We start from the raw sequence: 119,212 nt of genomic DNA on the forward strand, positions 1-119,212 counted from the left end.
GCTGATAACAAACTATCATTACACCTGGGTAAAACAGAGTCCATTCTCTTCGGTTCAAATAACAAACTCAGCAAGACCGACGGCTTCTCAGTTACAGTGGGTGACAATATTATCACAAGGAAAGATGAAATTACATACCTGGGTTCCATCCTAGAGGCAAATCTTTCCTGTGACAAAATGGCATCCAATGTAATAAAAAAAGTCAACCAACGAACTAGATTCTTGTACCGGATCTCCTCTCTGGTAAACAAGAATACCCTGAAGACTCTGGCAGGAGCACTCATTCAAGGGTACTACGACTAGCTTGCACCTCATGGTACCAAAGCACCTCAAAGGCGCTAAAAACAAAATTACAAACATCACAAAACAAACTGGTCAGACTACTGCTTGACCTTACTCCTAGAACCCACCTCACCCTTGCCCACTTTGACAACCTAGGATGGCTTAGAGTAGACGACAGAGTACAGGAACTTGCAACGGGCCTGGTCTACAAGATACACTACACCACTAAGGTACCCATGTGCATGTCAAAATACTTCCCAAAGGTCAGTGAATACCACGGCCACAACACCAGAGGGAGCTCCACAAATCATGTTAAACCCAGATTTGGCTCAAACAAGGGACTAAACACGTTTCGCAATTATGCCACATCAATGTGGAACGCCCTACCCACAGCTGTAAAGGAATGTGAATCACTACCCACTTTCAAAACCACTGTCAAAGAGCACCTACGGGAGAATGCAATTCGAAACTGGCCCCTGTAAATGTCCAAACCCAAGTTCAAGTTCAAGTTCTTTAATAGTTGTCATACAGAAGTACAGAATACTTTCATACAAAATGCTTCTTACTGTTACGCTCCAGAGACTGTGCTAGACAAGATAGTATCAAATAACATAATAACATAATATAGCATGAATTTAGAAGAAGAAAATGAGGTCACAGTGTTCGGTATAGACATATGTACAATGTTCTGAGTTACCATATAATATACAATACACAATACTATGCAGTGTACTAATGTACAGTACTATCTAGTGCAAAGCAGAAATGGGATGAGGTACAATTTTAGGTACAATTTACAGTAAGGTGTACGAGTTGTAGTGCAATCCTTCATCCATAAATATAAAGTGTGGGGAGTGGGTGCTACAGTGTGTTTGTTTAAAGTGGGTGTGTGCTATAAGTGTGTGGAGTGGGTGCTACAGTGTGTTTGTTTAAAGTGAGTGTGTGCGTGTGGATGTGTGTGCTATGTGCGTTTGGTGGTTGTTGTTGTGTAGTGTTCATTCATTGTTCGTTTAGCAGCCTGATGGCCTGGGGATAGAAGCTTCTTCTGAGTCTTTCTGTGCTCGCCTTGAGACTCCTGTATCGCTTGCCTGACCGCAGCAGTTCAAAGAGGCAGTTGTTCGGGTGACTGGAGTCTTTAATGATTCTCTTAGCCTTGCCCTTGCAACGCTTGTAGTAAATGTTCTGGAGGGTGGGGAGCCCCCCTCCAATTGTGCGTTCGGCTGAACGTGTCACTCTTTGTAGTCTGCTTTGGTCTTGTGCAGTGCTATTCCCAAACCAGGAGGTGATGTTGCCGGTCAAGATGCTCTCTATTGTACATGAGTAGAAGTTCTTAAGGATCTTCTGGCTGACTTGGAACTTCCTTAGGCGCCTGAGGAAGTAGAGGCGTTGTCGTGCCTTCTTCACAACACTGTTAATGTGTGTGGTCCATGTCAAGTCCTCGGATATGTAGGCTCCGAGGTACTTAAAGCTGTTGACTCTCTCAACCGGTGCCCCGTCGATGCTGAGGGGGCTGTAGTCCTTGACCCCCGACCTCCTGAAGTCCACAATCATCTCCTTTGTTTTGCTGACGTTCAGGGAGAGGCTGTTTTCCTGGCACCATCCCGCCAACCCCCAATGTACAGTCCCCCCCCCCCCACCCACCTCCAATGCCCCCCCCCCCCCTCCAATGTACAGTTTCTTCCCCCTCAAATGTATATACTCTCTTTTTAGACTATTTTTGTACTCATAAACAGTACTGTATATTTGTAGATCTGGTCATAAATATCTTGATGTAACAGTAGTCTACCTGTATGTCATATGTTATGATGAATTGTAAATGGCGACCCTGATGTAAACAAGACGAAAGTCTTTCTCTGGTCTGCATCCCCTTAACAATTGTGTGTATTGAGCTGTACTGTGTATTGTACCCATTCTGCAATCTGTTAATAACATTTTCAATCAATCAATCAAACACACCCACACAGTGTCGAAACTGTTGTAGAGATGTTCGCGTGCCGACACATCACTAGAGCTAGTGGACGTTCTGCTATCACATATATAAAAACACAGGAGAACTCGAGCCTTTACCCGACGGCAGGCCTGGCTACACCTACAGTTGTATGCGCACCAGGCACCTGTTCCATTTCACTTGACTTAGTTTTACCTATAGAAAAACAAATGCCAATAGTTACCTAACATTGATCATAGCCTGATAGATTACGCCTGACAGCGTTACATACATTACACCGTGTCCTCATATAGCCTACTCTTTCTATTATGTAACAGTTTAAATAAACAAATAAATAAATAAATAAATAAGCTTCACAGTTGATCGATGTATCATAAGTTAACTCCGATAAGCATGGAAGGGGGTGGTTGATTGAATTAAAGGCTTCGATTATTTTTCGTGAAGTAAAAAAAAGTGTAATATTATTTATCAGAAAACGCTTAATTATCGATCCTGAACTATGGGTTATTCGTTAGGTACAAAAAAAAGAAGAAGGAAAAAATCATAATGGCCAATGGATAGTTTCCCAGTCAATCACAATTCTGGTGTTGGATTGGATAAAATCTCTTTTAAAAGCCCCTTTTCTCAACGCCCTCAACAATAGGTTGGATTGTGCCCAATCACACCACTGGCATCAATTTGTTGGTCAATCTGGCCGTCAATCGGGTCCTTCTTGGCTTCCATTGGCTTCTGTGTCGAAAATGGGCGGGGTTATTCCGGAAAACACACTTCCTTGTCCGTATGTCATAATGCGCAGGACTGAACGGTAGGATCGATCGCTCGTTATGAAATCAACTGGACAAACAAATATCCGACGGAGGGATGCTTTATCTATTTGAATACTAAATGACATTGGGGTGTAATATTAGCACCTACTCGTAAATAGAGTTTGAGGATCTAATCATTTTTTATTTATATATTTAACCATCTATTAGCAGCACCCCCTTTCTCCAACATACACACCTTTTGTGGCTATGACTACGGATTTACTATCTGATTTGGATAGTCGTTTCTTCGCCGATAATCTCCTGACAAGCGAAGACTGGGGTGAGTGAACATCATTAATTATAAAACACACGGCGTGCTTATTGAACGTGCATGCCCGGTTCTAATGAAAGCGTGGATACACCGTGATATAGGCAGCGAAGCGTCATCATTCCATTCCAAGCCATGGGCGTTAAAGAAGCATCCCCTACGTCCCACGGGCAAAGAAGGGGGACAGTCTCAGTTCACTTATTCAAACGTTTACAAAACGGTAATGTAAGAAAGAGGAAGTTAAGTGGCGGGCAGAACTCAGAACATGTGTTTGTATCGTGGGGGGATGGAGTTGTGGCTGTTGTTGTGCTGCTGTGTGGGTTCTTGGTAAACCGACCCGGATATGCTGTTTATCTTTCACTGTGAATGAATGAATGAATGAAAACTTTATTTAACAGATTGCAGAATGGGTACAATACAGTACGGCTCAATACATACAATTGTTAAGGGGATGCAGACCTGAGAAAGACGTTTGTCTTGTTTCCATCAGGGTCCCCCATTTTCAATTCATATAGACATATATGACATACATGACATACAGATAGTCAGTACTGCTACATCTTTACATTTATGACATACCAGATTTGCAAATACAGTACTGTTTGTGATACAGAAGGAGTCAAGAAAAGGGAGTATATACATTTGACGTAGAAACTGTACATTGGAGGTTGGGTGGGGGGGGTTGGGTACATTGGGATATTGACAACCATACTGGGTAATTTACATTGGAGGTGGTTGGGGGGGGGGGGGGGGGCGGGGGGCATACTGTATAAACAAGTAACACTGTACATTGAGGGGGGGGGGGAGGAGACACTGTACAAACAAACACAATTGTACATTGAACTATTGACAAAACCATACTAGGTAAATGACTGTACATTGGAGGGGGTTGGAATGATTGGGTTAGGATATTTACAGGGGCCAGTGTTGAATTGCAGTCTCCCGTAGGTGTCCCTTGAGAGAGGTTTTGAAAGTGGGTAGTGATCCACATTCCTTTACAGCTTTGGGTAGGGCGTTCCACATTGATGTGGCATAATTGCGAAACGTGTTTAGTCCCTTATTTGAGCCGAATCTGGGTTTGACATGATTTGTGGAGCTCCCTCTGGTGTTGTGATCGTGGTATTCACTGACCTTTGGGAAGTATTTTGACATGTACATGGGTACCTTGGTCGTGTAGTGTATCTTGTAGACCAGGCCCATTGCAAGTTGTTGTACTCTGTCGTCTACTCTAAGCCATCCTAGGTTGTCGAAGTGGGCAGGGGTGAGGTGGGTTCTAGGAGTAAGGTCAAGCAGTAGTCTGACCAGTTTGTTTTGAGATGTTTGTAATTTTGTTTTTAGCGCCTTTGAGGTGCTTTGGTACCATGAGGTGCAAGCATAGTCGTAGTACCCCTGAATGAGTGCTCCTGCCAGAGTCTTCAGGGTGTTCTTGTTTACCAGAGAGGAGATCCGGTACAAGAATCGAGTTCGTTGGTTGACTTTTTTTATTACATTGGATGCCATTTTGTCACAGGAGAGATTAGCCTCTAGGATGGACCCCAGGTAGGTAATTTCATCTTTCCTTGTGACAATATTGTCACCCACTGTAACTGAGGTGGTGTGTGGGAGCGTCATCTGTGTCTGATTGATTGATTGAAAACTTTATTAACAGATTGCAGAATGGGTACAATACAGTACAGCTCAATACATACAATTGTTAAGGGGATGCAGACCAGAGAAAGACGTTCGACTTGTTTACATCAGGGTCCCCCATGTCAACGATGCATCATTACCCACAGCGTGTCCCTGTTTAGTTATCTGTCCATCTTTCTCACTTCTGATTTAAATTGTCTTCCCTTTTTTTTTTTTTTTTTTTTTTTTTCTTATAAACATACCTTTATTGCTAATGCAATTTCTGAAAATGTCAGAACTCATATATTCTCAAACCACTTGCATTGTCCAGTTGATTGAAACATCTGTTCATGTTTAATCTGAACTACTGACCCCCCCCCATACCCATCTAAACTTATCATTAAACCAACGTTCTCTGTCTCATCATCAGTATAGTAGGTAGACACATTTAATTTCATTTCATTTTCATATGATGAATTGAAAATGGGGGACCCTGATGTAATGTAAACAAGAGTAGAGGAGCCAAAGCTATATATTTAGGTTATTGTATTATATGAATGTTTATATGTTTATTTTTATAACCTTACATTGAAACGGTGCTGAGCAGTACTGAACAGATAGACTAAGGCCCCGTTTAGACGGAAACGCTAGCAGGTGAATCCGCAAAAATATTTTTGCTGATGTGCCTTTCGTTTATACGGAAACAGCGTTTTTACGTGGTGAAACCGCAAAAAAGTGAGACTACCTTCCAGGGTGGAATTCCTAGAAACGCAAAAGCTTTGCGATCTCGTCTAAACTATCAAAACGTATAAATCTGTTAAAACGATGACGAAAGGGTTGTCACGGCTCTGGTCGCGCGTACTGCTTACGTCACAGGTAGCAGGTATGCGCCAGTAGCCGAGACGTAAACAAAGCAAGTATGTCTGACTTATATCAATGGAGATCACCTGAAGGCTACATTGGCAGTACTTTTAACCCTTTCACTGCCACACGACAGAAGGTTAACCCTTACTATCACACAACCGGCTGTCGTGTGGCAGTGAAACGGTTAAATACACAAGAATCTGTCCCGCGGCGTGACTGGACCCTCTGTCTGTGAGTGACTCTGCTTTGGTGCAATCACATTCCCCATCCACAGTCTGCGAATCAGAGGCAGAGTAGGGCGGGTCTTCACAGCACGTCATGTGACATATGCGCCAATCGTGTGACAGCGGGTCTCCGTCGTTACAGCGTCGTCTGCACGGAGAATTCCACTCCAAAACGCTCGTCTAAACGTAAAATTAAAAGTGAAACCGCAAGATGACTTTTGCGGTTTCTGTTCACAAAACGCTCGTCTAAACGGGGCCTAAACAACATAGATTGAAGCCTGCATTTCTAGACCAGGGTGCCTTGCCTACCGGTTTGCTGTGGAAAGAGCCGGCAAGTTGATTTACGGCTTTCCAGTGTGGAGGAATTTTCATATGTCGAGTCGGCTGTGATTTTGGAGACTGGGAAAGTACAGTTTTCTTACCTTGTAGTAGTAACGTGAATATTTAGGAAAATAGCTTTAGGACGACTTCTGTGAGACTCGGATACAGGGGCCGGAATTCCTCACCAAGCCCGAAGAGGAATGGCCTCAGAACCCAGAACACCATGGGGACCTAACCACGGAGGACCCAGAGGTAAAGAACGCCGTGGTCAGCGCTACTGCAGCTGAAGAGCAGTTCGACACAGTTCAGCAGTTCCTGGAATATTACTCCAATTGGAACCGTCTCAAGAAGGCAGTCGTTGGATGCTGAAGCTTAGAAGCACTCTGCTGATGCTGTGTCGCAAGAGGAAGAAGATGAATGCTTCGCTCACAGTCTGAGGTACAGATGGAGATCTTCAAGGCAAGCCTGGAGAAGACCAACCTCACTGTGGAGAATATAAAGGAAGCAGAGCTCGAGATCATTCGTTACAGTCAGCGACATAAATACTCAGAAGAAATCGCCGTGCTTTGGAAAGGTGACTACGTCAAGATGAGCAGTCATATCGCTAAGCTCAAGCCAGTACTGCAAGATGGAATCCTCAGAGTAGGTGGAAGACTTGACAAAAATCGGCGATGCCTGAAGAGGCTAGGGATGTCCCGATCCGATCACGTGATCGGGATCGGCGTCGATCACGTGCTTTTCAGAGGATCGGGGATCGGGAAAAAATAATAATAAAAATCGGCAGTCAAAAAAAGAAATTTTATTTAACAAACATGACCATGTCCACGTCTTAAACTCATACGGAGGCCTTAGTTTTGGTTTTAAATTACACATAATATATCATCATTAATGTATTTATTGTCACACAGAGCAGAATAATTGTCCACAACAAACACATTCCCCTTTAATTTACACCGTTGCAACAAACACATCCCCTTTAATTTAGACCGGCTACACGCTACACATCACAACAACAGTACAACACGTCGCTCCCGAAACACGGTTAATATCCACTGACTTGAGCAGCTAGACTTAATGTCAGAGGTTTGGAACTAAGCATTTTAAAATAGAAAGTCAAGCCAGTGGCAATGTTTGCAAGGAGGACAGGCTGGAGGCGAAGTTTTCAGACTAACTTTTCACCTGGAGGATAACGTGACTGAGGATTATCGTCGGCGTTTCAGACCAGAATGGACCATTACGTAAGTCGAACACTGAATGTATACTAATGTGCAAACATATATTGAAACTTTTAATATTTCTCATATGAAGCAGAAGCACATTTCTCAGGGTGAATGTAATAACAAAAGCCTCCGCGCTCGCGCCCCAGACTATAGGCAACAGATGGGCTTGTCTCGCTCTGCCAGTTTCTGACAAATGCGTCAAAATTGATTACTAATGTGAAAGATCGGATCGGAAACGATCGGATCGATAGATATTTAAAATCACATGATCGGGATCGGATCGGAAGCAAAAAGGCGATCGGGACATCCCTACACCCAGCCATCCTACCTAAGGATCTCCATTTAACGGAGCTTATACTCCGAGACATCCACCAGAATGTGGGTCACAGCGGTCGTAACCACGTATTTTCCAAGCTGCGACTCAAGTTTTGGATCCCTGGAGCTCACGCAGCCATACGAAGAGTCCTCTCCCAACTGTGTAACCTGTCGACGATCACACAGTGCTGCTGGACAACAACAGACCATGGTGGATTTACCCCAGGACAGGGTTCTTCCAGATGACCCCCCTTTCACCAACACTGGGGTAGACTCAGGGTTAGAAAAAAAAAAAAAAAATCCCAGGGCTTTTTTTGCCCCCCTTAATTGATTTTCGGGGGCTTCTTTTGTATTTCGGGGGCACAGAATTTTTATGATAATTAACATAAAGATTATAAAACATTGTCGACACTTTTAGTGCACAGTCAAAATTGTTCAAGTAACAGTTTATTAACAAACTATTTATTACATGCATATTATACTGTGCGTGTGCATACTAAGGGCTAAACATCTGTGCAAATAGCACATACCACCAAAATCACAAATTGGCCCATGCCTACTAGACGCAAAGGATATCGGTTGTCAAGCTGTTTTGTATGTTGTAGTCTTGTCACGATACCAACATTTTGACTTTGATACAGATAGGAAAGGCAATGGAATATATTATTAGATGACAGAACATGGAAAATTCTTTATACAATTATTTAATTCATTATAATTGAAACGCTATTGAATAATAGTTAATTAATAGTTAATACAATTATCTTAAAGCTACAACTGAGCTATAATTTATACGTATAGCTACTGTCCATCAACGTCTTCCTTTTGAATGAAATAGGTTCAGGAGAGAGATGTAGAGAGAGAGAGAGAGAGAGAGAGCGAGACACACACACAGATAGACACAGATATTCTCAGCCCCCCTTTCCTCTGAGCGTTCCCAGTGATGGCTTACTATGTGCGTGTGTGTGTATGTGCAAACGGGAACGGGACACAAATCTGTGCAATAGCACACACCACCAAAGTCACTGGCTGGCCCACAGTGTGCGTGTATGTGCATGTGCTAACTCCGCTAACGATTTCCGCCTCAGTAACATTAGCTGCCTCGCCGGATTCCTCTTTCTCCTCGTCTCTCTTTTGCTCAAAATAAAAATGAATGGGCTTCATGGCTGGCTGAATTTTTTGCGTTGTCTGATTTTGAATGTATAAAATCCTCCGTTCAGACAACGGGACTAACTTCGTTTGAGCGGAGCGCAAGCTAAGAGCTATGAAACAATAGCTCTAAGGTCGAGAACACTCTACGACAGAGGGGAATCCAATGAATTTTCAACCCCCCTGTTCTCACCATGGCGGAGTCTGGGAGCGGATGATCAGGTCGGTCAGGAAGATTCTCAGCACCACCTTAAAGCTCCAGACTCTGGATGAAGAAGGCCTACACACCGTCTTGTGTGAGGCAGAAGCCATCATTAACAGTCAACCGATAACCAAGGCTTCTAGTGATCCGGACGACCTGGAAGCGCTTACCCCCAACCACCTCTTGCTCCTCCAGTCAAAGCCTTCCCTGCCTCCAGGCCTCTTCGTGAAAGAAGAACTCTACTCCCGCAGGAGATGGAAACAAGTCCAGTATATGGCAGACATATTCTGGAAACGATGGACACAGGAATATCTACCTCAGCTCCAAGAGAGACCGAAGTGGACACGTGTGTCACGCAACTTCGCTGAGGGAGACGTCGTCCTGATCCACGACTGCACCCCGCAACTCCTGGGTCTTGGCCAGGGTCATCGAGGCGGTTCCTGACCAGCACAGGCTCGTGTGCCGGGTCTGTGTCAAGACGAAGATGACCATTTTAGATAGACCTATCACTAAGGCATAAAAAAAAATATTGTTTGTTTCCTGTTGGTTGTCAGTTAAGGCCATGCCATGGGGGGTAGGGAATTTATTTTATTTTTTATTTTATTCTTTCCCACGGCGACTATGGATAGGGAATTTCTTTATTTAATTACTCTGCCAGCATGTTTAATATCCATAATACTAAAGGTTTGACTAAGATTTCTATGAAACGTTATTTAAAAAAGAAAAGAAAAAGGTATATATATATTTTTTTTTAATTCTTTTTTAAAAAACTCATAAAATATATTGGGTCGCACGACTCGCACCTAAATCGGCAGGGTCTGCAACCGGAAACAAACCATTATTTTTTTTAGGCCTAAGGTCTGTCTTTTCCAAGAAGCGTCATGAGGCGTTGGTAAAGACCGTCATCCTACAGTGTGCCATGTACTAGTGACCTCTGGCACCAGGTATTGGTTATCCAGCAACAGAGACACTTATCAGTTAAAATAGTGTTTGGTTTATCTCCTTGTTTTTTAGTTGTTACTAGTAATTGTCTCTAGATTAGAAGTACATTTTAGGGGCCGGTGTAGAGGAGCGAAAGCTATATTATTGTATTATATGAATGTTTATATGTTTCTTTTTATAACCTTACATTGAAACGGCATTAGGAATATTGATTGGATTTAGATAGTCATTGAACCGGCTTATTTGTCATAGAACATTCTAGAACATTTGTGATGTCACAGTATGATGTCATAATCAAACATTCTAGAACCTTTGTTGATGATGTCATAACCAAACATTCTAGAACGTTTGTGATGTCACCGTATGATGTCATAACCAAACATTCTAGAACATTTGTGTATCTATATATATTCAACAAATTTTTCTCAGAAGAGCTCATTGTGCATCTTAAAACTGATGAGCAGTACTGAACAGATGGACTAAACAACATAGATTGAACTGCCTGCATTTCTAGACCAGGGTGCCTTGCCTACCGTTTTGCTGTGGAAAGAGCCGGCAAGTTGATTTACGGCTTTCCAGTGGAGGAATTTTCATGTGTCGAGTCGGCGGTGATTTTGGAGACTGGGAAAATACAGTTCAAGTTCAAGTTTCAAGTTTCTTTATTAGTTGTCATACAGAAGTACAGAATACTTTTATACAAAATGCTTCTTTCTGTTTCGCTCCAGAGACTGTGCTAGGCAAAAATAGATAATAAAATAAGTATAGCAAGTATAAAATAGACGTCATGTACTACTACAGTTTTCTTACCTTGTAGTAGTAACGTGAATATTTAGGAAAATAGCTTTAGGACCACTTCTGTAAAGAAAGACTTTGCTGTGGAAGTGAAATAAACCATTGGATATCTTTTGTTTTACACTGGAGCGGCTGTGGACATTATTTTTCTTTATCAACGAACGTACTACTCACGAGTAAGCAACTTTAACCAGTAGAGTGGAACCTCGGCCCTCATACACATCTTTCTGGCTATGACTATGGATTTACCATCTGATTGGGATAGTCGTTTCTTCGCCGATAATCTCCTGACAAGCAAAGATTGGGGTGAGTGAACATTAATAAAACACAGAGTGCTTATTGAACATTCATGTCCGGTTATAATGAAAGCGTGGATACACCGATATAGGCAGCGAAGCGTCATCATTCCATTCCAAGCCATGGGCGTTAAAGCATCCCCTGCGTCCCACGGGAAAAGGGGGGACAGTCTCAGTTCACTTATTCAAACGTTTACAAAACGGTAATGTAAGAAAGAGGAAGTTAAGTGGCGGGCAGAACTCAGAACATGTGTTTGTATCGTGGGGAGGGAGTTGTGGCTGTTGTGCTGCTGTGTGGGTTCTTGGTAAACCGACCCGGATATGCTGTTTATCTTTCACTGTGGTGTGTGGAAGCGTCATCTGTGTCAACGATGCATTACCCACAGCGTGTCCCCGTTTAGTTATCTTTCCATATTTCTCACTTCTGATTTAAATTGTCTTCCTTTTTTTAAACATACCCGTTACAAGGCTAATGCAATTTCTGAAAATGTCACGGATGTAGCCAATGTCAGAACTCATATTCTCAAACCACTTGCATTGTCCAGTTGATTGAAACATCTGTTCATATTTAATCTGAACTACACTGACCCCCCCCCCCCCATACCCATCTAAACTTGTATCATTAAACCAATGTTCTCTGTCTCATCATCAGTATAGTAGATAGACATATTTAATTTCATTTTCATATGATGAATTGAAAATGGGGGACCCTGATGTAATGTAAACAAGACGAAAGTCTTTCTCTGGCCTGCATCTCCTTAACAATTGTGTGTATTGAGCTGTACTGTATTGTACCCATTCTGCAATCTGTTATGTTCAATCAATCAATTCTCCATGTAGGCCTCACCCCTGAGCGGTGGTGTAGTCATGGTAGGATTCATATTAGTAAGATGTAGTCTGATAGCCAGACACCGTCTCCACACTTTGTTTTAGCACTGTGCCCAGTGCAGGAAAGTACCTTGTTGTGATCTCATGCCACCATCTTTAGGCTTTTTCGTTGGTAATTTGACAGATGGGTGTTAGTAAACGCTGCTGATCTTGAGTCGAGAAGACGAGTGTGTAAAACTGAATAAGCCCCAGAATATCCTAAAAAGCTATATAGGCTTTTAGGGTGTAACGATGCGACCTCACAACGATTATTCAGGCAACGATTCAATGCATCATGAAATCTCTTAATTTGACCACGATTCGATACATTTTCGATTAATTTAATTATCAGTTAACTTAATTCCCCAATTTTTTTTGAATACACATGTGGCTGGACTATAGGTAAATAAAAACAATACACACACAAAAAAAACATTACAATTTTTTTTTAATTATTTTCTATTTCGATTAATTTAGATTATAATCGAGCCTAACATTTTCAAATCGATGCAGTTGAATTGTCACATTAGAATCGATGCATTTCGATTAATCGATGCATCGTTACACCCCTATAGGCTATAGATCTGTTCCTCAACAAGGACCAAGATAGAGGTGCACGTGGCTCTCTTGTTCTGTGTCCGTCTCTTACATAGGCTATCCTGAGACTTGTTTGTTTGACTCTGAGTGACTGAATCTAGATTAGATTGAAATGTAGTTGTCATCATATACAGCACAAGTACAGTACAATGAAAATAAGTTTGCCATCCAACCAGAGTGCAAATGTAACAGTAAAGTGCAATAGTAAGTATATACAATGTACAAGTGATTAAACTGGGTATAACATATATAAATGAGTACTACTAAGTGTAGTGCTAATCAGATTATTCCCATTCCTCGCCATCGACGAGTATACTCGTTATTGGCCACCAATCATTGGACGCCAACAACGAGTATACTTGTTATTAGATCGTTATTTCTTTTATTCGCTATTTCCATTCATAATCCATCCAGGAAGGCTGTGTAACCATAGGGCCTAAACAAAATTATGGTTTGGTTCCGGTTGCCGACCGACCCTGCCGATTTAGGTGCGACCCAATTTATTTTATGAGTTTAAAAAAATAAAATAAAAAGAGAAAATATATATATATATATTTTTTTCGAACATGCTGGCAGAGTACATGCATCCATGTTGTTGTGAACATTTTAATTAAATAAAGAAATTCCCTATCTATGTGAATAAATAAAAATCCCTACCTACCCATGGCCTTAACTGACAACCAACAGGAACCAAACAATATTTTCTTTTATGCCTAGGGAATGGGTCTGAGATCGCGAAGGTCCAATGCCGCCGTCTGGTGGTATGTGGCCGATGTTGCACTCCCTTTGAGACTCTGTGTATCTCTCTGTGCGTCGATGAAATTCATCCGGGCGGAGTTTTCGAATTGCCTGGACCGAGGGCTCTACCCGATCGCATTGAATAGTTTTTGGGACATCCGATTCATTATGCTGTGATGGGTTATGTCGTGGCCCAAATGGACATACGATCTAGCAGATGGCAATCAAATAATTGGAATATTCTTTTTGGAATCTCACCGGCCACAGGTAAGAGCAATTTAACGTCAATTTCAGCTTGGTTGTGCATTGTTTTTATAGCCATCGCCCTGATCAGTGTACTAACAAATGCCGTACATAAGCGGCACGGTGGTGTAGTGGTTAACACTGCATGTTCTCCCCCCCCCGATAAGATAAACCCAATGGAAAAACATGCACAACAATTAGGGATGCCCCGATCGATCGGCCACCGATCGTTATCGGCCGATAATCAGTATAAATATGCGATCGGTGATCGGTGATAATGCTTTATTTTCGCCGATCGTCAAAACAGATCTCACTCGCTGAGTTCTGTCTCAGACACCGGGAGCTGCACACAGTGCTGCGCGTCTGCTCCTCCTCCAGCTCCTCCCGCACGCATGTAAACACGGGTCTAGTCTAGTGGGACGGGACCTCCATGAGCTAACGTTAGCTACCGTTACAAAATGACCCAGTCAACTATTCACTTTTAGTTTAATACATGATGAGGCATTGTCTAACTGAACGGTATCTAGCCGGCTAGCTACTGATAGCTAGGGCTGGGCGATATGACGATATTATATAAATATCGGGTACAGTTCATTAACGATACACTTTTTTAACGTATCGTGGATATCGTGATGTTTTGCCCAAGAGGATTGTGTCGCGTCAATCTGGTCCACCCCGTTCAAACTTTTGAACAACGCCGCTCCCACACACACACTACTGCATCAAAGTTAGTTAGTACTTATGATTAACAAAGGCATTCGTTTTGTGGCATCAACATTATATAGTTACACGTTATATAGTCAGCGTATTTACCCAAACATAGCAACGTCCGATGACGACATAGATAGCAAGCGTTACTGTTCATATCTCAGTCCGTGCCGAGTTGTGCGTGCCCATTCTGCGGTCTGTTAATAAAGTTTTCAATCAGACAGATGTATGGAAAGGCTTTTATTATAACATTTGTTGCAGTAAAATCATTATGCCTCGTTGTCATGCTGCGGTGCGCTAGTAATCACTCGTCGGCTGCGGTGAGCTGTTGTTGTTGTCGTTGAGCTGAGCTCTCGTTAAAATCAAGGAGGGCATTCAGGAAGTAAAAAAAGAATAGCGCTGCTTGCCGATTGGTGCTAAGAACAGCAGGGCGGGTACAAGCGAATGATTCAATGAATGAAAACGTTATTAACGATTGCAGAATGGGTACAATACAGTACAGCTCAATACAACAACAGTGGACTGACTGGAGGATGAAGACCAGAAAAAGACTTTCGGCTTTTTTACATAAGGGTCCTCCATTTTCAATTCATCAAAACATTTAGAGACATACAAATATACAGTAGTTTCATAAAAATGCTAAAATCCTATTGATTGATTTAAAACTTTATTAACATATTGCAGAATGGGTACAGTACAGCTCAATACATACAATTGTTAAGGGGATGCAGACCAGCGAAAGACTTTCGTCTTGTTTACATCAGGGTCCCCCATTTTCAATTCATCATATTTCATATCTAAATCATATAATATCTCATTGCTAAATATATGCAATATATAATCTAATAATCCAATAATCTAAATCTAATATATAATATAAAAATGCTAAATGCATGGGTATTTTATTTTGTCTTTAATGTTAGCTTGCAAACTCAAATACTGTCTTGGTAAGCCTCATAATGAATTGTTTGGGGGAAAAAAGAAAAACATTGTGATGCGTATCGTGTATCGCCGAAAGGTCAGAAAATATCGTGATATCATATTTAGGCCATATCGCCCAGCCCTACTGATAGCTCCTGATATCAACAAATGATTGATTGATTGATTGATTGAAAAGTTTATTAACAGATTGCAGAATGGGTACAGTACAGTACATCTCAATACATACAATTGTTAAGGGGATGCAGACCAGAGAAAGACTTTCGTCTTGTTTCCACCAGGGTCCCCCATTTTCAATTCATCATAACATATATGACATACATGACATACAGATAGACAGTACTGCTACATCTATACATTTATGACATATCAGATTTGCAAATACAGTACTGTTTGTGATACAAAAGTGTCCAGAAAAGGAGTGTATATACATTTGGCGTAGAAACTGTACATTGGAGGAGGTTGGTGGGATGGGGTTGGGTGGGTTGGGTGAGGGCTGTACATTGGAGGTGGGGGGGGGGTTGGGTAGGGGACACATACACATTTTACACTGTACATTGGAATGTTGACAAAGCCTTACTTGGTCATTTACTGTACAACTAGGTTAGGACATTTGTAGGGGCCAGTTTCGAATTGCAGTCTCACGTAGGTGTTTTTTGAGAGTGTTTTTGAAGGTGGGTAGTGATTCACATTCCTTTACAGCTTTAGGCAGGGCGTTCCACATTGATGTGGCATAATTGCGAAACGTGTTTAGTCCCTTGTTTGAGCCGAATCTGGGTTTTACATGATTTGTGGAGCTCCCTCTGGTGTTGTGATCGTGGTATTCACTGACCTTTGGGAAGTATTTTGACATGTACATGGGTACCTTGGTCGCGTAGTGTATCTTGTAGACCAGGCCCATTGCAAGTTGCTGTACTCTGTCGTCTACTCTAAGCCATCCTAGGTTGTCAAAGTGGGCAGGGGTGAGGTGGGTTCTAGGAGTCAGGTCAAGTAGTAGTCTGACTAGCTTGTTTTGAGATGTTTGTAATTTGTTTTTTAGTGCCTTTGAGGTGCTTTGGTACCATGAGGTGCAAGCATAGTCGTAGTACCCTTGAATGAGTGCTCCTGCTAGAGTCTTCAGGGTATTCTTGTTTACCAGAGAGGAGATCCGGTACAAGAATCGCGTTCGTTGGTTGACTTTTTTTATTACATTGGATGCCATTTTGTCACAGGAAAGATTAGCCTCTAGGATGGAACCCAGGTAGGTAATTTCATCTTTCCTTGTGACAATATTGTCACCCACTGTAACCGAGAAGCCGTCAGTCTTGCTGAGTTTGTTATTTGAACCGAAGAGAATGGACTCTGTTTTGCCCATGTGTAATGATAGTTTGTTGTCGGCGAGCCATATGCAGATTTTGCCTAGTTCCGAGCTGAGGGCTTTTTCAACCTGTAACTTGTTCTTGTCAGAGACCAGCAGGGCTGAGTCGTCCGCAAACAGGAACAAGTTGCAGTCACAAGCTGACGACATGTCATTTGCATAAATTAGGAATAGTAGCGGTCCTAGTATGCTTCCTTGTGGAACACCACAGCTCACTGTGAGGGGGGGGGATAGGGTACCGTTTACTTCCACCATCTGTTCCCTCCCCTCCAGGTAGGATTGTATCCAGCTCACTGATAAACTATCAAAACCAATTGCTTTTAGCTTGTCAATCAGAATGGTGTGATTGACAGTGTCGAAGGCCTTTTGTAGGTCCAGCATGACCATGCCGCAGTATTTGCCCGCGTCCACCTCTTGTTTGATGTGGTCGTTCAAGTAGAGAAGGCATGTGTCAGTGGAGTGGGATGTTCTGAAGCCAGATTGGAATTCGTAGATTAGATTTTTTTCCGCGAGGTATTTTTCGATCTGTTCGTATACTATTTTTTCTATGACTTTCGAGATGGATGTAAGGATAGAAACAGGGCGGTAGTTACCCGGGTCTAATTTGCTGCCCTTTTTGTGCAGGGGTGTTACTCTCGCAATTTTGAAGTCCTTGGGGACGTGTCCCTGTTTTATGGAGAGGTTTATTATGTGTGTGATGACTGGGGTGATGGCTGCTGCTGAGTCTCTGAGGAATTTGGAGGGGATGTTGTCATGGCCAGTGGCCTTGTTTGGTTGGAGGGCGGTCAGTTTTTTGAGTACCTCATCTGTAGTTACTATTTCCAGTTTGAAGTCGTCTTTGTGGACGCCTAGGTTCATGTAGTATGCTACTATGTGTTCTACCCCATACTGCCCTGAGTGGGAGGGTAGTTTGTTTACCAGTGTTGTGGCTATGTTTGTGAAGAAAGTGTTTAAGTAATTGGCTACATCCAGCTTGTCTGTGATGAGCGTGTTGTCCGTCTTTATGTTTATGTTTGAGAACCTGGTTTTGAGTTTTTTACTGCAGCCTAGTTGATTGTTGAGTAATTTCCAAAGTTCACGTGGTTTATTTTTGTTTTCCTCGGTTTTGTCATTGATGAAATTTTTTTTTGCAGTTTTGATCATGGAGTTTACGTCATTTCTTAGTCTGTTTCTTTCTAGTTTGAGTTCAGTCACGTGGTCTTGGAGTTCACTGCTCGTGCTTTTGGTAAGCTTTGACTGACTTTTACGAAACTCAGAGCATTTTTTGTCTCTGGCTTTCATAGCGGTCAGTATTTCAGTGTGCATCCATGGCTCAGCGCGATTTTTTACCCTGGTGGTTCTTAGGGGGGCCATTTTGTTTAGTATTGATGAAAATTTGGTTTTGAAGCCAAGCCAAGTTTCTTCAACCAGTGTACCATTGAGTTCATCTGACCAGTCCAGACTCTCCAGTTCAAGGTTAAAGGCCTCGCTAGAGTAGGTTTTGAGGTCTCTAGATGTGACTTTTTTGTGACAGCCAGCCTTTAGTTTTAGCTTTTTGCGGGTACAGAATATCATGTAATGATCACTTAACCCGCATGCTATAACCCCTTTACTGGAGATCTTGGACTTGTCAGAGGTCAGTATGAGGTCAATGGTAGTCTGAGTTGATTCACATATCCTTGTGGGTTGGGTGATTAGTTGGCTGAGGCCGTGCAGATCACAAAACCTATTGAAGGATTTGAAGACGGGTGCATTTTTTTGTTGCATATCCGTGTTCCAATCCCCAATAAGAATTTTTTCCGCATCCTCAGCTCCAGCTAAGCACACATCCAGAGTATCATAAAAACCAGTCTGTTCTGGTGGTCTATAGATTGTGCCTATTAGTACTGATTTTGCCCTTTCAAATAAGATTTCAATCCATACAGTTTCAATCTCGTCATGGTTAAGGTCAGTACGGTTGCTGAATTTGGTATCTTTGTGTATATACACACAGACACCACCTCCATACTGGTTCCTATCCCTCCTGATGATTGAATAGTCCTCGATTTCTATCTCTGGATCCTGAACAGATGAGTCAAGTTTTGTTTCTGTGAAACATAATATATTTGCCTTACCGTTTAGAAACAAATGTCTGATTTCAGCCAATTTCGGTTTCAAGCTGTTTATGTTTAAGTGAAATATGTGAAGTCCATTTTTGCTTGTAATAAGTTTGATGTCGTCACAGTTGAGGTAACTCTGTTCCATTGTGTCCTGTCCTGTGGTGGGGGGAGGGGGGGCGTTGTTGCTGTTTGTGCCGTGGGTGGGGAGGGGGGGGAGGGGTGATGCTTTGTCCTTTGCTGGTGTCTGTATTCCTTTGTGTGAAAGCCCGCGATGTGGGGGGGGGGGGGCTGGTTGATTACAGATATGTCTGATTGTACTCCATTGTGCTCCAGCAATAGTCTAGTTATCTAGTACTAGTGTATGATACCTCTGTTAGCTCACGTTAGCTTAGCTCACTGTTCAAAACGAAATGTCCCATTCAACTAAATAGTTCACTGAGGCGTTGTCTTAACGTTATATTTCCGGCTAGCAGTAGCTACAGACAGCTCCTGATATCAATGTCTTATAACACTCATTCGATGCATATTCGAAGCCCGGCTTGCGTCGCAGTCACTAACGGGGATAGCTGAGGGAGTAGGGTATATCTGCAGAGCCTAGGGTAAATCTGCAGAGCCGAATGTGATTTGATCAAAGCAAGAGTATACACACAGACAGTGGAGATAGCGAGCATTTTGACTTGTTGCGTGGTGGCGTTGTCTCGCAGATAATACAACTACAAGTACAAGTCTAATTATATAATATATATATATTTTATAAAAAAAAAAAAAAAAAAACATTATATATTTTTTTTTTTTATTAATCAAAAACGATCGGTATCGGATCGGTATCGGCCGATATGGCTCAAGACGATCGGTGATCGGTATCGGTGGCAAAAAACGTGATCGGGGCATCCATAACAACAATAGATCGCTAACGCTGTGGCGTCCCTGACGAAGATGGACCGGAGCACTTGGATTGGTCCCCTGGCGCGGGCCCGCGGCTCACGTTGACGCCTGTCTGCTCCCGGCTGCCCTTGGGGGGGAAGGACGACGGGATGGGTTAATCCCAGATACGAATCGCATGCATGCATCGCATGCGTGCCGATTGATGACCTCTGAGCAGGTCCTAAATTATTATTATTAACAAATGCCGTTATTAGGGCTGTCTTAAATACTTCGAAGCTTTTGGCACAAGCTTCGAACATTAAAAAAAAATCGAAGTTTAAATTTTTTTTTTTTTTTTTTTTAAACTTTTTTTCAATTTTTTTTTTTACTTCGATTTGTGTGTGTGTGTGTGTGTGTGCGCGCGCGGTGGGGCCGGGGGACAAATACACTGGAGGAAAGTAACCCAGTTCAGCACTGCCCAAATTATATCATCACTATTGCCTGTTTGAAGGATATCATCCTCAAATACATATACACCTACATGCCTTGTAGAATTCCACACATAAGAAAGAAAGATACTGGGATGAATAAACAAAATAGGAAATAAAATTTAGATAAGGTGCTACTGAGATGTTTTGGTGAGTTCTTTGTTTTTTTGTGGAAGTTGCCCTTCTTAAAAATGCATGAACATTCACTGATAATTGGTCTGTAGTGGAGTCTACAAGGTCTACATTGCCGGACCATGTAGAATCCGGACCTTGTAGACTCACATAATTCTGTGCATAGTTTAGTCTACACAGGCCATATTTCAAATAATCAAAATCTTACTTCATTCATCTTAAACATTCTTGATTTGGGGGATTGGTAGTTCCCATGAAATCTGAAGTTGTTCAAACGACAACAGCGATCCACCTTGAATTAAATCACACAGCCGAGTGAAACCTTGTTGGCTCAGTCACGAAAGGGGCTACTTAATTAATTAATCCAACCCACTTTATTTATAAAGCACATTTAAAAACAACAAAGTTTATGAAAGTGCTGTACAAGTCCCACAACATAAGATAAAAAAAATTTTTCTCTTTTTTTTTTTTCTTTTTTTTTTCTCGAAGCTTCGAATTAAAATCGAAACTCGGCCCCGAAGCTTCGATTGCCAAAAAAAGCTTTGAAGGTCAGCCCTAGCCGTTATTGACAATCAATTAATCAGAAACGACCTCCCCCCTTTCATGCATTCATGATGGAACATAATATACCGATCATATGTATTTGAATTTTTTATTGTAGCGTGAAGGGGTGGGAATCGCAAGAGACCTCGCGATACGATACTATCGCGATACTTGAGCCGCTGTCAACATGTTTTATCGAATAAAATAAAGTTCAGTCTGTTCATCTCACTTCAATCATTTTTATTGCATAACATGGTATTTTCTCAAGCAGACAGATGTAAACACTGTAATCTGTGTTGCATGTTCCTGACAAACAACTGTTTGTATTACAGTCATATTCCAACTTAACTGAATACACATGTGTGTGGACTACTGTATTATTACAGGTATTGAAATGAACAATGCAACTTAAAAAAATAAATAGATTTCTTTTATTTTTTATTTTTATGAATAATTAAATATCGATACTTGGCGTCCCTGTATCCATACAGTATCACCACGCAAAGTATCGCGATACTACTATGTATCGATTTTTTCCCCCACCCCTAGTAGCGTGTATAGGGACGAAATGCCAATGGATTAAGTATAATATGCGTCGCGGCCTATTACTAGCCTCCCAGGAATTACCCTAAACCGCTCTAAAACCATACTTATATTCACCACAATATAAAACGGGAATGTGTGGATGGAAAAAATATTCCTTTTTCACATATTGAACGATAGATACTCGATGTCAAATCGGCCATAGTATTGCATCCATAGCTATAATATTTATATAGTTATAGCCCTGCAAACAAGGTGAGCGATTCCCATCGTTTACAGCGGTGGCGGTAGCTACTACAGGATAAGGCTAATCCCTGGCAGTCAATGAGTTAATATGTATAAAGACAGACTCATACTGGTCAGCAGCATAACTAGTAAGAGTAGGTAAGGGATATACATATATAGATATACACAGATATGTAAAATGATTATGTGTAGCCTGCAGGTATAGTACAGACAGATGTGGATATATATTATATATAGGGCTGACCCCTATTAATCTATTAGTCGACTAATTGGTCGAAAGGAGCCGTAGTCGACTGGCCAACCTCTTAGTCGAATATAATTTTTTTTATCATTCTTTCCAAAAGAAAAGAGGCCTAGAAGCGTGGCTAACACTAATGGCACGCATACCAGAGGCTAACTGCCTACGAAAACAGGCACAGAGGCACTGAAAGAGGATTTCACCCATCTAATGAACACACTAGACTAGACAAATATCAAGATGTAGTGGACCAATTGCATGCTTTTGCAGAGGACAAGAAGCCTTCAGTTGACTCCTTCAGACATTAAGCACCCCCACAGCCCAAATGGAATGATAAAAAAAAACGTAAAAAAAAAAGAAAAAAAAAATTACAAATATTATATATATATTTTTTTTAGTCAACCAATAGTCGACTTAACGGCAAATTTTGGCCAATCCTAGTCGACCATCCAAATCCTTAGTCGGGAACAGCCCTAATATATATATATACACGGTATATGCAGCATACAGTTATATGGGTGTATGCACGTATATAAGTAGGTATATAGAAGGATTATATGCAGGTATATTCAGACAGATATGTATTGTGTATATATAGCTGCATAACTAGTAACTAGCCCTGAGTTGAGCAGAGTAGCTCAGCTGAGCTCATATTGTCCTTTTCCAGGCATCCCTTCCCCAGGCATCTAGACCTACATGGACTAGGGATGCACGATATTGATTTTTTGACACTGATATCGATAACTTTATGCTCCTCAAGTCGATAACCGATACCGATAACCGATATTTATTGTATTATAATATTTTTTTTTAAATGTGTATATATATATATATATATATATATATATATATATATATATATATTTTTTTTTAGTATTTATAAGCTCCGACGTCATCGGTACTGCTATCGGTACTCGAGAAATTATGGAGTTTTTTTTTGAGGAATTTAAACGTCGCAAACTAATCTTGTTGGCCGTTTGTCTCTGCCTGCGAGAGGAGCAGGCTGTGCTGTGCTCTCTCCTCTCTTCCCCTCCCACACACACACACACTCACTCACACACACACACACACACGGGTGCTGCAGAGTACAGACAGCTCTGCTCTCATCATGGGCCTGGCGGACAGAACGAAACGTTCAAAAGTCTGGGTCTATTTTACTAAAGTCGATGCTGACAACGCTCGTTGCCACAAGTGCAACAAGACATTTGCCAGTAATGTATAAGCGCTGGTACTTGTCAATGTGGCTGGCGGGGAACTAACGTTAATAGCCTGAGCTCCGAGTAGAGTAATGGCTGACAATCCGGAGGTAAATAAACGAACGAGAGCTTCTGATTGGTGGTAAGAAGAAGAGGTGGGTGCAAGCAGTGGGACGTAATTGGCAGATCGACTGTCTGCCTCCGAATGTAACGTGACTACGTCACAGCCAAGAAAGGGAGCGCTGGATTTGTGAAAAACTCCCTGTTCCTAAACCACACGCTATCAGTTTTACCACAGTACTGGCAAAACGGGAGGAGGCTATAATAAAAACAAGCGGCCTTCATCCAAATCCACCCACACCGGATTTCTTTTAACCAAAAAATGTATTATATTATCGGAGCTATCAATAACGTTATCGGGTTTATCGGGATGACGTCATAATTGCATCCCTAACATGGACTACAACGATGGACCATTAGCCCCAGACATGACCTCGGTTTATCTCATACGTCGTGTAGACAGTACCTGGGAGGGTGTCCTTTCACTCTGATAATGGGCACAACATTTAGGATGGCAGCGGTGACCTAAAGGTTAGAGAAGTGGGGCTTGTAACTGAAAGGTCGCCGGTTCAAAGGGAAAAGTGCCCCAGTGTGAGCAAGGCACTTAACCCCCAACCACTCCAGTGGCCAACAGTGCCAGACTGTGGTTGTACTACTAGGCACTGTGGGAGTGGGAATCGTGGCGTGACTGGCGTCGCTGGAAAGGAGCGTGCTCCGTGTGAGCCTACCCTGGATAAATGAAGGTTAAAAAAAAGTAGCTAGGTATCTTTTCTTGTCTCCTTTCCTCCAGGAAAGTGAGGGTAGTGCACTCCACCCGTAGAAGGAGGCGATGTCTTTCTTTACTGAGACCGCAGGAAAGGCTGAGAGTCACAGAGACAGTTAGTTAGGACAGCCGAAACCCGTCCAATCTTTCGCCGTCGACTAAAGACTCACTTCTTCAACCATTATCTTAAAGGTGACATGCATTATAAATGTCATTTTTCAGTCTCTAGCACTGTATTATAGTAATAGGAGTTAGTATCAATGTGTTTTAGTGTCTAAATACCATATTGGCGGATTGCTCTGATTCAGCTCAGATCATTTCCTGCTCCAGTAAATTAGGCCATCCTGATTTAATAATAATGCAGGACCTGTTCAGAGGTCTTTAATTGGCATGCAATTATCCTCAATGTTTAGCGGTTAGCACACACACACACACACACCGGAACACACACGCATGCATTGTCTTTGTAGGATCGCCAATGCGATTAGTCTCTGCGATTACCCATCCCGTCGTCCTTCCCCCCAAGGGCAGCCGGGAGCAGACAGGCGTCGGCGAGGGCCGCGCCAGGGGACCAATCCAAGTGCTCCTGCCCGTCTTCGTCAAGGACGCCACAGCGGTAGCGATCTGTTGTTGTGCATGTTTTTCCATTGGGTTTATCTTATCAGGGGGGGAAACCCTTGCGAGCACGGGGAGAACATGCAAACTCCACACAGAAAGGCCTGGGAGATACCCCACCTGGGTACCTGGCAACGTGGAAACCTGGTCCCCAAGCGGGAATCGAACCCTGGACCTTCTTGCTGTGAGGCGACAGTGTTAACCACTACACCACCGTGCCGCGTGAAGGCCTGCGTGATGTTACTCAGGCTCTGGGTAGCAGACAGTGATGTGATTGGCTCTGTGGTTGTAGCTAATGCCCGCCCACAATCTACCTAGACTGACTGTACACAGCGAGTGGAAACCACTTCCTCATACTCTGCATGCACTCTGGAGGGAGAGAGAGAGAGAGAGAGAGAGTAAGGTCGCTTTCACACAGGGGCTGTTTGGTCCGGACTATCGGACCAGAATTCGATAGTCCGGTTTTTCGGGTTTGTGTGAATGCGCGTCGAACTCGGTCCGCGGACCAAACACGCAAACTCTGGTCCGCCTGAAAACGTAGGTCTCGGTTCGCTTCATCGGACTAAACGCGGACCAAACGTAGGAAGTCACCTGATAAACCATCTATTATTACCGCGGCGCGCATTCACTGAAAAACAAGCACACTGCATCTATCTATCTATCTATCTATCTATCTATCTATCTATCTATCTCTATCTATCTCTATCTATCTCTATCTATCTCTATCTATCTCTATCTATCTCTATCTATCTCTATCTATCTCTATCTATCTCTATCTATCTATCTATCTCTATATCTATCTATCTATCTATCTCTATATCTATCTCTATCTCTATCTCTATCTCTATCTCTATCTCTATCTCTATCTCTATCTCTATCTCTATCTCTATCTATCTACTGTGCATCTTGGGGTAGAAGGAAGAAAAAAAAGACGGCTGTTATTATTAATATTACCGCGGCGCGTATTCACTGCAAAACAAGCACACTGCATCTATCTATCTATCCATCTACTGTGCATCTTGGGGTAGAAGGGGAAAAAAACACAGCTGTTATTAATATTACCGCGGCGCGCATTCACTGCAAAACAAGCACACTGTGTAAACATGTCTCGTGGACAGACTTGGGGGGCAGAAGAAGACCAAATAAAACAGCTGCTTGTGGCAGGGCTGTACGTTAACTTTTTTTGCACATAGCACTGGTGCTACAGAGGTTGATAGTTTTGTAGCACAGGCCAAAATCTTGTAGCACAAGTATAAAACGTGTTATATTTGTAACAGTCACAAATGTGCCTATTGTATTTGTGTTATTTAGTTGCAGTGCCATGTTTGGCTGTCATTTAGTATATCGCCATGTGTTATTATTACTATGATACTCTCATATGCTATTTTCAATTAATATCATAAACAACATAAGGAATATTAGCATAATTTTGAGTGGACTGAAGGAATGAGTCAGCGTTAATAGTTTTAAATGCAAATAATTTATTGAAACATAGAAGTGGGGTCGGTTGGGACACACACACACACACACAATGGGGGACCCTGATGTAAACAAGACAAACGTCTTTCTCTGGTCTGCATCCCCTTAACAATTGTGTGTATTGAGCCGTACTGTACCCATTCTGCAATCTGTTAAATAAAGTTTTCATTCATTCATTCACACACACTGTTTCAACTCACCACCCCCGCATCATATTGTAGTCTAGTCTGTCTTCAAACTTCCACTCCTCTCGAAACTTGTTTATATTTGAATATCATCATTATCTGTCCATCCTCAGTTTACTATAATATACTCCTGTCCTGAGTCCTGACTAGTGACTTCATCGTCTTTCCAAACGCACGCACGCACACACACACACACACAGGGAAGGGGAGAGAGTGCCCCCCCATTTCCCTTTCCACACTGTGTCTGCTGGCTCTGCGCCTCTGATCAGGATTAGCTTGTTAGCTTGCTAACGTTGTAGTGATTGTAATGGTACATAAACGTTAATTTCGGGCGATGTGCGCATAAAGGAATGGCGACGGTGCAAAGCATGTAGATGCATTTGACCCGTTGCGAGAAAGAAAAAACACCACGGACTTATTTCGGGACGTGTAGGCGCACTGCTGTGTTAACGCAGCAGTGCGCACCAACCGACCAACGCGCTGCTCCTTGCAGAAGCACGGATAGGGCGGATACGACTCGTCGAGTTGTCGCAAGAGTTTTTTCAAAATAAGAGTATCATATGCACCTGAACGTTGCTAGCTTTCGGAGCCTAGCTGGAGCTGCGCGTGGGCAGAAATGAGACCCGCTACAGGATTTTCAAAATAAGAGTATCTATATGAACCGAATCCCTATCGCACCAGTGCTACTGAAGTAAATCCATCCATCGCACAGACAGCTGTTGCTGTAGCACGTGCGATATATATGTCACACTGTACACCCCTGGCTTGTGGGGAATGTGGGCACTCACAAAAACAACGAGGTGTACAAGTTGTTTAGCGAGAGGATGGTGGTAATGGGAATTATAATCGAACGATGGATCAATGCCACGTCTCTGCTACTACGCTTCACGCAGTTTGTGTTGAGGCGCATTTCACTTCCTGAAAGGGAGGGATCTTCACTCTCCATTGTGTCCAATAGACGAGCGCCCTTTTCGACCGTGTGACATTGTTCAGAAAGTTCGGTGCGCCTGACAATTGCTATGTGAACGCAGGCGAACCAAATGAAGAATGCAACAATGTTGCAACTTCACCACCAGAACCGCACAGAGTCCACCAAAACTATTTGTGAAAGCGACCATAGAGAGCATTCGGGAGCACTTGGGGGGTGGGCGGGGGGTGGGGGGGTCGCAGACTGTGTGGACTGACTGTCACTCAAAGTGCTTATGGGCGGAGCCAGGCCATAACAGCCTGAAATCTTGAAGCTGAAAAATGATGGTTTTGAGTACTTGATTAGAAATATAAAACAATGCATTTTTTTGAAAAAAAAACATACAGATGTCTTCAATAGACTCACAGGAATTGTGTAAAGTTGCCCAAATAGTGCTAGGAATAGCAACGCATGTCCCCTTAAAAAAAGAAGAAAAAAAAACATCTAAACCCTAACTAACCTTGCACTTCCTAATATACTAACCTACACTGTAGCACTCAACACTTTGATGAACAACATTGTTACTCAGCTGATAGAGTTGTGCCCTTCCTGATGACTTGTCGTACAGAACTTGTAAGTCGCTTTGGATAAAAGCGTCAGCTAAATGACTAAATGTAAACAAGGCTGTGGCCAGTAGTAGAAGTAGAAAGCTTTATTGTCATTGCACAATACAGTACAACAAAATGTGTTTGTGCAGCACCTAAAAGAATACACATACACACACACTACCACACAACACATCCATGATGTACCCATAGACGCACTACCATACATCCCTTAGTGTACCCATACTCTGTATCGCACCACACCACACATTCATGTCTCCACACCACACATACCCTCTCTGCTACACATGCACTTATTCACAAGAACATTAAAAAGGTTGAAAAAATTATAATCTTAACCATCCATATCCAGTTAGCTTAGTCTCGCGTAGCCATACCTCTCTCCACAATACATTACACTACGTTAGCGTTGTGCCAGCGCCGGAGAGAGGTCAGACTGAACCTATTATCATTCCGGTATAGGGGGAAAAAATGCTCTGGCTTGTTTGTATTTCTATCACAATCATCCTGGACGGAGCTACGCCAAGGATGCAGCGACAGTGCCCTTGCAAAATAGTGTCGTCGATAGCGGAAGGGGAGGAGAATTACGACTGAAATAGTTGGCCAATGGCAGCTTATACCCACAGTCTACATCCTGTGAGTCAGAATATAGTTAGCTTAAAGTACTAGCCTAATTCATTTTTTTCTTTTTCTTTTTTTTTATACAAATGATGGCTAAGTGTGCTCTACACATAAAACACAGTTTTCCTAGGGCTGGGGGATATGGCCAAAATATCATCACAATACCTTTCTTAGTTTTGAATAAAAAATACACAGTATGTATATTTTTTCAATATATATATATAGGGCTGTCCCCGACTAAGGATTTGGATGGTCGACTATGATTGGCCAAAATTTGCCTTGGTCGACAATATTTTTTTTTTCATTCCATTTGGGCTGTGGGGGGTGCTTAATGTCTGAAGGAGTCGACTGAAGGCTTCTTGTCCTCTGTAAAAGCATGCAATTGGTCCACTGATGGATACATCTTGATATTTGTCTAGTCTAGTGTGTTCATTAGATGGGTGAAATTCTCTTTCAGTGCCTCTGTGCCTGTTTTCGTAGGCAGTTAACCTCTGGTATGCATGCCATTAGCGTTAGCCACGCTTCTAGGCCTCTTTTCTTTTGGAAATAATAAAAAAAAAATAATAATAAAAATAATTTTTTAATATTCGACTAAGAGGTTGGTTAGTCGACTATGGCTCCTTTCGACCGATTAGTCGACTAATAGGGGTCAGCCCATATTGTGGATGACGGGTATAGTGAAAATCCATAGATTTGCATGGATCCATGAGTATACCTTCATATTCGGTGTACCTGCCAGCCCCAGTTGGAACACTTCTGATCTGTCATATAAAAACTATTTGATACACTGAACTCTTCACTGGAGATGGGAGACGGTCGGCTTTTAGCTCGATATCCGATCCTTCTCTTTTGTAGCTTCCTCACTTCAGGGCTTCAATCCCACCATCTCAGAGCTTCCTCCTTGGTGCTCGGGTTTCCTCTGCTTTCACTGCCCAGGCTTAGGTGTTTTTGTAAAAAGAAAATGAAACTATTCAAGAGGAGTAAGTAACCTAGACTGTTTTGGAGATTTAGCCAAGGTGTTCTTTGGGGGTTCCCATTGAAATGAAAATACAGAGGCCTAATGTCGGCACTGCGCAGAGATCAGCCCAATCTACAGCAAGATCAGATGTATTATTAGGTAGGAAGCCACACACCAATGTGAGAAATGTGTTCACAACTTGCATCTGCCCTGATAACAGGAAGCAGGTTAGATAGCCCCGCTGGCCCGCTCCCCCTGCTTTTTATGTAGAAGTACGAGTTATTTTGCTCAAAGTCCACTCCAGACGAGTTGAAACCAATTATGGCACAAGAGACGTGATGGGGTCAGAGGGGTCAATTTACCACATTTCCCAGACATGGAGCTTTGTAGTTCATATTAGACAGAAAAAGTTCAATCAATTGAGAATATCCAATTCAAACCCGATTAACACACACACACACACACACACACACACACACACACACACACACACACACACACACACAGGTCTAAATAGTGGTGGTTCTCTCTAACATCTAGGGACAGCATGTGATGCAGTTAGAATTTCCAGAGAACTCTGTTGGTCCATGTGAATTATTTTTATGTTATTGCTAGTTTGTTTTTTGTCTGTCTCGAGGCCCCGTTTAGACGGAAACGCTAGCAGGTGAATCCGCAAAAATATTTTTTCGGATGTGCCTTTCGTTTATACGGAAACAGCGTTTTTATGGGGTGAAACCGCAAAAAAGTTAGACTACCTTCCAGGGTGGAATTCCTAGAAACGCAAAACCTTTGCGCTCTCGTCTAAACTGTCAAACCGTATAAATCTGTTAAAACGATGACGAAAGGGTTGTCACGGCTCTGGTCGCGCGTACTGCTTACGTCACAGGTAGCAGGTATGCGCCAGTAGCCGAGACGTAAACAAAGCAAGTATGTCTGACTATATCAACGGAGATCACTTGAAGGCTACATTGGCAGTACTTTTAAAGACACAAGAATCTGTCCCGCGGCTATCACAACTATTATGACTGGACCCACTGTCTGTGAGTGACTCTGCTTTGGTCCAATCACATTCCCCACCCACACTCTGCGAATCAGAGGCAGAGTAGGGCGGGTCTTCACAGCACGTCATGTGACATATGCGCCAATCGTGTGACAGCGGGGCTCCATTGTCTCGAGTTGTTACAGCCTCGTCTAGACGGAGAATTCCACCCCAAAACGCTCGTCTAAACGCAAAATTAAAAGTGAAACCGCAAGACGACTTTTGCGGTTTCTGTTCAGACTTCCATCCCAAAACGCTCGTCTAAACGTAGCCCAGTCTCTGATATTATTTCTGGTTTGGGTTGTTCATGATTTTAACCAAGGTTTTTCAGAGTCAAGAAACCTGGACTTATACTGACAAATATATTTGAAAGTTATAGTCTTTTGAAAAAAGGATCGGTGAATCCTGGCCTGTTGAGATGATGAACACAAAGACTGATAACGACACAAGCGCAGCATGAAATATTGTGGATAACTGTAAACCAGGATTAACAATATACAAAAAAAATATATATATATATCCTGTCATTAATATAGTTCTATGATATTGTATTACCCTGATATATATTTTTATTGTTTTTCTTATATTACATTTTAATATAAGAAAAAAAATTAAAATATATATCGGGGTAATACAATATCATAGAACTATATTAGACAAGTGTTTTATGACCATCTAACGGGGAAGACTCAGCTTTTAAACTGAGTCAATATATTGTTATTAGCTGCATTGCTTTTACCATTTTTTCTTATTCTCTGCATTGCTTTTATTCTGTTGAATTTATGCAAATGTTATGTTGGACTGCAATTCTTGTATGAAAGGTGCTATACAAATAAACTTTATTATTGTTTGCTTTTCTTGGCAATTTCAGTCACATTCTCCTTTTCCATCTGTTTATCTGTCTCTTTTTCTCCCTCCTCAGACGGCATCTTTCTCACCAGCTCTCCGTCTGTAATTACCATTCCTCCTTAGATCGCTTGCCTCCACCTGTGTATTTACCTCTCTCTCCCTCCTCTCCCCCCCCCCCAGATGCCTGCCTGTACCAGTGTGAGAGCATGGAGGAGGGAGAGGACGGGGAGTACGGCCGTGGGCTGAAATTTGACACAACGGTACGGAGGACAAAAGAAAGTGTCTAGTTTTCTAGTGTTCTCTCTTCTCTCCCACACTTGGACCGACTGTGTGACACCCCCCCCCCCCCCCAAACACTTTATCTAGAAGACCAGGGGTCAGATAAACATGATTTATTCCATTCATGTCTTGATTATAATGGATAATTATATATATATAATATATATATATATATTCTTTTTCTTTTATCTTTTCTTCCCCCTTTCTTTTTCACACATCAGATTTTATCACAAAAAATGTATAGCACTTTTATTGATAAATGTGATCTAGCAGAGGTAAATGGTAAATATTAACCATGTATGCTCTTGAGATTGCTTGTAATTGAGATCAAGTTAAGCATTTATACCTGAATTGTTATGGCGTTATAGTTAAAAAAAATAATAATGTGGGTCTGGTGAACATTGGGTGAGTAACAAAAAATTGAACACCACACAAGGGTTAAAGCAGTAGTGATTTGCTATGCTAGTCACCTGATGCCATCCTACATTCTTAATAAAATGTGATTATTACCTTTTTGTTAGCCTGTCATAGTGAATGTTTAGCCTACAGTACCTAAGATCAGCACATTCTTGCTGAACTCTGAAGGCCATGAAAAACAGTGAGCGTTCTGAGACGATGCAGCTTAATGATGACCAATAGTATTTTTGCTTCATAGTTTGGTACTTTATAGTCTTATCGTGTGTTCCACATTGGCGTCTGTGTTGCTAAACTTTGACATTGCTTCAGGTTTGCTTGCTTTTTTTATGCACTTTTTATTTATCTTCAGATTGCAGAGAGCATTTTGAACCCTTAACAATTATTCCCATTGACCTTTATGGAGTTTCACCCATAAAACAACAACATTGGGCTTCATTCTTGACTTTTCCGTATTGAAGGATGTTGGGCCACACAAATGTAATATTATGAAACATGCCTGCTGCCAAATGCAGGTTAATTTGCAAAAAAAAGATGTTGCCCATTTTTGTCTGTTTAACTTTTTGAGGAAGTTGGCCCACAAAAAGGAGAACAAAGGTAAACCGATCAGTTTGGCAGAGTGGTGGTAGTGGAGCGTATATTGCAGTGGTGGTAGTGGAGCGTATATTGCAGTGGTGGTAGTGGAGCGTATATTGCAGTGGTGGTAGTGGAGTGTATAAAGTAGTCAAGTAGTGGTAGTGGAGCGATTAGTTTAGAATGGTTGTAGTGGAGCGATTAGTTTAGAATGGTTGTAGTGGAGCGATTAGTTTAGAATGGTGGTAGTGGAGCGATTGGTTTAGACGAGTGGTGGTAGTGGAGCGATTGTTTAGAGTGGTAGCAGTGGAGCGAGTGGTAGTAGTGGAGCGATTGGTTTCGAATGGTGGTAGTTGAAGGCGGCTGGGTAGCGCAGTGGACTAACTAAGCACTCGCCTACCACCGCAGAGACTCTGGGATCGAATCCAGCTGTCAGCGCTCAGCGGTACCTCCGGCTTGGTCAGTCATCCCTACTAACTACTAACACAATTGGCAATGTTAGCGGGTGGGAAGCCGGTGGGGTATGTGTCCTGGTCGCGTGAATACTTTCCCTAAGGGGTTTGTACTTTTGCGCGATCTGATTGGCCACTGACGTTTCTGGTCATGTGACATGTGCGCCAATCGTGTGCCGGCAAGTTCTGCCACCGGTTAAGCTTAAGCACTCTTTCGAAGTTGGTTAAGGTTAGGGTTTGTCTTAGAGCAGGGCGATAGAACACCAGCCCTGATTCCAAACTCTAACCTTAACCAACTTCGAAAGAGTCGCCTAAGCTTAACCAGTGATAAACTAGGCGTTAGGTAGTTTGCAGGCTGTTAGACCCGGAAATAGGCGCAGAACTTGCCGTCACACGATTGGCGCACATGTCACATGACCAGAAACGTCAGTGGCCAATCAGATTGTGCAAACCGAACGCGGAAGTACAAACCCCTTAGGGAAAGTATTCACGCTGCCCTGGTCGTAAACTGCGACTCCTACTGGTCTGTCGGGCGCCTTTTCAGCAGGGAGGGGATCTGGGGAAAATAGTGCGAACCTCCGGAAGCGTTACGCTCCCCCAGTGAAACTCCTCGCTGTCGGGTGAAAAGAAGTGGCTGGCGACTCGGTATCTGAGGAGGCATGTGGTAGTTCTACACCCTCCCCAGGCCGACAGTGGGGCAATGCGTGCAACAACCAGGAAGGGAATTAGCATAACGACTAAATTGGGATGGGTGAAAAATACAGAAAAGCCCAAAAATAAACATAATTCAATTTTAAAAAAATTGGCGATTGGTTTCGAATGGTGGTAGTGGAGCGATTGGTTTAGAGTGGTAGTAGTGGTAGTGGAACGATTGGTTTACAGTGTTTTTTTGTGGATCGATTGGTTTAGACTAGAGTGTCTTTTTTGTGGAGTGATTGGTTTTAGAGTGGTGGTAGTGGAGTGATTTGGTTTAGATTTTAAATTTGATTAGATTCAAATGTATTATCATTGCACAGCACAATTGCAGTACAACAAGTGCAAATGTAACAGTAAAGTGCATTAATAACAATGTACAAGTGATTTAAATGGGATATATATAATAAGCTACTGGTAATATATGCTAAACTGATGTATGTACAGTGTGATTATGCTATACAGTGATACAGGGATAATTAGGTATAAACGTTGAGACAGGTTTACAGTAAATATACTATGGTAGTAAGCCATGCTGGCCAGTGGTATAACTATTAAGAGTAGTATGTATGGGATATATATAGATATAATATATACAGGTATGTGTAAATGTGCAAATGTAACAGTAAAGTGCATTGACATTGCTGAACTGATGTATGTACAGTATGATTATGCTATACAGTGATACTGTATGTATAATACAGGTATGTGAACAGGGATATTTGCAGATATATCCAACAGTTGTGGTGGTAGTGGAGCGATTGGTTCAGAGTGGTGGTAGTGGAGTGTGTATTGCAGTGGTAGGGAAACGGTGCCAGTGATGGCTGGAATAGAGTCAGACCTACTGATAAGCAGGCTAATTGTCAGTTTTCTGGCTGATTGGAGTGTGCATATGAGGGGTGAGGAGGGCACAAAGGTCTCACTCACTCACTCTCACACACACACACACACACACACACACACACACACACGCACCCACGCACACACCACCCCCCTCCTCTCTCTGCCTGCTGACCTACTGACTAATCCAGGAGTTTGGCCTAATTCTCCCACTCACTTCCTCGTTTTTTCTTTCTCTCCCTCCCTCACCTCTCTCTCCCGCCCTCTTGACATCTTTCTTGCCTTCCTTCCCTCCCTCCCTCCCTTCCTCTCTCTTTTCCATCTTAATTCCCTCTCCCCCCTCACAGTTTGACCGTGACCTCGTGCTGACCCTCGATCCTGACAATCTCACATTGCCATGGCGACATCTCAACAACAACCTTCTCACAGGTATAACGAGGCCCTTCCGGAAGATGTCAGTCGGCACTTTCTGTTCAGTTTCAGCACTTTTTCTTTCCCCCCCAGCGTGCCTCACGCTGCTGAAGCAGGTAGGCAGGCAGGCAGAGAGGAGGCAGACAGACAGGAGGCAGACAGACAGGAGGCAGGCAGGAGGCAGACAGACAGGAGGCAGGCAGGAGGCAGACAGACATGAGGCAGACAGACAGGAGACAGGCAGGTAGGCAGGTAGGCAGGCATGAGACAGGAAGGCAGGTAGGCAGGCAGGAGGGAGGGTTGTCCTGCACAATACATTCGGTTATTTTCTCTGTTAGTTATCAGTATTTGTGAGTGTCTTTATTGTTAGCTGTTAGCTCCATAGCGCCACCACTGGCATTTCCATAACGCTTTGCTGCCGCCCATTCAGTCCACACTAGTAGCAGCTGCAGCTTTCATCTCTACAGTATATTTTCAAAAACATGAGGAAAAACGTGCTGCTTGAATGGTCTTTATTAAGTATAATAATCTAAATATACTTAAAGTACCAAAAGTGAAAGTAGTCATTGTGCAAACATATAACATATAAACATGTGCCGACATAACTCTGTACTAACACAACACGAGGTAGGAACCAGGCTGAGGTATGAAACTAAGGTTGTACCTCAAAGTTTAATATTCAAAGTGCAAAACATTTACTGACTTTAAAGGAAAACTCCAACATTTTGGGAAATTAGCTTATTTAACATCTTCCCTGGACGTAGACAAGAAGATGCATACCTTTTTTGTCTATGTGCGTGCATTTAGCTTTGGGAACAGTAGCTCCGTTGGCGTAGCTTAGCTTCATCACTGGAAGTGGGGCGGTGCAATAGCCTGACGTTCCCTACAGAGTTCTACAGTCATTAGGGATGGGTACCGAATTCGGTACTTTTGAGGTACCGAACCGAAACACGTCGGTACTACCGAGTATCGAATCAAGTGAGAAACCAAAAAAAAAATAAAAAAAAAAAAATTTATTCATTTTTTTTTTTTTTTTTTTTTTTTACTTTTTTCTTTTCATGTCAACGTTCACACGCACAATATATGCTTACCTAGGATTTGACTTGATTCAACAACAAAGCAGTCGGAGCAATGACAAGCCGAAAACTGTCGAAATTGTAGTTATTTGAAGTTTGGATTTTTTTTTTTACGACTGAGGTAGTTAAATTAAATTTCTTGAGACTAAAGTACCGAAAAAAGGTACCGTTGGGTACCGGTATCGATTCACAGGTACCGGTATCAGTTCAAATGTGAAAGGTACCCATCCCTAACAGTCACGAAATACAATCCAAATACAACTCCAAAACGTTCCTGTAAACATGTACCTGTGTATTTACCACATGGAGAAATAAAAAATTATTGAATTCGACAATTACGTTTTCTAAGCAAATATACTCTGAACTATTTTTTGCCTAACCACTCGTCTGCGCAGTCAGTGATTTCAAAGTGAAGCCGTGTTTGTTGATATTCTCATTCATTCAAAGGATCCGAACCGATTGAAGTTTATGGATACCATGACTTAAAATCCTCTTACCTTGACGATTAAAAGCCTCCCCAATTTAGAAAACAGTAATCCAATGGCTGGTATTGATAATATAATACTAACTACTGCACGTAGCTAACCGGAGCTAACACAGAACCGGACGGTCACTAAAGCAAATATAATGACTTCCTTTCTGGGGGTTTTCAAAATAAAAGAGCGACGTCTATAACAGCGGAAAACGTTTATTTTGTACATTATCTAACGTTAACACGAACCTAAACTAACGTTACAACTAACCTAAAGTTAGTTTAGGTTCTGACTGCGCCCAGAGACGAGTGGTTAGGCAAAAAATAGTTCAGAGTATATTTGCTTAGAAAACGTAATTGTCTAATTCAATAATTTTTTATTTCTCCATGTGGTAAATACACAGGTACATGTTTACAGGAACGTTTTGGAGTTGTATTTGGATTGTATTTCGTGACTGTAGGACTCTGTAGGGAACGTCAGGCTATTGCACCGCCCCACTTCCAGTGATGAAGCTAAGCTACGCTAACGGAGCTACTGTTCCCAAAGCTAAATGCATGCACAGAGACAAAAAAGGTATGTATCTTCTTGTCTAACTCCAGGGAAGATGTTAAATAAGCTAATTTCCCAAAATGTTGGAGTTTTCCTTTAACTAAAATTCTTTTAAATGCTCATACGCCGACATCGTAGAGTCTGACTCTGAGCGAGTGCAGCGCCTTCTAAAAGTGCAAGTGCAAGTGCTGCTGCTCTACTACCAGACTCCCCGAAGCTCCGCCCAGAGCGGTTGCCAGATTGGGTGGTTTTCAGCATTATTTTAAAGCATGTTTACGGTGTGTTTTAACTGGGTTTTCGGCTGAAAGGCATATGAAATCTGGCACACTTTTGAACGCCGTTATAATATAGTGCTGAGAATGAACGCACTTTTGAACGCTGTTATACAGCGCTGAGAATGAACGCATTCTCAATTACGTTCATTTAGGGGGGAAAACATCCATTCAGTTCCCGTTCGCCCAAAATACGAACGCGTTCACGAACGATCGCTCAGGTACATCACTGATTAGCACGCATACACAGGCTGTTTTGCCTTTTTCTTCTTTGAGCTTAAAATAACTCCACACAGCTGACATGACTGCGGCGCTCACGTTTAGCGAACGCTAACGTTGTTGTTGCGCTAGTATTGTTAACGTGATGGCACGCTTTACGGCATGTATCGGATCGCGATATCCGATCCCGTGAATTTGACCAGTATCGGACCGATACCGATACTGAGTATCGGATCGGTGCCATCCCTAATTGTCATTATACAACACAAGTACAGTACAACAAAAGACGTTTGGCATCCAACAGTAAAGTACAATAGTAATATACAATGTACAGGTGATTAAACTGGGTATAAGATATATAAATGAGTAGTACTGAGTATAGTGCTAGTCAGATGTATGTACCGTACTAGGGATGCGCATTTTAAAGAAAAATCCAGATCGATTGATCGCATGCTATACTCGAGTGATCGTGTATTACTCTAAAAGGGAAAATAAACAATTTTCTTTTATACATTTTTATTTTTTTATTATACATTTTTCTTTTGTTACTTAATTTTGTTCATTCACGTATATGTTTAAGGAAACCAACAAACATAATCTTTTAATTATAATTAGTTATAATCTTACACATACATGTGAAACAAATATGTAAAAAAATATATATATATCAAAATCAAATCAACACACGTTAATGTCCCCATGGGCCGGACACGTCTTCTTTTGAACAAATGTTTTTTATTTTCAATTTTTGACATGACATAAAACTAGACACACAAACATTAACAGTAGAAATCCACAATAAATCACAGGACTATGACCGACATAATAATAACAATAATGACAGTCCAGTACTTAAATCAAAATAAATGTAGATTAAAAGATATACACATAATAAATACAATACAATACATATGCTCTCGCTTGCTCTCCCCCCCCCCCCCCCCCCCCTCAGGACCCCCTCTTGGACAATCCATCCATTATTCCGTTTAACACCAGGGATTACAAATTCATATGTTATCCTTTATCCTCTCCACCACATCTAACCAGGTTGCTATGCTGGCCGGACACGTCTTCTTTAAACAAGTCAAGAAGAAACATAACAATAAGTCAAGAACACCATAAGGTCCAACACATTTTAAATAAATGCAAATAAATAAATAAATGAACGAATGCAAGCACTCTCAGACATACCCCACACGAAGGTAAGGAAAAACTCACTAAAACCTAACAATACAATTATTAAATTATTAATAATTTAAGATAGATTTTTCTCATAGCTACTCACGCCCATCCCTATTATGTACAGAGTTGTAGTATTAATATGTACAGTGATACAGGTATAAAGACACTATGGTAGTAAGTAGGGATGTCCGATATTATCGGCCGATATTGGCATTAAAATGTGATATCGGAAAATATCGGTATCTGTTTTCAATTAATTTTTTATTTTTTACATTTCTATAACCTTTATTTACCCAGGCAAGCAAGTAAGAACAAATTCTGATTTTATTTATTGTCAAAAGTATGCATAATGTTAATTCCACAACAAGAGATATGTAATGTTAATTACCTGAAATTATTCCGTTTTGGGGGGGGGGGGGGGGGGGGGGGGGGGGAACCCTGCATATATCGGTATCGGTTGATATCGGTATTGGAAATTAAGAGTTGGACAATATCGGTATATCGGTATTGGTAAAAAAGCCAATATCGAGCATCCCTAGTAGTAAGTCATACTGGCCAGTAGCTAGTAACTAGTAAGAGTAGGTAAGGAATATACTATATAGATATAGAATCTACAGATATGTAAAAAGGATAGGCATGACTGTACAGACAGATATATATATATATATATATATATATATATATATATATATATATATATGGTAAGAATATTCTCCCATAGACAGACAGTAGTAGACTGATAACATAACTTAGTTATCCCACTAGCTTACTTCTGGATGTTTTACAACATGCACGGCTACCATGTAGTTTGACCCCCCCCACCCCCCCCCCCCTCAAATATCAAGTGATTATAGCGCGTCGCTGTTTTGTAGAAAATAGTGTATGAAAAAAAATCCTGAAATTATTTGCCTGCGGTGAGTATGTATGTTGTGGTTAAGGGGCTGCTTTGGGCTCATCAGTAAGGTCCCTGCAGCTCATCTTGGTGACTCTGAGTGACCCTGAATGACCCGTCTTGTCTTCCTCTGTTTTCCCTCTTGCCTTTAGGTGACGGCCCTGTGATAAAAGATGAAATTACTATAACACAGCCGTTACCTGTGGAAATGTGTAAGTGCCTTTTATCTGCTTGAGACTAGGGTTATTTATTACTTTATTTATTCATTTGTTTATTTATTTATTTATTATTCATATTTATTTATTTGTTTGTTTATAATTTGATCATTTGTGTGTTCAGTGTTCCAGGTGAAAGCGGAGCCTCCTTCTCCTGCATCCTCATTGGCATCAGAATACTCTGTGACATCACCAGACCCACAAGTATGTGTGTGTGTGTGTGTGATGTGAAATAGTTTTGTATTCGAGTTGTTGAATAACGGCAGCTTGGTGCGACTGGCGAGAGCTTGTATGGAACGAACGTGTGAGAATCTAAATTGGCGCGCAAGTGCAGACGCCAGTTCAGTGTCGATATGCTTTCTTTGTGCTAGTATGGTCATGAAATTGGTATTAAATTGAGCTCCAAGTGGACTTAAAGGTATTACAAAGTCTTAAAGTCACCTTGTTGAAGCCTGTAGATACCCTGTTGACTCCTCGTCACTGGCTGGAAACCGTCTCTTCCCTATAGGTCACTGTTAAAGGGGAGAACCCGCCCACTCCTCCGTACATGTTCGGTGACGTGCTGTCCCCCCCGCTGGGCACCATGGAGGTCACCGTGGCGTCCACCACAGCCGTTAAGCCGCAGACGCCGACACCGGCGGCCGTCCCTGGAATGGAGACGCAGGCCACGGGTATGTAGTGTAGGTTTGATTTCAGGGGGAGGTTTCCAGTGTAAGTGTCTGTAATGGTAATATTTTAAAGGGGAACTATCTTATAAATTGCCTTTTCCAGTGTTTAGCAATGTGGGGTTGTATCAACACTGTATATGTCGCAAATTCTATTTTTTACGCATTCCTCAGTTCAGATGAGACAAGGTCCTCCCCCACTGAACCAAGCCATTCTGATTTGACTGGTTCGCTGACATGAATTAGGCACTGATCTGCATATCTCAGCCCCTGGTTGTAGCCACCGCCCACAATCAACAATTCGATCAACAACTGAGCAAGTGGAAATAATGCGAAAGCGGTTTCCCTGTCACTGATACTTCCTCAAACAGGTTGACGTGACGCGAGTGCTGATAGAGAGAGATCGAGAGAGAGAACGAGCGAGTGAGAGAGAGGGGGAGACAGACCGATGGAGAGAGGGAGAGAGAGGCTCTCATACACTGTGTAATGTATGGAGTTAGTACAGGGACTACTTAACGTTAGTCTACATACACCCCTCTTGTCATGCGTGCTTACGTTACGCACAGGTCATATGAATGTAGTGCCAGGTTGGGGGTACGTCATTAAAGCCATGTGTTCAACGCTATCTCCATCTTCGTGATTCTTATATTATGTAGTTGTGTAATTAGATAACATACACGACAAATTGGCGACGAGATTAAAAGTACCTGCGTTTTTCACCTTCATGAAACCACCGAAGGAGTCCACCGGTCACGAAGGAGAGGAGATTTTCGAGAGGAAGACCCGAACTTCACTTGCATTGTAAAGGGTGGGCTGCATGCTAGCTGGCTACGGACCACATGTGAGAAGAATAAGGTTCACGTGAGTCGAGTGGAAAAGTGCACAAAGCTAGTTTGACAGAAATAATCTTGGATTTAATGAAAATGTCGTTGATTGGCACTTTGGCTGCATTTGATAGCAGTATTGAAGACTGGACAAGTTATATTGAAAGAGTAGAGATTTATTGCCAGGCGAATCTTATCGGCGATGAACAAAAAGCTGTCATTCTGTTGAGTGTGATGGGCGCAAAGACTTACGGACTGCTGCGCAATTTGCTAGCACCTGTGAAGCCCGCAGAGAAGACATTCAAAGAAATTCAGGATACTCTTCAAGACCACTTGAGCCCCAAACCATTGGTAATAGCAGAGAGGTTCAAGTTTCACAAGCTAAATCAGGACAAAGGGGAAATCATATCCGAATATGTTGCAGAGCTACGCAGATTGTCAGAATACTGTGATTTCAGACTAGGCCTAAATGATGCGTTGAGGGACAGACTAGTTTGTGGTATGCATAATGAAGCCACACAGAAGAAACTACTGGCAGAGAAAGACCTTGATTATATAAAGGCGCTCAACATACAGATGAAGCTCTTCAGATTCAGTTCCCTTCTACTGCTCTTGTACCACCCTTCTACCACTTTAGAACTAGCACTCAACTAGCACTCGGGTGTTTTACTGTATTTCAGGGGTGACTGGGTCCCCAAGAGAACAAAGGGAGGGTACTTGACTCAAGTGCTCTCCCAGAGAGGGGATCGGGGGCTCCTGCCCCCAGACCTCCAGAATATTTTAGAAGACAGGTTCTGAGCAGTCTGGTTTGGGGTACTGCCCATATGGAAGTGACTCAATATGTAATAATAATCGTGTGAAAAAAATCGGAAAAGATCGGTTGGAGCTGGGGCGATTGGGAATAATTAAAGTCCATAGTGGGAAGCAGTCCCACTATGCTGAGGGGGATTTGCAAGGAGGGGGGCTGGTGGCTCAGTGACAGCTGGCCCTGGCTCCCAAAAAGAACAAATGGAGGGTACTTAACTTAAGTGCTCCCCAGGGAGGGGGTCGGGGGCTACTGCCCTCAGACCCCCAAGATAATTTTTAATAAGTGGGTTCGGGGCAGTCTGACTTGGGGTACTGCCCATATATTAGTGTTGCAATGCATCATAAGTAAACAGTGAAAAAAGCGAAGGAATCGGATGGAGCTGGGGCGTTTGGGACGAATACAAATTTAAGATGAAAAAGTCTCCCCAGCCTGATACACTGTGGGAGGCAGTGGAGGTGTGAAATCTGGCCCGGTCCAGAACAATAGGAGTCACAAAATCAGTTTGGCCCGTGGAGGAGCGGTAGAGGAGCAGCGGAGGTTCGAGTGAAGTGCTGTATCTGTAGCAATATCTATGGAAACTGCAGCAAGGGGAGCATCAGAAATACAACAAAAAGGGATAGTGTGAAACCAATCAAATGTCACTGAAACCAGGAAACCAATGTTATCGTTGTGGTAAGACATCACACGATCCAGATGAATGTTGGTTCAAAGACAAAGAGTGTAGAAAATGTCAAAAGCAAGGTCACATTGAGAGAGTGTGCAAATCAGGGAAAAAGCAGTACTCTGACAAAACGCAAAGTAGCAGGAAAGCAGCACCCAAAGGAAAATACAAAAAGCTGCATAAAGTGACTGAAAAGAGTTCAGATGAACAAGAAAGTGATTCAGAGAGCAGTGACTTAGCATGTCTAGAGCTACATCGCATGAAAGAGACTAATGCACGTAAAATAATATGGATCACTCCAGAAGTGGCAGGAGCAAGACTCAAAATGGAGTTAGACACGGGCTCCGCCTTATCAGTGATTTCTGAGAACGACTACAAAAGACTGTATCCACAGATAGCTCTTAAAACTACAAAGGTGTTGCTGAAGACTTACACCAGAGAAAGTGTGGCTCCAAAAGGGAAAATGCGGGTCACAGTGAAATACAAAGACAAAACGCAGGAGCTGGACATGTATGTTATACCGAATGGCAGTGGCGTACTGGGACCATAATTCCTACCGGGAATTTGACTCAGGCAGGCCAGGCCCATACTATGGGCCCATACAGGCCCATTCACTGGCGCTCTCTTTGATCTACTGTAGTCGATTCATTACATCACTCGCCCTCTGCGCTGCCGTCAACATAACGACGCGTTCCTTACATCTCTGCGGCTTCAATATCAGCATCCAAATCATCCGTCAGAGTTATAGCTGTTCTATTTCACGGTCAGGTTCCAACAAACTGTCTTCTTTAACTCCCAGTACATCCAATAAAGTGTTTAAGTGATCACCATTCGGAGTTTCCTTGTCAATTTCAATGTCCATCTGATTAAAAACCTGCGTAATAACACCTCTGATTGCGCCCTGCTTTTGTCTCATTCTTTCAATTTCAGTCCGACGTTCGTCTTCACCCATTCTAGAGCTATCCAAAACGTTCATATCTCCGGGTTTCGGCAGTCGATTTTCTCATGATTTAAATCAATAGACTTGTTTGAGATTGGCGAGGCCTGCGCAGGCCTGCTCAGGTGCGCTGCCTCGCGCTGGGTTGTGAATGACAAGTTAACTCATTCCTGCCTGCTTGCCTGAACTTATATAGAGAGCACATATCCGCGCAAATAGAAACATGTATGCTTGCTGACCTGGCCTGCTTCGGAGTTCAGTGGCCTGACTGCAGGCACAAACAAATAAAAAATTTTAAATAAAAAAAGCATTTTCCAGTCTGTCAGGGCACCCATCTGCCAGGCCACCGGGAAAACTCCCGGTGCTCCCGATGGCCAGTCCGCTAGGGCCGAATGGGGGTCCTCCGCTGTTTGGCCGTGAGTGGCTCAGAAGAATTCAACTGGACTGGCATGCTGTTAAATCATTGTGTGTGTCAGCAGGAGATGAGAAGAGCGCCACGTCTGGGAGACTGTCAAGGATACTCGCAGAGGCACATGAAGTGTTCGGAAAGGAACTGGGAACACTAAAAGGTATGAAGGCAAAGATTGAGGTCGAGGAGAATGCAAGCCCGAAATTTCACAAAGCCCGGTCCGTGCCTTATGCAATCCGCCCCGCAGTAGAAGCGGAGTTGAAAAGCTTGGAACAGACAGGAGTGCTGTCCAAGGTGGAGTGGAGTGAATGGGCGACGCCCATAGTCCCAATAATGAAGAAAAACACAGACACAAAGCCAGGAAGTCAAAGTAAAGTGCGCATTTGTGGGGACTTTAAAGTGACTGTAAATTCAGTGCTCCACACCGTACAAATCAAATCAAATTTATTTGTAAGGCCCGACAACACACGTTAATGTCCCCATGGGCCGGACACGTCTTCTTTAAACAAGTCGAGAAGAAACATCACAATAAGTCAAGAACAAAACAAGAACACCATAAAGTCATTTTTTTTTTTTAAATAAATGCAAAATAAAATGCAACACTCCCAGACATACCCCACGTGAAGGTAAGGAAAAACTCACAAAAACCTAGCAATAGGAAAAAATGCACCACAGGCAATGTGGAGGAGAGAAACCTTAGAAGGGCCATTCAAGGGGGATCTCCCTTCTTAGATGTCGGTGTTAGTAGTGTTGCAGTAAAACAGGCGAACAGTTGCTAGGCATGCACTCATGTGTAGTGAAACACAGATAAGTGCATGCGATAGCAACTGAACATTTTGAAAGATTAAAGATATAGCTGATAGCAATAGCAACTGAACATTTTGAAAGATTAAAGATAGAGCTGATAGCGGATCTATTTGAGGCAAAGGGGCGGCGCAGAGAGGGTCTCATCCTCCCGGTCTTCATCACGGGACGTCCAATACGCCGGTCATCACTCCGAGACAGCCACTCACAGGGAGACGGGACGCCTTTTGCTTTTTCCAAATCCAACTGTGCAAAAATGCTTCCGCATTCCTCACCGGAGGTACCGTAGTGGCGTGCGGTAATGCGCCTTTCATTTTCCTTCACGCAGCGCCCAGCGGCGGCGTGCTCGCTCAGGTGCGTGCGTGCGCCGGCGTGCTCGCGAGGTGCTCGCGCATGCGCATGAGATCCCGCCTTAACAATATATATAAGTCACCGCCCCAAATTCAGTATCCAGAAATAGCTCAATTGGCAAGACGCCATGGCTGTGGATCCTACAGCTAGTTGCTGGTGAGTTCGAATCCCGTCAAATATATTTTTTTTAACGTGATTTTTTTTTTAACGCGTATTCTTTCGCCGGTTAAGGTTAGGCATGGTTAAGGTTAAGGTTAGGCATTGTTTCGGAGTTGGTTAAGGTTAGAACGGTTAAGTTTAGGCGCTGTTAAGGAGCTGGTTAAGGTTAGAGTTTGTCAAAGAGAATGGCAATATTCTTTCTATGGTTAAGGTTAGGCATGGTTAAGGTTAAGGTTAAGGTTAGGCATTGTTTCGGAGTTGGTTAAGGTTAGAACGGTTAAGTTTAGGCGCTGTTAAGGAGCTGGTTAAGGTTAGAGTTTGTCAAAGAGAATGGCAATAGACAGCCTATTTCCGCGCGACAGCTCCCAAAGCGGGCCTGAAAAGAAAGGCGATTTACCGTAGTGGCGTGCGGTGACGAATGCTTCCGCATTTTTGCACTGTTGGATTTGGAAAAAGCCACACGCAGACGGGACAGGCGTTAGACAGCTTGCGTGATTGTGATGGGCGGACATAGCAATAGATACAAGTGGTAAGCATATATGTGAATAAAATAGATATATGTAGTAAGCATATTATGTGAATAGAATAGAAGTACTTAACCCAGCAATGAAACCACGTTGACAGACCACGGACAGAAGACGGTAAGAAGCTGATCCATGGCCTCGTGGTGCACGTAGAACAGTCACTGCAATCTTGGCCAAGACCCCAACACATCCACCACCTTGGTCAGCACTACGAGACAAGCACTCCGAGAGAGGGGGGGGGGGGGGGGGGTTGGGACAGGGGTTAGAGAGTTCCCTTGTTTGTAGTGGGCGGAGATGGAGCAATAAATACATGTAGTGAGCATATGCATACATGGTGACAGTAGAATCATAGTATATAAGAAAATTGTGAAATTGAGTAATAGATAGAGCTACTGCAAGTGTATGGATACAGGATGAGATACAAGACAATAGCTCAGGGCCGTATGTCCCGGGGGGCAGGAGAAGCCACACAGAAGGTTCAGCACTGCAGGCCAGACAGAAGACGGTATGAAGCTGTTCCATGGGACCGGTTGAGACCGAGACCGAGGTTAAAAAGGTTCTCCCATGTCTGCAAAAAAGCAGACATGGGAACAAATAGACATCCTAACTAAACTAGACAGATTAATCTAAGGGTCAGTCCCCGACCAGGTGAGATCAGGGTAGGTTGAAGGAGAGAGAGAAAAGATGGGTCTTAAGCAGGGATTAAAAGCTTCGACAGAGCAGGCGCCCCTGACGACGGCAGGTAATTTGTTCCACAGGTAGGGAGCGCGGTAGACAAAGGCTCTGTGGCCGGCAGATTTCTTTTTAACCCTAGGAATCGATAGAAGCCCCGCATTTTGTGAGCGCAGAGCAAGAGCAGGCGAGTATCGAGAGATGAGATCGGATAGATAGAGCAGTGCAAGCCCATTTAAAATTTTGTAGGTGAGGAGTAGCACTTCAGGTCAGATCAGGCTTGAATAGGAAGCCAATGTAGGGTGGACAAAACTGGTGTGATGTGATCAAATTTTCTAGTTTTAGTTAGTATCCGTGCAGACGTATAGAGGCTCGTATCGAGAACATCTTCGCCTCCCTGTCACTAAAATTTACCTGGCTCAAGCTTACCTTCAGATGGAGGTTGATGGAGGTTGAAGACTCATCAAAGCTGTATCTGACTATCAACACACACAAAGGCCTTTACCAATGCAACTGCCTTGTGTTTGGTATAGCTTCAGCCCCAGCTATCTGGCAGAGGACAATGGACCAAGTACTACAAGGAGTCCCAGGTACACAGTGTTACCTTGACGACATTCTTGTCACTGGCAAGGATGATCAGGAGCATCTATCAAACCTGGAACAGGTGCTCACAAGGCTGCGGGAATATGGACTTCGAGCTAACCAACCAAAATGTGAGTTTTTCAAAAAGGAAATATCCTACTGTGGACACGTGATCAACAAGAACGGCCTACACAAATCTCAGGACAAGATTGAAGCTGTGCTTAAAGCACCACCACCAGAGAATGCGTCTCAGCTCCATTCTTACCTTGGACTTGTAAACTACTATCACAAGTTTTTACCCAATCAACTGTGCTGCACTCTCTGAACACACTTCAGGCAGGAACACACTAGAAGTGGACTGACAGCTGCAAGAAGGCTTTTCAGGAGTCTAAGAGTCTCATCACGTCAGAACAGGTGCTCGCTCACTTCAATCCGTCTTTACCCATTAAGTTAGCATGTGATGCCTCACCTTACGGCATTGGAGCGGTGTTGTCACATAAGTTTCCAGATGGCTCAGAGAAGCCAATAGCCTTCGCCTCAAGATCATTGACTAAAGCTGAGTGCAACTACGCTCAAATTGACCAAGAGGCCCTCAGTCTCGTATGGGGGGTCAAGAAGTTTAACCACTACCTGTATGGTCAAAAGTTCACACTTCTGACAGACCATCAGCCTCTCATATCTATCTTCAATCCCCGGAAAGGCGTTCCGATAATGACGGCGCAGCGGCTACATCGGTTGTCACTCTTCCTGGGGGCACATCAGTATGACATCGAGTTCAAGGGGATGAAACAGCATGGTAATGCTGACGGACTGTCACGTCTACCCCTGCAAACCGCAGAGACAGCCGCAGCTGTAGACCCAGCAGAGGTGTTTCACACCACAATCGTCAACCAGCTGCCAGTGACCAACGCTCTCATCCAAAAAGAGACACGCAATGACCCCACACAGATCTATGACATCACTGTGAAGGGGTGGCCACGACACGGTAACTCAATGTATCCAGCATTCTCAGCGAGGAGAGAGCAACTGTCAGTGTGCCAGGGAACGCTGATGTGTGGTTCACGAGTAGTGATTCTGTCCAAGCTGCGCACCAGAGTGTTAGAAGCATTACATGAAGGACACCTGGGAACCGTAAAGATGAAGAGCCTGGGCCGCAGTTATATGTGGTGGCCAGGAATCGATAAGCAAATCGAGGACATGGCAAAGAGCTGCCCCGGATGTCAGAAGATGCAGAATGCACCACCACAGGCTGCTCTACATCCATGGGAATGGCCATCATCACCGTGGCAACGAGTACACCTTGATTTCGCAGGACCATTTAAAGACTCGATGTTCTTGATCGCTGTAGATGCACATTCAAAATGGCCGGAAGTGATAAGAATGAAGTCGACTACATCTGAGAAGACCATTTCTGTGCTGAGGACTATGTTCGCCAGGAATGGTTTACCACAACAGATATGCACAGACAATGGATGCCAGTTAGTTTCGGATGAATTCCAGACGTTTGTAAAGAGAAATAGAATCAAGCACTTCACATCTGCACCATACCATCCAGCCACGAATGGCTTAGCAGAAAGATTCGTGCAGACATTCAAGAAAGCAATCAAAGCGATGGATAATGAAGATCTACCGATCCAGCACAATCAACAAATTCCTCTTTGCATATCACAATGCCACACACGCCACTACCAACCAGACGCCAGCGATGCTGTTTCTCAAAAGAAACCTGAGATCTCACATGGACCTTCTCAAACCAGATGTGCGACGTGACGTGGAGGACAAACAGTTCAAACATCTCAACGACAAACCAACAAGGAGCTTCAAAGTAGGACAGACAGTTCTCGCTCATGATTATCGGAAGGACAAGTGGAACACCGGAACAATCACTTCACGTGATGGACCACTGATGTATACTGTGGACATGGGAGATGATGTATGGAGACGTCATGTTGACTAAATCCTGGACACTCGGGTACAGAACAGTGTGTCACCTGGCCTGGACTCACTTGAGCAGGAAATAGACAATCCAGTTTGCTCAGCACCACCCACCGTAGCTCCGTCCGAAAATGATACCTCACGACCTGAGATGTCTCCACAGCCTGGTTCCCTGCTCTCAAGCGAGCCAGTGAGACGCTACCCAGAGAGGCAGCGTAAACAGCCTCAGAGACTTGATCTGTAGCCTAAAGGCCATGTTGTTGTTTGTGTATTCAGACATGTTTGAAAACATAATGTCATAGTTAATAGACATTTGGTTAAGGATTGATGTAGGCCATACATTTATTGTTATTACTTGTGTTTATATAGGCCTACCGTTAAGCTAAAGGGGGAGGATGTGTATTGTATGGACTTAGTACAGGGACTACTTAACGCTAGTCTACATACACCCCTCTTGTCATACGTTACAGGTCATATGAATGTAGTGCCAGGTTGGGGGTATGTCATTAAAGCCATGGGTTCAACGCTATCTCCATCTCCGTGATTCTTATATCATGTAGTTGTGTAATTAGACAACATACACGACACACTGCAACTCGAGTCGTCTCGGAGCATTTACACACACTCCCGACCGTGTGTGTGTGGGGAAACACACACGCGCTCTAGGAGCATCTCTCCTCTCTCTCTCCCTCTCTATCTCTCTCTCTCCCTCTCTCGCTCGCTTGTTCTCTGCTCTCTCTCTATCAGCACTCGCGTCACGTCAACCTGTTGCAAAATATCATAGCGCACACGCACACGCGTATTCCGATCCGTGCAATAATATTCACAGGGGTATATATTGCAGCCATATGAAGCCATATGATCACGTTATAGACATGCAGCCATATGATCATGTTATAGTCATGCAGAATGCTAAAGGTAGAATATTGAGTCACAGTTTAGATGTTAATGCACATTGAAAATCTATTTGACTCCTTCTCTCCCCCTTCAGTCCTGCCGACGGCCACATTGAAAGCCAGCACCATCCTGAGCAGTAAGCCCCCCATCCAGCCCAGGCCAGTGTGTGTCACCAGTCTGCCCGTCCCGCAGACACCCGCCCCGGCTAAAGCACTCATACTGCAGGGGATCTCCAACATGGACCAGACAAGACCCGGTATGTTCTCTCTCTCTCTCTGTGTGTGTGCGTGTGTGCACGCAATATTAGCAGGTTAACGTTGTTTTCAATTAACCGGATATTCTTAATGGTTATATGGTTCATGCAAACTTTTTTATACATTGTTTTGTATACATTTTATAGGGTGAATGTGTCAAAATCTGAAATAACGTGAAAACACGGGACATTCTCTACACAGGGCTTGACATTAACTCCTTTGGACAAGTGGCTCAGATATTTTACTTGTCCGAAAGCTAACCTTACTTGTCCGAAACGTACTTGTGAAAATAAAGGTCTATTAAAAAAATTATAAAACCGACCGATTTGGACAATCATTATGATTTAATAACTTAAACACAGTGTGTGTGTGTGTGTGCATTTTTGTGTGAGGGGTATATATACTGTATGATCAGTCCTCCAGCTCATCTTCACTCCCCATCAGCACCAGCTCATCTTCCTCATCTCCCCTCTCTCTTGACGACCAGGGGTTAAACCCTGGTCTTCGCTAGGGCTGCATGATTTTGGGAAAATATCTAATTGCGATTTTTCTGACTGATATTGCGATTCAATGTGCGATTTATAAAAAAAAAAATTAAAGCAGCCTGTTACAAAGGGTCAGATTAAACCGAATATATATATTTATTGCCTGAGATCCCATGTATAATATTTGTATATCGTTTGATATCCCTTGTATATTCTTTGTACATATACACGGAATATCCCTTTACCTGGTACAGGACAGACCATAATATTCGTTCTCCTATTGGAAGCGATCCCCTAGGCGCCAGTGACTTACCCCCTAGAGCTGACTTGAAAGCTACCGACATGACTTGTCTTAACATGCCCGCTTCTGCCCATGAATACGGCTACCGAAAGCAGAGCGGCACTATTTGTCCACCGTACATATAAATAGGGCGCAAGAAATGTAGAATTCCTCTTAGTCCCTTGTCCCGTTCAGTCTCGTTCAGTTCCAGTTATCCAAGTGACGTCTCTCCCCACTACGCAACGTGGGCAGAGTAGGGCTCGCATCGCCCCAAGATAGAGTCTCGTGTTATCCTACTACGTCTGTTTAACGTATCGTTCGCTCCCTACTAGTAAAAGCCTTCATTACGAGTCAAAGACCACGTGAAGTGGGTAATTGTGTGTCTACATAGAGCACTTATTGCCGCGTGCTAATAAGGATAGTAACGTCAAGTTCAACTGTGAACTACCGTGCACCACGGAGGATACCTACACCGGTGATTGCAGAGCCACCTTCCGGCAGGATTATTGCTTTTGACTGTGGCTGCTGGAGCAGAGAACCGCCTACCCCGCTGCTACTGAGGGATCTACACAGGCCCGTGAGGACATCACTCGAGCCCGTCTCTGTCGGAGCAGAGACTCCACGGCTTCACCTGCTCGGCGCGCACCCTAGGATTACAGCTGCTGCTTTCCCCGCTGACACAGGGGTGATATCGCCTCCGTGGACCCATTGACTTGCATAGAGCATTGCCTCCCCCTGCTGGCTTACAACCGGTAGTACACCCCTTCCCAGAGTACAATAGAGAATTCCTAATATTCAGTATTGACTTGCCTACGCACATTCTTTGCCTTACAAGTGCATTCAAATGATAAATGTAATAATACCCTTTTGATGTAATAAATATTCTAAACAAGTATTTGTGTGGAAACCGTGTTATTGTGGAGAAGTTCTCATCATATACCTGTGTACGGTATTGGCCAGTAATGTACATAAGACGGTAGTAGTTTAATGATACTAATACTTGATTAATACAGTCAGGGAATTGTACCCCTCAGTTACACAGCCCAACGGAGGTTTATTGTAAAATGCGGCTTGCATCTGGCCTACGCGGTGGGTCTGCTTGGGACACAGAGCCTGGAAATGTTTCTTTTGACCTGGGTATCGATACCGGTACCCAACGATACCTTTTTTCAGTACTTTACTCTCTCTCTCTGAAGTCTAAACTTCACAACACACAATCTAAAACCCCTCCCTACCTACCTCCCTCTCCCAAACCGTTCCTACAACAATTTTTTTAATGTTGCATGATCATGTATACATTTATTATAATTTGTTTAGGTCTAAATATCAACATTATCTGGCAATCCTCAGTAAATACTATCAAACTCCTCTGACGTCTTTCCAAAGATCAGATATGGGACACACACACACACACACACACTAGGGCTGCACGATTTTGGGAAATAATCTAATTGCGATTTTTCTGACAGATATTGCGATTAAATTTGCGATTGTAATTATATATATATATATATATATTTTTTTTTATTATCTTTTCCCCCCTCCTTTTTTTCGATTTTTCTCCCATCCCACTGTTAGTCGTTATGCCAATTCCCAACCCCCTTCCTGGTTGTTGCGCACTTTCCCCTACTGTTGGTCCGAGAGGCCGGAGACTGTCACATGCTTTCCTCCGACGCATGTGCAGCCAGCCGGCAGCCAGCCTGGCCGCGCAGATTCTCACCGGGAGTGTAATGTGTGGAAGGTCGCACTACCTCTCTCCAGATCCTACCCTTGCTGAGCAGGCGCCCCGACCGAACTGTAGGGGTCGCTGTCCACAACGCCCAGGACCCACCCACGGCTCCCCTCCCCCTAACTCAGCCAAACGAGTTAGTATAGCGATCAGCCCGAGCCAAGGCAATGCTGACTCTCCGGGAGTCGAGACCGCAGCCTCTTGCATTGGTGATGAGCACAATCTCCGCTACGCCACCTGACCGCCAATTATATATTTTTTTAAGCAGCCCCACAGATGTTTATTGTAAAATGCGGCTTGCATCTGGCCTACGCATGGGACTTTTCGGGACACCAAGCCTGAAAATGTTTATTTTTACCTGGGAATCGATACCGGTACCCAACGGTACCTTTTTTCCCTGTTCTTTAGTCTCCCTCTCTGAAGTCTAAACTTCACAACACACAATCGAAAACCCCTTACCTCCCTCTCCCAAACCGATCTTGTATCTCAATGGGACTTCCTGGTTAAAAAAAGATAATAATTGCGATTTTTTTTAATTTTTTTTAATTTGATAATTGGATCATTCCAAATCGCGATTTCGATTTAAAATCGATTAATCGTGCAGCCCTAACACACACACACACACACACACACACACAGAGAGAGAGGCAGAATGGCTTAAATTATTTTAGAATATTTCACCTAATGAAGTTAAATGTTTATTATCATCAACTACCCAGTTTGTTTTATACTGCAACATTTTGCTACTTAAACGTTAATTCTAACCAGTAGAGAGCGGGAGAGAGCGAGACGGAACAGTCCTGAAGACTCTTTCTGAGGGAGCACTTGTTGCTGGAATGCGCAGATACTTTGTAGCTAGCTGGCTGACCCTGGGAACGTTTCCCTTGTAGACTTTCAGCATTCCAGAGGATCCATCTCACTGTCTGCATGCGGTGTGGAGTTTGTGGACAGATAGGCCTTCAATCTGTTGCCTCCTAAGCCTCCTTTAGACATGTGGCAGCTGCGGTTACAGCACCTGAGGTCTTCAAAAAGCTGCCCAGTGTTTTTTTCACTCTCTTTGGTGATGTTTGTTCTGCCTCAGGGCTCTGATGTGGAGGTAGATGTGATGTGGAGGTAGATGTGATGTGGGGGTAGATGTGATGTGGGGGTAGATGTGATGTGGGGGTAGATGTGATGTGGAGGTAGATGTGATGTGGGGGTAGATGTGATGTGGAGGTAGATGTGATGTGGAGGTAGATGTGATGTGGGGGTAGATGTGATGTGGGGGTAGATGTGATGTGGAGGTAGATGTGATGTGGGGGTAGATGTGATGTGGAGGTAGATGTGATGTGGGGTAGATGTGATGTGGGGGTAGATGTGATGTGGGGTAGATGTGATGTGGGGGTAGATGTGATGTGGAGGTAGATGTGATGTGGGGGTAGATGTGATGTGGAGGTAGATGTGATGTGGAGGTAGATGTGATGTGGGGTAGATGTGATGTGGGGTAGATGTGATGTGGGGGTAGATGTGATGTGGGGGTAGATGTGATGTGGGGGTAGATGTGATGTGGGGTAGATGTGATGTGGAGGTAGATGTGATGTGGGGGTAGATGTGATGTGGGGTAGATGTGATGTGGGGGTAGATGTGATGTGGGGTAGATGTGATGTGGGGTTACTGGGTAGATGTGATGTGGAGGTAGATGTGATGTGGGGTAGATGTGATGTGGGGGTAGATGTGATGTGGGGGTAGATGTGATGTGGGGGTAGATGTGATGTGGAGGTAGATGTGATGTGGGGGTAGATGTGATGTGGGGGTAGATGTGATGTTTGTTCTGCCTCAGGGCTCTGATGTGGAGGTAGATGTGATGTGGAGGTAGATGTGATGTGGAGGTAGATGTGATGTGGAGGTAGATGTGATGTGGGGGTAGATGTGATGTGGGGGTAGATGTGATGTTTGTTCTGCCTCAGGGCTCTGATGTGGAGGTAGATGTGATGTGGAGGTAGATGTGATGTGGGGGTAGATGTGATGTGGGGGTAGATGTGATGTGGGGGTAGATGTGATGTTTGTTCTGCCTCAGGGCTCTGATGTGGAGGTAGATGTGATGTGGAGGTAGATGTGATGTGGAGGTAGATGTGATGTGGAGGTAGATGTGATGTGGGGGTAGATGTGATGTGGAGGTAGATGTAGGCTGTGCCGATTAGGGATGGGTACCGAATTCGGTACTTTTGAGGTACCGAACCGAAACACGTCGGTACTACCGAGTATCGAATCAAGTGAGATACCGATTATTATTATTATTATTATTATTTTAACTTTTTTCTTTTCATGTCAACGTTTCATGTACAACAAAGCAGTCGGAGCAATGGCAAGCCGAAAACTGTCGAAATTGTAGTTATTTGAAGTTTGGATTTTTTTTTCACGACTGAGGTAGCTAAATTACATTTCTTGAGACTAAAGTACCGAAAAAAGGTACCGTTGGGTACCGGTATCGATTCACAGGTACCGGTATCGGTTCAAATGTGAAAGGTACCCATCCCTAGTGCCGATACTGTGCTTGTACGGTGAGCAGGGACTCCAGCTCAGACACAGCTCTGGCTTATATTCCCTCTGTCTTGTCACTGTCAATGTTGGGTTTTAAACCTTGGATCAACAAGTGAAGCCATATCCAGCAGGTCATCAGTGGTGGGATCCCAATATTTTGTGGCAGTGCGGTTTTGATTTTATTAAGGATCCCCATTAGCTGGTGCCATAGCAACAAGCTAGTCTTCCTGGGGTCCACACACACACAAAAACATAAAAAGAATATTATTATTGCAAAAACAAAATTATTAAAAGTCAGTACACACAATGCATAATGAAACTAACAATTAAGATAGCTAAAATTACATTACAGTGTAAAACAAAAATACTTTACAGTGTTAAAAACAATTTAAGATTATTTTTAAAAGTGAATCTACTGTAAATGCAGCAGAGGTTTTGAGGCAGGTTATTCCAAAGAGTTAATGCTCTAAAAATAAAAGATCTCCTTAAAGCGTTGGTTTTAGGACCTGGCAATTCAAGCTGCCCACTACTGGAACCTCTAGTGTAATGCTCATGCACAGTATTACTAAAAACTAGGGCTGTCTTAAATACTTCGAAGCTTCGAAGCTTCGTTCGATGGCACAAGCTTCGAACATAAAAAAAGAAATCGAAGTTAACATTTTTTATAAATTTTTTGCCTCCAAAATCTTGCATTCCAATGAAACGAAAGTAAGCGGCACCTCGACTCCACCTCTCTATAACAACCACATGGAGATTATTTGTGTTGAAAACAACAAGGACATGTGCAGCAGACATGTCGACGAAGAAGTCATCAGACGTGTGGTTACACTTTAAAATATGCAAAGACAATGCCCAAAAAGCAGAGTGCCAGATATGCCAGAAGAAAATGGCATATCACAACTCTACAACAACTTTGTCAAATCACCTAAAAAACGTAAGTATCGTTGTACACGACGGCGACGTCACACAAAACATTAATAAGGCTATGCCTATGCTGCTATGACTAATGTGTTACCAAGTTGGCTAATTTAATTGTAATCATCTGCTTTTGTAGGTGCATTGTCTGATATAATTATAAATTAAATATAATATAATTGTTTGCTTGATAGACGAAGGTTGCAACATAATTATGTAATGTCATGTCGTTGGCTGTGAGAGCAGCCCCACTGCACCCAGGCAGCGCAGCCGAGTGAAACCTTGTTGGCTGCGTCACAGTCACGAAAGGGGCTACTTAATTAATTAATCCAATCCACTTCATTTATAGAGCACATTTAAAAACAACAAAGTTTACCAAAGTGCTGTACAAGTCCCACAACATAAGATTGCCAAAAAAAGCTTCGAAGGTCAGCCCTACTAAAAACAATCTGATTATGTATAAAACAGGAGTTTTATGTTTAAGGTAATCAAGAATGGTTGTCTTTATTGTTTTTGTTAGTTCAGTATCAGCCAATATCAGATATCAGATCAACACCACACCGTCATTCAGGCTAATAGTTTTTCTCTTCTTCCATTTTTGCATTCCTTTCATTCCTGTGTTGTGGGGGCACACCGCAACTGACAGCCTGTGTGTCTGTGTGCTCTACTGGCACGAGAGAGAATGCCATCATCTGCTGGAGAGTTGATGGACATCATCCAAGCACAACGCAGCAATAGCCGCGCCCCCCCATACGCGTGCATCAGGGTTAGAAAATAAAAATAAAAATCAAGGGCTTTTTTTTGCCCCCCTTAATTGATTTTCGGGGGCTTTTTTTTGTTTTTCGGGGGCACTGAATTTTTATGATAAACGGTAGGGGTGGGACGGTTCACAAAATGGACAGTTTGGTTTGTATCACGATTTTGGGGTCACTGTTTTCAGTTCGATATACGTTAATTTTTATTAAAAAAAAATTTAACACTCAAATCTAAACATGCTTCTCATTTATTAAAAATAAAATAAAAGGTTTACAGTGTTTTCAGCCTTAAATAATGTTTGGCACACAAAGACCGAACTGACTGAAAAATATAGGCTACATTTGTCAAAGTATTAACTTAGTGCAAACAAACAATATGCTCAGCCAGCACTAGACTTTCCTTTCTTTAATATAAACACACAAAAACAATGTCAACCATGTTTAAATTCGCTGATTGTCAGTTCTTAATGGAAAGATTCGTTTTCTGCTTGAAATTATTATGTTTCTGTCTACATTTATTTAGACTAACATTATTTAAATATTAAGTGCAACTGTGGTGGATTACGTAATTCGGTGAGTTGGAACTATCTATGGGTTGGCGCCGGGTCCCCATGGACATTTTAGCGTCACGGACCGCCAGCTCAGGCAATGTTATTATCAGCTCCGGTAACGTTAGGAGGAGTTCATAACATCAACATGCAGTGGGACAGCGGCAATAGTCCCGGTTGGAGTTAGTAAAACACAGTTGTATGTTAGCCTTCTTGGATGTTGAATAAACGCCTATCATTGTCTTTAAACACCCCGCCTCTCAGACTCCCATTTCCTCCTCTGCTACAGTAGCTACTAGCTACGGTGACATTTCATTGACTGTACAGTATTAGCTTGCGGGCTGCGTCGGGCTACCATAGTTAAAATGTGCGTTGTTTACAAACTGCTAACGCTATGGCAAGATGTGTGTAGGCCTATGTAATGTTATTGGCTATGTTTTTAAAGTCGTAATGAAGATTGATTTATATTGTGCGTGCCATTTTTACACAAACTGACTAGCACCTGGCTGCAGTGCTGCTGCTGCCTGCAGCCAGTGCAGAACAACGGCTCCGCCAAATGATTTTTTTTATTTGCGCGTCATCTGAACCGTACGATACACAGACGCTCCATTACCGGATAAATATATATATATAATTAGTAAACTGTCGGGGGCATTAAGTGCCCCCCTTAACTGATTTTCGAGGGCATTTTGTCCATTTTCAAGGGTATTATGCCCCAAGCCCCCGTTAATTTCGAACCCTGGCGTGCATGCATTCTCACACACACACACACTTGGTGGGGCGACAGTGGCTCGGGAGGTAGAGCAATCGTCTGGTAATCCGGAGGTTCCCTGGCCTGTTGCAGGTCACAATACAAAAAAATATATATATGACACGCTGTCTTTTGACCCAAATCACTATGGCAGCGGCAATGTTGATATTATCCCCCTAGCTCAGTGCAATATTTTGGTTATGAATCTGCTGAACGACTTGGGCATGCACACACCCTGCTTGCTGCTAACACACTGACTCTCTCCGTCGTCGTCCTCCTCCACCACCTCTCCTAGCTCTCTGACCTCCTCCTCCACCACCTCTACCTCTCTGACCTGGTTATAAGTAGATGCTGTCATCCATCAATATTTAACACTATATACACATTGAAAAACCTATATTTCCTTCAATAGTGGGAGTCAAACTGAACAAGCTGGTGAGGAAGGCTAGCTCTGTAGTGAGAGTTGAACTGGTCAAAGTAGAGTTGGCCGAGAGGAGGATGATGAAAAAGCTGGATGCTATACTGGAAAACCCCTCTTATCACCCCCTCTTATCAGGAGCTAGCCAAGATGAGGAGCATGTTCAGCCATAGACTTACCCGGTACATCCACAGGAGTGCCCAGAGGAAAGTTGTTTACACGCAGCAACAGCAGCACGGAGCCCCACGGCTTGGTCAGTCGATCCCCACTGTCGCAGTGCTGCGACGTCATCAGAGCGCTCCCTCTCTGCAGCCTTGTAGCTCCGTGAACATTGCGAGCACTTGGTGGCACAGAAAACACGGAGTGGATTCCAGTGTTTTACGGCCCCTCCAAAAACACACGACACCATCCACTGTTAAAATAGAACTTTTAAACGTTCGATCCCTCACGTCAAATTCCTTCTCCATCCACGAGCACATTCTGGACAGAGGGATAGACGTGATGTGTCTTTGTGAGACTTGGCATCAGCCAGGGGCCTACTCTGTTCTCAATGAAGCCTGTCCCCCCGGTTACACCTACCTAGAGAAAGCCCGCAGTACTGGGCGCCGTGGCGGCGGTGTGGCCATTCTACAATAGAGCTGACCCCCCTCCCCCTGCCCCAGCTCTCCTCATTCGAGTGCCTTGCTGCAAGGTGCAAACCCCCCTTCCCCATGACCATACTGGTCATCTACCGGCCACCCAAACCAAACCCAGCATTTATTCCCGAAATACATGACCTCCTAACCACCCTCTGTACTACATCTGCAAACATGGTAATTCTCTGTGACATTAACATTCATGTTGACACCCCCTCATGTCACTCTGCTTCAGAGTTCCTACAAATGCTGGACAGTGTCAACCTGACACAGCACGTGCACGTCCCCACACATGACAGGGGGCACACACTTGACCTGTCCGGTCAGGACATTCCCCTCTCCACCCTTGTCACCAACTTGGGCGTGAAAATGGACCCCCACCTCACATACGAAACACACATCAAACACCTCTGCAAGACCTCTTTCTTTCACCTCAGAAACATCACTAAACTCCGTTCCTCACTCACCCTGGCAGATTCCGAGAAGCTCGTCCACGCCTTTGTTTCCTCCAGGCTGGACTATTGCAATGCACTCCTCATCGGGATCCCTAGTAAAAGCATTCAAAAACTGCAAACCATCCAGAATGTCGCTGCTAGGATCCTGATGAGGGTGCGCAAATATGATCACATCACCCCCACCCTCGGATCACTTCACTGGCTCCCTGTGGAACACAGGATTGAGTACAAGGTCTCCCTCCTCACTCACCAGTGCGTTCACGGTGGTGCCCCTGCCTACCTCAAGGAACTCCTCACCCCCCAGTCCTCCTCACGCTCCCTCCGCTCCGGCACAGCCTACCTCCTCAAAGCCCCCAGGACTAAGCTGCACACCATGGGCGATCTAGCCTTCTGCTCTGCCGCACCCAGACTATGGAATACTCTCCCCATCCACCTGAGAGCACCACAATCCGTCGAGGCTTTTAAAAGGGGCCTAAAAACTTCTTTTTAACAAGGCTTTTGCCTGGATTTTTCTTTTACTTTTATTTTTACTTCTATTAATTTTATTATTATTTTATTTTATTTTACTTTTATGTTCTTCCATTTCATTGGTTGTTTTATTCATTTTAATTGTTTTATTCATTTAACTTTATCTTTATCTCCTGTAGCACTTTGAGATTCTCACAAATATAAAATGCGGTACAAATTTAATCTATTATTATTATTATTTATTATTATTATTATTATTATTATTATTATTATTATTATTATTATTATTATTATTATTATTATTATTATTATTATTATTATTATTATTATTACCCCCCCATGACACATCACAAACCACCTCAGCCAGTCTTTTTCATGCCAGTAGCCATCAGGCTCCACAACCGTGAGCATGGACTGCTGCAAATTGCTGGAGAGCTAATGGCTGGTGAACTTGAGAACTGTTGGGACTCTTAACACTTTGGATGCCACGGGTCCCCGTCTCAAAACATGGTTGAATGCCAGCACCCACTTCAATGATAGCGTTGTGAACGCATAAACTAGGCCTGCCGCGATAAGCAATAAATCGATTAATTGCCGCGATAATTAAAATTAATGCAATGATTTTGACGGGCGCGATTAATTGCTATTTGCGCGTTTGTTTTAATGAGGCGGAACCAGTACCCCTTGTCAGTCACTCCGTGTGGGGGGCCGCTGGCCTTACTACAGAGCACAGCACGGGAGCTCCGTGGGGCACTAGCAACGCCACATATAGCTTAACTACATTTCTCAATAGTGTTGCTCCTTTTAACCAAATAGCGTTCTTTGTAGTGTAACGTTAGCTATTTCTAGACCCAAGTAGTTACTCGCTACTGCCCGGAGAAACTGGACTGCTAAATAACGATTAAAGATCTAGTGTTGATGCTCATTCAATGCCAACAACATTAGCTAAATAGCTAACAAACAAAATACAACGTATAGCATAGCTACAACACAGAATAACGTTAATACAATTACATGCATCATTGTTTACAATGAACGGGTGGGACTAGTCAAAGGACTGGACACGGGGACAAGTTAAACATGAATGAATTTATTATAACAGGTAATCGAGTTGTGCTCCCGTGCCTACGCACCACAGGGCTATTCTATTCTATACGGCTTTGACGCTTCCTCCTCATCGTTGATTGCCTGTAGTAGCTGCATCTAACGTTAGTAGCTAACGTTAAAACTAACCTAAAGTTAGTTGCTCACCAACAATCTCAACATTTGTTTTATCATTAGCTCAAAAACACAGAACCGAACGAGACAAGTTGGCCGCTCATAGATGCTGCTAGGATAATAACAACAATACTTCCGCTCCGGTCGGTGGGCTTCAAAATAAAAGTCTAAAACACCGGAAAAGACGGAGCGGTGGGCTTCAAAATAAAAGTTTTGGGAAATAAATTTCTCAAAAAAAAATTCTCTAACCGGTCGCAATAATATCGCTTATCGCGATATTTTCGGGGGCAATTAATCGCCCAGCAAAATGTGTTATCGTGGCAGGCCTAGCATAAACTATGTCTTAAATTATGTGTCTAATCTGGCCGTCGCTTATCAATGACTTGTTTGCAGTCAACATTGTCGAACCGGATTGTTTTTTAATCGGTTAATTTCCGTTTTATACCATTTTGAAAAACCCTTGTTTTCTTGAAAGTTACAGGAAAATATAAAGATTCTGTGATAAACGGCCTTTACTAGAATATTCTGGAATACACAAACGTTTTTCGGCCTATTTATGAATAGTTTTCAAATAAACGCTAGATTATTGATAGTATATGTGTACTTATGCACGCTAGAGAAGCAAGCTGAAAAATCTATTCTCATTTCCTGATCACCGCGCACACACACACACACACATATGGCACACGCTGATATCTCTGTGAAAACAGGTCTGATTATCCTAAGACTGGTCAAATAGATTCCTTACATCAGATCAGATGTTCTCCAAAAGGATTATTCCAATTCCTGATCGCCATTCCAAATATCGATCGCGTTTATTGATTCAGCGCTGGGTACTGGAAATACCAATTCCACGCTGTTCTGAGGGTCGGCGAAGACTTGGATCTCTTCGGATGGCTTGCCGGATAAGTAAAATGAGGAAACTGGATTCCCCCCCCCCCCATCAGTCTAATCCAATGGGGTGCAGTACAACAGGGAGAGACGATAGGGGGTGGTATTTTCCCAATGGAGCTCAGAGAGAGGTTGCAGCGCTAACGTGAGACTAGATTGATGAAATATTAATTCAAATCGCTAATAAAAAAATAAAGACAAACAAACGCTATATGTCGTCGCTGGCATTCAACGGTCGGCATGAACTAACGACATATAGCATTGTTGGCACTCAAAGTGTTAATAAGAAACACCGCACGGGGTCTGGTGCTGTGTGTTACGACAGTTTGGACCATGTATAGCATCATTATTATTACTACTGTCTGATTGAATCCTGCCACTCACTACTGTTCACTACTACTACTGTTAGTAGTGAACAGATAACACCATTCCCTGGTCCAGCTGCATCCAGTGAGCTTCTCCTCTAGCCGCAGTGGCTGGATGGTGTTAAATGCGCTGGAGAAGTCGAAGAACATAATCCTCACTGAGCTGCGTGGCCAGGTGTGTATAGGCCCTGTGGAGCATGTAGGTGATGGTCTCTCCAGGTGTGTATAGGCCCTGTGGAGCATGTAGGTGATGGTCTCTCCAGGTCTGTATAGGCCCTGTGGAGCATGTAGGTGATGGCGTCCTCCACAACAATGTTTGCTTGGTAAGCAAACTGCAGTTAGGGGTTAAGTATCTTGCTCAACGACACGCCGTCAGGAGGAGCCGGGAACCTTCAGATTACCAGACGACTGCTTTACCTCCTGAGCAACTGTCGCCACTATGTCGCCCCTAAGAATACTGCAGGGGGGTACCAAAAAAGATGCCTATGAACCTCCACACTGAAAAGAGCCTACTGTGGGGGTCTTCATCACACTGTCTAGTGTTGCACTAACTGTCAAACTAAACCAGGACGTCAAACATGTCCTCATTTGGTCCCAAATGTCCTGATTCTGTGGTGTGTATTCTCAAAATTGGTCCCAATTTCACACACTAAATCTTTCTCTCTCTCTCTCTTCTCCTCCCCCTCCTCCTTGTCTCTCTCTCTTCTCCTCCCCCCTCCTCCTCCTTGTCTCTCTCTCTCTCCGCCCCCCTCCTCCTCCTTGTCTCTCTCTCTCTCCGCCCCCCTCCTTGTCTCTCTCTCTCTCTCTCTCTCTTCCTCTTCCTCTTCCTCTCCCCCCCCCCACCCCACACACTTTAGTTGTTCTGTCTCAGTCCGTTTGCATGGGCTCGGCTCCAGCCATTGTCAAAATGGAACCCGTTTCTCCCAGCATCCCTCAGCATTGCTCCAGCCCCACGGCCCTGCCCGCTAGCAAGCCCATCGTCCCGGTGACCGCTTCTCTACCCAGCAACGGCTGCAACGACGTGGACGTTAATGGCTATCCGGTAAACAAAACACTGGGATGTGATGTCCCGTCACTTCACACACCTGTCAGCTACTCACCTTCCCCCCGCGTTTCCTGTACTCTCTGACTCACAAACATCTGCACGTTCTCACACACACACACACACACACACACACACACACACACACACACACACACACACACACACACACACACACACACGCACACACACACACGTTTAAGACAATCCAAGTAGAGTCCTTAGATTTGAGTTTATCCACTATCCATATCCCTCAGCATCAATCACTCCAATAATTGACCATCCCCCCAACCACACATACATACACACACACACACACCCACGTGCACTCGCGCACACACACACACACACACACACACACACACACACACACACACACCCTTACTGGGTTATCCCTCATTCATCCATCACTCACAGCACCCACTCACTCGCTCTCTCACTCACTCACTCCCTCTCTCACTATCTCCTCTCCTTCTCTCCCCCCCCCCCACCTCCTCCGTCCCCCCACCTCCTCCTCCTGTTCCTCCCAGATGAAGGTGCTGAAGCGGCAGCAGCGTATGATAAAGAACCGGGAGTCTGCTTGTCAGTCCCGAAAGAAGAAGAAGGAGTACCTGCAGAACCTGGAGGCTCAGCTCAGGGAGGCCCAGCAGGAGAACGACCAGCTGAGGAGGGAGAACCAGGCGCTGCGGGAGAGACTGGCTGGGAAGGAGGTGAGGGGAGGAGGTTCAGTTTTCCCCTTTTTTCTTTTTATATATATATGTATATATTAGTGGTGGGACTTGACTAAAACATTTAATTGAATTAATTCAAGACTTTATAGTTAATTAATCTAAATTAATCACATTTTAAACTCCTATCAATATTTGATGCGAAAAGCTAAATTCTTCAATAGAAATTTTGGTATATGAGTGAATCAATGAATATACATTATACATACGTTTAAGCAGCAAAAACAGTCAGATCAATGCCATTTTTAACGAAAGTGCAGACATTTTAGGAATAATATATAAATTATATAGGCAAAGGACCTTTTCTCTTTTGAAAGGTAACATTCCGAAGTTTCTTACACAATAAAGAAAAATCACTTTGAGTGCTAATGAAACGAGGTTTGAACACACTGAAGTAAAAGTTGTGTGTACTCACATTTCTGTTTAGTGGTTGCCAGATGCCTGTTCACACCTACCCTGTTTGGTCCATTTTAAGTGAACCATGGTCCCTTTAAATCAATAGTCCGTTTTGTTTGGAGAGGTGTGAACACAAACCAAACTATTATGAGGACCAAACAATCGAACCATGGTCCTCTTGAAAAGTTGGGACTCTGTCCCTTTCAAAGTGGAGCATGGTGCGGTTTGCTGTTGGTGTGAACGCAATCGAACTTTATATAATACCTAATCTAGGAAGCAAAGTAGCCTACAGTCCATAGTGGGATGAAGATGGACTATAGTATAAAGATGACAGTGCTATAGGTAGCTAACTTTAGCATTCTCGCACCGGGGTTGTGAACTCCCAGCTTATTATATATCGGCGGCACGTGGTGTAGTGGTTAACACTGTCGCCTCACAGCAAGAAGGTCCAGGGCTAGAGTCCCGCTTGGGGACCAGTTTGCATGTTCTCCCCGTGCTCCCCCCTCCCGATAAGAGAAACCCAATGGAAAAACATGCACAACAGATCGCTGATGCTGTCGTGTCCCTGACGAAGATGGGCAGGAGCACATGGATTGGTTCCTGTGTGTGGTATCTCGTCGACGCCCTGTCTGCTCCCGGCTGCCCTTGGGGGGGAAGGACGACAGGATGGGTTAAGCGCAGAGCTCAATCGTATCGGCGTGCATGTGTGTGTATTCCTGTGTGTGTGCCGCCCATTGCATGTCGTTCCATGCTCTAAAGAGGTCCTGCATTATTATTAATATAGATTCAACCATGTGGACCCATAAGCAATAGTAGCGTAACTTACCTCACCCGTCTTCTGTGCAACAACACAGCCAACATATCGTGGGCATCCATCGGGGTTCGCCATCTCCTTCTTTGGTGGTAGTCTCTGCGTCGTCTCCTCTGAATGATGTGTAGCAATGTCTTGCTTCCTCATACTGTGCCTCTACCGCTCACATTTGGCAGGCACACCATAACAAAACAATTTACTACAAGGATTCAGGCGGGATTTTCCCGAAAATGATCTGTCCAATAGATGAACGACTTGGCGACTGCATGTACTTTGTTTACAAATTAGGTTAGCTAAAAAAAGGGCAGTGTGAACGCAAACCAAAATCAAACAATGTATCATTTAGTCAGGTTCATTATAAAGTGATTTAAACTTTCGTTTGACTTTTTTGGGGATTAGCAAAACTATACATTTTTGGAAAGGGCATTGTATAAAGAATCAGAAAATCCATGTTTCCATTTGCCCAGATGTCTATAAGGCGGCCATATTGGAATTTCCAAAATGGCCACCGTAAAATGTAGCTTCTAAATTAGCTAGAACATTGATTTGAACTTCTAAACCTACATTTTCAGGGTCAAGGAATCAAATGGTGGTAGTTACAAAGCTTCTACATTTTACATTAACCCTTCGATGCATGAGTGGGTCGAAAATGACTGGGAGAAATGCAAAATGCATGATTTCTTTTTCATCAAATAGTCTATAATAAATCATTATCGTTTCAAGTTTCTTTAATAGTTGTCATACAGAAGTACAGAATACTTTTATACAAAATGCTTCTTACTATTACGCTCCAGAGACTGTGCTAGACAAGATAAGTATGAAATAAAATAGTATAGCATGTAAATTAGAAGTAAAAAATGAGGTCACAGTGTTCAGTATAGACATATGTACAATGTTCGATGCAGAATAGAAGTAACTGAGTTACCATATAATATACAATATACTATGCAGTGTACTAATATACAATACTATATAGTGCAAAGCAGAAATGGGATGAGGTACAATTTAGGTACAATTTACAGTAAGGTGTACGAGTTGTAGTGCAAATCCTTTATCAATAAATATAAAGTGTGTTTAGGTGATCTAAAGTGTGGAGAGTGGGTGCTGCAGTGTGTTGTTTGTTTAAAGTGAGTGTGTGGATGTGTGTGCTGTGTGCGTTTGATGGTTGTTGTGTAGTGTTCATTGTTCGTTGAGCAGCCTGATGGCCTGGGGATAGAAGCTTCTTCTGAGTCTTTCTGTGCTCGCCTTGAGACTCCGGTATCGCTTGCCTGACCGCAGCAGTTCAAAGAGGCAGTTGTTCGGGTTGCTGGAGTCCTTGATGATTCTCTTAGCCTTACCCCTGCACCGCTTGTTGTAAATGTTCTGGAGGGTGGGGAGCCCCCCTCCAATTGTGCGTTTGGCTGAACGTGTCACTCTTTGTAGTCTGCTTCGGTCTTGTGCAGTGCTATTCCCAAACCAGGAGGTGATGTTGCCAGTCAGGATGCTCTCTATTGTACATGAGTAGAAGTTCTTAAGGATCTTCTGACTGACTTGGAACTTCCTTAGGCGCCTGAGGAAGTAGAGGCGTTGTCGTGCCTTCTTCACAACACTGTCAATGTGTGTGGTCCATGTCAAGTCCTCGGATATGTGGGCTCCGAGGTACTTAAAACTGTTCACTCTCTCAACCGGTGCCCCGTCGATGCTGAGGGGGCTGTAGTCCTTGACCCCCGACCTCCTAAAGTCCACAATCATCTCCTTTGTTTTGCTGACGTTCAGGGAGAGGCTGTTCTCCTGGCACCATCCCGCCAGGACCTTGACCTCTTCCAGGTAGGCCCTCTCGTCGTTTGCAGAGATCAGGCCCACCACTACTGTGTCGTCAGCAAATTTGATGATTGTGTTGTTACTCCGCTGAGCCACACAGTCGTGTGTGTACAGGGAGTAGAGGAGGGGACTCAGAACACAGCCCTGGGGGGCCCCTATGTTGAGGGTGATGGATGAGGAGGTGCAGTTGCTTGCTCTCACCACCTGGGGTCTGCCCGTCAGGAAGTCCAAGACCCACTGGCAGAGGTCATAGTTCAAGCCCAGGTCCCTGAGCTTGGCTATGAGTTTGGAGGGGACTATGGTATTGAATGCCGAGCTGTAGTCGATGAATAGCATTCTCACATAGTTCCCCTGCCTCTTGTCCAGGTGTGATGCTGCTGTGTGCAGCACATGGGCTATGGCGTCCTCCGTGGACCTGTTGGGGCGGTATGCAAATTGCAGGGGGTCCAGGTTGATGGGGAGGGAGGAGCAGATGTAGCCCTTTACTAGCTTCTCAAAGCACTTCATGGCTATGGAGGTGAGAGCAAGCAGGCTTGGATTTTTTAGGTACAAGGATGATAGTGGACTTCTTAACCGCCTAAGGAAGTATAAATATAAAATATCTATAAATTCAGCAAAAGGCCAATACAATTATAATTAGGGATGTCCCGATCCGATCACGTGATCGGGATCGGGGCCGATCACGTGATTTTCCGAAGATCGGGATCGGCAAAAAATAAAAATAAAAATCTGGATTTTTTTTTTTTTTTTTTTTTTTTTTTTTTTTTATCTTTTTACTTTTTTGTTTTATTCAACAAACATGACCATGTTCACGTCTTAAACTCATACTGAGGCCTTAGTTTTGGTTTTAAATTGCATATCATCATTCATTTATTTATTGTCACACAGAGCAGAAGAATTTTTCCAAAACAAACCAATAGTATCCAGCTGCAGAACGGCAGACCAGCCACCGTCTCGGACCCAAATTATTTTTTAATTATTTTTTTAATCCCAATTTCTCACATTACATTCACCCTGAATGTTGACGTTATCCAGGTGAAAAGTTAACTTCATTCAAGCGAGGCATTGCAATCCTTGACATATATCATTTGATGTATAATTAAATCAAAGGAAATGCGTTTGGGTCTGAGAGTGTGGCTGGTCTGCCGTTCTGCAGCTGGTTACTATTGGTTTGTTTTGGCAAAATTCTTCTGCTGTGTGACAATAAATAAATGAATGATGATATGCAATTTAAAACCAAAACTAAGGCCTCAGTATGAGTTTAAGACGTGAACATGGTCATGTTTGTTGAATAAAAATAAAAAATAAAAAATCGGATCGGGAAATATCGGTATCGGTATAAAATCGGCAACAGCCTTGTTCTTCAGACTTCTGATATTCTCCTAATATTTTTGCCTACTATATGTAAATTTGTGTCATCCCTCAACATTATTCTACACAGCATTTGATACATGTAAAGTAAGTATTGTGTTAATTTTTACCTCAGACAATTTAAACAGGTGTCTATAACATCACATTTAAGCTAGCTACCATTACTATTGTCATTCATGTCATACTGTTATCATCATGTATCATCAAAATAAAATACAGTAGTTTGCTAACACTAGTTAGTTAACTAAATAAGCTAGCTAACATTACTGTATAGTTTGTGTCATTCATGATTATTGTTTGAGATAGTATGTCATCAAATTAGCCTACATTATAGCTAACACTAGCTAGCTAACTAACTAAGCTAGCTAACATGACTACTGTATTATATAGTATAATATATGTGTGTGTGTATATGTATATTATATATATGTGCGTGTGTGCACGCGTGCGTGTGTGTGATGTACAGTATCATGAGATCAATATATTTTATTTCCCCTCAGACTTCTAATGTTCAGGGCGGTCGGATGGCGTAGCGGAGATTGCGCTCGTCACCAATGCAAGAGGCTGCTGTCTCGATTCTGCACCGGTTGAGAGAGTGAACTGTTTTAAGTACCTCGGAGTCCACATATCCGAGGACTTGACATGGACCACACACATTGACAGTGTTATCAAGAAGGCACGACAACGCCTCTACTTCCTTAGGCGGTTAAGGAAGTTCAACGTGAGTCAGAAGATCCTCAAGAACTTCTACTCATGCACAATAGAGAGCATCCTGACTGGCAATATCACCTCCTGGTTTGGGAATAGCACTGCACAAGACCGCAGCAGACTACAGAAAGTGGCCCGTTCAGCCGAATGCACAATTGGAGGGGGGCTTCCCACTCTCCAAGGCATTTACAACAAGCGGTGCATGGGCAAGGCTAAGAGAATAATCAAAGACTCCAGCCACCCAAACAACTGCCTCTTTGAACTGCTGCGGTCAGGCAAGCGATACCGGAGTCTCATGGCAAGCACAGAGATTCAGAAGGAGCTTCTATCCCCAGGCCATCAGGATGCTCAATGAACAAGGGTTGAACAATGAACAATCGTAACAACCATCAAATGCACTCACAGCACACACATCCACACGCACACACTCACATTAAACAAACAACTCACTGCAGCACCCACTTTACCCACTTTAGAACACCTAAACACACTTTATATTTATTGGCAAAGAATTTGCACTACAACCCATACACCCATTACACCTTACTGTAAATTGTACCTAAATTGTACCTCATCCCATTTCTGCATTGTACTGTATAGTATATAGTATATTGTATTGTAACTCCCTCACTCCCCATCAACCTGGACCCCCTGCAATTTGCATACCGCCCCAACAGGTCCACGGAGGACGCCATAGCCCATGTGCTGCACACAGCAGCATCACTCCTGGACAAGAGGCAGGGGAACTATGTGAGAATGCTATTCATCGACTACAGCTCAGCATTCAATACCATAGTCCCTTCCAAACTCATAGCCAAGCTCAGGGACCTGGGCTTGAACTATGACCTCTGCCAGTGGGTCTTGGACTTCCTGACGAGCAGACCCCAGGTGGTGAGAGCAGGCAACTGCACCTCCTCATCCATCACCCTCAACATAGGGGCCCCACAGGGCTGTGTTCTGAGTCCCCTCCTCTACTCCCTGTACACACATGACTGTGTGGCTCAGCGGAGCAACAACACAATCATCAAATTTGCTGACGACACAGTAGTGGTGGGCCTGATCTCTGCAAACGACGAGAGGGCCTACCTGGAAGAGGTCAAGGTCCTGGTGGGATGGTGCCAGGAGAACAGACTCTCCCTGAACGTCAGCAAAACAAAGGAGATGATTGTGGACTTTAGGAGGTTGTGGGTCAAGGACTACAGCCCCCTCAGCATCGACGGGGCACCGGTTGAGAGAGTGAACAGTTTTAAGTACCTCGGAGCCCACATATCCGAGGACATGACATGGACCACACACATTGACAGTGTTGTGAAGAAGGCACGACAACGCCTCTACTTCCTCAGGCGCCTAAGGAAGTTCCAAGTCAGTCAGAAGATCCTTAAGAACTTCTACTCATGTACAATAGAGAGCATCCTGACTGGCAACATCACCTCCTGGTTTGGGAATAGCACTGCATAAGACCGAAGCAGACTACAAAGAGTGACACGTTCAGCGGAACGCACAATTGGAGGGGGGCTTCCCACCCTCCAGAACATTTACAACAAGCGGTGCAGGGGCAAGGCTAAGAGAATCATCAAGGACTCCAGCCACCCGAACAACTGCCTCTTTGAACTGCTGCGGTCAGGCAAGCGATACCGGAGTCTCAAGGCGAGCACAGATAGACTCAGAAGAAGCTTCTATCCCCAGGCCATCAGGCTGCTCAACGAACAATAAACACTATGCAACAACCATCAAATGCACACAGCACACACATCCACACACACACTCACTTTAAACAAACAACACACTGCAGCACCCACTCTCCACACTTTAGATCACCTAAACACACTTTATATTTATTGGTAAAGGATTTTCACTACAACTCGTACACCTTACTGTAAATTGTACCTAAATTGTACCTCAACCCATTTCTGCTTTGCACTATATAGTATTGTATATTAGTATATTGCATAGTATATTGTATATTGTATGGTAACTCGGTTACTTCTAGTCTGCATCGAACACTGACCTCTATTTTTACTTCTTTTTACATGCTACTTTATTTTATTTCATACATATCTTGTCTAGCACAGTCTCTGGAGCGTAACAGTAAGAAGCATTTTGTATAAAAGTATTCTGTACTTCTGTATGACAACTATTAAAGAAACTTGAAACTTGAGTTACTTTTCTACTATGCATTGTACATTGTATATATGTATATATTGAACACCTTTGTCTACGTACTTGACTTCTATTTTATACTTACTATACTTTATACATATCTATTTTTATCTAGCACAATCTCTGGAGCAAAACAGAAAGAAGCATTTTATATGGATGGAATCACGTTAATATAGAGGGATGAAAACAATACGTTATTTCGATTGATATGAATTGGATATTGATTGATTGATTGATTGAAAACTTTATTAACAGATTGCAGAATGGGTACAATACAGTACAGCTCAATACACACAATTGTTAAGGGGATGCAGACCAGAGAAAGACTTTCGTTTTGTTTACATCAGGGTCCCCCATTTTCAATTCATCAGGAGTTGAATAGGCTGTTAGAGGTTTTATGCAGAACTAGCGAGCAGGCTGCAGGCTGTTAGTAGAGGCAGAACTAGCGTAACACGCTGTTTGGGCGTAGAGAGAGCGTACGTCAGTGGCCAATCAGATTGCAGAATGCGAATATATTGATCAGACTGTTTGCAGTGAAATGAATAAACAATCGGGTTGAAAATAACGTTACTGCCCTCTTACTGTGCGCCAATGAGACTGGAGGAGAAAGATCCCAATTATTCGACACCGATCACCTAGATCCATTTCCGGTTTGTATGGCGCAATAAACGCCAAAATCATATCGATTATTATTATTATTATTATTATTATTATTATTATTATTATTATTATATCCTTTCCAAAAATGTATAGTATTGCAAATCCCCAAGAAAATCCGACGAAAGTATATAGTGAACCTGACTGTGAGGGCCGACCCGACGATCCACTCCACTGGTCAAATTACTTGAGTAGTACGTCCGTTGATAAAGAAAAGCAATGTCCACAGCCACTCCAGTGCAAAGTAAAGATATCCAAATGGTTTATTTGCAAAGTCTCTCTTTACAGAAGTGGTCCTAAATCTACTTTCCTAAATATTCCTGTCACTACTACAAATACTACTACAAGTGGCTTCTACTAGCTACAAGTACTAATACAAGCTACAAGTACTACTACAAGGTAAGAAAACTATTTTCCCAGTCTCCAAAATCACCGCCGACTCGACACATGAAAATTCCTTCGTAATGTGAAAGCCGTAAATCCCCTTCCTGGCTTCAGTCCATTGTTGAGTCCATCCTTTCGGTCCCGTTCAGTCTGGTCGAAGATGCAAAACTGCTGTTCTTCTTCTTCTTTATTGAATTTCCGGCAGAGTAGACGCATCGAGGCGTATTACTGCCCTCCGCAATTCTTTTTATGGGCTCTTCTTCTTCTCCTTCTTCTCCTTCTTCACCTTCTTTTTCTTCTTCTACTGGACCCCGTCATCAACTACATTGTCCATTGGAGTGCCTCTACTGCTGCTACTTCCTGTCTGAGCCCCCCTCCGCGGGACCCTCCTTGCCCCCTGCTATCTTATCCTGGGCCGCTTTGTCCCTCGCAGCCCTGTCCCTCGCAGCCCCCTCAGCCAACTCTTCACACACCTCCCTCCAGTCCAGACCTTCCAATCCCAGATGTTGAACCGCTATCCTAACAATCATCTTCACCATCTCTGTTCTACCCGTAACCTCTGCCATACCAGTAACTACCCCTGCCACGAAGGCCACAATACCTAATTTCTCCTCCCTTCCCCTGTCTCTTTCCACCTGCTCTACCCTCACTGCCAAATGCCCTCCTTCAACCCCCTGCACCCTTTCTTGGCTCCCCTGTCCTGCCCTGCTAACCGCCCCAGCATACGTCAACTTACCCTCCCTTCTCTCTCTCCGATCCGCGACCTGCTTCATCATCACCTCGCACCCCCGAAACGCTACACTGTGCTCCCCACCACAACTACAGCACCTCGGCTTCACTCCCTCTCCACATTTCCCATATTCATGTTCCCCGCCACACCTAGCGCACCTCATCCCCTTCATACACGTGGTAGCTATATGGCCAAACCCCTGGCACCTATAGCACCTAAGAGGATTATGAACAAATTCCCTAACCCTATACATCCTACGCCCTACTAATACCTCGCTAGGAACAACCCCACCCTCAAACGTAATCACTACCGTCCCCGTCACTGCCCTCTCCGCTCCCCTCTTCAACGCCCGCTTATATAGAGACCCAAATGTTCTAGAATGTTCGGTTATGACATCATACGGTGACATCACGAAGGTTCCATAACTTTCTAGCATGATGTCATACTGTGGTTCTAGAATGTTCTATGTTCTAGAAAGTCTATTATGACATCACCACAAACGTTCCAGAAGGTTCTATGTTCTAGAATGCTCTATTATGACAAATACGACGGTTCAATGACTTTATCTACTGCCATGTTTAGACGGAAACGCTCGCAAGTGAATCCGGAAAAATATTTTTCCGGATGTGCCTTTTGTTCATACGGCAACAGCGTTTTTGTGGGGAGAATCCGCAAAAAAGTTAAACCACCTTCCTGGGTGGAAATCCTAGAAACGATACACCTTCGCGCTATCATCTGAACAGTCAAACCGCATAAAACTATGACGAAAGGGTTCTCAAGGCTCTCGTCGCGTACTGCTTACATCACAGGCATGCGCCAGTAGCCTAGAAGCGTAAACAAAGCGAACAAGCATGTCTGATTCTATCCACGGAGATCACCACATTGGCAGTACTTTTAAATACACAAGAATCAGTCCAGCGGCTATCACATCTAGTGACTGGAGCCACTGTCTGTGAGTGACTCTGCTTTGGTCCAATCACATTCCCCCACCCACAGTCTGCGAATCAGAGACAGAGTAGGGTGGGTCTTCACAGCATGGTTGTCTCAACTACCTGAGGCAGTGTAGCGAGCTCCGTCGTCTCGAGTCGACTACACTTTTACAGCCTCGTCTGCACGAATAATTCCCTCCCAAAACACTAGTCTAAACGTAAAATTAAAAGTGAGACCGCAAGATGACTTCTGCGGTTTCTGTTGAGACTCTCTCTAAACATGGCCTAAATCCAATCAATATTAAACATTCATATAATACAATACCTAAATATATATATAGCTTTGGCTCTTACACCGGCCCCTAATTGTCCTTCTAATCTAGAAACAATTACTAACTACTAAAAACCAAGGAGCCAAACCAAACACTATTTCAACTGATAAGTGTCTCTGCTGCAGGATAACCAATACCTGGTGCCAGAGGTCACTAGTACATGGCACACCGTAGGAGGACGGTCTTTACCACCGCCTGATGCAGCTTCTTCTTCACGAAGATCTCAAGCTCTGCTTCCTTTATATTCTCCATAGTAAGGTTGGTCTTCTCCAGGCTTGCCTTGAAGATCTCCATCTGTGTCTGTACCTCAGACTGTGTGGGCGAAGCATTCATCTCCTTCCTCTGGCGACACAGCCTCAGCAGAGTGCTTCTAAGCTTCAGAATCCAACCGACTGCCTTCTGGAGATGGTTCCAATTGGAGTAATATTCCAGGAACTTTTGAACTGCTCTTCAGCTGCAGTAGCGCTGATCCCGGCGTTCTTTACCTCTGGGTCCTCCGTGGTTAGGTCCCCATGGGGTTCTGGGTTCTGAGGCCATTCCTCTTCGGGCTTGGTGAGGAATTCCGGCCCCTGTATCCAAGTCTCATTGCGCAGGAATGATTCGGAATTGGTGAGGAATTCCGGCCCCTGTATCCAAGTCTCATTGCGCAGGAATGATTCCACATTGAGTCCTCTCAACGCGTAGTCAGCAGGATTTGTTGCAGTATCCACATACCGCCACTGTCCCACTTCTGACAGCTTCAAGATGGTCTCCCCTCGATTCGCCACGAAGGTGCAAAACCTACTGGTTCTGTTTGTCATGTCTTTGAGCACAGTGGTGCTGTCGTACCAGAACACAGATTTGTTTAGTTGGAGCTCCAGCTCGGATCTCAAGGTCCTGTCCATGCGCGCTGCCATGGTAGCGGCTGCTAGCTCCATGCGCGGGATAGTGAGGGGCTTGAGCGGGGCCACTCTCGCCTTCGCCATGACGAAGGCAACATGAAGCTTGTTGTCATCACTCTTCTGTAGCAGAGAGCTGTAGTTGAGAGCTCGCTGTTCAGCTACTCTTCTGCGGTTCGGCATCTTGAGGACTGCATTCCTCACTGGTAGGCCGATGCTGTAGTGTCCATCTGGAAGTTTCACAGACTGCGAGACCAGTTCCAGAAACTGGATGTCGTCCCTCGACTTCTCAAGCCAGTCGTCTTGACACTCTGGGAAGTTGTTCTTGAACTGGTGACTCCAAAGTTCATCTAGCGTGGTCACAGATGTGCGGTTGGACGTGACTTGTATGAGTCCACTGGTCGTTCCATGGCCATCTACTCCTCTGAGGGGGCCATTGACGAACCAGCCCAATCGCGTTTTCACCGCGTACGGCCCTTCCTCCACGCTGGGTACCACCTGCCATGGTTCCATTGCCTTGGGTACGTCAGTCCCAAGGAGAAGGCCTATCTCCGCCTGGATCTTCGGGATTTGCACTTCCCTGAGATGGGGCCACTTATTGACTTCCTCTTGCAGTGGGATGTTCCGGTAACTAGCAGGTATTGGGTAGCTCTAGGAAGTTGTCGCTGTCCAAGCCACAGACTTCTAAACCAGACACCATCTGGCTGCTCACAACCTGCTCGCCTCCCATGGTACTTAGCAGGATACTTGTCTTCCTGCTGGTGAGGTTAAGCGCTGCCATTAACTTCTCTGTGCAGAAAGTGACGTTGCTGCCTGGGTCGGGGAACGCGTAGGTAACCACCATCTTGTTGCCTTTCTTGGCTTTGATGTGGACCGGAACGATAGCCAAGATGCTTTCGACTTTGCCGGCCCCAGTAGCTCTGCAGGTCCTCGTTTCTGCATTGATGCCTCCACTGACCATAGAACTGGCTTCACCCTCTTCTTCCCCACCCCCGTGCTTGTACGGAAACTTGGCTGTGATGGCACGCCTATTTGATATGCTGTCAAGCTCCTGCATGTACTCCACGTCAGCCATAGCGTTGAGGCATCCAGTGAGATAGAGGCCAAAGGAGTGGAGCGCCTCTCTGTGATCTGACTTGATAGTAGGCCAGTTCAGTGCCTTGTCTATGTACGCCATTGAGATCTTGTATCCATTTCCAAAATGCCTTTTCAAGAGCCTTCTTGCCTCGTGATAGCCTCGCTCTGGTTCCATGTGAAGACAACTTCTTATCAGCTCTCTTGGCTGTCCATCCGCGTACTGCTCCATGAAGTACAGCCGGTCTCTGTTACTATCGGTCTTGTCCTCCGTGTTCGAAGGCTCTGATGAATAGCCTGTACTCCATAGGGTCTACCTTGAATATAGGAATCTGTTGAGGGGGCAGAGTAGCATGGTTTTGTTGCTTCACTGGGAAATCCACCATGGCTCGTTTGGGCTCTTCTTGCGGAGACTCTTGTTCTTTCTGTGTAGCACCGCCAGGTGCTCTGGAGCTGCTACTGTAAGCAGGTTCTTTTATTTCCGCTACGGCCTCGGGAGCAGGCCTAGCCTGCCCATGAGCTGGTGCTACGACGGAAATCGGTTTATATGTGTAAAAGTTCATTCCATCCCTACGGGACACTCTGGATGCGGCTCGCTGGCCCTCGTGCTCTGCCAGTACTTTGCTCCTAGCCTCTGAGGCAGCTAAAGCAGCCTGGATCTGTAACTCCTCTCTCTCTGCTCTTAGCTTAGCCTCCTGTTCTTCCCTATCTGCTCTTAGCTTAGCTAAGCTATCTGTCGAGCCTCCTGTTCCTCGAGTTGTCTTTTTTGTTTTAGAGTGTGTACCTTGAGTTGTCGTTTTTGTTTTAGAGCGGAAGCCTGGGTTAGCAACTCAGCCCTCTAAGTCAGCTTTCAGCCGCTGGCTTGCAGATGATGCTCTGGAAAATGTAGTGGATGGTGCTCTAGACCCTTTCCCTTCTACGATGACGGATGCACTGTCTTCAGGCCTGACCTCATCTTGGTGCTTCCTAGACTCCGCTGTACGCTTATGCCTCTCCCCCTTCTTAGGTTTCGACATTTTGTTGTTATCCTTCTTTCAGCGCTCCAGTAGTTTGTGTTGTTCCTGTTTCCTCTTGAAACAGAGTTTTCTTATTAATGTGAGGGCCGACGATCCACTCCACTGGTAAAATTACTTACTCGTGAGTAGTACGTCCGTTGATAAAGAAAAGCAATGTCCACAGCCACTCCAGTGCAAAGTAAAGATATCCAAATGGTTTATTTGCAGTCTCTCTTTACAGAAGTGGTCCTAAATCTACTTTCCTAAATATTCCTGTCACTACTACAAATACTACTACAAGTGGCTCCTACTAGCTACAAGTACTAATACAAGCTACAAGTACTACTACAAGGTAAGAAAACTATTTTCCCAGTCTCCAAAATCACAGCAGACTCGACATGAAAATTCTTTCATAATGTGAAAGCCGTAAATCCGCTTGCTGGCTTCTGGCTTCAGTCCATTGTTGAGTCCATCCTTTCGGTCCCATCGAAGATACAAAACTGCCGTTCTGAGAAACGCCCGCTTATATAGAGACCCAAATGTTCTAGAATGTTCGGTTATGACATCATACGGTGACATCACGAAGGTTCCATAACTTTCTATCATGACGTCATACTGTGGTTCTAGAATGTTCTATGTTCTAGAATGCTCTATTATGACAAATACGACGGTTCAATGACTTTATCTAAATCCAATCAATATTAAACATTCATATAATACAATACCTAAATATTACACTGACTAATTCTCACATTTGGTCCACCAGAAAGTCTGGACTATCCGTGGACTTTCAGATGTGAACACGGCCTCAGCGTCCGTCTGGAATCGCTTTCGGAGCAGACGCTCCTTGGCTACAACGGTGGTCAATCATTTTCACCATCAGCGGTGACTGGTCACTGGTCAGTTCAGGACCGCTCCCAACCGGACGTGGTCACTCGTCCGAACGGCTTGTCAAATGATGCTTGCCGGATGTTTCGTCTTCTAACTTGAGACCCGAAGCACGCAATAGGTTGAGTGGGGTGACTATTGAAAGGCGGAAAATTCACCTTTCCAACAATGTATTGGTGCCGCGACTTGCGATAAAATGTGGAATTTTTTTTTGCGTTTCATTCTTTACGAAATTAATGCCATAAAGTCCCAGCCCTAATATATAATATATATATTGCTTTTTTATAAATAATTATGTTCAATGTCAACTATATTGACAGAACGTCTTATTGAGGGGGCTTAGCTGGTTTTGTTTTCTTTGCTATTTCATAGCTTTTGGAAGGACTCGGATATGACAGTGGCTCAGGTGGTAGAGCAGTAGTCTGGTAATCTGAAGGTTCCCGGATCGATTCCCGCTCCTCCCGGGCAGCGTGTCGAAGTGTCCTTGAGCATGACTCATAACCCCTAACTAACTGGGGCATTTCAATGAAACATCAGGGATATCCTGACAAATTGTACCTTACCTGCACTATTCTTACCCTACCTACTTTCATACACTTCCAATAAAATTCATATGTCGGTTCTATGATCTTAGAGCGATGCTCTGTTGTTGTGAGCGACACATTGCTCTGTTGTATGTTAGAGCGACGGACTGCTCTGTTGTATGTTAGAGCGACGAACTGCTCTGTTGTATGTTAGAGCGACGAACTGCTCTGTTGTATGTTAGAGCGACGAACTGCTCTGTTGTATGTTAGAGCGACGGACTGCTCTGTTGTATGTTAGAGCGACGAACTGCTCTGTTGTATGTTAGAACTTTGTAAAGAAACTCAAAGTGTTAAGAGCGATGCACTGCTCTGTTGTATGTTAGAGCGATGCTCTGTTGTATGTTAGAACTTTGTAAAGAAACTCAAAGTGTTAAGAGCGATGTACTGCTCTGTTGTATGTTAGAGCGATGCTCTGTATGTTAGAACTTTGTAAAGAAACTCAAAGTACTAAGAGCGATACACTGCTCTGTTGTTAGATATTTTTTATTGAACAATGTTATCACACTTTTTTACTGTCCGTTCTATTTGATAATTTTTTGCCTATTTTAAACTGAATCAAACCGCACTTTTTTACTCTATCTAATCTATTCTATTTTATTATTTCTATTACTGAAGAACTGTGATTTGCCTTACCTTGCTACCTCTCTATCTCTTTATTTAAATGTTTTATTTTTTATGCTCGCTTATGCCTGTATGTTGTGAAGCACTTTGAACTGCAACCTCTGTATGAAAAGTGCTATACAAATAAAGTTATTATTATTATTATTATTATTATTATTATTACAACTGCTCCTGATGAGCAGGTCGGCACCTCGCTCGGTCGCTCTGCCGTCTGTGTGAACGTGTGAGTGAACGGGTAAAATGTGAGGAACAAACTCGACCTGGAGCGTGAGGGGGTTTGAACCTGCAGCGTGAGGGGGTTTGAACCTGCAGCGTGAGGGGGTTTGAACCTGCAGCGTGAGGGGGTTTGAACCTGCAGCGTGAGGGGGTTTGAACCTGGAGCATGAGGGGGTTTACTTTGAACCTGCAGCGTGAGGGGGTTTGAACCTGGAGCGTGAGGGGGTTTGAACCTGCAGCGTGAGGGGGTTTGAACCTGGAGCATGAGGGGGTTTGAACCTGCAGCGTGAGGGGGTTTGAACCTGCAGCGTGAGGTGGTTTGAACCTTGAGCGTGAGGGGGTTTGAACCTGCAGCGTGAGGGGGTTTGAACCTGGAGCATGAGGGGGTTTGAACCTGGAGCATGAGGGGGTTTGAACCTGCAGCGTGAGGGGGTTTGAACCTGCAGCGTGAGGTGGTTTGAACCTGGAGCATGAGGGGGTTTGAACCTGGAGCATGAGGGGGTTTGAACCTGCAGCGTGAGGGGGTTTGAACCTGCAGCGTGAGGTGGTTTGAACCTGCAGCGTGAGGGGGTTTGAACCTGCAGCGTGTGGGGGTTTGAACCTGGAGCGTGAGGGGGTTTGAACCTGCAGCGTGAGGTGGTTTGAACCTGCAGCGTGAGGGGGTTTGAACCTGCAGCGTGAGGGGGTTTGAACCTGCAGCGTGAGGGGGTTTGAACCTGGAGCGTGAGGGGGTTTGAACCTGGAGCATGAGGGGGTTTGAACCTGCAGCGTGAGGGGGTTTGAACCTGGAGCGTGAGGGGGTTTGAACCTGGAGCGTGAGGGGGTTTGAACCTGGAGCGTGAGGGGGTTTGAACCTGGAGCGTGAGGGCCAGGGGTTTGAACCTGCAGCGTTGGGGGGTTTGAACCTGCAGCGTGAGGGGGTTTGAAATTTAAAAAGAAAAACAGCTGCTGTGTTTCCCCTCTGGCTCTGGGTGTCTCTCCTGCGGCGGTGAGTGTGGGTTGAGCAAGGAGTCCTCAGGTTTACTGTGTGACTCAATACACATGACATAACACACACACACACACACACACCACGTGTATCCCATGAACAAAATGTTTTATTACAAGTTAATGCAGGCAACAGCTTGACAGCAAACCTCTCCCGAGCCAACGGGGGCCGCTGGCCTTGCGAGTGTTTGCAAATCTCATGATGTCATAGCAGCCGCGACCATAAAAATGGAGAAGTTCTTGAATCGGTTCTGAAATAACAACAGTCGGGGCCCAAGACACAGTGACAGCTGGCTGGCCGGCCGAACGGTTAAGAATAACGGCCCGGGACTTTATGCAGTTTGGCAGACGACTGTGCAGAGGCGAAGGGGGGGGAGTCTAATAGTAAAAATTTAAAAAGGGTCTAGAAGGAGAACGAGTGGCTATAACAGAAAATAAAGAGATAAGATGAGATAAGAGTTTGGAGATGCACAGTTTATGTAGTGGTTAACACTGTCGTCTCACAGCCTGAAGGTCCTGGGTTCGATTCCCGCTTGGGGACCAGGTTGCCGGGTTGCCAGGTACCTAGGTGGGGTATCTCCTGGGCCTTTCTGTGTAGAGTTTGCATGTTCTCTCCCCGTGCTCGCAAGGGTTTCCCCTTCAGAAGAAGAGATAAACCCAATAAAAAAACATGCAGAACAGGTCAAGCCCTGCCCTCTTTTCCAACGACAGCTGTGATCGTAGGATCAAGAAAAGAGGGCAGCGTTTTGCCATTGGTCAGTAGAGGAGATGAGACGCTGCGACTAGTCCTAGTCGTCCCTCAGGCCACAGCGGTGATTACAGAAGCAACAGAACACAGTTGATATCCCTGCAGAGCCAACTGGGCTGCTTCTGGAGACTCATTCAACACCTCAGGGGATTCTCGAAGGCTGCTACCAAAAGACCATTTAAAGCAATTAGCAAGGGAAGATCAAAGTTAAATGATAGAGAGAGAGAGAGAGAGAGAGACAAGGAGGAGGAGGGGGGCGGTGAGAGAGAGAGACTAGGAGGAGGGGGAGGAGAAGAGAGAGAGACAAGGAGGAGGGGGAGGAGAATAGAGAGAGACAAGGAGGAGGGGGAGGAGAGAGAGAGAGACAAGGAGGAGGGGGAGGAGAGAGAGAGAGAGAGAGGTTTAGTGTGTGAAATCTGGACCAATTTTGAGAATACACACCACAGAATCAGGACATTTGGGACCAAATGAGGACATGTTTGACGTCCTGGTTTAGTTTGACACGCTATTTTAATGCTGGGGTTAGTTAGGGTTAGTTACAGAATCCATGTACGTTTAAATTTTTTTTTTATCCACTTTTTTTCTCCCATTTTCTATATTTTCTCCCATCCCAATTTCGTATCATCCAATTCAACCCTCCCCTGTCACGGACGCTGTTTCTTGCCTCCCACAAGCCGGCTGCAATGTGGACTAAGTCATACATAGCACAAGTCCCCTCCGGTACTTGAGGTAACAGCAGTCGCATCTTTTCACCTGCGCAGCTCGATCTCTCAGTGGCGAGGAGTAACGCGTGGGAGGCTCACGCTGCCCCCGACACTTCCTGATTCTACTGCGCAGGCGCACCAACCGACCTGTAGGAGTCGCTGTCCACAACGCCCGATCCCCACCCATCAGTTTCCCACCCCCTAATACGGCCAATGTGTATTAGTACGGACGACCAGCTAAACTGAAAACAATGTGGAGAGCTGGGCTCGAACAGGCGAGCCCAGCGTCTCCGCATTCGTGGCGAGCGCCTTGCCCACTACGCCACCCAGGGTAGGTTCGCTGAGCACAGATGCTCTTTTTCAGGAACGCCCTGCTTCACATTCACACAGTTCCATTCACACCTGGGAGCTGCCCAGTACAACCACAGTTGACACCATTGGCCACTGAGCAACTCCACTGGAGCAGTTGATTCAAGCCATGTCACATAGTTCAAGTTTGAAATGATTCTTTCTGTTTTGCTCCTGAGAGTGCTAGATACTGTACTGGTAATATTATTTATTTGTGTTAACTTCTGAATAAAACAACTTATTAAACACAAGTACATCTTATTGAAATTTGTTTTGATATTTCATTACCAATTATCATAGCAAAACAGCTTTTTCAAACAGTCTGTAATGCATTTTGGAAACGGGAGATGGGCTCATGGTGTAATGGGCCACCTGGCCTGAGAAACATAAGGAGGAAAGAAAAAGTAAGGACTTACTTCTGGTCATTATTTGGGTAGAACACACATATTTTGAATGCCTTCGGCAGGTTTTTTTTTTTTTGAGCCATTTTAATCTAGATTAAATCCAGGATTGCAGATAGATTAATCTAGATTTAAAAAATTAATCTATGCCCACCTCTAATATATATATATATATATATATATATATATATATATTTGTGTGTGTTAAATCCCTCTTCCTCTGTGTATTCCAGGGCAGTGACCCTGCTAACAACAAGAGGGCTGTGTGTGTCATGGCTGTCCTACTATTCATCACCTTCAGCTTCGGACCCGTCAGGTAACATTCATCATCACATTTGCAAATTATATTAACCGCATCATGTCTGCCAAGTGTTCTCCAAATGCATTTGGTATCACTGTAAGTCACCAAATAGAATAGAATAGAATAGGGCGGCCGGGTAGCGCAGCGGACTAAGCGTCTGTCTACCACCACAGAGCCAGTGGGATCGAATCCGGCTGTGGTGCTTCCGGGTTGGCCGACCGTCCATACTAACACAATTGGCAGCGTTAGCGGGTGGGAAGCCGGCGTGCGTGGGTCCTGGTCGTTGTAAACAGCGACTCCTACAGTTCGGTCGGGGCGCCTGCACAGCAAGGGAAGGATCTGGGAGAGGTAGTGTGACCTTCCACACGTTACACTATATGAATTGAAAATGGGGGACCCTGATGGAAACAAGACAAACGTCTTTCTCAGGTCTGCATCCCCTTAACAATTGTATGTATTGAGCCGTACTGTATTGTACCCATTCTGCAATCTGTTGAATAAAGTTTTCATTCATTCATTCATTCACACTCCCCCAGTGAGAGTCCACGCTGCCAGGTGAAAAGAAGCGGTGGGCTGGCTACACATGTGTCGGAGGAAGCATGTAATAGTCTCCGCCCTCCCAGACCGACGGTAGGGGGTAGAGTGTGCAACGACCAGGAAGGGGATTGGGAATTGGCATAACGACTAACATTGGGATGGGAGAAAAACGAAAAAAGAAGGTGGAAAAAGATAATAATAAAAAATAAAAAAATAATAGAATCAAAGAGAAGCAGGCTATTCTCGGTCCTCGCTCCGCAATGGCGGAACGAACTTCCCACCACAGGCGAAACCCGCCCAATTTCCCACCACCGACTAAAAACACACTTCTTCAATCAATATTTGAAATGAAGATATAGTATAAAAAAGGATATACTGACCTTCGTACTGTCTTTTACTTGTATGCACTCTGCTACTAAGGAATCTTCCCACTATACTATGCTAATATGTCTATACTACTATGCACTCAAGACTGTAGCACTCAAGTTCAACACTGTTTGACTGACCCTTAGCTGAGTTGTAACCTTCCTGCTGACTTGTTGTACAGAACTTGTAAGTGGCTTTGGATAAAAGCATCAGCTAAATGTAAAACATTTAAATGTACAGTAACTTGTATTATAACTTCCTGTTTGACTGACATCTGATTGGTCTGTTTCTCACCGTAGCATCACTGACAGGAAGCTGCCTACAGGCCTACACGAAGGCGTGGTGTCGTACACAGGAAGGCGGCTGCTGGAGATGGAACAACAACAACGACAAGAAGAACAACAGCCGCTGCCTCACCTCCGAGTAGAAGACACCGTAGAGACGGAGGAGGACGGGGTGGAGGACAGGTGGAAGAGGGGAGAGGTGGAGAGGGACGCAAGTGATTCGTTCCAGTTTAGGTGGGTGACCAATCAGATGCCCCAAGACGAGGGTCACTTCCAGACAAAGCACTTTACAACTCATGCCTCACATTCACCCGTTCACTCACACATTCACACACCGACGGCGGAGGCAACCATGCGAGGTGCCGACCTGCTCATCGGGAGCAGTTAGGGGTTCAGTGTCTTGCTCAAGGACACTTTGATACACTGCCGGGAGGAGCCAGAATTTAACCAGGAACCTTCTGATTACGACCCGCTCTACCTGTCGCCCCCCCCCCCCCCCCATATATAATCTGTGATGCCATCAGACAGTGACCTCTAGGCAAAAGAGCCCCACTTGGAATTCCTTTTTGTTTACTTTTGGTCTGACATGTGAGTCGGAGTTTAGTAACTTATTATACTGTGAATTTCTCCAGACCTCTTGGTAGAGCCTGAGGTGTTGACGGCAGTAGCAACCCCTCCCCCCTATATGTTGACAAGAACAAAAACTGTAAACAAGTTAAAGTGTCCAGTTTAAAAAAAATAAAAAAAATAATTTAAAAGCATACATAATTTAATCCATTTCTATATATATTATATATATAATATATTTATTAAAAAAAAATCAAGAAGAGATTGTGTTAACATGGGGTTTGTCGTCCACCTCTTATTGCCACCTGCTCTCTGACCCTTAGGGAAGAACACGCATCACATGCAGTAACGCTCCCGCAGCAGGCTGCTCTGCTCATCTCTGCCCTATAGACCTGTTCGCCGACGACGTCATGACAAATATGCGCGCGCAGACCTGAGGCAGAAAGGAACGTAATCCTGGTCTGAACGGGGGGGCAGACTACAACATTATTTGCATTTGTTAGCCATGCTAGCGATCTAAACAATCAATCCATGTCAAAGCTAGATAATGTAAAAGGTGACAGACTCGCACTCACAGCCATGCTGATTTGGCTAAAGGACACCCAGCCGTTTTCATTTGAAACTACTTTTAGTCAGGGGAGTGCCATGGTTTCTCCATAGAGCCCCGTTGTACTTCTTTTGGCGCAGCAGCTCGCGCAGGTCCGGGGGCAACTTAGTCACGTGACTCAGTTGGTATTGCTGATTGGCTCGAACACGGTATGTTTGTAAACCGCGAACAGGTCTATAGAATCATGCTCCGTTTTCAAATCTAAACATGGCTCACTGTGATCTGTCCACACAGCCTCAGGCCTGGTTCATTGCTGTGAGGCGAGCCTATAACACGTCAACGTGTTACGAGAAGTACGTAAAGCGTTCCCCTGCTCTTGAATGAGGTTACGCCAGTTCACAGCGCTGGTTCATCTGCTTTGTTTCAGGCTGTTGGAGGTAAATTACTTAAAGAAATTTCAAGATTGTTCACACAATGCCCTGCAGTCTTAGACACACCCGGTGTGGGAGCATTGTCTTTTTTTAATGAAAGTTGACTAAGCGTACGCTGCTCATCTTCAGCGACAGGTTGTCAATCAAACGGAGGTAAACTGATTGTCGAGTTACAGTTCACAACTGAACGTGAGAAACGCTCTAGGTGTTCTGACGGGCTGTCAAGCGGGTAGCGGACAGGTGTAGATAAAGCCTTGTTGACATCTGAGAGCCTCCCGGCACAGCTGTAGTCTTCTACTATTCAACGCATAGTGTAGAGTACTTTGCCCAAAGGGCAACTCAGTGGTAGTTGATGAGGGTGCGGGAAGTGTTTCTGGCTCCCTTCCCGAGCCCAGGTTTGGTGCAGGGATTCGGGCAGGTGACCTTCCAGTAGAGATGATGGTTGTTTTTACAATGCAGTGCTGCAGGGTTTTTCATCCAATCTACACATTGTGGGCACTATACACTAGTACTAATTTATATATTTTATACGCCAGTTTAATGTTATATTTTCACTCTGGTTGGAGGCCAAACTTCTTCTCGTTGTTCTGTACTCAAGACATCTGTACAAAAAAAAAGAAATACTAATTATATTCTATTCTAAATAGCTTAATCTTCACTAAGGATGAATTGATCTTTATATTTAGGTAATAGGTAGGTATATATAAAAAATAAAAAAACATATGGCTAACATAATGGGCTGATACCGATGTCGCTCAGGCTCTACTTCTCATACAAAATAACAAAAACATCAAAGAGATACATACACACAAAACCACATGGCAGTGTGTATATATATATATATTGTCTTACTGCATGCCATAGGGGAGTAAACCTATTACCTAACATTAAATATGAACTGACTTGGCTTGCCAAATTCCAGTTGAAGATCACTACCTGGAATGTTGTTTAAAATAGGTGTGTCTGTGTGTGTTTTTTTCTTTTTCCCCAGGAACCTAAGTGATGTGTTCAGTGATATGAAGGACCTGGTTCTTCAGGACATCGATCGTTACTTCACCTCATCGGACTGCAGGCAGTTCAATCGCTCTGAGTCTCTCAGGTCAGTCACACTGATCTCTCTCTACCTGGAACCACTCAATCCTTGTTGCTTTTTCAGCACCTATTTCCAATGCGTGTTCCCGATTTCCTACTTTCCCCACATCATTTACCTTGTTTTGTGTCGTCTTGTGGACTCCGGAGGAACGGCTATGCTTTACACAAGAAAGAAATATGAGATTTTATTTTCTAGTTTAGTCACATTACATCATCATCATCTTCATAATGCATAGGCATGTTAAAGCTGCACTATGGAAGAGTGGCACCCTGTGGCCATTAGAGGTAACTACACCTGTGTTTTAAATATGGTGGATAAGAGAAAACGGTGACAAAAAAATTAAATGTCTTCAAGCAAGATGGTTGGTTTTACATTTGTACAAATTAGAAACATTTTCTTTACGGATTCCATGACACCGGTCGTGCCCGATTAAGCAAACTCAAATACCTGCATATAATCCTTTATACCTACTTATACACCTGCATATAACCGATATAACTCTGTATGATAGCATGTACAATAATGCTGTATGTAACTGAGGGGTACAATTCCCTGACTGTATTGTTAGATATGATATTTAATACCACTACCTCATGTACTTTAACTTCTGGCCACCCAGTACAAGATATAAGTATGATGAACACTTTCCCACCTGATGAAACGAATCCACACAAATGTACCAAATCGAAGGTTTAATACAGCAAAGGGTGTATACAACGATCACTTAATTACATTTATGATTTTAGAAATATGAAATATGCACTTTTATGGCAAATGAGTATTCGTAGGTAAATCAACATTGAATGTCCAATCTCTGGTTACGCAGGGAGTAAGTATACAACCTGGAATCTTTAGGAAACGATAGCGATGGTACTTAAATGATTATAGCTGGATACACTAAGGGGGGGGGGGGGTGTCCCGCTGGTTGTAAGACAGTAGGAGGGGGGGGTTAGAGAAGCCGCTGGCGGTATCCCATCTGGCCGACGGTGTCTTGGGAGAATCCAAAGTCTTGGACACGGTGCCCACAGAACCTCGGACCGCAGACGAATACAGCTGGACCCTCTGTGGACGGTAGCTGCCGGTCCACAACGGAAAGACGTGAGGCGACCTCACTGGTGTCGAGCGCCGTCTCACCTGGAGTCCTCTCCGGGGGGTAGTTCCAACACTCCGCAGTGTTGGCCTTTATCCATGGAATAATCAAAGCACACAAAGCATAATCCAAGCCGTGGAAGGCTCGCCGTCGTCCGGGTAGAGTAATCAAATATACAGGTCCAGTCGCTCTTGGCCCGGAGCTCCTCGGATGCAATCACCACTAGGGGTCTGACCAGCCTGGTTAAGCGTCAGGAACGATGGGGGTACTGATAACTTTAGAACTCTAACCGAACGATGCACCATACATAAATAGACTATTATTAGCTTAATAGAATACGTCCAACTCGACGGTATAGTGCCAAACTATGACTATTCAACTATTAATCTACACGATATCTCAATGCCTATTCTGGGGCCAAGTAGGCCTTACTACACCACACGTGCGTCGTGGGGAGGCTTTGTGTCTGTCACTCTGTTGGAGGGTAAAGAACTGGACTAAAAGAAAATTCTACTTTACTTGCGCCATATATATATGCGCTATGAACAAATAGTACCATTCGTATTTCGCCCGACATATTCCTGCGCGGAACCGGGGCTTGCCACGACATGTTAGGCGGCACGATTGAACTTGGACCTAGGGGTATGGCAACCTGGCGCCAGGTTCTCGTCCAATGGTAGAATGAAACTATTATGGGCTGTTTAGTAGACTAAAGGGATATTCAGTGCATATTGTACAAGGAATATACAGGGGATATCAAACGATATACAAATACAATTAAATATATATATATAAATAAATATACATATTCGGTTTAATCTGATCCTTCACAACAGCCGCCCCCTAATTAGTCCCACCTAATTAGCTAAGCAGAGACAGATTAACCGCACTGTCTACCACTCAAGGTCCGCTGTAAGGGTCAGTCAACTCACAATGTCATAGGGTCATGGTCATCATCGATAGTATCTGGGAGTCGGGGCAGTTCTATGAGCCTCGCCACGGGACGTGTGTAGGTGCGCCCTTGGACGAGTACTTCAGCTGCTCGGACCTTGCCATCGGCACCGGTGATCACTTTGCTTACGCGGCCAGCCGGCCACATAGCTCTGGGTAGTGACTGGTCAATAATCATGACAACTGTTCCTTCTGTCAAATTGTCTCTCTCTTTTACCCACTTCTGGCGGGTCTGTAGAGACGGTAGGTAGTGAAGTAGGAAGCTGCTCCAAAACTTGTCAGCTAGTACTTGGCTGTACCTCCACATTCTTCGGCCGTTCGCTTCTTCAGGCCTGTACATTGTCTGGGGTAGCGCGGGGTCCAGCCGCCCCATTAGGAGTGTGTTGGGGGTGACTGGGTCGACATCTGCTACATCACTGGAGACGTAACCGAGGGGCTTTGAGTTCAATACTCCCTCGATTTCCGTGAGGACTGTCATTAGGACTTCCTCCGCCACAGTCTGGGCTCCGAGTACGGCGTACAGGGCTGTCTTTATAGAACGTACTTCTCGTTCCCAGGTTCCACCGAAGTGGGGTGCGTTCGGGGGATTAAACTGGAAGTCAATCTGGGCTGGAGCGAGGTGGGTCTTAAGTTCTGGGCCCATAGCTTGGAAGCTCTCTCTCAGCTCTCTTTCTCCGCCTTTGAAGTTGGTCCCGTGATCAGACAACAATGTAGACTGTTTTCCTTTCCGTGATGTGAATCTCCGGAAGGCCATAAGGAATGAGTCTGTGCTCATGGTCGGAAGGAGCTCGATATGTATCGCTCTGGTGGTCATGCATTTGAATACAATACCCCACCGCTTCTCGGTGCCTCTTCCTCTCTTTATATACAACGGGCCAAAGCAGTCCATGCCTGTGGAGTGGAATGGCTTGTCGCCGATTCGGAGGCGACAGGGGGGTAAGTCAGCCATCCGTGGTATGCTGGGCTGCGCGCGCCACTTACGGCAGTCTAGACAGGTTCGCTGGAAGCGCCGTACTGCTTCTCTCCCTTGCAATATCCAATAACGACGTCTGATCTCCGCGAAGACTCTCTCTGCTCCTGCGTGGTGTACATCCTCGTCGTATTTCTTTATGATCAGCTCTGTGACCTTGTGTCGGCTGTTCAAGACGATCGGGTACTTAATGTCATCTGGTAGATCGGGGGCTCTCCGCAGGCGACCACCCACTCTAATGAGATTATGGGCGTCACTCTCTGGTGCCAGGTGAATCAGTCTGCTGTCTGATGGGACGGGGTTTCCTCCCTGTAGACAGTCTAGCTCATCGGGGAACGAGTCTCTCTGGGCTCGTTGTAGTAGAAGAAGTTCTGCTTCTTCGTAGTCAGCTGCTGACATGTCAGTGGTGGACTGAATCTCTGGGTGGTGCCGCAGGAATGTTCTTTGCTGCGCACTCTCTAGGGTAATGCAGTCATCTATGTTGGGGTCTGTGGAGGCGACAGTGCTCAGTCCACAGAACATAGGTTTCTTGTTCTCAGCCTCCTCGTTACTTGCTTCCCTCGGGGTGGGCGTAGGCCAATCTCCTTCCGGGAGCTTGAGGAATGCTGGTCCGTCACTGTAGATGTTGCGACGGGTTAGGTCATCCAGAGACATTCCCCGGGTGATGACGTCAGCTGGGTTGTGTTTGGTGTCCACATACCGCCAGCTTGCTTCTTCTGTTAATTCTTGAATCTCGGTGACTCTGACTCCCACGAAGACCTTGTATCTGCATGAATCAGACTTGATCCATGTGAGTACTGTCGTGGAATCTGACCACAAGATTGTTCTATGCACCGGAATGGTGAGTTCACGTTGGATTAACGTGGCTAGATGCGCTCCTGCGAGGGCTGCGCAGAGCTCTAGACGTGGGATAGATTGTTGCTTACGTGGGGCTATTCTTGAGCGGGCCAGGATGAAAGCAGTGTGTATCTTTCCTCCCATCTCTTGGGCACGCAAGTAGGCCACCGATCCGTAGGCTACTTCGGAGGCGTCGCTGAAGACGTGTAGCTCAATCTGGCATGTCTCTGGCCTCACTGTGGATTGGAAGTAGCTGCGGCGTATATTGACACCTGGGAGTGAGCGGAGTTCCGTCTCCCACTCTCTCCATGTTGAGGCAAGGTGTGCGGGTATTGGGTCGTCCCAGCCCTGGTCCTTGTCCCATAGTGCTCGTACAATCATCTTTGCCCTGGTGGTGTAAGGTAGAATACATCCCAACGGGTCATATTGTCTGGCGAGTGTTCTGTACACACTCCGTCTGGTGGTCGGTATCGCCGCCGACCTTCCTTGCTCTGGAGCCAAGGGTTTGTGTCTATAGTGGAGCGAGTCTGTTTTGAAGCGCCAGACTAGTCCTAGTGTCATTTCTTGGGCTTCTCCTGGGATTGTCGCCATCCAGGTCTCGCTGCTGGCAGCCTTGTCCGCGGAGGAGAGGCTGCGCAATACGTGCGGGTCGCTGCTGGCCCACTGCCTGAGATCAAAGCCGCCTTTGATTAGGGGGGCGCGTAACTTGATTAGGAGAGCCTCGGCTTCTTCTTGAGTCGAGACGCTTTGTAAACAGTTGTCCACGTAGAAACTGTTCTTCACACTGTGTTGGACCTCTTCATCTGCTGCTGGGTCCTCTGTGACGTGTTTCTGTAGTGCAAACAATACTGGGGGGTCACTGCTGGCCTGCTGCCGGAGATCAAAGCCGTCTTTGATCAGGGAGGCGCGGAGCAGCGCACGACGTCGCCAGTCAATTTTCTTCTCGACATGCTGCAGGAGTGTGGTGTCTCCTTCTGTCGCTCTGGAGTGGAGGCAGCTAGTGGCTGCGGTTCGGTTGAGAGATTTAGCGAGGGGGCCTTGTAGGGTCCACCCTAGGCAGGTCTCGACTGCTGCAGGACAGCCTCGGGGGCCTGTATGGACCCGGTCAATCGGGACTATGAGTTCTGCATGGTCGGAGCCTATCAGCAGGGTCGGGGTAGCGCCGTCTATGAGCGGGATAGGTAATTGGCGCAGGTGCACATATTTATCCATCAACTTGGTGACAGGGTAGGTGTACTGCGATAGTCCTATTTCTTGGCTGGTGAAAGCATTTGTGATCTTGTACCGTCGCTCTGGCTGCCCGTTGGCTGCGATGGTGAAGGAGACATTCTCGCCCTTTATCGTCTTTAAATCTCTTCTTATTGTCCGAATCGTCATTTCGTTCTTGCTCCCCCGTAGTCCCAACTGGGTCGCAGCGGAGGCGAGCAGAAGGGTCTTCTCTGACCCGTCATCAAGGACGGCGTAAGTGTCCATGACTTTATCTTGGTAGCTCAATGTCACACGGAATACCTTTAAGAGCACTTGGGCTCCGCTGCTGCTGGCGGGGTCAATGTACATGACACTTGCCTTGGTGCCGCTCCATGGTGCAGGTATAGGCCGTCTTCCGTTACTTTCGTGTAGTATATCTAGATGGGCTCCATCGCACCGGCTGCACCTTTTCTTTAGGCGGCATTCGGCTGCCATGTGGGGCCGCGCACATCGATAACAGCGCCGGTTGGACTTTATCCATTGACTCACTTCTTCTGCATTCATCTTTGTGAATAGGTCACATTGTGACAGCCAGTGTTCTTTCTCACAGTAGGGACACGCTATCTTCCACTTCTCTTTTCTCGAGGGGGTGCTGTGACTCTTACTGCTCGGTACTGACTCTGATTGGTGCATGACAGTCACCGATCTTCTTCCATCATTTATTCTCCTGGGTCCCTCTCTGGAGCTTGGCGTGCTCCGCCCGAAGGTGTCCAGTCGTAAGCTGCTGACCTCTCTCGCCAGGAAGTCGGCCAGATCAAGGAGGGATGGCTCGGGGCCGTCGGGATCCCGGTAATCCCTCTGCCGCCTAAAGCGCTCCTGTCTTGCGGGTGGCAGCTTCTCCAAAATCCTCTCGACGTTAGAGTTGGCGTATAGCTCATGCATGCCCTTCTCCCGTTGCGCTCCCAGCATCCCTACCAGGGACTGCACTTTGATTGACAGGTCGTCTAGTGAGCGATTGTCTGTGGCTGGGGGTAGGCGGTCAATATGCCTTATCTCCTGGATTACGTAATCCCATATACGTCCATATCTCTGATCCAGCGCTGCAAGGGCCGCTGTGTATGGAGTCGAAGAGGTAGCATAGGCTAGCGCTATATTGTGCGCTCGCGGTACTTTCAGGTGCTTCAGTAATATTGCATACTTGTGGCGTTCATCAGCGACATCCACCATCATTGTCTCTAAGCACATCCGGAGCTCCGTGTACTGTGCTCGACTCTCATAGGCGAAGTCTGGGAATGACGGTGTGGCATTGTATGACGCCGTGGATGGCTGATACATCGGCGAGCGTTGGGGGAGAGACCTCCTGGGCGAGTCCCCTCTTGCGCCTCGCTGTGGGCTGGTACTGGCAGGGTACCATGGCCCGCTGGTCCAGGTGCTGTTCCTCGGGGCTGGTCGTGCGTCGTGCTCACCCGTGAATAGAGTCGGGGGTCTGTAGCGCAGCGCCGCGGGGGTATAGCCTGGACTGTATGGGACCTCCTGGTCCGGTGGAGTACTGTGCTGTCGTCGGGCTTTGTTCTCCTCCTCTCCCTCTTCTTCCTCTATCAGATCTTCCAGATCCTGTAATCGTTTATTTAGCTTCTCCGCAGTGTATGCCGCTCCTTCCTTGTAGCTGGGTCTCGCTTGGACCGGTCTGTGAAGGGGGTCTGCGGGGGGTATAGGCTCGGTCTGTTGGTCAAGTTCAGTGTCGCTTGCTCGTTGTGGTGACGCTGCCCTTGACTGTTGTCTCGACGAGTTCCTTGAACCCCTAGCGGAGGGAGAGGGTGTTGTCCTTTTGATCAGCTGCTCTATTAGTTGCGCTTGTAGTCTGTCGCGCTCTGCGTCTCTTTGGGCGCCGGCAGCGGCACGCTGGGCGTCGGCCCGGTCTCTTGCCATATTCTCTTCTGTCTGGAAGCGTCTCATCTCCAGACGTGTGCGCTGTTCTTCGCTCCGTTGCTGTGCTTGGAGGTGTTCGCGCTCGCTAAGCATCTGCGCTTGGAGTCGGTCGCGTTCGGTAGAGGCTGTCAGGCTGACGAGGAACTCCTGTTGTAGTATCCTCTCCGCTTCGCTGGGGGAAGGCGGTTGTGGAGGTGAGCCGCTCCTGCGTGAGCCGCTCCTGGGGGTACTCGTTGGGGAGTCCTGGAGCTCTAGTTCCTCGGCGCTCTCCTCCTCTTCTTCCGTGCAGAGTTCTCTCTCTGTAGGGTTGTCTTCCTCCCGGGGCTGGTCGGGGACTACTTCTTGGGTAGTGGCGGGGGGTAAAGGCATGTCAATTCCCTCCTGGTCCCCACCGTGAGCTTGGTCAGTTACATTAGGACCTACTATGGCCTCTGTGGTCGGGGAAACCTGGTCGTTAAGGTCAGACATAATTTTACTTTCTACTTTTACCGCGTTTACCGTTTGTCGAAGGCTAGGTAGTTGACTGACAGTGTAAGCCTCTAAGTACTGAGGTGTCTGTCGTCTGCGCCGCGGGCGTTCTAGGTTAGGAGGATCGTTTCGTGGAGTGTTCATCATAGGCCATTTCGATATTAATAACACTATATTAATATTACACTAGTTACCCTCCGGCTCGAAGGACCAATTGTAACTGAGGGGTACAATTCCCTGACTGTATTGTTAGATATGATATTTAATACCACTACCTCATGTACTTTAACTTCTGGCCACCCAGTACAAGATATAAGTATGATGAACACTTTCCCACCTGATGAAACGAATCCACACAAATGTACCAAATCGAAGGTTTAATACAGCAAAGGGTGTATACAACGATCACTTAATTACATTTATGATTTGAAATATGAAATATGCACTTTTATGGCAAATGAGTATTCGTAGGTAAATCAACATTGAATGTCCAATCTCTGGTTACGCAGGGAGTAAGTATACAACCTGGAATCTTTAGGAAACGATAGCGATGGTACTTAAATGATTATAGCTGGATACACTAAGGGGGGGGGGGGGGTGTCCCGCTGGTTGTAAGACAGTAGGAGGGGGGGGTTAGAGAAGCCGCTGGCGGTATCCCATCTGGCCGACGGTGTCTTGGGAGAATCCAAAGTCTTGGACACGGTGCCCACAGAACCTCGGACCGCAGACGAATACAGCTGGACCCTCTGTGGACGGTAGCTGCCGGTCCACAACGGAAAGACGTGAGGCGACCTCACTGGTGTCGAGCGCCGTCTCACCTGGAGTCCTCTCCGGGGGGTAGTTCCAACACTCCGCAGTGTTGGCCTTTATCCATGGAATAATCAAAGCACACAAAGCATAATCCAAGCCGTGGAAGGCTCGCCGTCGTCCGGGTAGAGTAATCCAATATACAGGTCCAGTCGCTCTTGGCCCGGAGCTCCTCGGATGCAATCACCACTAGGGGTCTGACCAGCCTGGTTAAGCGTCCAGATAACGTCAGGAACGATGGGGGTACTGATAACTTTAGAACTCTAACCGAACGATGCACCATACATAAATAGACTATTATTAGCTTAATAGAATACGTCCAACTCGACGGTATAGTGCCAAACTATGACTATTCAACTATTAATCTACACGATATCTCAATGCCTATTCTGGGGCCAAGTAGGCCTTACTACACCACACGTGCGTCGTGGGGAGGCTTTGCGTCTGTCACTCTGTTGGAGGGTAAAGAACTGGACTAAAAGAAAATTCTACTTTACTTGCGCCATATATATATATGCGCTATGAACAAATAGTACCATTCGTATTTCGCCCGACATATTCCTGCGCGGAACCGGGGCTTGCCACGACATGTTAGTCGGCACGATTGAACTTGGACCTAGGGGTATGGCAACCTGGCGCCAGGTTCTCGTCCAATGGTAGAATGAAACTATTATGGGCTGTTTAGTAGACTAAAGGGATATTCAGTGCATATTGTACAAGGAATATACAGGGGATATCAAACGATATACAAATACAATTAAATATATATATATAAATAAATATACATATTCGGTTTAATCTGATCCTTCACAACACTGTATATACCGTGTATATACGTTTATATATATATATATGTATGTATATTTATTATTACCGTATATATATCTGTCTGTACATACCTGCGTATAATCCCTATTATATGTACATATTAATACTACAACTCTGTAATACTATTACTCAATAGTACTCATTTATATATATATATTTTTTATGATCCACTTTTTTCTCCCATTTTCTATATTTTCTCCCATCCCAATTTCGTATCATCCAATTCAACCCTCCCCTGTCACGGACGCTGTTTCTTGCCTCCCACAAGCCGGCTGCAATGTGGACTAAGTCATACATAACACAAGTCCCCTCCGGTACTTGAGGTAACAGCAGTCGCATCTTTTCACCTGCGCAGCTCGATCTCTCAGTGGCGAGGAGTAACGCGTGGGAGGCTCACGCTGCCCCCGACACTTCCTGATTCTACTGCGCAGGCGCACCAACCGACCTGTAGGAGTCGCTGTCCACAACGCCCGATCCCCACCCTTCAGTTTCCCTCCCCGTAATACGGCCAATGTGTATTACTGTGGACGACCAGCTAAACTGAAAGCAAATGTGGAGCGCTGGGCTCGAACTGACGAGCCCAGCGTCTCCAGCATTTCGTGGCGAGTGCCTTGCCCACTACGCCACGTAGCCGCCCACTCATTTATATATTTTATACCCCGTTTAATCACCTGTACATTGTATATTACTATTGCACTTTACTGTTACATTAGTACCGACTCTACAACCTTTGTTTTATTGTGGTGCTCTAATAATATTAAACGTGTACCATGACACTTTGAATCCGTTTATTTTCCCTGCTGTTCTCAGACACTTCACCAGTACCAATTGATACCAATTGACCTGTATCAAGCCCCGCCCTCTTTTCTTGCTCCTCCAATCACAACTGCAACAGCAAGAAACAGTTGTGATTGGAGGATGAAGAAACAAGCATTGGCAGTGGAATCAGTGCACCCCTAGTGGAAATGTTCTAAATGTAACAAGTTCTGAGTATTATACTTAAAATATGAGCCAATATAGAGCTGCATATTTTAATCCTCCTCTGTATTTTCTGTCTTTTTTCTTTATTTTTCCCCCTCTTCTTCTGAATATCTTTGAATGTGTTGTTGTCTTCCAGGCTGGCAGATGAGCTGAGGGGTTGGGTCCAGAGGCACCAGATAGACAGGAAGAAGTCTGGAGGGAAGCCAAAGATAGCCAAGAAGGCCAAAATAGCTCAGGTTGGGGGTTCCCTCTGGTGCTCTGCTTAATTCCCGTTGCCGTTTTGGTTTCATGATGACATGATAAAATATGTTGTCACATGAGATCCACCTATAATATCACATCATGAAACCCATTAAGTCCATCCATTTTAAATGCATTATCTTTGTTGTCTTTTTGGGAGGAGAATAATAATGCTCTCATTGTGATGTTTTTCCACGTTTTTTTCTTCCAACAGAAAGCACAGCTGAGGAAGACCAACGTTTCCAGATATCTTCCAATTCATCGCTCCATAGAAAGGTAAGCCAGTGAGTTCCCTCATATGAAAGGCGCCGATTTTCTCGATGGCTCTCTCTTGTGCACAAAGCTCTGCTTAAACTGGTTCCCTCGTACCTAAGTGTGCTTCTGTGCACAAAGCAATATAAGTATGCCCTTCGTTCTCAAGCTGCTCTAACACTGGAAGTTCCCCATATGAGAACTGAATTGGGAGAAAGGGCTTTTAAATATGCTGCTCCTTCATCTTGGAACAAGATACAGGAGGACCTAAAATTACCAGGACTGGTCACCCTCTGAGAATTCAAAGCCATTTTAAAATCCTACGAACTCAGTTCCCTCGGACAGTGCAACTGTATTTGATCATTTGCCTGTTTGATAACTTGCCTGAAATTGGAGCTTGCTGTAAATGTTTTATCTGTATTTTATTGTGATGTTCTTTATGTTGAAACTTTCTGCTGCCTTGCTTGGCCAGATCACTCTTGAAAAAGAGATTTTAATCTCAATGATGCTTATCTGGTTAAATAAAGGATTTGATTGATTGATTGAAAGGCGTGGTGGTGGCGGTGATTTCTGACTGCGCTGTGACCCTGTCTGTCTCTGTGTCCAGTCATCTGCAGGTGCTTCCTGGACCAGAGATCACCTACAATGACTTCCTGGACGCCATCGACCGGCGCGAGGACACGTTCTACGTAGTCTCCTTCAGACGGGTGAGGCGACGGTCACCGCCGAATTCCAGCTTTTCACTGGGAATGTTCACGTTGTGAGGCAAAGAGCAATAACTGTGGGAATGTTGGAAACTGAGAAACAATGTCTTCACAGTGTTCATCTCCGGTCGCACCACAGATGGTGCCGGTATTAAAGTAGACCGTTTTTAGTTCAAACTTGAGCGAGTTCACGCGCTAAAGCAGATGAGGAACGCGCTAAGGTTCAGATCAGGAACAGTGCTACTCCGATAAGGACCATATAGTCATTATGAAAAAGGTACTGGAGACACAACTCATCTTTAGAAAAATATTGAATGGGGTGCGAAAAAAAACACTTAACATTTCAACACAAACCCGTCTTCTTCAGGAATATGTTTTGTGTTGAAACAATAGTGAATTAGTTTGCACCCTATTAAATATTTTTCACTATATACTTTTGCACCAACAATACCTTTGACGTACACGAGAGATACAACTAGTAAGTAATTTCCCCCCCGCATCATCACTCGTGCAGTTATTGCCGTTAAAGTGCAGAACACCATTTCCACAAAAAGCTGTAGTTCAGAACATTTGGGACTGGATTACATTTGATTAATAATAATAATAATAATAATAACTTTATTTGTATAGCACTTTTCATACAGAGGTTGCAGTTCAAAGTGCTTCACAACAGCAAAAAATACAGGCATAAGCGAGCATAAAAAGATAGACAGGTAGAATCACAGTGTTTCACATTAGGATCTAGCATCCCAATAGGCTCTCCGCTTACAGTTTTCAGTAACACAAATAGTAAAAATAGTTTAAAATGATTCAGTTTAAAAATAGTCAAAAAATTATAAAATAGAACGGACATAAAAAATACAGGCATGAGCGAGCATAGCAAGATATGGCAAATCACAGTGTTTCACATTAGGATCTAGCATCCTAATAATAATAATAATGACTTGGATTTATATAGCGCTCTTCATGGCACCCAGAGCGCTTCACAGAGTCCATTATTCGTTCATACACAGTCATACCGGTGGTGGTAAGCTACAATTGCAGCCAGAGCTCTCTATTCAGTAATACTCCTGTAATTCATGAACAAATAATCACAGTGTTTCACATTTGGATCTAGCAAATAATAAGAATAAAATGATTCAGTTTAAAAATAGTCATAAATAATCAGTGTTTCACATTTGGATCTAGCAAATAATAAGAATAGTTTAAAATGATTCAGTTTAAAAATAGTCATCAGTAAGAAGTAAAAAGTGCAATAACCGACACATTTGATAGGCAGTGTAAAAGAGTAGGCAGGGTAAGAATAAATACAAGTTGTGTCAGGATATCCCTGATGTTTCCTCTTGCCACTAGGTGGTAGCAGATATCTATCTGAAATGCCTGAGCAAAGAGATAGGTTTTAAGCTGTCTTTTAAAGATGTCTAGCGAGTTGGCTTCCCTGATGTTTTGGGGTAGTTTGTTCCATAGTTTTGAGGCATAGTTGATAAAGGCTGCATTACCGATCCTCTTTTGACTGCTTCTGGGAGCCTCTAGTAGTCCAGCAGCTGATGATCGCAGTGTTCTTGCTGGTGTGTAATTTATTAGAGTGTTGGCGATGTAGCTAGGTCCCTGTCCATTTGTATGTAAGGAGAAGGACCTTAAAGTCAATTCTAAATGTTACAGGAAGCCAGTGTAAAGCGGCTAGGACTGGACTAATGTGCTCTCTCCTTTTGGTTCTAGTTAGCAGTCGGGCTGCAGAGTTTTGGATTAGCTGAAGCCTCTCTGTGGTTTTCTTAGGGAGACCTGTGAAAAGTGCATTACAGTAGTCTAACCGGCTAGATATGAATGCATGAATTAGCTTCTCAGCATCGTTCTGATTAATAAATGGTCGTACTTTTGCTATATTTCTGAGATGGAAGAACGATGTTTTCGTCACTTTGCTAATATGAGAATTGAAGTTCAGTTCTGAATCTATGATAACCCCAAGACTAGTGACCTCAGATTTGATCCAAGGGGTTAGTCCCCCCAGGTTCTTTATTAATGTTTCTTTTTTAGTTTTGGAGCCGATAATTAGAATTTCAGTTTTGTTCTCGTTTAGTTTCAGGAAGTTCTTACTCATCCATTTATTTATTGCCAGTAAGCAGTCTGTAATGGAGCTAATCGCTGTATCATTTGGTTCAGCAGATATGTACAGTTGTGTATCATCCGCATGATTGTCATGTTACAGTACCAGTACACGTACAACAAAATGCAGTTGGCTTCCAACCAGAGTGCAAGTAGCAGTAAAGTGAGACGTAGATAAATTAATGTATGTACAGTAACATACATAGTGTACAGTGTACAGAACTACAGATAGAATGTCGGACTGAATCTCCGTCCACTAACCACGTCACTGTCCTCTTCTCCTCTCTGTCCACTAACCACGCTGGGTCCTCACTGTCCTCTCCTCCTCTCTGTCCACTAACCACCACGCTGGGTCCTCACTGTCCTCTCCTCCTCTCTGTCCACTAACCACCACACTGGGTCCTCACTGTCCTCTTCTCCTCTCTGTCCACTAACCACCACACTGGGTCCTCACTGTCCTCTTCTCCTCTCTGTCCACTAACCACGCTGGGTCCTCACTGTCCTCTCCTCCTCTCTGTCCACTAACCACCACACTGGGTCCTCACTGTCCTCTTCTCCTCTCTGTCCACTAACCACCACACTGGGTCCTCACTGTCCTCTTCTCCTCTCTGTCCACTAACCACCACACTGGGTCCTCACTGTCCTCTTCTCCTCTCTGTCCACTAACCACGCTGGGTCCTCACTGTCCTCTCCTCCTCTCTGTCCACTAACCACCACGCTGGGTCCTCACTGTCCTCTCCTCCTCTCTGTCCACTAACCACCACGCTGGGTCCTCACTGTCCTCTCCTCCTCTCTGTCCACTAACCACCACACTGGGTCCTCACTGTCCTCTCCTCCTCTCTGTCCACTAACCACGCTGGGTCCTCACTGTCCTCTCCTCCTCTCTGTCCACTAACCACCACGCTGCGTCCTCACTGTCCTCTCCTCCTCTCTGTCCACTAACCACCACGCTGTGTCCTCACTGTCCTCTCCTCCTCTCTGTCCACTAACCACCACGCTGGGTCCTCACTGTCCTCTCCTCCTCTCTGTCCACTAACCACCACACTGGGTCCTCACTGTCCTCTTCTCTCGATGCAGGACCACCTGCTGCTGCCGGCCATCAGCCACAACAAGACCACCCGACCCAAGATGTCGCTCGTCATGCCCGCCATATCTGTCAACGGTGAGTCCGTCTGGGTGACGCGCGGTGGAGCGCTTGGCATTCTATAGCCCCATTTCAGTTTTATGTTGTTGTTTTTCTTCCATCTTCGCTAAATCCTACAATTTTGCTTGATTGGCTCAGCAGAAAGACTCGCAATGTACAAACTTTGTAATATTATTATTATTACCTGTATTTAGCCGGATAAAACATTAAGAACGGGTTTCTTATTTACAATGTCGATCTGGTCGGCACGTGTAAAGTGTACAGATAGACCTCAATCTGGAATCTCATCTATCAGGATTGTCACGACGAATCGGGAATCGATTTCATATGGAACCGTGGCATCCAAGAATCCAGAGATTACCACCCCTACTTGTCTGCTTCCGGTACATTTGTGTCATCTTTTCCTCCCCTCTCCCTCCCTCTCTCTCTCTCTCTCTTCTTCCATCCTCTGCTCTCGACAGAGAGCTTATACAACTCCTCTCAAGGCTACGAGATGATGATGCAGGTGGACTGTGAGGTCATGGACACGCGGATCATCCCCATCAAGTCCTCCGCCGTGCCGCCGTCTCTCCGCGACCCGCCGCCCCCTCCCCCTTCCTCTCACCATCACCACGGCAACCACACCTCGCTCCGGGGGCGGCAGCAGCAGCACCACCACCCCTCCCCGCGGCAGCCTCTGCCCGTGCGGCGCCGGCCGGCGGAGTATTTCATCAGCCAGGCGGAGGGGGTCTAGTTAGGCGCCGCCGCCGCGGTGAACCAGGGGAGAAAGATTAAAGCGGAAGGAAATACAGGGCGGGGGGGGTTCTGGGAAAACAAAATGGAGGGGGTGTTAGGAGGGGTTTAAAGGAGGTCAAATTGCCAGGGATATACGAGGAGACCGCGCGGCTCAAATAAATAACTTTACTTAATTTCATGCTAAGACGCATGTAACGTGTGTGACGGCGTAATAATACTGATGACGTGTTGTTGACTCGTTCCTAGCAGCATTCCCCGCGCCGACCGGCCTGCACTTCACTCCTTTGCGATTCAAAGTTTATGAATTTATTGACTTTATTTATTGATGCGCTAGTAACAAACACATCAAATTATAAGAAGAAAATCGGGAAACCCATGTCAAAATTTGGTTTTGAAAGATCGAGCGACGCCTCGTTCAGATAAAACACACGTATATATTTCTATAATTTAATTTTTTTTATTAAAAACCTAGTCCGACTCAAACATAGCAGCACACAGCACTTGGATATAGTGCTGCACTTTGATATCTAAACGGTTAGGAGACATACCGTTTCTATGCAGCGAATGGTACTGCATATATAGACACATCTTCAACAGCGGTGTAGCGGCAGTCGATATAAAGACGAAAGCTTACAGTCCTGAGCTGTCACCTCACCTCTAGTGTAATATAGCTTCCACATCTAAAGATGAATAGTTTATAGGTCTTCATCGGCCTGCCATGTTAAATGACGGCGAAACAATGACCAAATTTAGCATTCTGCCCCCAGTACTTAGGCTTTTTGACTGTATGTCAATGGTGATTTGGGTTATGAAGGGTATCCTCTGTAGGCCTAGTGAATGGAGAGATACTCTTTAGGTAGGCTACCCTCGGCTACACTACTGATTTTCACACCTGGACACTTTTTATTTTTTTTGCGTTTTGTATATTTGTGTTGCTGGAGACTCTCACTCACTCACTCACTCTCTCGCTCTCTCTCTCTCTCTCTCTCTCTCTCAGTTGTAAGTACATTCAGAGAGAAACAATGCGGTCTTGATGCTAGTTGTCAGCACAAATGATGGTTGTTTGACAAGTCAGGACTACTAGGTTAGCCACTATGAGAGTCATCTGATGTATAAGAGAGAAAATAAATAAACTATTTCAATTTGTACTTACCGGAACACAATTTGTTATTAAACAATATTATCCAAAGCTCTGGTCACTCAGAACCGAACGATGCAGAGTTTGGTCATGTTGTACTGCAGCGCACCATATCGTCGAGGCCCTCAACAGAAGCACTGATCAGGGCGCCGTATTCACAAAGCCTCCGAACTAAAAACCGGTTCTCAGATTCTCAGAGTTATGTTTTCTCAGAATGTCCCCTCAAGGACAGGTTCAGGCTAATTCCCACTGAAGATGAGCGTTATTTAGGAAACTACCGGTAGTGAGAAATACTCTCAAAACGCTGAATGATAAAGGTTGATAAAGTGACTTGATCATGCAGGAATAATGTGATAAATGAGCTCCCATCTCCCTCTCGTGATTCTGTCTTTTCACAGTGTCCATGGGTGAATTGAAAGATGCTCATGAATACAATTGTATTATAATTTTCTAAACAACGGCTCTTATGTGGGCTTTCCCAGTGTTGTTGGGATAATTGATGGGACACATTTTAGTTCTGCATGCGTGTAGCTACGCTATAAAGAATTCACATGGTCAGCCTGAGAGAATAGTGGAATAAAAACATTGCTATATTGTCGGGGGCTATTAGGTTGCTGTACTACAATTTAAGTTTTAAATTCTTTGGCATTATTAGCTAGTTATATGTTGTCATCCGTGCCTCTTCAGGAATGTTTAGGCTAACTTGGGAGTATTCTCTGAATGTTTGTGAATACGGGCCCAGGTTTCCTATTTTCAGATGCGAAGCCCCTCCATGACTGGCAGCGTCACTCACTCACTCACTCACTCACTCACTCACTCACTCACTCACTCACTCACTCACTCACTCACTCACTCACTCACTCACTCACTCACAGATTCAGTCATTCACTCACACTTCACTTCGCCTCAGTGGTTTACGTGGTGTAACTGATGGCTCTTGCTAGCCAGAGAACTCTCAAAAACAACATCCAGGAGCCTTCACGCTCACTAAGCTACTTGAATATTAATACTTATATCGCTGCGTAATATCGTGTCTCCAATGGACGAATATGCCGTTAATAATAAACTAAGACACACACAAAGACAAATAAAAAATTAAATCAAAGGATTATTATATATTCTTTTCTCGTTAATGAGAAATCCCGCTTTCTGAAGCATCTCTCAGATTGGTCTTGTTTTTATATGGATATGGGTTCAGTTTTTGAACAAGAGTTATTTAATAGCTGTAAATATAAGTGTTTGTTGTGTAGATATTTTGATCTCTTTTTCATGTACTACCTTGTTTTTGTTTTCCTTTTTCTTTTTTTTTTTTTTACTTTTACAAACAAAAATTAAAAAGTGGAAAAAAATAATATGATCATGGAATAAGGTGAATGGCAGATGAATACATACGTCTTGAATTGCATAAATGTAATTGACCGGTCTCAAACCCCACCCTCCTCTCTTGATCCTCAATCACAGCTGTTGCTTCCCTCGGGACACATTTAAATAGTTGCTTCAAGCAACTGTTGCAATTGGAGGATCAGGAAAAGAGGGCAGGGCTTGAGACTCGGATGACTGATCCCCTTCATCCTTTGTCGTCTGACCGTGTGATTGTGAGATTGTTTTGCCACAGTTCCTAACAATACAAAAATATTGACCCCATTCTATCTATATAGAGTATAGATGTATTTATGGAGATTTAGATAAAGATTTTTTTTTTATGTACAGAAATTCCTAGAAAATTATTAATTATAACTACAATCGAAATACATTTTGACTATGCTCTGAAGATGTATCTGTTAAAATGGTTTAATATCCAATTCTACATAATATCTGATCCCCCATCAGCCTAATCATCCGGCAGTTTTGATATGACAGACCATGGTGTCCACAACTGTATTTTTCATTGTGTCCTAGATGCAAATCTGATCCCAAAATACTGCCTGCTTAATATTTCTGTTTCCTTTTGTTTTACAACGTGGAATTGAAAGCTGTGTTGTTGTTTTGGGGGGGTGGGGGGTGTTCTTCTCCAACTCTATTCTATTGATAGAGTTCGCCCCATGTTGCCTTAGCAACTGGAGTTTCTCTAGAAAGGAAGAAGAATGTAAACAGCGTAACATTCTGAATGTCACCTGGGATAGAATCACAAGTTACTTAGCAACAGCCCTGGAGTGAGATTGGTGTGTTAACATGGCTGTTGCAGTCAAACCCCATATAGAGCCCTGGTCTCCTTTTGTGTCTGTCAAACTGTTGCTCTGTTTCATCTGCCTGTCTGTCTGCCTGCCTGTCTGTCTGTCTGTCTGTCTTGACCACCTTTTTGTCAGATTTTTATACAAAATATTTGAATTGTTCTTTTTTGTCTAAAGAAATGAAAAAAGTTGTATATGAAGCTATAAGGGTGTTTTGTTTATAGGGAAAGGGGCATGGTGGGGGGGGGGGGGGGGGGCAGACGACGACGATGTGTTGTCTTACTTTATACTCTGATAAAGCTGCATTGCTTTTGTGGATGATAACGGGGGAATTAATGCAATTGTACAAGTCATAATGATATCTTATTTTTTTTTAAAGGTAGTCCCGAGCCTTTCTTACAGGGTCACAGACAAAGAACATGCTTTGCTTGGGGAATGTTGCGCTCTCTAATGCATGTGTTGGAGACTTCATGGGCCGTGTAAATTTGAGCAGTTGAGAACCTTTTGACTAATCGTAGACATTCCCTTTGGCTTTAATATGTATGTTCATTATGACACACACACACACACAGCATCATGAATCCAGAAACACCATGTGAAAAATGCACACCGACGGCAAACCTTGAAGCATGCAATCTGGTTACTAAGGTAGCGATGTAAATATGGTCTGTTTTCTTTTTTATGTTTTCTTATTTAAATGATGTTTTTCATAATGTTTATGTACGTCTCTAATTTCATCGTTCCCCAATGAGATGTTTTAACTGCTGCCTTTTATGTTTGTAGAAAAATGTAAAGTTGAATTTGATAAATAAAAAGATACAAAATGAATACATGGCACTGTTTTATGTTTTTTTTTTATATATTTTTTTTAATTTTTTTTAATTTGATTTAAGATGATACTTCTTTATTAATCTCCTTGGGGAAATAGTTTGACCAGTTTGAATCCCAGCACAGAGCTAGCCTTCCTCCCCAACTTGTTCAGTTTGTTGGTGTCTCAAGTTTATGTCCCACCCCCTGTGGAGGGACTTGGTGTTGTCTGACCAGTCCAGTTTATTGTTGAAGTGTACTCCCAGGACCTTGTAGGTGTCTGCCATCTCTTACAGTTTGGATATGTATGGTCATGTTCTTACATTTCTCTATTATACCATGTCAACAAAACATGTCGTGGAGGGAGGGTTGTTCGCTAGTTTAAATTAAGGTGGGTTTTGCTACCTTTAGCTGTTGTAACAGCTGGGTGGTAAATTAAAGGCTTTGATATGAATACTTTCACAATCACTACAACTGAAATGAAGGAACATTGTTTGATTGAATTTGGCAATTTACTTTATTTGTTTTCAATGAGAGTTGTCTTGTAAATATACATCAGAAGAGTGTTGTGTTGTTAGTATACATCAGAAGAGTGTTGTGTTGTTAGTATACATCAGAAGAGTGTTGTGTTGTTAGTATACATCAGAAGAGTGTTGTGTTGTTATTAGTATACATCAGAAGAGTTGTCTTGTTAGTATACATCAGAAGAGTGTTGTGTTGTTAGTATACATCAGAAGAGTGTTGTGTTGTTAGTATACATCAGAAGAGTGTTGTGTTGTTAGTATACATCAGAAGAGTTGTCTTGTTAGTATACATCAGAAGAGTGTTGTGTTGTTAGTATACATCAGAAGAGTGTTGTGTTGTCAGACCAGGCTGCAGAAACAAATTAGTGGGGGGGCATAAAATGTTCTCGGGGGGGCACAATGGTTTTTCAACACAGGTTCCCTTTTATACGTTTCTGCTGGGACAACGGCGCTGTGGCTTGCTTGGCGCTGCCCACGGTGCTGAACTAAACAGCAGAGAGGCAATTGACAAATCTAATTTCTCTCTATCTTAAGAACATTCACTTATACAAAAACAGACTGAACGGATATATATAACAGACCTGCTGGGGCAGCGGACTGAGAGCAGGGGACACAAACAGGCTGGATAAGATGGTCAGGAAGGCCAGTAGCGTGGTTGGGGTGGAGCTGGCCTCTAGCGAGGGTGGCGGAGAGGAGGAGCCTTGCTAAGCTCCAGGCCATCAGGGAAAACCCCTCACACCCACTATACACAGACTTGGCTGACAGGAGGAGCATGTTATAGGCTCACACTACCTAAATGCAGCACTGAACGGCACAGGAAGTCCTTCATTCCGACAGACTATACAATGCATCACTGTGCCTCACTGAGCACAGAGTGACAGTTACCATCTTCCTGGACTCAGAAGAGTGTTGTGTTGTTAGTATACATCAGAAGAGTGTTGTGTTGTTAGTATACATCAGAAGAGTGTTGTGTTGATATTAACACATACTGCACCTAGTTACACTGAATACTGGAATATATATTTCATCTTTCATTTAGTTAGATTTAAATTATAATTATATTGACCAAATTGTTTACCCCATGCTCAGTATGCTCAGTATATTCTTACTGTATTTATTTCTGTATATTTTATTTAAGCATTACATCACGCGCAGGAGTGGTTTGTGAACAATAAACCATGCCTAGGGGTGGTCGTTAGGCCCGAGGCGCAGCCGAGGGTAGTTAGACCCCCCTAGGCATGGTTTATTGTTCACAAATCACGACTGCAAGTGGTGTAAAGCTTTTATACAACTGCCACATTCATCCAACCTTATTTCTATACAATAAACACACATTAATCGAAGATTTATTGAAAAAACCATCCGCCAGAAAAAGTAGTTCCCACAACTACAAAAAAGACAATTTGCCTCCATGTGGAAGCAGATCGGAAGTGCATCCAACCAACTAACACATCCAACTGTGTATTATTGGAATGATTGAGAGAAGTTGCCTCATGTGGAAGCAGCTTGAAGTGCATCCAACCAACTAACACATCCAACTGTGTATTATTGGAATGATTGATTGAAAATTTTATTACCAGATGCAGAATGGGTACAATACAGTACGGCTCAATACACACAATTGTTAAGGGAATGCAGACCTACTTTCCATAGAAATTCATTCTTAGATGCTTCTATAGAAAGTAGGTAAAACAAATTAAAAAGTTTTCTTTGCCCTATAGGAAAAAAACTTTTTCTTCGCCCTATTTTTTTATTTATTTTTTTAAACCTACTGTAGAGGGCCTAAACTTAACCAGTTGGAAACCAAGCGTACAGTAATAAAATTAGCAATCAATCAATCAATCAACTCAATAGGCCATGCTCACTTAGAACAGCGCAGCACCCAGCTCTCTCTCAGTCTGACTATCCCCCGCGTTGCAGACAGGAGTGTGTGTGTGTGTGTGTGGGGGGGGGGGGGGGGGGTGTGTGTGGCGGTGGGTGGAGACTAGAGCTAGCGCTGACAGTCAGAGAGAAGAAAAAAAATTTAAAAAAAAATGCAAATTAATCAATCAATCAAATCGCGATTTTTCTTTTGTTCTAGAATGACTCAAGACCCATCAATTACATCATCCAACATTGTTTAAAGGACTAACACATTCGCAGTGACAGAATCGCTTCATATTTAGTCGTTATGGCGCTATCAACATATCCATTTGTTGTCCGCGATCTTGTTTTCTCCCGGAGTGAGCCGGCGGAGTGATATGTGATTCGGTTGTGGGCGGGTGTGACACTGGTGGCAGCAGGTCGCAGCTGAATGCTGGAGCGCACCATTCTTAACACCTGAGCAAACACCCGTCGTAACTGCCGCCGTTAACGTAGTAATGTGCAACATGTACTTGTGGAGATTGTTCTGACCCTACCATCTCTGTGAAGGCCACCATTGACATCTGTGGAACGTGGCATGAACTGCCACTTACCAATGCCCGTGGCCATCTCATGTCGGCACAACAACAACGCCAACGTCAACACTGGACTGAGCTTAAACTGCAAGGGAAGCTTGCTTGTCTCCCTGCCGCTGACCACTCTGTCTCGCACGCAGTTTTTAAAAATGTAGTTATTGATGAGAGCATCATCATTTTTACTTTAAAAGCTAGGCTACAGGTTTTACCATCAATGCTCAACCTTTCCATCTGGTTCCCTGGCAGTCATAGCCCACACTGCATACACCATGGTCACGAACAGACAACAGAAACCATGTCTCACATACTCAATGGCTGTCATGCATACAAAGGGCTCTACATTTGTAGGCATGATAGGATCGTGAACCTGATTGCAGACAGTGTCAGTTCCACACTCGGGTCACCTGCAACATATAAGCTGTATAAACACACCAGTGTGAAGCCATATATGCTCAATCTGTGTAGGGACAATTCACTGTTCTCTGACATTTCAGCAAACACCCCCGATGTTGTTATTGTTAATGAGAATAACAGAGAGGTTCTCATCCTGGAAGTTGGTTGCACGTTTGACTACAGTCTAGAGGAAGCATTTACAACCAAAATGTTAAAATATCAACTGTTAGACCATACCATTTCACAACTCGGCTACAACTGTAAACCTTTAGTCTTCATATTTGGAAGCCTGGGTCATGTCCATAAGTTGGGTGTTAGAGGCCTTCAGTTGGCCGGTCTTCCGAAGAGAAGAGCCAAACAATTAGCTAAATATTGCTCAGTGTCAGCAATTATTGGCAGCCGGGCAATTTGGAGAAGACGCTGCTATCTGTACCCATGAGCTGTGTGTTGATTGTCAGGTTCATCATCCGTGTGAGTCTGTAACTTTGATTGCCACTGTGGCACGATTGTATCCGAATAATCCCACAATGTACAAGCGCACTGTTAATATTTGTGTCCTTTAAACCTTGTTTTTATGTGGACATAAATAAAATATTCTAAATGTGTGTGTGTGTGTGTGTGGGGGGGTGTGTGGCGGTGGGTGGAGACTAGAGCTAGCGCTGACAGTCAGAGAGAAGGAAAAAGAAATTGAAAAAAAAGCAAATTAATCAATCAATCAAATCGCGATTTTTCTTTTGTTCTAGAATGACTCAAGACCCATCAATTACATCATCCAACATTGTTTAAAGGACTAACACATTCGCAGTGACAGAATCGCTTCATATTTAGTCGTTATGGCGCTATCAACATATCCATTTGTTGTCCGCGATCTTGTTTTCTCCCGGAGTGAGCCGGCGGAGTGATATGTGATTCGGTTGTGGGCGGGTCCTGAGCCCAGGACCGTGGATTGTTGCCAATAAAGACGTGTAAATGGACTGTTTCAGCCAATCAGAATCGAGAAATTTGCATGCCGTTGTATAATTAAGCATTACATCACGCGCAGGAGTGGTTTGTGAACAATAAACCATGCCTAGGGGTGGTCGTTAGGCCCGAGGCGCAGCCGAGGGTCGTTAGACCCCCCTAGGCATGGTTTATTGTTCACAAATCACGACTGCAAGTGGTGTAAAGCTTTTATACAACTGCCAGATTCATCCAACCTTATTTATATACAATAAACACACATTAATCGAAGATTTATTGAAAAAACCATCCGCCAGAAAAAGTAGTTCCCACAACTACAAAAAAGACAAGTTGCCTCCATGTGGAAGCAGCTTGAAGTGCATCCAACCAAACTAACACATCCAACTGTGTATTATTGGAATGATTGAGAGAAGTTGCCTCATGTGGAAGCAGCTTGAAGTGCATCCAACCAACTAACACATCCAACTGTGTATTATTGGAATGATTGATTGAAAATTTTATTACCAGATGCAGAATGGGTACAATACAGTACGGCTCAATACACACAATTGTTAAGGGAATGCAGACCTACTTTCCATAGAACTTCATTCTTAGATGCTTCTATATAAAGTAGGTAAAACAAATTAAAACGTTTTCTTTGCCCTATAGGAAAAAAAACGTTTTCTTCGCCCTATTTTTTTATTTATTTCTTTTAGCCTAAACTTAACCAGTTGGAAACCAGGGGTACAGTAATAAAATTAGCAATCAACCAATCAATCAATTCAATAGACCATGCTCACTTAAAACAGCGCTGCTTCTCTCTCAGTCTGACTCCCCCGCTGTTGCAGACAGGAGTGTGTGTGTGTGTGTGTGTGTGTGTGTGTGTGTGTGTGTGTGTGTGTGTGTGTGTGTGTGTGTGTGTGTTTGTGGGTACGCCAGCGTCGGACAGTGTGAGAGTGAACGCTGCAGTCAGTGGGAAGGAAGTAGACATTTAAATCAATCAATTAATCAATCAATCAATCCGCGATTTTTCTTTTGTTCTAGATTGACTCAAGTCAAGACCCATCAATTACATCATCCAACATTGTTTAAAGGACTAACACATTCCCCTTGACAGAATCGCTTCATATTTAGTCGTTATGGCGCTATCAACATTCTGGCGCTATCAACATTCTCCCGGAGTGAGCCGGTGGAGTGATATGTGATTCGGTTGTGGGCGGGTCCTGAGCCCAGGACCGTGGATTGTTGCCAATAAAGACGTGTAAATGGACTGTTTCAGCCAATCAGAATCGAGAAATTTGCATGCCTTTGTATAATTAATTTCATTTTATCTTATTTTATTTTACTCTACTCTTATCCTAGGCAACTTGATTTGATTTGTGTTATTATTCTAATTTGTGACCTGTCCTGTCTAAATGTTTAAATGTTGAGCGATTTGCAGTGTCTAATTTCCCACGGGATAATAAAAGTATTTCTATTCTATTCTATTCTATGTATACTAACAACTTGTTAGTATACATCAGAAGAGTGTTGTGTTGTTAGTCTTCCACAGGCTGTGGACGAATCCCTTTTGTTAGTTCCAAGACACTAGTTTAAATTTATCAAGTGCCTTACAGCCTCCACCTCTCCCTCTTAAGAAAGTTTGCTATATTTTGCCAAAGAGATAGGGGCAGAATGCACAGTCTCCAGTGAAGAAGAGAACTCAAACCAGGAGATTTTCCTTCTTTCTTTAATTTAAATCTTTCTATTTCTGTGTGTTTCAAGTGTTGTGAGTGAATATTATAATATATATGTTCATTTAGGTTCAGCAATTTTGTGTCTGATTTGTTATTATTAAATTGTATTTTATCAGATGCAAAAGAAAACACTACCACATACCCCTGAGAGTTGGTATAATAATAATAATAATAATAATAATACATTATATTTGGTTGCGCCTTTCACGACACCCAAGGTCACCTTACAGATCGTAGAAAAAAAACAAAGCAAGGCAGTTAAAAGTCAAGGTTAAAAAATAAAACAAACAACAGGAAGTATAAAAAACAGTGAAGTTAAAATAACAAACAAACAGCAGGGGGTATAGGACATTAGGACAGTGACGGAGGTTATATGCGAGTTTGAACAGATGGGTTTTCAGTTGTGATTTGAATGATGAGAGTGAGTCAGACTGTCGGATATGTGGGGGCAGGGAGTTCCAGAGTCTGGGAGCCGAGCAGCTGGACGATCGGGCACCCATGGTGCTGAGGCGTGAGCAGAGATTCAAGATATTTATTTGTCATATGCACAGTTAAACATACAGTTACATTGTACAATGGAAATTTTACTTTGCTAGTCCCCCTTTCACACAGAATCACAAAATATAGACTTAAACTAGAATAAAAAATATTAAAGGGGACATGCATTATAAATGGCTTTTTTCTGTGTTTAGCATGGTTTTATAGTAATAGGGGTTAGTATCAATGGGTCTGTGACGGGGCGGGGCTAGGGGGTGGCTACTTGGGCTCAAGCCCCGAATGTTTTCTGAAAAGCCCCAAATCTATTTTCAAAAAAAGAAATATATATATATATATATATATATATATTTTTTTTTTTTTTTTACAATTAATCATTGTTACATGAAAATATGTTTGCACCAGATTTAGTAGAAGCTAATTTCCATCTGTAGTCTATCCAGCTCCTAACTGTATTTGAGTGAGTTAAGTCTTGGTGTTATGGTAGACTCAGACCTAAGCTTTAAATCACAATCAACAAGTTGACAAAAACATAATTCTTCCACCTTAGAAACATAGCTTTTGAGATCTCAGACCCATCCCCAGTGATAACACAGGCTGCCGGCATGTCTTTATGAATGGAAATATCGAATAAAAGAAACAATACTTTTCGGGGGTCCTGCCGCTCAACGTTCGGTGAGTTAACCCTAGATCTTAGATCCTAATATGAAAAACGATGTGATTTAATGTTCTATGTCTTACCTTGACTTTGTCTATTTTACTGCTATCTATTTTATGCTTTATGTCTGCACTTTATGCATTGCTCTTGATCTGCCAATGTTGTGCTCATTTTATGCCTGTCTTTTTGTACTGCTGTGAAGCACTTTGAGCTGCAATTCTTGTATGAAACACAGTGTATTATTATTATTATTATTATTATTATTATTATTATTATTATTATTATTATTATTATTATTATTATTATTATTATTATTATTATTATTATTATTATTATTATTATTATTATTATTATTATTATTATTATTATTATTATTATTATTATTATTATTATAAATTATTATAGTTTGCTTCATTAATTAAAGGGTGTGAATTTAAGTGTTCTCTAGTGCCTTTTGTCTGCTTTAAGGTGGTGGTATAAGTTAAAGGTTGTGGTGTCGAAATTTAAAAAAATCCGTGCCCGCTTACGCGGGCACCTATCTGGGCTAAGCCCCGGATCTCCTACAATCCTAAATCCGCCCCTGTGTCTCTAATTACCATATTGACTCATCAGTCTAGTCTCGAGTTCATGAGATCTTCCCTCACTCAACTAAGCTGTTCTGATTTGATGGTTTTGCTGACGTGAATATGGCACTGATTTGCATAACTAACGCCCCCTCTATGGTTGACAGCGACAGCAGAGTGAGTGGAATTATTTTCACTTCCTCAAACAGAGGGAGGCAGACAACGAGCAAGTGAGAGAGAGAGGAGAGAGAGAGAGATAGAGAGGGAGAGAGAGAGAGAGAGAGAGAGAGAGAGGAGCTTCTGTCGGGGAAACAAACCGCGCACGAGGAAGCAGCAGTAGCACTCATTTACACACAACCTGGACTTCGCGGGGAAGCAGTGGAGAGATAACTTTATGCTCCGTGTCTGTCTGTCTGTCTGTCTGTCTGTCTGTCTGTCTGTCTGTCTGTCTGTCTGTCTGTCTGTCTGTCTGTCTGTCTGTCTGTCTGTCTGTCTGTCTGTCTGTCTGTCTGTCTGTCTGTCCGTCCGTCCGTCCTCCCTCCCTCCCTCCCTCCCCCCCTCTCTCCCTCCCTCCCTCCCTCCCCCCCTCTCTCTCTCTCTCTCTCTCTCTTCTCTCTCTCTCTCTCTCTCTCTCTCTCTCTGTGCCATACTTGATTCGAAATATAAAACAATGCATTTCATTGAAAAAAACCTTACAGATCAATAGACTCACAGGAATTGTGTAAAGTTGCCCAAATAGTGCAAGGAATAGCAATGCATGTCCCCCTTTAAGAAAACTTTTGATGAAAATAAAGTTCAAATAAAGAATCTTTAAAAGATAAGTAAAGTAGAAAAATAAGGCAAGAGTGACAGAGTAACAGTATTGCACATTCAGTTCACAGTGTAGTAGTAGAGGGATCAGCACCTCCTGGTGATCCCCAGGCAGGGACGTGCACAAGACTTTAGAAAGGCAGGTGCCCGTAATCATAAAAGGGCATTAATTAGTAAATGTAATGCAAGCGCGCACAGCGCGCGAGCCCGATTTTTGGGGTTAATACAAGTATATCATGGTACATTCAGTTTCACCGATAGATGTCACCAAAACTACATAGTGTCCCTTTAATAACACAATATGCGCTCCAGACCAACAGCTGCGAGAGAGAGAGAGAGAGAGAGAGAGAGAGAGAGAGAGAGAGAGAGAGAGAGAGAGAGAGCGAGCTGCGTGATTTTCCTGCACTAGCAGCAGCAGACAGGGAGGGGCTGGCGACGTGTTTCACGAAAATATACAGTGCACTGCAAACCCGACATTTTATTTTGTTGGGCAAATACCTTACCTGATGTGTACTCTTGCTTTGTTTTAGTTGAAATAGTAACTGTAAAAAAAGAGGTCTCGACTCGAGTGTGAGGGCACTGTGAGCTCAACAACAGCTGGATATCAATTTCCTGTTCAGTGCACTGCTGGCCCTGCGCGGTTTACATGTTGGCTGGAAGGACCTATTATTTACGAGAGGGGTGGCATTTCTCTCTCTTTCTTTACCTAATATTTAGATTCTATCGTGACATCTTTCATTTGGAAGGGCAGGGCAGTATATATATATATGTGCAACTGTAAAAAAAAATAAAATAGGGTGGCATAAAAAGGGCACTTTCTAATGAGAAATGAAAAAGGCAGGTGCCCGGGCACCCCTTCACCCCTATGTATGCACGTGCATGTCCCCAGGTCCAGGCTAAAAACAAGGGGTGATCGAGCCTTCGAGGTGACAGCACCAAGGCTCTGGAGCGCTCTCCCCCTGGACCTGCGAACTGCCGCCTCTGAAAACTCTTTTAAAAAACAACTAAAAACACATTTGTTTAGACAGGCTTTTGATCATGCATAGGCGCCTTTCTTGTCCTCACTGTTCTATAGTTTTGTTTTAATTAGTGACTCATGATTTTATCCAAATTCTTTTATTCTACTTTTCTATCTGGTTTCACTGTTTTTAACTGCTGTTTGTTTGTTGTCATTTATTTCTGATTTTGTTTTATTGTGTTTTTATATTAAGCTGTAGCGTAAAGCACCCTGTGCATTCGTGCTGTGAAGGGTGCTATATAAATAAAGGTCATTCATTCATTCATTCATTCATAAAAAGTGCACTATATGCATTGTTGCAAATATTGCAGATAATGGCAGTGGAGGTGACTGTGAAGTCATAGCAGCAGTCAGAGTGTCTGTGTAGTGTTCACAGCCAGGCACGTGCACACATAGAGGCCAAGGGGTGCTTGAGCACCTACCTTTTTGAGCCTCATCAAAAAAGTGCCCTTTTTTTTACCGTTACGCATATAGACGGCCCTTCCAACTGAAAAATTTCAGGATAGAATCAAAATATTAGGTAAAGAGAGAGAGATGCCCCATATTCCATTGCAGTTTGCACGGCCTCCTCAGCGTGCCTCTCCGCGGACCGCGGACCTATATATTTTATGCATAGCGTGGGTGGTGATGATGATGATGATAGAAACCGCTGTGGCGCATACAGTTGAATGCTGGTATTACACTCATTGAGGGGCACGAAGAAGTCAAGTCCGATGGGATTTGGGAATCTCAAATACAAATCGGGATTGGAATAAAAAATGCATTTATATTAAACAATACAGAATATATTAGAATAGAATATAATAATGCGCAGACTGGGGCTGCTGGTTTGGGTCGGCATAGCCTCGCCTGGCCTTACATACCCGCCGCCTATGCATAAAGGACATAAAATCATAATAGAATTGTAAACCCTGTACAGAGGGGTGGATTTCCATGGATTACCAGAGCAAAATGTACTATACAATTTCTAGCCTTCATGGCAAATACATTTTATTAAAAAAAATGTGTCACGTTTGTGGTGGCCTATTTTGTTTTCAGCCAAATGTTGATGACATAAATGTTTATGCTCATAAAAGTATCACAACAAAGATTGTCAATCACAAATGTAATTTAGATTACAGAAAATATCTTCAACAAAACAAATGTGCATCATCTGTCATCAGAAAACTTAAACCTCAGAATTCAGCTCCTCAAATCACGCCCGAATGATCCAGCTACCTTTGAATTAATGTTTTTTTGTTGTTACCCTTGACTATGGGAGTATTTTTTTTTTATTATTACAATTCCATTATGATTTTATGTCCTTTAAGTATTTAACAATATACATTAATTAATTAGACATAGATATAATATAGATATATAGATATAGATGTCTCCGCAATGTGGTCTCTTGTCTTCCTTGTATTATTTTTCACATCACCTAGATGGAGATCGGTAGGATTAAAGCACTGATATTCAGGATAGTAATCTTGAAAAGTCTGAATCTGGATCAGGGTGATCCTATCCTGGATTGCTTTGAAATACCGGGACAAAATCTGGCCGAATTGTCTGATCCTGGATCACAAAAAATGGGATTAAAAAATCGGATCGGATCAGATATAGGGATTAAAAGTTTTGAACTCCTGGGCCCAGGCCATCAGGATGCTCAATGACAATGACACTTTGTAACAACCCATCATCTACACAAGATGGCGCCATCTACAGTACACTCACTGCACACACATCCACATGTACACACTCACTTTAAACAAACACTCACCTACGACTCACTTTACTCACTTTAACACACTTTATATTGATCTATTATTAAAAAGATTTGCACTACATCCATACCTCATTTGCACCCTACCCTAAGTTTTGTACCACATCTCATTTCTGCATTGTACCTCACTCATTTTACTCTGTGTTGTATATTGACTTTACTTACTTTTACTTACTTCTTAATTTTTTTTGTTTTTTTTGTTTGTTTACTTACTTTCTTTTTTACTGTATGTAGCACACTCTCAGGGGCTCTTTCAGAAATAAGCATTTCATAAAGTATTCTGTATTTTGTTGTGACATAATAAACAAACTTGAAACTTGAAACTGGTAATTAGTTAATACTCAGAATATCATCTGTTACCGTACTCAATTTATACCTACAGTAGTGCTTTCACAGTCTACAACTGAATATACGGTGTAATGTTACGTATGCGGGTGAGTGGTAGTGAGTCCAATGGTGGAAGAGACAAGGAGAGACGGTAGCTCTTTCTAAGGATGTGTCTTTATTAAAACACACAGAGCAGCGATAAGCCAGGAAAGACGCCGGGCGCATACAGAGAAACAGAGCAAAAGGTAATAGTGCACAGCGAGTGGCTCAGCAACCTCTGACCAGCTCCTTCCCACACGAACGGATTTCTGAAGCCTCGACAACAAGATAAGGGAACAGAGAGTGAATATGTAGTCACAAACCCAACATTCCAATAAATTAACAGCAACCAGCGGGGAGTTCCAATCAGTGACACAACAGTAATGGGGGCGTGACAACCAAAATGCAAATACCAACCACCAGGTGACAACATTCCAGAATGACAGCTGGGTTCCTAAGCAGGGAACCCAGAACGTTACACTGTAATCATAGTAATCATAGTAGTAATCATAATAATCTTAACTACCCACCTCACTATAGTCTACTCATGTACTCTGTATGATAGCATGTAGGCCTACAACAGTGCTGTATATACTGCATACATTATATATTTATATTTACCGCATATTTATACATATCCATATCTGTCTGCATATAATCCTATATACCTACTTATACACCTGCATATAACCATATAACTCTGTATGATATCATATACAATAATACTGTATATACCATGTATATATTATATGTTTTTATTTTTATAGTGTTTTGCATCTAACTCTTCGGAGTTGTGGGATATTTTCAATGTTTTAGCTAATTTTGATTTAAATTGTATAATTCCCATTTTAAAATGTTTTACTATGGTATGTTTGGTATCCTTTTTTTCAGCACAGCCTCACATATGAGATATGACCTGACAGTCAGGAGCTCATACAGACGCACACACAGAAACAGGGGACCCTTCTCTGACTGCTC

General features: G+C 43.9%; 1 protein-coding gene across 2 annotated transcripts; it reads left to right on the plus strand.

Annotated features, from left to right (window-relative positions):
* The first annotated feature begins 3,038 nt into the window (after window positions 1–3,038).
* atf6b (activating transcription factor 6 beta) lies at window positions 3,039–105,952 on the plus strand. Of its 2 annotated transcripts, XM_084313232.1 has the most exons (18): window positions 3,039–3,316; window positions 31,297–31,376; window positions 34,715–34,796; window positions 39,594–39,653; window positions 39,781–39,860; window positions 40,165–40,327; window positions 44,031–44,120; window positions 49,979–50,140; window positions 63,429–63,613; window positions 64,144–64,323; window positions 83,297–83,379; window positions 84,567–84,785; window positions 87,088–87,195; window positions 97,375–97,474; window positions 97,693–97,754; window positions 98,338–98,437; window positions 101,615–101,699; window positions 102,143–105,952. In XM_084313232.1, the coding sequence occupies exons 1-18, from the start codon at window positions 3,244–3,246 to the stop codon at window positions 102,412–102,414; spliced, it is 2,184 nt and encodes a 727-aa protein (XP_084169358.1). In that variant the 5' UTR covers window positions 3,039–3,243; the 3' UTR covers window positions 102,415–105,952. The 2 variants fall into 2 exon arrangements, with proteins under 2 accessions (XP_084169358.1, XP_084169359.1); XM_084313233.1 differs by lacking the exon at window positions 44,031–44,120.
* Window positions 105,953–119,212: the final 13,260 nt, after the last annotated feature.

This window comes from Notolepis coatsorum (assembly GCF_963971535.1).
Source record: "Notolepis coatsorum genome assembly, chromosome: 4".
NCBI lineage: Eukaryota > Metazoa > Chordata > Actinopteri > Aulopiformes > Paralepididae > Notolepis > Notolepis coatsorum.

Excerpts from the sequence above, each read along its gene's own strand:
- atf6b (XM_084313232.1), top strand. The coding sequence starts at position 3,244 with ATGACTACGGATTTACTATCTGATTTGGATAGTCGTTTCTTCGCCGAT. Across the intron at positions 40,328-44,030 it reads AATGGAGACGCAGGCCACGG|GAGATGAGAAGAGCGCCACG; the intron begins GTATGTAGTGTA and ends GTGTGTCAGCAG. Across the intron at positions 97,755-98,337 it reads ATTCATCGCTCCATAGAAAG|TCATCTGCAGGTGCTTCCTG; the intron begins GTAAGCCAGTGA and ends CTCTGTGTCCAG.